The sequence below is a fragment of the Rhinoraja longicauda genome, chromosome 24, assembly GCF_053455715.1.
Source record: "Rhinoraja longicauda isolate Sanriku21f chromosome 24, sRhiLon1.1, whole genome shotgun sequence".
NCBI classification, from domain to species: Eukaryota; Metazoa; Chordata; class Chondrichthyes; order Rajiformes; family Arhynchobatidae; genus Rhinoraja; species Rhinoraja longicauda.
Window position 1 is genome coordinate 30,734,267 of NC_135976.1, and position 135,555 is coordinate 30,869,821.

The 135,555-nt window shown below is 45.0% G+C and overlaps 3 protein-coding genes across 4 annotated transcripts; 1 reads left to right on the top strand and 2 right to left on the bottom strand.

Annotated features, from left to right (window-relative positions):
- Positions 1 to 20,715: 20,715 nt before the first annotated feature.
- On the top strand, positions 20,716 to 48,874 carry LOC144605333 (nuclear transcription factor Y subunit alpha-like). Of its 2 annotated transcripts, none has more exons than XM_078420464.1 (10): positions 20,716 to 20,833; positions 28,251 to 28,369; positions 30,125 to 30,265; positions 31,081 to 31,212; positions 34,241 to 34,343; positions 35,668 to 35,834; positions 36,761 to 36,934; positions 38,367 to 38,459; positions 46,838 to 46,879; positions 48,512 to 48,874. In XM_078420464.1, the coding sequence occupies exons 2-9, from the start codon at positions 28,298 to 28,300 to the stop codon at positions 46,844 to 46,846; spliced, it is 891 nt and encodes a 296-aa protein (XP_078276590.1). In that variant the 5' UTR covers positions 20,716 to 20,833; positions 28,251 to 28,297; the 3' UTR covers positions 46,847 to 46,879; positions 48,512 to 48,874. The 2 variants fall into 2 exon arrangements, with proteins under 2 accessions (XP_078276590.1, XP_078276591.1); XM_078420465.1 differs by having other exon boundaries at positions 35,686 to 35,834.
- A 1,435-nt stretch (positions 48,875 to 50,309) lies between these two features.
- Positions 50,310 to 75,123, bottom strand: LOC144605567 (ras-related protein Rab-21-like). Its single transcript, XM_078420982.1, has 7 exons — positions 74,531 to 75,123; positions 71,526 to 71,585; positions 67,317 to 67,424; positions 63,195 to 63,258; positions 60,363 to 60,417; positions 56,788 to 56,876; positions 50,310 to 55,587 (listed from the first exon to the last, which is right to left on the bottom strand). The coding sequence occupies exons 1-7, from the start codon at positions 74,696 to 74,698 to the stop codon at positions 55,454 to 55,456; spliced, it is 678 nt and encodes a 225-aa protein (XP_078277108.1). The 5' UTR covers positions 74,699 to 75,123; the 3' UTR covers positions 50,310 to 55,453.
- Positions 75,124 to 79,142: 4,019 nt separating this feature from the next.
- Positions 79,143 to 120,325, bottom strand: eps8l3b (EPS8 signaling adaptor L3b). Its single transcript, XM_078420981.1, has 19 exons — positions 120,261 to 120,325; positions 113,884 to 113,960; positions 112,417 to 112,481; positions 110,064 to 110,222; positions 107,747 to 107,896; positions 106,692 to 106,765; positions 103,151 to 103,326; positions 103,005 to 103,054; positions 100,576 to 100,684; positions 96,490 to 96,557; positions 94,428 to 94,502; positions 93,016 to 93,164; positions 91,921 to 92,073; positions 88,946 to 88,981; positions 87,403 to 87,487; positions 84,251 to 84,361; positions 83,423 to 83,541; positions 81,578 to 81,694; positions 79,143 to 79,303 (listed from the first exon to the last, which is right to left on the bottom strand). Exons 1-19 carry the CDS (start codon positions 120,323 to 120,325, stop codon positions 79,252 to 79,254), a joined length of 1,890 nt encoding a protein of 629 aa, XP_078277107.1. The 3' UTR covers positions 79,143 to 79,251.
- Between the last annotated feature and the right edge of the window lie 15,230 nt (positions 120,326 to 135,555).

Genomic DNA, 135,555 nt, shown 5'->3' on the forward strand with positions numbered 1-135,555 from the left:
TCGATTTCATTAGGAAATGTATAGAAGAGTATATTCTTACTATGACCATCCAAGAGTTCCCAATCAAAAGACTTTCATGAACTAGGCGGTCGGTCCACTATCAGCTGAGGATCAGATCTGCAACGTTGAAGTCCGGAGATCTAGGGTCATACAAGAAGTTCAGTTGCGACCTCCAGAGTTCAATTGAGAACGTGAAGGGACATTTCCAGTCTAAATCAGAGGCTCAAACTGTGACATGGCCTGAACACCATCGCTTCCTACAGAGTGAAATGGACTGACTGAAGAAGGGTTTCGACCCGAAGCGTCACCCATTCCTTCTCTCCCGAGATGCTGAATGACCCGCTGAGTTACCCCAGCATTGTGTGTCTGCCTGACTCCAGTGATTCTTGAAAGATCACTACTACTGCCTCCACCATCTCCAAAGCCACCTCTTTCAGACCCTTGGGGTGCAGTCCATCCGGTCAGCACCTGGACAGGGACGTGGATAGGAAACGTTTAGAGGGATATGGGGCCCAACACGGACAAGCGGCATTAGCTTATATGGACATTTTGGTCAACATGGTGAGTTGGGCCTGTTTCAGCGCTATATTCATAATAGGTGACCATAGTCCCAGAAGGACTCCAGCCATACTTTGAGACCTGGTCACCACACCCTCCAGGCAACAACCTCCGCAGGAAGGCCTGGGTTCAACTGAACAGGCTACGAACTGGTGCTGGTTGCTTCACAGCCAACATGAAAAGATGGGGCATTGCAGACACCGACCTCTGTCCTTGTGGTCAAGTACAGACCAACAAACATGTCCCAAGGGAATGTGCTGTGACAGGACCTCCCTGCCCACTATCCCAACTTGATAACCCCCAATTAGAGACTTACCTCGCCAATTGCCACTTCTGATTGTTGTAGCTGACATACGAAAGAAAAAAAAGCACTATATTACTCTATGACTATTCTGCTATTGTGCTGCTTCAGTTTCTTAGCAACTGTCGCCAGTATGTTCTGCCAAGTGTTTCCAGCACATTCTGCTTTTGTTTGTAAGATTCTCAGTGTATTCAAAGTCTAATGCAACCTGTGTATAATAATGAAGGGAGATCCTGTGAGGTTGCATTCCGGCTGCAGAGGACTGCGAGACACAAGTGTGGATTTGAGGCTGATTCTGCCGCCCACACCTCTACCTAATGAGCTTCCATTCTGGAACCTAGGTCTGGCAAAGAACTGCTGTCCTCTTTGTTCAAGCTGAAGATTACTTCATTTAATTGATTCAATGCATTATTCAGTATTGAATGCATATAGATTAAAATCTTAAATATAATCTGCAAAACTTGTCAAACTGAGGTATTCTTTGCGTGACGCACACATCCACTTCCACCAAATCTTTCAATATTTTCTTTTTGCAACGGATGCTCAATAAAATACCTTATTTTCGAGCAAGTTTTGACTTTTCATGTAAGATTAATAAAGAGAATAATTTGAAGAAGGCATATGTAAAACAAGCCGTATGCCCTCCTTTAAAACTTAAAAGATTCTGTATTTTCACAAGGTAGACACAATATGCTGGACTAACTCAGCGGGTCAGGCAGCATCTCGGGAGAGAAGGAATGGGTGACGTTTCGGGTCGAAACTCTTCTACATCCCCCCGTTAACAGACCAATGCAATGGGTTCTCACCTGCTATTTCACTAAATGGATTTTAACCATCAGCTAAAGGGCCTGACTTCTGCATTTGTCATCACATACAATTTGATCCCTTTCAGCGCATGACAATAGCTAGTAAATTAGACGGAACAATTGCTCTTTCATTCTATGTTGTGCTCCTTGGCTGTATTTTAATGAAGTGATTCTTAAAAATAATAGTTAAAAGAATGTGAAGAATATCAGTCAAGGCAAAGAGCAATGTAGTTGAAGCACCTTTTGTTGAAAGCCGTTATTCAGTCAAAGCTAAGGAACACAAGAGGTTTAATTCAGAGCAGTTCAGGATATAATGGTGACAGAGAGATGGAGAGAGTGGGTGGTTACGAGGATGAAATGCAGAGGCAGAGAGATTTGATTTCGATTCGCACAGCTATGTGTTGGCAAACTGCTTGCGGAAATTAATTCCTGAAAAAAATTACCCAAAATTGAATTAAATAAAGTAATCCATTAGGTTGCTTCCTGTAGTTGGAGTGCATGCTTATATTTTTTTTAAAAGGTCAGTGTTTTGCCTGTGGTTGTAGCTCGTTGAGTGAAACTGCACATTTCTAAATGTTTCCTTTGGTGTCTCACAGTGACAGATTAATGCCATCTCGTGAGTAAATTAGGAAGTGCCACACAGATCTCTCCACAAGGAGAAACAATGAAGTCACATCTTAGTGCACTATCACACTGTTACTGCTCAACATCACAGATTGCCTTTTTTTGTTTTGCATGCGCTGGCTAATCGATAGAGTTGGCAAATTAGTCCCACTTGCATGCCTTTCCCCAAATGTATCTTGGTCAGAATATTTACTGTAGAATCTGTATCCACCACTCTTTCAAACTGGACATTTTAGATAATAATCATGTCCTGCAGCCACTTGTGTTGATCAATGCTGGCTTCATAATGTTCTATTGCTGCCTTGTTTAAAACTGAACATTAAAGACTGCCAAATGCAAATAACCAGTACAAATTTTCTTACACAGTGAGACAGAAAATAAGAAGAAAAATACTGTATGTGATGTTAAGACAAACAAAAACATTTATAATCCTTTCGGAACACTGACATTAATGTTTAATGCGTTACTTGAATATAATAATGCAATAAATTAGTGTTATCCACATTTATGAGGGATTATAAATTATGTGCAAATTTGCACATAAATGATATAATGGTTTCATACCATTATATCAAACAGGCAGCAGAGAACAACTATGAACCTATTCCACAAGGGGGCATTTTCATCTCGTATTCTCCATCCTAATACATCAGATGGTGCAGAATTAAGGTCCAAATAGTGAAAGGTCTGGATAGAGTGGATGTGGAGATGATGTTTCCACTAGTGGGAGACTCTATGACCAGAGGGCACAGCCTCAGAATAAAGGGACGTACCTCTAGAAAGGAGATGAGGAGGAATTTCTTTAGTCAGAGGGTGGTGAATCCGTGGAATTCATTGCCACCGACGGCTGTGGAGGCCAAGTCATTGGGTATTTTTAAAACGGAGATTGACAGGTTCTTGATTAGTAAGGGTGTCAAAAGGTTATTGGGGAAAAGCAGGCGAATGGGGTTGAAAGGGAAAAATAGATCATACTGCCTTCAACCACTGAAGGTCACCTCACCTTCTGTCTCCTTTCTCTGTTCATTTATTTATTTACTTATTTATCTATCTATTTATTAATTTCCCTATGTTCTCAAAATCTCTGTAAAGCGTCTTTGAGTATATGAAAAGCGCTATATAAATAAAATGTATTATTATTATTATTATTATCCATGATTGAATGGTGGAGTAGACTCGATGGGCCGAATGGCCTAATTCTGCTCCTATGACTAATGAATTTATGGACCTACAAAACTGCACTTTTTGGGGATGTGAGAGGAAACTGAAGCACCTGGAGGAATCCCATTCGGCCAACGTGCAAACTCCACACAGACAGCACCCGAGGTGAGGATCGATCCAGCTGCCAGTTCTACCAGCTGCGTCATTGCACTAATTAAACAATGGCTTTTTAAATTATTTTTTTCTTTTCTGACAGGTTTTCAATAATTTCCTTACATACATCTTATTTCTTATGTTCCAAGAACTACCATTTCATCTGCAGAAAAACAAACTGAGTTGTTTTACCCTGCGTATAAGATCATCTCTTTACTTCCGTCTCCACTTAACTCTGCAGCTGAATATCATGTTTTTAAGCAAACTTTCAAAGGCAAAAGTAACTTGGATTTTGTTTTGAATTTATAGAGCATTCAGAAACACTGGAAATATATTATGATTTTGTATGTTCCTGCAATCAATCATTAACATCCACAGCGCAATCTGCAAGGGTTAATTAACCTCCTCAATCATCTGGAAAAAAAATATGAACACGAACAGATCGTTCTGCAACCCCAAACCTATTACAACCAAAGTCTCCATTTTCTATAATCCCTCTTGTACCATGTTTTGTTAATTGTCAGGATATGCAGAGATTAACCGTCCTCATTAATGCAAGCATCAGCTTTTAAAGTTGTACTTTGATGTTTCAGTTCTGCATTGACATTATGAACATTTTCATTCAATGTTCAGGGGGACTCAACAACTGAGCATCCAACTTCCAAAATTAAAATCAACGCATCAGTAATCTCACTGGCCAAGATCCCAGGGGATTTGTCAGCCCACAGCTCCAACAATTTGTTCAGTACCTCCCTGGTAATTGTAATTTTCCCAATTTCCTCCAAATTGCTGATTTATAACCATATTGAAATTCTTCTCATTTCCTCATCTTTCATTTCCTTATTTTTAATTTCTTAGCCTCTCTTTCTGTGATTAATGTTCACTTTGTTAATGATTTACTTTGTTAAATGTTCTGCAGAAATTCATGCTGTTTTTATATATATTTTTAGCTAGCATTGGCTTGTACTTTAATTATTACTTCCTTATCAATCTTTTACTCATTATTGCTGTATTTTATATTCTGCCCAACCTACCGTTCTTTGTGCAATTATGCACAAAGTTTCTATTTCTCAATCTTTTAATTAACCACTGATGGTTTATCTGCACTTTGCATTTTTTTGGGTTTCTATTGGAATACATTTATGCAGTGTTTACTGAAAGATCCCTTTTAAATATCTGCCCCAATGTCTAAAATGACTGATCCCTCGACCTCCTCTGCTGGTTCATTTTAGTTCGACCTGTCCGCCTTGCCTTTATAATTGCCCTTATTTAGTTTATTTTAATTATATTGGTCCCATACTTCTCTCCCTTAAACTTAAAAAAATATTATGACTATTGACACCTTGGCCACTTTCACTATGAGGTTATTAATCCTATCCCCTTGCACCCAGAGTTGTGAATTTGTGGAATTCTCTGCCTCAGAAGGCAGTGGATGGAGGCTGATTCACTGGATGTGCGCAAAAGTGAGTTAGATAGAGCTCTTAGGGCTAGCGGAATCAAGGAATATGGGGAGAAGGCAGGAACGGGGTACTAATTGTGGATGATCAGCCATGATCACATTGAATGGCGGTGCTGGCTCGAATGGCCTACTCCTTGATTAATAATTAATGTACCTATTGTCTATGTATCTGTGTTTCTATGTACCGGATGAGAATGCCTTTTATGCACGTTTTCTCTACCGAATGTATAATGCCTTTTGCAGCCATTTTGAACAGATAAGTGATGTTCCACCAAGGCATGACCCCCATCCCCCCTCCAGCACTGCCCAAACCGCAAGAGATTGCAGAGTTCTGGGTGTAGTCCAGTCCATCACACAGAGCAGCCTCCCCACCAACAACTCCATCTGCACTTTGAGCTGCCTCGTGAAAGCTGCCAACACGCTCAAGGCCATTTTTCACCTCGATCATTCCCTCTTCTCCTATCGGGCAAAAAATACAAAAGCTTGAAAGCATATCCCACTAGATTCAGAAACAGATTCTTCCCCACTGTTGTCAGACTACTGAACAGTTCTTCCATCAATTAGGGTGTCATCTCGATCTTCCAACCTACCTCGTTGCGAACATTGGACTTTTTCTCTGTAACTGTAATGTTATAAATTTGCAATACCTGATGGTTAGAATTGGTCATAACATTTCCTCCACCCTGACCCTCATTACTGGTGCTCCGTAGTTATTTCCTTTGTCCCTTGCTCTATTTCTTGTACAGCCATAACTGTGTGGCCAAAATTCTCCACTGTCAGAGTTCTCTGTGCAATACAAAGCTGAAACTGTCATCATTGCTTTCAGCATAGCATCCCTTGATGATGTGGGCAGGTTTCTGTCGTTGTCAATAAGCATGCGGAAGATACAATCTTTGCAGTGATACTCCAGGAATGCTGACAGGTAAGCCTAGAATGCAGAAAAATGCCTCTTTGGTCTGCCTCTCCTTTGGGCTAATGGAGAAGCAGATGAAGGCTGAAAACAATTAGTAGAAAATATCATTGACATAAAGTAGCAGTGATCAGCTAATTTTGAGCATGGCTAACATCAGCAGACTTGGACTGGAATGATGTGTGGGAATAAAAAACTGCAAATGCTGGTTTAAATCGAAGATAGACACAAAATGCTGGAGTAACTCAGCGGGTCAGGCAGCAACTCGGGAGAGAAGGAATAGGTGACATTTCGAGTCGAGACCCTTCTTCAGAATGATCGCTGGGAAGGGTCTCGACCCGAAACATCACTCATTCCTTCTGTCCTGAGATGCTGCCTGACCCGCTGAGTTACTCCAGCATTTTGTGTCTACCTTGGACTGGAATGATATTGAGGCCAAGTCATTGAAACGAGTGTGACCTTGTCTTTCTATCTACTCTGGCAACCAGTGAGACATCTTCCGCATGCCCATATTATTCATGAAGAGGGGATTAATGTCTGGGCAATGAACATTTTAAGTCAGTTTTGGTTGCAGTAAAATGGTTGATGAAGTAAGGAAAGGCCAGTCTTCATTGCGAGCAGTCTACATGATGATAAGCAGCATGAGGGATATGCAGCAGTTTCATAATTCCTTGTGACACAGGAGACCATTCAACCCATCGAGTCCCTGCCAACTTTTAGAGCAATTCCATGCTCCAATATGTAAATATGCCCAAGGCAACTGAACCATCCTACCGCAACCAGAGAGCAGTGCTGAACTACTATCTACCGCATTGCTGACCCTCGGACTATCCTTGATCGGACTTTCCCTTGCACTAAACGTTATTCCCTTATCATATATCTGTACACTGCAAATGGCTCGATTGTAATCATGTATTGCCTTTCTGCTGACTGGCTAGCACGCAACAAAAGCTTTTCACTGTACCTCGGTACACGTGACAATAAACTAAGCTAAACTAGACAACATTGGAGGACAAGATCAAACTGGAGATGTGAGGAAACGGCACTATCTGCTGCACCAGTATGTCGCCCAGTCTGTTATGAATGTCAGCTTCATGGTGGACCCTTTAAGTAAGGTAAGACCTTACAGGTCTTCAGCATCAGTTGAAGCTGGATATTCTGTGAGGAATCAATACGTGTCATCATCCATCCTGTATGGTTGAATTTTTTTTACTGGAAATGAATTTTGGGCTTTGTACTACTGCTGACATGATTAAGAAGAGCTGAATGGCTGGAAAAATTAAAGAATATTGAGAAAAATCTAACACCAAAATGAGTTTACGATATTAATGGCCGGCATTAAGGCACCCGAGAACTTCATTAACATGATTTTCAAATTTGCAACATCTGTTTCCCAGCACTGCACAAAGAGAGTTCTTGACCCTCCTATCTCATCTTCTCATGGCACTCTTTAAGCAAAATTTCTTCAGACAATATGTTTTGGATCCTTCATAAGAATTTTATGCTCTGCAAGCAGGTTATATTTCACTCAGGATAAAATGATTCAATTACAGCTGTTGGCCCACACTAGTGTCTGCAGCGTTTGCTGCTTCTTAGCTGAACAAAAATCATCCTGGAATTACCTGCTGCATGTCTGAAATGATTGCAAAATCCATGGGAGGTGGTGGCCAATGCAGTTCATCTTTCTTTCTCCATTTTATACTCATATAGTTTGAGGCCGTGCCATTTTTCAACGTGCTTCCCGAAGAAATGGGGGCTGGAAATTCCTCTGCACGTTGTTTCCATGTGATAACAGTGCTGTGGGTCACCCTCCTAGTACAGCTTGTGGTAGTCAGATAAGGAGTGTGGTTGCAAGCTTCACAGTGTTGCATTGGCAGAGTTCTGTGTGTGATTCCAATGCTGAGACGGACATCGCTGGTTTCAGCATAGTGCCCCCTGCTGATGCATTGCAAGCTTTTTTTGTAGTTGTCAATAAGCATGCAGAAGAGACAACCTTTGCAGCACGTTTTTAAAGAGACACTATCTTCCCCGGCTGTAGATACTCTTGCTGCTGAATAAAGGAATGCTGTCACAAGAGGGGGGGGGGGTGGAGAGAGCTCCAAAGGTCAGAGCAACCTGGACAAAATGGTGAAGAAAAGTGCTCGCATGAACAGCTGCAAGAACCCAGCAGGTCAGAAACATATGTGGAGGTGAAATGGAGACCTTGCATTAGGCCCAAGAGAGAAGAGTGAAGATATACGTGAGAGGGAGTGGTGAGATAAGGCCTTGTAGATATGTAGAAACTGATAAGGCTGGGAGGGAAAGATTGGGCAGATGGAGTCAGGTAAGGGAAGGAGGGGGAGAGTAGATAAACACCATCATCCCTTCCAAACTTACCATCAAACTCAGAGCTGGGTCTTACTCATCCCTCTGTAATTGGCTTCTCGACTTCTCGCCAGCAGATCACAATCAGTACAAATTGACAACAACACTTCCTCCTCAATAACCATCAACACCAGAGCATCTTGAGACTCTGCGCTCAGTCCTCTGCTCTATCCTCAATATGCCCACGACTGTGTAGCCAAACACATCTCCAACATCATCATTAAAATCACTGACAATACCACATTGTTGGACAAATAATGGGTAATGATGAGTCAACATACTGGAGGGAGATTGAAAATCTGATTGAATGGTGTCAAAACAACAACCTTGATGTCAACATTAGCAAGACCAAGTTGTTGACTGTTGACTTCAGAAGGGGAAACCCATGGACCTGTCTTCAACGACTGGACGGTGGTGAGCAGAGTCAATAGCTTCAAGTGGTTGGCCATGCATATCTCTGAACCTATCATGGGCCCAGCAGATTACAATGCCATCACAAAGAAAGCTCATAAATGCCTTTACTTGCTTGAAAGAGCGAGTGGATTCGGTATGTCAACAAATACTCTATGGAACCTTTACAGGAATAAAGTAGAGAGCATATCGACTGATTGCATCACGGCCTGGTCCGGCATCACGAGCGCCCTGGAATGAAGGAGACTGCAGAGAATGGTAAACACTGCCCGATGCTTCACGGGCACTGACCTCCCCATCATCGAAGGGATTTATAGGAGGCATCGGGAAGAAGGTATAGGAGCCTGAAAACCATGACCACCAGGTTCAAGAACAGCTTTTTCCGAGCAACCATCTGGGTCCTGAACTCTACACAATATTAACCTCAGCAACTATGATCTTCAGTGGATCTCACTCTTTGGTTGCACTATTATGGTGAGCATAATATATTGCTATTATGCATAATATTACGGTATCCCTGCTCTTTGCACATATATATATATATATATATAAATAACTCATCTGTTCATGCGCTGTGCTGTTCTTTGTTTTACGTTCCAATTTGTTGTATTCTTTATTTTTATATATTGTCTGTGTGCGTTTTACATTTGCAAGCCTGTAAAAGCTGCAACTTGTAGGAATTTCATTGTTCTGTTGTCACTACATATGAAATTAAACATTCTTGACTCTTAACTCACAGATAACCTACAGCCTGGCAGGAGGTTCCCCGGGAGGTCTGAAAAGCTATGCCATCAGGAACAGGCTGCAATGCAAGCAAATGTCTCTGACAACTCTGCTGAGGAAAGGTAGGCAAAGGCTCTTCTGCTTGGGTTAATTTTCGACTGCAGCTATGAGCAGCAAACCGCGAGATGTGGCATAAATAAGCAGCATCTGGTTGGAATTGTCCTGAGGCAAGGAATCTCAGAATAACCATAACCCTGAACTCCACAATCCAAGCACTTAAGGCACACACACAAGGTTGTAGTTAAAATTGTATTAGGTTGGATGTCGCCACGAGGATATAGAATGCTATTCAAATGTTAGCCCTCCAGAACCACAGCTTCAGAGGAAACATGGTTAATAATACCTAGCTGTTCTGTGATAAATAAGAACTGTCATTACATTGATTTTATCACTATTACAGTTGAGATTAACTGATTCAGTATAGACAAGAATCATTTATTGGAACATCCTTATCTATTTATCCATGCATTTATTGCTTTATTCAGAGCTCTTGAGACATTTCAATTTTAACAGATTATCCCAGTTTTACGCGGAGTGCAATGAAAATCATTTCACAATTTTGATCTGATTCAAGTATCGGACTAATTGTAACTAGACAGATTTGTATATAGCATCACACTCTACAGGACAAAGATTGCAATGGCACACTACTAGTGATGGTGAAGATATACTCAAGATACCAAACACATGTCTCCTGCCCCACGCGGGTTGCTAACACTACAGTGTTACACCAGTATCAAGTATGCCAATTTGACCATTCCTCACCCTCATTTTGGCCAGTCTGATCCTTTTCACATACTGTATACTTTCCAGAGATGCTACAAAGATTTTTTACTCTTAAATCTACCTCATTCAGTTATTTTGCTATTGTATTTTTTTGTAGAGAAAGAACTGCAGATGCTGGTTAATACACAAAAGGACACAAAGTGGACACAAAGTGCTGGAGTATCTCAGCGGGTCAGGCAGCATCTCTGGAGAACATGGATAGATGATGTTTCGGGTTGAGACCCTTCTTCAGAAGGGTCATGTGGACTGTATACTCTATGAGCTTCACGTGAACTAGGAATTTCATTGGACCCAGGTGTATATGACAATAATCTGAATTTGAAACCATTACAATTTTTGGCATATGCAATGCAAGACAAAAAAAAGGTCAGCATTTAAACCATAATGAGGAAAAAGTCTGAAAAAGAAAGGAAGTAAAAGCCTTTGGATTTGTGAGCCTGGTGTCACATATAGACCACACTGGGTTAGGATGACATATTTCCTTCTTGGAATAGCATCAGTGAACCTGACTCTACTTATAAAACAATCCAGTTGTTTCACAGTTGCTATGACTAATTTATTCCAGAACAATTTAATGGTGAATGTAAATTCCCCAGAGACTGCAGTGGGATTCGAGTGCAAGTCTACAGGTCAATAGTACAGATCTCTGGACAATAGTACAGCAAAGTAACCATTAATACTGCACCTTCCATTAAAAACTTTGCAAACCCACACTGGTGATAAAATGAAAGTAATTAAAAGGAAATGCCAACACTTACTGACCATCTGAAATTTCCCTTGAAATGATGAGCTGCCTTCTAAAAAGCCACAACTTTCTGGTTAAGATGATCCAACAGCATAGTTTGAGGGAAGAAGCTTAGACTTTATTGCCTTCCATCACAGTGAGGAATGTAGACTCCACTGTGGTGGATGTTTATGTTAACTTTTATGTAGTTGTATGTCTTGTTTATTTTAGTTAGGCTGTAGGGTAATATGAATATCACTGTACCTTAATTGGTACATGTGATAATAAAAGACCTTTGAAACCTTTGACCTGCGTGGGTTCTCTCCGGGATCTCTGGTTTCCTCCCATACTCTAAAGACATACAGGTTTGTAGGTTCATTGGCTTGGTATATTCGTAAATTGTCCATAGTGTATGGGGATCACTGGTCAGCGTGGACTCGGTGGGCCGAAGGGCCGTTTTCTACGCAGTATCTCTAAACTAAACACTTTTGCCAGAACTCCTTAATGTCCCAATCAGCCATATGTTGCCAAAAGCAATCATTTCCACCTCACCTCTCACTCCAACCTCCCAACGTGAATTCATGCATTGCATACAATATTTGCTACCATTATACGTACTGATTAAGTATTAATATACAATGTAAGATAATATAAGAAAATAACTGCAGATGCTGGTACAAATCAAAGGTATTTATTCACAAAATGCTGGAGTAACTCAGCAGGTCAGGCAGCATCTCAGGAGGGAAGGAATGGGTGATGTTTCGGGTCGAGACCCTACTTCAGACCGATGTCAGAGGGGCGGGACAAAGGAAGGATATAGGTGGAGACAGGAAGATAGAGGGAGATCTGGGAAGGGGAAGGGGGAGGGGAAGAGAGGGACAGAGGAACTATCTAAAGTTGGAGAAGTCGATGTTCATACCACTGGGCTGTAAGCTGCCCAGGCGAAATATGAGGTGCTGTTCCTCCAATTTCCGGTGGGCCTCACTATGGCACTGGAGGAGGCCCATGACAGAAAGGTCAGACTGGGAATGGGAGGGGGAGTTGAAGTGCTCGGCCACCGGGAGATCAGTTTGGCCAATGCGGAACGAGCGCAGGTGTTGAGCGAAACGATCGCCGAGCCTGCGTTTGGTTTCGCCGATGTAAATAAGTTGACATCTAGAGCAGTGGATGCAACAGATGAGGTTGGAGGAGGTGCAGGTGAACCTCTGTCTCACCTGGAAAGACTGTTTGGGTCCTTGGATGCTTGGATACTAGGCAGCTTACAGCCCAGTGGTATGAACATCGACCTCCAACTTTAGATAGTTCCTCTGCCTCTCTTCCCCTCCCCTTCCCAGATCTCCCTCTATCTTCCTGTCTCCACCTATATCCTTCCTTTATCCCGCCCCCCTGACATCAGTCTGAAGAAGGGTCTCGACCCGAAACGTCACCCATTCCTTCTCTCCTGAGATGCTGCCTGACCTGCTGAGTTACTCCAACATTTTGTGAATATACAATGTAATATGCTGACACCAATGTTAGTTCTGTTCCACTAAAGATCTTTATTAAATACAGCACTGCACATTTTTTTATCATTCTTCCAGATAAATATATTTATAATTTTACAGCATTGGGAAATAAACAATAATTAGGGACTTGTTCAAATATGGTGAGATTGGCTTGTACAACTTGGACTTCAAATAATTAACTTTCTACCTGCTTGTTTAGTGTATTAAGTTAGTAACATATCGCAATATGGTTACAGACATATGCTTGAATGGTATCTGAGGCAATTCTATTTCTTGATGGTTATTTGCAAAATTAGTTTCATTGGTTTTAATGAACTGTTGTACTTCAGAATATTGATCCATGTGGTTTGAATGATGTAGAACTAGATTTAAATTGTCACTGTGCCATAAAAGATAAAGGAGGAACTTCTGATAATTATTTTATTTCTACTTCTAAATCCTATTATAAGTATGAAAACAAATGTAAAATAGACATTGTCAGCAAATTAAGGATTTCATTCAAGCTCCTGCTTGCATGGTGTGGTTGCATTGAAATGTATTACCTTCTCCTGATGAAGAGCAGTGTATTAACTTTATTTCATTAACCATCTGTTTCCTATTATTTTTAAAGATAAATATCTAAAAATGTAATCAATGATACCGATTTCTTCAGCCTGAAATAATTGAAAATTGATTTACTGCCCCCCACTACCCTCTCCCAGAGTGAAACACAGTAATGACCATTTCATTGATTCTCAGCAGTCTTATGAATCTTTTCTGCACCCTCTCCTAGAGTATGACGATCAGAATTGCACACAATACACTTGCAGTATCATCAATGCCTTGTTCAGCTATACGACGTCGTCCAAACTCTAGTACTCATTGCCCCATCTAATACAGGAAAGCATGCCACAGATCTTCTTCACCACCTTGTCTACCAGTGTCATCACTTTTAGGTGCCTATGTACTCGAGTCTAAAGAAAGGTCCTGAACCTAAACATCACCTCGCCATTCCCTCCACAGATGCTGCCCGACTCACTGAATTACTCCAGCACTTTGTGTTTTGCTATGTACTTGTGCCATTGGGTTGCTCTGTTCTAAAACACTCAAGGTGTTCATTGTGTATGTCCTGCTGTGTTTAACCTCCTAAAACGTATCACTTTGCACTTATCCAAGTTAAATTCCATCTGTCATTCCTAGACCCATTTTCCCAGTTTAACTAGATCCTGTTGCAGCCTTCCTCGCCGTCCACCACACCAAAGACTTTGGTGTCATTTGCAAACTTACTTATTCAGGAAAGTAGGCAAGACAAAAAGTTGGCAACTACGGACCATTTAGACCGAGATCTGTTATTAGAAAAATGATGGAATCCATTACAGTAGCAGCGGAACATGATACTGTTACGGTGTCTTAAAATATTTTAAAGAAAGGCAAATGTTTGACAAAATTATTGGAGTTATTTGTGGATGTAATCAGCAGATTGGATAAATGGGAACCAGTAGATGAGGTATATTTGTATTTATGATAGACATTCAGTAAGGTACCACATAAAAGGTTGCTGCACATATTAAAAACGTCTGGCACTGGGGATAATATACTATCACGGATAGAGCATTGACTCATTCACAAAGAACAGATGAGTCATTTTTATATTGGCAAGCTGTTACTGGTGGGATGCCTCAGGGATTAGTGCTCAGGCCTCAACTATTTTAATCAATACGAATGACTTCGGTGAAGGGACAAAGAGACGTGGATAAGCATGTTGTGAAAAAAAACTAAAATTCTGCAGAGAGAGAAAAATACAGACAAAACAAATTATCAAAAATTTGGCAGATAGAACATAAAAAAAAGTAGGACTAGATTATCTGTACACAGTATTCCGGGTGTGGCCTCACCAGTAAGGAAATATTCTTCTCTCAGAGAGTTATGATTTACTTTGTTCTTCTTTACCTCAGGGAGTTATGGAGGCTGAGTCATTATCGTTCTTAGCTTTCAATGAAACTTCAAGCAATATATGTCAAGTTAAAATATAGACCAAAAATTTTACTTCTCAATATATTTATTCTAGGGTTTAAAGATGGGAATTATGGTTTATAATGGAATTAAGTGCTGTGGCAACAGGCAGGAAATTATGCAAGACAAAGATTAGATCAGCTGAGACACTATTAATCAAATGAGGCAAGAGTCAAGAATGTTTTATTGTCATATGTACTGAAATGGAACAACAAGTTGTGTAGGGAAATAACTGCAGATGCTGGTACAAATCGAAGGTATCACAAAATGCTGGAGTAACTCAGCGGGTCAGGCAGCATCTCTGGAGAGAAGGAATGGGTGACGTTTCAGGTCGAGACCCTTCTTCAGACGAGTCAACAAAATTGAAACGGAACAACAAAATTGTTACTTTCCGCAGCACAACAGGTTTGTCTAGTCTCCACCGGAAACGTCACTCATTCCTTCTCTCCAGAGATGCTGCCTGAGTTACTCCAGCATTTTGTGTCCATCTTGGGGTTTATAAATACAGTACTTATAAGATAATAGAATAAGCAAACATTAAAAAGTTCAATAAATAAACAATAAAGTGCAAAAAACAAAGCAAAGCCCGGAGTCATTAGTGCAACCAAGGCAGTTTTATCTCTGAGTTTAGTTAGAGTTCATAGTGTTCAATAGCCTGATGGACATAGATAAGAAGTTGTTCCTGAACTTGGACATTACAGTTTTCCTATACCTTCTTCCCAGTGGCAGGAGTGAAATGGGAGCATGACCAGGGAGGTGTGGTCCTTGATGATGCCGACTGCCTTTGAGCCAGCACTCTTCTCTGGTGGGAAGGTCTGTACCCATTATAGACCAGGTGGTATTCACCATTTTTTGTAATCTCCTTCGCTCCTGGGCATTTGAGTTGCCGAACCAGGCCGTGATGCATCCAGTCAATGTGCTCTATACCGTACACCTGTAGAAGTTCAAGAGGATATTCGTCGACATACCAAACCTCCTTGCTCTTTGAGGGAAATAGAGGCATTGATGGGCTTTCTGTCTGATTTTTTCAATGTGCCGAGTCCAGGACAGACCTCAGGAACTTGAAGTTGTTGGCACTGTCCATCACCGATCCATTGATGAAGACAGTTTGTGGATCCTTGGCCTTCCTCTTCGAAAGTCAACAATCAGTTCTTTAAGCTCACACCATCCTGGTTCTTTTCTCACTGCTACCATTGAGAAGCACATACAAGAGCCCGAGAACCATTATCTCTAGGATCAAGAACAGCTTCTTCCCATCAACCAGCAGGTTCTAGAACTACCCCATACACCTTAACCACAACATTGCATCACTACGGACTATGAACTTATTGGTGCTCTATGTACTTTGGCTTTTGCACCATTATGGTCTAGTTTACTTAGAATAACACTTTTTTTGTATCTTTTGTTGCTGTTGCATCTAATGCGCATAAAGCTGCAGAAAGTAAGAATTTCATTATTTCAGTCCATATCCAGTTCAAATGACAAACACTTGAAACTTGAATCTCATGACTGATGGAGCCTGCTCCAGAGGCTACATCACCAAAAGCTGCTTAAATTTCTTACAAACATATGATCCATTTTAACTTTGGATGTTAGAATTGTCACACCCCAGGAAGAGATTTGGGCGAAAACCAATTGTTTTACTTGACCCAATTCCTATTGACTTGGCAATCCTCCTCATCTCTAATCACAACTTTTTTAACTGTTAAATCAATTAAAGCCCAAAGTTGTTTATCACTTCTACAATCAATTCCAGCATTTTCACTGAGAGGTTGCTCATCAAATCTTGGAATGGAGATTTTGGAAGTTACAAACTAAATTAAAACCTAGAGTAATAATTTAAAATATGATATATTGAGTGTATTCCCTTACTTTAATTCAAACACTATAATGGTTGTAATTACCAACAGTTTTAATTAGAATGCTTTTAATTGGCAATTTGAGAAATAATTGACAATTAAAAGTAATCCATTTTACTCTTAACTTTAAAACTCCAATATCTTTCAGATAGAAGTGAAAGATTCACACCATAGAATTATAACATGTATAGGCTGTAGCCAAAATTAGTGGGAACCCAGAAGTTTTGAAGTCTTGCAAACTTCATTTATTCTTTGATTAAAAGATAAAACAACAACACAGGAATACAGTATTTGGATTCAAGATATTTTTTTCAAAATAACATAATTACCTTTGAATTTCTGGTGGTGAACAACCAGCTTCCACTTTGGTAGCATTCCCATTCTTCAGGCAAAAGCTAATAAATTTGCCTTGCATCCAATATGAGTAAATCCTAATCTTTGTTGTAGATTTGAGGTAATTTGATGTAATTGGAAATTATACCTTCATGATTAGATATTAATGGAAGCATAAAATTGACCCATTGCATAAAGGAGAGCCAGTAGCCCTCTGTTTCTGGCTTTTTGTTGGATTCCCTTGCACTTCAACTGGCTATGTTTTCTTATTTTACAAATAGGAAGGAAAGATTAGGGCATTCCATAAATGTACGTCCTTCATTAGTAGTTCAAACATTTCAATTATTGAGATATCAACACAGAAAATTCTCGGCAAATCTGATAGCACCTGTGAGGTGAGAAAAAAGTAGAGAAAATGTCTTAGATTTATATATTTTTTCCATTATTGAACATAAAACAGTTCAGCACAAGAACAGGCCTTTCGGCCCACAATGTCTGTGCCAAGCATGATGAAAAAAATCATTTGGAAAAGTTAGAAATTAACATAGAAACATAGACATAGAAAATAGGTGCAGGAGTAGGCCATTCGGCCCTTCGAGCCTGCACCGCCATTCAATATGATCATGGCTGATCATCCAGCTCAGTAGCCTGTACCTGCCTTCTCTCCATACCCCCTGATCCCTTTAGCAAAAAGGGCCACATCTAACTCCCTCTTAAATATAGCCAATGAACTGGCATCAACAACCTTCTGTGGCAGAGAATTCCACAGACTCACCACTCTCTGTGTGAAGAAATGTTTTCTCATCTCGGTCCTAAAAGACTTCCCCCTTATCCTTAAGCTGTGACCCCTGGTTCTGGACTCCCCCAACATCGGGAACAATCTTCCCGCATCTAGCCTCTCCAACCCCTTAAGAATTTTATATGTTTCTATAAGATCCCCCCTCAGTCTTCTAAATTCCAGCGAGTACAAGCCCAGTCTATCCAGTCTTTTCTCCAAAGACGTACAGGTATGTAGGTTAATTGGCTAGGTAAATGTAAAAATTGTCCCTAGTGGGTGTGGGATAGTGTTAATGTGCGGGGATCGCTGGGCGGCACGGACTTGGTGGGCCGAAAAGGCCTGTTTCCGGCTGTATATATATGATAGGATAGACAATAGACAATAGGTGCAGGAGTAGGCCATTCAGCCCTTCGAGCCAGCACCGCCATTCAATGCGATCATGGCTGATCACTCTCAATCAGTACCCCGTTCCTGCCTTCTCCCCATACCCCCTCACTCCGCTATCCTTAAGAGCTCTATCCAGCTCTCTCTTGAAAGCATCCAACGAACTGGCCTCCACTGCCTTCTGAGGCAGAGAATTCCACACCTTCACCACTCTCTGACTGAAAAAGTTCTTCCTCATCTCCGTTCTAAATGGCCTACCCCTTATTCTTAAACTGTGGTCCCTTGTTCTGGACTCCCCCAACATTGGGAACATGTTTCCTGCCTCTAATGTGTCCAATCCCCTAATTATCTTATATGTTTCAATGATATGAAAGTCCCGCCATCCCAGGGATCAATCTGGTGAACCTTCTCTGTACTCCCTCTAAGGCTAGAACGTGTTTCCTCAGGTTAGGAGACCAAAACTGCACACAATACTCCAGGTGCGGTCTCACCAAGGCCCTGTACAACTGCAGCAGAACCTCCATGCTCCTAAACTCAAATCCTCTTGCTATGAATGCCAACATACCATTCGCTTTCTTCACTGCCTGCTGCACCTGCACGCTTGCTTTCAATGACTGGTGCACCATTACACCCAGGTCACGTTGCATCTCCCCTTCTCCCAATCGGTCACCATTCAGGTAATACTCTGCTTTCCTGTTCTTGCCGCCAAAGTGGATAACCTCACATTTATCCACATTATATTGCATCTGCCATGCATTTGCCAACTGGCCTAATCTATCCAAGTCACTCTGCAGCCTCCTAGCATCCTCCTCGCAGCTAACATTGCCACCCAGCTTCGTGTCATCCGCAAACTTAGAGATGTTGCATTCAATTCCCTCGTCCAAATCATTAATATACACTGTAAATAACTGGGGTCCCAGCACTGAGCCTTGCGGTACCCCACTAGTCACTGCCTGCCATTCCGAAAAGGACCCGTTTATTCCTACTCTTTGCTTCCTGTCCGCCAACCAATTTTCTATCCACCTCAACACTGAACCCTCAATACCGTGTGCTTTAAGTTTGTACACCAATCTCCTATGTGGGACCTTGTCGAAGGCCTTCTGAAAGTCCAGATATAACACATCGACTGGTTCTCCCTTATCCACTCTACTAGTTACATCCTTGAAAAGCTCTACTAGTTACATCCTCGAACAGAGAAAATGCTGGGGGGGGGGGGGGGGAGGGGGGAGCATTGGAAGAATAAAAAGATAGGTCCACAATATGTTATGGAAAGAAGAGGGTATTCACATGACAAATGCAATGAAATAGATCAGTTGGAGGATTCACAAATGGAGGGAGAAGGGAAAAGAATGACATAATTATCAAAATCAGCGGTAGAGTTGCTGTCTTACTGCGCTTGCAGTGCTGGAGACCCAGGTTAGATCCCAACAATGGGTGCTGTCTGTATGGAGTTTGTATGTTCACCTGTGGTCGCTTGGGTTTTCTCCGAGATCTTCGGTTTCCTCCCACACTCCAAAGATGTACAGGTATGTAGGTTAATTGGCTTGGTGTATGTGTAAATTGTCCCTAGTGTGTGTAGGATAGTGTTAATGTACGGGGATCGCTGGTCGGCGCGGACACGGTGGGCCGAAGGGCCTGTTTCCCGCTGTATCTCTAACTAAAAAACTGGAATCAAAATGCTACTCAACTTCCCCTCCCCCTCCAGATTGAGTCTAGAAGGCTAATATACCCAAATGAAAGATGAAACACCATGACCAAAGTTTAAGTCAAACTTCATTTGACATAAGAACTTAGTTTGCAGCACAGTGATTCAGCTGGTAAAACTGCAGCTTCATGGCGTTAGAGATCCAGGTTTGATCCCTACCGCAGGTACTGTCTGTTTGGAGTTTGCATATTCTCCCTGTGACCGTGTTGGTATCCTCTGGGTGCTTGCTTCCTCCCACATGCCAAAGATGTGCGGGTTTGTAGGTTAATGGGCCTCTATCAAATAATTACCCTTGGTGTGTAGGGAGTGCATGAGAAAGTGGGATATCGTAGAACTATGGTGCGAGTATGTGATCTGGTCGGCGTGGGCTGAAGGGCCTATTTCCATGCTGAATCTATAAACTAGTGTGCAGGGAATGGTTGCAAAAATGGCAGCATCTCTGGAGAGAAGGAATGGGTGATGTTTCTGGTCGAGACCCTTCTTCAGACCTGAAATGTGTCACCCATTCCTGCTTCTCTCCAGAGATGCTGCCTGTCCTGCTGAGTCACTCCACCTTTTTGTGTCTGTGTTTGGTTTGAACCAGCATCTGCAATTCCTTCCTACACAAACTTAACCTTGGGCGACAACTTGGGCGACAAAACTTGGACGACAAAACTTGGGCGACAAAACTTGGGCGACAACTTGGGCGACAACTTGGACGACAACTTGAACTAAACAAGAAGGCCAACTCCAAATTGGGAGTGGAAAAAGTGACATTTCTGATGTAAAAATATTGGTAACTTTTCATCGGAAGGTCCACGTTTTCATTTTAATTTTCCATTAATTCACTTCAAGTATACTTTTGCTTTCTCTCCTCATAATTTCGTTTTTACTGCACAATATTCAATTTTCTGGGGATAAAGAGAGAGAAACAAGGTTTTACCTTCCATTACCAAGATGGCAGCAGGGCGCGGCTTCATGGGGAGGGATCACGTGACGGCCCCGGTGACCGTGTGGTGCGATCCGCGCCTGCGCACAACTGCTGCTCCTTGGGCCCCGCCTCCGAAGGGCCGAGCCGCGGGCGCAGGCGCAGTGCGGCCCTCCCGCCCGGCGGGAGCTGGGCATGCGCAGCGGGCGGGAAGGTTGTTCGCGAAGGAGAAGGTTGTTCGCAGTTGGTCGCCATTTTGTGCTGCTGCGTTCCTATTCGCCGCCGGGGCATTGTGTTTAATACCGGAGCCAATCAGAGGGGCAAAAGCGCGGGGTAAGTCCGGCAAATTGCTGCCAACAGGCTGAGAGCTCGATTTGGTCAGGGAATGGGAATGAGCGTGAGGTGTTTGTGGGGGGGGAAAGGGGGAAAGGAGCCAGTGATGTGGCTGGGCAGACCCCCTATCAGGTTCGGATCGTGAGGGGGGGGGAAGAAGCGCGTTATATCTGTTCGGATTTAGGAGCAAGCGACGAGAGAAAGGGTTGTTTTTTCTTGGCGCCAATTTGCAGCCTTCCCCCTCTCCGTCCGTTCGCGGCGGTCAGCTTCTCTGTCTCCGGCCGCCTTTTACCTCACGGAATCCCGCCTCGTCGCCCGCCCGCCCCGTCGCCGTCCCCCCGAAAAGTGCCGGGAGTTGGGGAGGGGGGCGGTAAAATGGCGGCCGCCCGGGGTCGGGGAGCAAGGAGGGGAGGGGGATGTGTCGACCAAGCAAAACCAGAAAAGCCTTAAACCCATGACTGTTGCTTGTATTTATTTATTCTGGCAGGAGGTGAGACGTGTAAAGGTGTTGCTCGAGTTAATTTTCGGTTTGAGGATACTGTGTGTTTGAGTGTTGTTGTGTGTATGTGACAGTTGTGGCGGGCGGGCTCTGCCTCTCAAATCAACTGTGTGTGTGTCTGTGTTCCACTCTCACACTCGGTGCAGCTTGCATTTGAGGAGGAAGGAATTGCAATTGTTAGTTCAAACCAAAGACAGACACACACACACACACGTACACACAAAAAGCTGGAGCAACTCAGCAGGGTCTGGCAGCATCCCTGGAGAAAAGGAATGGGTGACGTTTGGGGTCGAGACCCTTCGGACTGAGAATCAGGGGAGAGGGAAACCGATCCCTTTTTGGTCTTTGTGCGAGTTTTCAAATAACACCCTGGTCTGACTACCCACCACCTCCACAGTGTCTTAGTTCCCTTGCCTGAGACTTCTTGGGCAAACGTTGTGACCACAATTATGTCAGCATTTTTGGAAGTCTGACCAACTCAATTCTTCCACTCTCGGTACATATGGCAATGAAAATGTGTAGAAAGGAACTGCAGATGCTGGTTTTCACCAACATTTTGATGGACGTTTGAAGGCACTGAGCCATTAGTCCCTGGAGTTTAGAAGGATGAGGGGGGAATCTCGCAAACTTACCGAATAGTGAAAGGCCTGAATCGAGTGGATGTGGAGAGGATGTTTCTACTAGTGGGAGAGTCTAGGAACAGAGGCCGTAGCCTCAGAATAAAAGGACGTACCTTTAGAAAGATGAAATGGCATTTATTGGCAGAGGGTGGTGAATTTGGAACTAATTGCCACAGCCGGCTGTGGAGGCCAAGGCAATGGATATTTTTAAGGCAGAGATTGACATACTCTTGATTAGTGTGAGTGTCGGGATATAGCGAGAAGGCAGGAGAATAGGGTTGAGAGCAAAAGATAGATCTGCCGTGATTGAATGGTGGAGTAGACCAGATGCTCCAAGTACTTTTTAAGAAAGGAGGGAGAGAGAAAACGGGAAATTATAGACCAGTTAGTCTGACATCAGTGGTGGGGAAGATGCTGGAGTCAATTATAAAAGACGAAATTGCAGAGCATTTGGATAGTAGTAACAGGATTGTTCCGAGTCAGCATGGATTTACGAAGGAGAAATCATGCTTGACTAATCTTCTGGAATTCTTTGAGGATGTAACCAGGAAAATTGACAGGGGAGAGCCGGTGGATGTAGTGTACCTTGACTTTCAGAAAGCCTTTGACAAGGTTCCACATAGGAGATTAGTCGGCAAAATTAGAGCACATGGTATTGGAGGTAGGGTACTGACATAGATAGAAAATTGGTTGACAGACAGAAAGCAAAGAGTGGGGATAAATGGGTCCCTTTCAGAATGGCAGGCAGTAACTAGTGGGGTACCGCAAGGCTCGGTGCTGGGACCGCAGCTATTTACAATATACATTAATGACTTGGATGATGGGATTAAAAGTACCATTAGCAAATTTGCAGATGATACAAAGCTGGGTGGTAGTGTGAACTGTGAGGAAGATGCTATGAGGTTGCAGGGTGACTTGGACAGGTTGTGTGAGTGGGCGGATGCATGGCAGATGCAGTTTAATGTGGATAAGTGTGATGTTATCCACTTTGGTGGTAAGAATAGGAAGGCAGAGTATTATCTGAATGGTGTCAAGTTAGGAACAGGGAATGTACAACGAGATCTGGGTGTCCTAGTGCATCAGTCACTGAAAGGAAGCATGCAGGTACAGCAGGCAGTGAAGAAAGCCAATGGAATGTTGGCCTTCATAACAAGAGGAGTTGAGTATAGGAGCAAAGACGTCCTGCAGTTGTACAGGGCCCTAGTGAGACCGCACCTGGAGTACTGTACAGTTTTGGTCTCCAAATTTGAGGAAGGATATTCTTGTATTGAGGGCGTGCAGCGTAGGTTTACTAGGTTAATTCCCGGAATGGCGGGACTATCATATGTTGAAAGACTGGAGCGACTAGGCTTGTATACACTGGAATTTAGAAGGATGAGAGGAGATCTTATCGAAACGTATAAGATTATTAATTTTAAGGGGTTGGACACGTTAGAGGCAGGAAACATGTTCCCAATGTTGGGGGAGTCCAGAACAAGGGGCCACAGTTTAAGAATAAGGGGTAGGCCATTTAGAACTGAGATGAGGAAAAACTTTGTCAGTCGGAGAGTTGTGAATCTGTGGAATTCTCTGCCTCAGAAGGCAGTGGAGGCCAATTCTCTGAATGCTTTCAAGAGAGAGCTGGATAGAGTTCTTAAGGATAGCGGAGTCGGGGGGTATGGGGAGAAGGCAGGAACGGGGTACTGATTGAGAATGATCAGCCATGATCACATTGATTGGCGGTGCTGGCTCGAAGTGCCGAATGGCCTCCTCCTGCACCTATTGTCTACTTTTATAAATGACTGAATTAGAAATTGTGTCTGATGCACCTTATGGTGTTTTCTCACTGTCACTGATATACCTTAATAAACGTTTTTAGCACAATACTTTTTTTCCCGTGTTTTTAATTTGCCAAATAGAATTTTGATTATATGTTCCAAAATTCTAGGTTCTTATTTTTGGGTGAAAATCTCACTTATAGGGCCAGTATTAATTCCTTATTGCCAGTACAATGCTGCATGATCAGTACTTGTAAGGGCCTGATCCAGACTGTAACGATTAAATGACCATAGTGTGATTGACTTGGCATATCTTGGAATTATTGCAACAATTGCCTAAGCCATCTTGCATTTCATCTGGAAGTTCAAAATGAATTGTGTTTACAGGGGCATAATGTATATATCTTAAAATAGGTGCACTCGACATAGCTCTGGCCCATAATAGCCATCTTTATATTTGTGTCAATCTGTGCATAGATTCTAGGTGTGCAAAAACCAAATGTCACTGCTGAGTTCTTTCTACCTGCCCCTATTGTGAAGAAAGAATGAGGCATTTTGTTACAGAACATTCAATTCTGTTTATGTGTAGGAAAGAACTGCAGATGTTGGTTTAAATCGAAGGTAGACAAATCTGTTTAATCCCTATCCCTCATTGAAAATTCCTGTAGAAATCTACTTTGACTACTGGGTAGTGGTCTGCATGAAGTGTACTTGAGGCCCTACAGGAGAAGGAGACTGAATTTTGTTGAAACCCTAACAAACTGATAAAGTGGAACGTCTTGTCATCGGAACTATAAAACAAGAGTTAAGGCCTTGGCTGATGATAAGAGTTCTACCCATGATCTTCATGCACAGCTAGAGTCTCAATACCACTATCAATTCAAGTTTATTGTCATACACACGAGGATTGTGGATCAAATAAATTGAGATAATGAAAACGACTGAGAAACAAACTGATGCAAAACTCAATTGGAAAATAAGTCCATGGATGGTGCTGCAGTGGTATCGCTGCCTTACTGTGCCAGAGACCCGAGTTCAATCCTGACTATAGATGCTGTCTTTGTGCAGTTTGTATATTCTCCCTGTGACTGCGTGGGTATCTACAGGTGCTCCGGTTTCCTCCATGTAGACGTATAGGTTTGTAGGTTAAATGGTTTCTCTCCCCCCTCCTCTCTCTCTCTCTCCACCCCTCCACTCTCTCCACCCCTCCACTCTCTCCACCCCTCCACTCTCTCCACCCCTCCACTCTCTCCACCCCTCCTCTCTCTCCACCCCTCCTCTCTCTCCACCCCTCCTCTCTCTCCACCCCTCCTCTCTCTCCACCCCTCCTCTCTCTCCACCCCTCCTCTATCTCCACCCCTCCTCTCTCTCCACCCCTCCTCTCTCTCCACCCCTCCTCTCTCTCCACCCCTCCTCTCTCTCCACCCCTCCTTTCTCTCCACCCCTCCCCCTCCCCTCCCTCCCCTCTCTCCCCCCCTCTCTCTCTCCCCCCCCCTCTCTCTCTCTCCCCCCCCCCTCTCATCCTCGTGATGGATCTTCTGAAATCGTCCTGTAATCCAATGGTGGGGCACCAACTTTCTGCTATTTCAGCTGCAGAGGTTTACTGCTTTGGGACTAAATATCTCTACCTGGCAATAGGTTGGGCAATGCTTCAATTCAATTGAAGAAAATGGATCTAAGGGAGATTGCTAATTGCATTTTAATTAAATAAGAACCTAAATACTATTTATTTGTCTTTGCGTGTTCTATTGTTTTTAATATTTTAATTGAGAAAATATAAATTATTTTATACAATTAAGATTTACATTCAATAATAACATTGAATTTCTAGTTATTTTTAAATAGTGATATTCATAAACATGGTCTTTGATATTTTTATCAGCTACTAAGTCTGGAGGTATGGATTTGCTGGCTCTCAGCATTTTTGGGCACAAGACCTGGTTTTTATTAGCAGGCAAGCATGTGCTAAGCAGAGTTTTTTCAGTCCAAAGCAGCTATTGGTTAGTGTCATTTGTGGACTTTGAGTGGCTCCACTCACTAAGTCAGGTCAAAGGGAACAGTTCTGTGGGCTGTACATTGTGCACAATGCCTGTAGGACATTGGAAAAACAGTAATGAAAACTGACATTATGGATCTTTCCAATCTTCATTGTTTAGTGTAATCATTATCAAACCACTGTTATATCAGTGTCATTTAACTACTGCATCATTTGTAACCTTTTACGTGCAGTACAAATGCAGAAAGGTTATAGGCATCTGAATATTTTGATTTGTGACAAACAACTTTGCAAATCAGTGTTGTATTTTTCTTTCATAATGATTCTTGTCTTCTTACTCGATGGTGAGAATTGGTTCCACAAACAAAAGACCTTAGTCTAGTTATACATTTTTCAGGGGAACATTACAAACAATACCCATCCTGTCATTACTAAGCACATACAACTTTGAATAATGAATAAAACATTTAATGAAGCAGATATACCCAAGCAATGTTTTTTGAGGCTTTTGGGCTTCAGGTTTTGGGCTCCAGTTTAAATTCCATTTGGAATATTTTGGAGGACCAAGAACCAAGACTGTGTTGCATCCTTGATACAGTCAGTCAAAAGGACTACATTTCAGAGTGATGAGTAATTCCTCTTAATCAATTCAGCATTTCACCAAAAGTGGTATTGGGAACCCAGGTTAAACGAAAATTAGTGCGAATCAAAAGGAATGTGCTATAATGGTTGGAGTCTTACTTTGCACAATGGAAAATGGTGGTGGTTGTTAGAGGTCAGTCATTTTATTCAAGGAGATTGGTGTATGAGTTCCTGAGAACATTTCTATTAATTGTCACCTATAATTTTTCTATAATAAAGGTAGAAGTGCAGATGTTAGCTTATGTAAAATTCAATTCTATTTGCAATTTCTCAAAGTCATGCAGAAGGACATTCAAGCATAGGTGGATAAATATCATTTATGATTAACATTACACACATACTTGTATCAACTTTGATGACCACTGCATTACGGCTGTGTGGGTTACAGATCTTTACCATTTAAAAGAAAACATAGTTTGCTACATCAAAAAAAGAGCTGCGGAATGACATTTGCTCTTGTGAAATTTATATGACGTAGAAAAGTAAATAAATAAACAAGAATTTTATTTTATATATTTCTACTTGTGATTCTCGACAATCTTAGAAAATTGTAATACGGATCAATATATAATATAGATAAATTAAGTTTAATTTAGAGATACAGCAAGGAAACAGGCCCTTTGGCCCACCGAGTCTGCGAAGACCAGCGATCACACCATACACTAGCACTATTTTACACACGCTAGGGACAATTTACAATGATACCAAGCCAATTAACTTACAAACGTGTACGTCTTTGGGATACGGGAGGAAACCCGGTGAAATCCCATGCAGGTCACAGGGAGAACATACAAACGCTGTACAGACACCACCTGTAGTCAAGATCGAACCCGGGTCTCTGGTGCCGTAGGGCAACAACTACCACCGCGCCAGCGTGCCATGCTATAATATATAATAAATATATAATAATACTAAGTAATCAATAATACAAGGTAACCAGACCATAATACTGCAATACCCAGGTCAGAGTGCAACCAAAACAAAGACCGTAGTACATGAAGATAGACACAAAATGCTGGAGTAACTCAGCGGGCCAAGCAGCATCTCTGGAGAAGGATGGGTGATATTTCAGGTGGAGACCCTTCAGAATAGTATCTGCAGTTCCTTCCTACACCAGAGCATATAGTTGTTAGGGTTGTAATTGGAGTCATGCAGATTTCTTGTCTAATGAATAATGGAAATTGGGAAGAAGCTGCTATTGAACATGCAAGTCACGATTTTCTAGCTCCTGCACTTTCTCACCGATGATACTAGTGAGATGAGTCCAGGGTGGTAAGGGTCATTGATAATATTAATGCCTCCTGTAGATCCCTTCGATGGTGGGGACGTCAGTACCCCTAGGAAATGTCTACCAATTTCTGCAGCCTCCTTTGTTCCTCGCCTTTTTAGTTACTGAACAGCCCCATGATTCAACTAGTCAGTATGCTCTGTAGCATATACCTGTAGAATCTTGTTTTCAGCATTGGACATTTTGCTTCATTTAAATGAGTTATATAAACATTGTCATGGAGAAGGCTTGCTTTAAACATAAACTTGGGAATAAGCCAAGTGTAAGAAACAGCCTGGCTCTGCTTTAAATTAATTATAAAGGACCCAATTCAAGCTGTAATTTAGTTTGACAACCATTCAAAATGTTAAGGAAGAAGGAGTTAAAGGAATTTTTCATAGTTTCATCTTATGATGCTCTAACCAACAATGGATGCAATCTTGTCAATTTGTAGCTTGCATTTGTGAATATTTTACCTCATCTGATCTGATAATGTCTTTATTTGCCATTTTTGTATTTGTAGTTTGTAGTGTTTAAAAAAATAAAAATAGAATATTTGAGTATCTTTTGGAATCATAATTGATGCTGAAAATTTACAAAATTAATTAGCATTTCACTTTTGCTATACCTTTTTAGGTTTTGCTACATTCTCCAGAAATACTGATTACTTATTCAAGTTCGCAATGGAACAGTACACAACAAATAACAGCAATTCCACTGAACAGATTGTGGTTCAGGGACAAATTCAGCAACAGGTAGGAATCATATGAGCCAAAAGCTTACATTTATTATTGCTTCCAATGTATATCATTTCAAATTTTACTCAATGAAAAGTGGTTAAAGGGTGGCCAGTGGGTGATCGGTTTGTTACTCTTCATCAGTCAGTGTTCTGGAATGATCTTTTCTATATGTTTAACATAACAACATCATAACCATTAGAATACTGTATGTATGTATAGAACATTTCAATCTATAGCATAATTTGCTGCTCCTATAGGTTAGTTTCAATGGTTCTTTATTGTCACGTGTACCGGGGTGCAGTGAAATTTGATCTACCATCTAGTGATACCAAAACAGCAACAAGATACAAAATTACATAAAGATTAAACATAAACAACTACCACAGTGGTGTGTGAGAATCCCTTGGCCACGTGGCATAAGCGGAGACCCACAGCCATCAGTTCAATGTCCGGGCCACACACACGCCCCTTCACCGTGATGTGACCAGAGTTGTGCCGACCGTTGTCACTCTCTCTGCAGCCCCTGTCCACCTGAACAATCAGAAAGCCGTCCACACTGGCACCAGACTCCAGGATGTTCTCATGGCGCGATGAGAAAATCCCCGCAAACACCAAGATCACTGCACTCACGGCAATACCTCCGAGTCCTCGCCAGTGCAGGCAGCACGTCCATCTTGTTTTTCGGCGACCTCATATTCCCCACTGTGATGGAAGACAAATAACTTTTACCTTCTTCCTCCTTTATGGTGGTGTTCCCAATTTATGCTGAAATCAGACATGCTGGCAACTGCAACTACCCATCTGGTTCTTGTTTGTGGCTCCATTTTAGCAATACTTGCTGGAAATCATCAGGTTATTCATTGAATCAGTCGTACATCTCAACATTGGGTAGTTTGGGCCCACCTCATCCCATGTTGACTCCCTGATGCCATTTTACATTAATCTTGGTTGCATGCATTGGACCTTTATCCATGTACGTTTCTACCTAAGTACGTGCCAAATGCTTTTGACATTGTTATGCATCTGCCTCTACCAACTCCTGTAGCAGTTCATTCCAGTTAGCCACCACCCTGTGTGTGAAAACCTTATTCTTCAGATCTCCCTCTCCCACATTAAACCTGTGCATTCTAGTTTTAGACTTCCTTGCCTTGGGGAAAAAGATGCCGACTATCTAGTTTTCACATAATCTGTAAACTTATTAGTCAAACCTCTGACATTCTCATCCAAGTCCTTAATACCATTCATAAACAGCAACGGTTTCAGCATCTATCCTGTTACAGACTTGTTGCAGACTTTTGGTTAGAAAAACACCCATTTATCTACCAGTCCCTCAGCCTCCCAAGCCAATATTTCTTGCCAACACGCATCCGATCCTTCGAGTTTTAACCTCTTGACCAGCCTACCATGTAGGACCTTGTCAAAAGCCTTACTAAAGTCCATATATTCTATGTCTATTGTGCTGCCTTCATCAATTTTTAAACAAGAGCAGATTGAACTTGGTTCTTGCCAAGGATTCTGCCAACACTTTAATGACTTATGTTTGTGCTTGAATAAAGAATGATTTTAAAGGACAGCTATTTCCTGTTATCCATCTGGAATCCAAACCGTTAGGAGAAAATTGCAAAAGAGAATATCTGAACAGTTTTTATTGGCTTAATCACTATGTTGAAAATGATTTGTACATTGCATGAATACAACTTTTTTGTGTCTCATATGTTAACAATCTACCACTTTTTTCATTTTTTCTCCCTGCAATTCTTATTGGTCTAGGGTCAGCCATTAATGGTCCAAGTCAGTGGTGGTCAACTAATTACATCCACTGGTCAGCCTATCATGGTTCAAGCTGTGCCTACAGGTCAAGGGCAAACAATTATGCAAGTTCCTGTCTCCGGAGGACAGGGTATACAACAGGTCAGCACCTATTTCTGACTCATAAATAATGTATTTTTCTCTTGAATATTTCCTTTTAACAGTAACATTTCTGTTGACCTATGAATATTGCAAATAAATAGCCTGTTGTCTATACTGAATTAGTTCTCAGCTTGAGGCACTTGGGTTCATAAAATGACCCTCAGCTTGAAATGCCCAATGCCCCCCTCCCCACCCGCCCCACCACCCACCAATGAAGTCCCACCAAAAATGTGAAGCTTAGGCCTGGTGTGTCGGCCGGTCTCAACCTCATGGGGACTTTTGTCTCTGATCGGCGGGTCGCATTTGTCCCCTGCAGCAACAGCTCAGGAACTCCAGCCCGGCTGGAACAGGCAGATTTGTTCCCATATCCCACTTCAAATGGTGACATTGCAGGCCTGTGTCTTGTTCCACGCCACCCACCGTAACCTAGGCGGACTGTTCTGGTACCATTTGACTTTTTAAATTTCTGGCAGTGCGTAAGATACATAGGAGGGGTATAATCAGTGGGTCAGAGGTGTATTGTTGTATCATTATTATGTGACCACTGTTAGGTCCAGCAAAACGGATGAACTAGCCAGGCCCTTTGGAACCAAGGGTACCAGAAAATTGATGGTGGACCTGTAACTGAGTTAGGTGTTCAATGTCAGATATTTGATAAAAAGTCACATTTTCAGGACATCCTTAAGCATCATCCTGGTTGTAAAAATAGTAACTAGGTAGATTTGAGGAGAATCTTCTCAAAATACAACATGTTCTAACCCACAATCTATTGCTGCTTCATTTTATCAGGTTACAAATATTTCTGTTATTTTTAGATTCAGCTTGTTCAACCAAGTCAACTCCAGCTTCAAAGTGGGCAGGCTGTTCAAGTCCAAAATCAACAAGGTCAGGCACAGCAAATTATTATTCAACAGCCTCAGGCAGCTGTTACAGCAGGACAAACACAGGTATGTCATCTCAATGCTTTCAGAAAGGAATTGGATGTATTGAAAAAGGGAAAATTGTGGAACTAATGGGAAAGATCAGGAGAGCAAGACCAATTTGATGAGATAGCTATGGAAAAATTGGAAGAAATACATTCAATGAATCAAATTACTTTTTCTAATTCCTAGCAATTTTATGTCCAATCTAGAAATGTGTAAAGGATTTCCAACTATTGCCCAGAGTAGAACTTGACAATGACAGCTCTTTAAAGGCTGTATGCATTGATAAATCTGGTCCATTCATGAGGAAAGAATGGTTGCTTATCAAGTTTGAAAAGAGAGCGATATATATGTTTTATTCACAAAATGCTGGAGTAACTCAGCAGGTCAGGCAGCATCTCGGGAGAGAAGGAATGGGTGACGTTTCGGGTCGAGACCCTTCTTCAGACTGATGTCGGGGGTGGGACAAAGGAAGGATATAGGTGGAGACAGGAAGATAGAGGGAGATCTGGGAAGGAGGAGGGGAAGGGAGGGACAGAGGAGCTATCTGAAGTTGGAGAAGTCGACGTTTATACCACCGGGCCGCAAACTGCCCAGGCGAAATATGAGGTGCTGCTCCTCCAATTTCCGGCGGGCCTCATTATGGCACTGGAGGAGGCCCATGACAGAGAGGTCAGACTGGGAATGGGAGGGGGAGTTGAAGTGCTGGGCCACCGGGAGATCAGTGGCGTTAATGCGGACCGAGCGCAGGTGTTCAGCGAAGCGATCGCCGAGCCTGCGCTTGGTTTCGCCGATATAGATGAGTTGACATCTAGAGCAGCGGATGCAATAGATGAGGTTGGAGGAGGTGCAGGTGAACCTTTGTCTCACCTGGAAAGAATGTTTGGGTCCTTTGATGGAGTTGAGGGGGGAGGTAAAGGGACAGGTGTTGCATCTCGTGCGGTTGCAAGGGAAAGTGCCCGGGGTTAGGGTGGTTTGGGTAGGAAGGGACGAGTGGACCAGGGAGTTGCGGAGGGAACGGTCTCTGCGGAATGCAGAGAGGGGAGGGGATGGGAAGATATGGCCAGTGGTGGGGTCCTGTTGTAGGTGACGGAAATGTTGGTGGATGATATGTTGGATCCGCTGGCTGGTGGGGTGGAAGGTGAGAACGAGGGGGATCCTGTCCTTGTTGCGAGTGGGGGGATGGGGAGCAAGAGCGGAGCTGCGGGATGTAGAAGAGACCCTAGTGAGAGCCTCATCTATAATGGAGGAGGGGAAGCCCCGTTTTCTGAAAAACGAGGACATCTCGGAAGCCCTAGTCTGAAACACCTCATCCCGGGCACAGATGCGGCGTAGACGGAGGAATTGGGAGTAGGGGATAGACTTTTTGCAGGGGACCGGGTGGGAAGAAGTGTAGTCCAGATAGCTGTGCGAGTCGGTGGGCTTGTAATAAATGTCCGTCACTAATTTTTCTCCTGTGATGGAGATGGTGAGGTCCAGAAACGGGAGGGAGATGTCAGAGATAGTCCAGGTATATTTAAGGGATAGTCCAGGTATATGTGCTGTCCTTCACAAATTCAGGATGCCCCAAGGATTGCTACTTAAATGATTTCTGAAGTACAATTATCAATACAGTGCGGGAATTGTGACTAGCAATTTTATCCACTGCGGCATTCAATAAATTGTAATAATTACCACAAAATCTGTTTTAATTATGCTGTATGGGGGATAGATATTAATCCAGATAAAAAGATGCATGTGAGTGTAAAACAGTGGCACTGCAAATAGTGCAACTGTTTTACAACTCCAAACCGGGTTCGATTTTGACCTCTGCTTCGGTCTCTGGAGCTTGCATATTTTCCCAGTGACCATGTGGATGTCTCCTTAGTATTCCTGCTTCCTCTGGTGCCCTAAAGATGTGTCAATTGTCAGGTGAAATAGCTATTGTAAATTGCCCCATGTAGATGTGTGATAGGAGAGTTGGGCAGTGGGATGGGTTATAGGGTTGTAATGGATATGTGTCAGAAAATACGTCACAGGGAAAACTAGTAGGAGAATGGGGTTCCCTAGCTCAGCTCAAGCCTAATGAGCCTAATGGCCTATCTTGTAAGGGACTTTTTTAATGGGAAATTCCCTTAATAGCACCATTTTTTTGTCACTGGGGTGGAATTTGAACTTGCAGCCTTCTGATTTATGGGCGATTGTGTTACCACTGAAGCACAATTGAACATGGATGCGGGACCTAAAAAAAAACCATTTAAAATATTTATTTGTATATTTCTAAAATGACCACGTTTCCATGAAAATAGTAATTGCACTTCAAGCTCTGTTACTTGTATGTGAAATAGTTTGTGTTTATATGAGAAATATATTAGGTACTAATTGAGGTAGTCAGTGCTTTGATTTCAACATAGATAAAGCTAATGCATTCTTTGCAACTTTCAAACATCCAAATATTTCAGACTTGTCCTGTTACCAAGTCCTGATGGGAGAGGAGTTGCTGCCAGGACAAGGTGCTTGCCAGAACCTTGTATGCATTCTCAATCCATTTATCTCAATGAACAAATGTTATAATTTTGTAGTCAAGATCAATGAATTGCACAGCTAAAATACGTGATCTAACAACTTCTCGGATTTTTAATGTTTATTATGAGTCATTTTAACCCGGAGAAGACCATGTTAAAACCTTTATTTCATATTTAGCTAGGGAGAGAAATTATTTATGGTTAGTGGCAAAGAATAGCTTAAAAATCATTAATTCATAAACATCCTCGGAGGCTGCATCAGGAGAAATTCTCTTAACTTAGTTTCCGGCTTTGCAATGATTCAGTAGCTGTCCACAACAATTGTCTACAGCGTGTATCTTTTTAAACAGATCCAACTCATCATTACTGTAACAGGTAGTGATAAAGCTATAAAATATAAAAAACTGAATATCAAAACCTTGCACGATAGAAAAGATCCTCTTGAGCTATCTGAAATATTTTCTTATTGTATATATGAACTCCTATGCTGCTAACTGTGAATACATGTCTATGTTTTACTCAGATTTTTTTTTTCTGTAACTAAATAGGGTCAACAGCAAATAGTCCAAGGACAACAAGTGGCTCAGACTGCAGAAGGACAGACAATTGTCTATCAACCGGTTAATGCAGATGGCACCATACTCCAACAAGGTAAACAATGTTTTTTTGCAATTTATTTTGGATAATGACTAGAATGATACCAGGCCTAGTAACTTAAGACACAGATCTCCTTTGACATCTACAACAAATCCGTGCTTCAATAAAATCATAATGATAAAAAATGAATTGATGTTCAATTGTCTGCCATTCAGCAGAGTGTAGTGCAATATTGTGTTAAATGCTTTATCGTGCCAATCTTCAGTTAGGATGAAACCCGAGGAGAGTGCTGGAAAAGATGAATTTGTGGCCGAGGTCTATTTTGTTTGTTGATGCTGTGAATTATTTCATTGTCATAATAAAGGTAAAGAATCTCTAAGCAAAATAGAGAAAAAAAAGGTTTTTAAAGAAATAGACTGTGAATGTTTATTGAAAGAAAGCATCTAAACCTTGCATTAGAGTCATGGTTCACAGGATAACCTAAAGAGGGGTTAAATAAAACAAAAGTTAAATAAAAAACGAAAAACTCGGCAAGTGAGGCAACAATTGGAAACTTGGGGTCACTCTTGCCATATATAAATCATATTTACATTATTTCTTTAAATAGTAAAACAACCTCAGATTTGGTAAATTAGATGACTAAAGAGAATCTTAGAGGAAAAATGAAATAGGCTGATAATTTTGGAGTTTTGAGATCTCACAGTAAGTGGAGCTTGACTGCCAATGATAAATTAATTAAACTGAGATAAGCAGATCGGCATTGGAGGAAGATAGGTAAGCATTAACATTCACTGCAGAATATTTAAGTATTTGAATCTTGCTTTAAATTTCAGCAAAAATCTATTTGTTTTCCGTCTCAATCCCCCCCCCCCCTTTAATGGACCACAGTACAGCACTATTCTCCAGCCAATTTGGCAAGCAACCTTTTATTTGTGAGTGCTCTGCTATTTTGATCCCACAGATCCTAAACGTGGTAAGGTCCCACCTTGTTATTATTGTGTCCAAACGCTGCACCAGCACAAATAGACATACAATCATGGAACGCAGACTGAAGCAGTACACAGTTCACAGCAAGGTTAAAGTACCTGTATGTAAACTAAATATTTCAAAGTGTGGCCATTTTACTTTGCAAAGATCTGTATTTTGCATTACTTTTAAAAATAGTGTTTCTAAATTATGTTAATTAGAGTGAGATTATTTTAATTCACAGGCTTTTAAAGATGTGTGTTATTTTCTTAAAGTGAAGGGATTAACCTTATTCCTTTCATTTATCTCTTCTGTCTTTGTTCTGTCATGTCACTCTTGATCCTCTGTTTTCACTTTGCCCTCTTTCTCTTGTTTCCTTTTTTGTCTTGTCTCTCTGTGTCATGTGCTAAAGTTGCAGTCCCTGTTACAGGCATGATCACCATTCCTGCTGTCAGTCTAGCTGGGGCCCAAATTGTGCAGACTGGAGCCAGCACAAGCACCACAAATAGCAACCAGGGCACTGTAACGGTAACACTACCAGTCACTGGAAGTATGGTCAATGCAGGCGGTATGGTAATGGTAAGTTTAATTTGAAGAAACATTTTGAATAAATCATAGCTGAAGTCCTTACCGAATTTTTGTTATACGAATTATAACCAGGACTGCATAAGATGAAGCAAAAACAAACTTGAAGGAACTCGTCGAGTCAGGCACTAACTCTGGAAGCAGAAGAATAGTCGACATTCCGGGTCAGCACCCTGTATCAGGACTGTCCTGACCCACTGAGTTGCTCCTGCAGCTTTGTTTATTGCTCCAGATTCCAGCATTTACAGTGCCTAGTATCTCCATTTAAGATTAGATGAATGACAGCTCTCTACTCTTAAGGCAGATTTATTTTGAATCAATAAATCAGTCACATTTCTATATTGAGATAAAGATAATGATGTGATAATGTTATTAAACATATTTGAACATGGATTCCTTTAGTTGGTTCTCTAGTTTGATCCAGTTGCTAGGCAATGAATTTTATTATTTTACCCATTCTGGTTTTCCTGTGCAGTAATATAATATTTTTAAATTAATATTTTTGTTACATAAACATATGCTATTTTTAAACGAACAAATTTTAGATGAACACAAAGTTAACAATAGATTCTTATTTCATAAAGACAAGAAAATATTTTGAATGAGGCTTTTTAACAATCATTTGGTTTAAGATATACATGTTTTTAATTACATAGCACAAATTCAGAATTGGTGAGCGATACAAGACCATTGATCTAGTTGGAACTCAACAGCAATAATTTGTTTCTGATTCCCATCTTCACCTGATACTGTCTTTGTTAAATGAGGTGAAAATCAAAACTATGATAAAATACATTTAAGTTTGTTATTAAGCTGTGCAACAAAAAAATATACATGAAGCAAAATTAACATCTGTACAGGAGTGCAAGCTACCTGAATCAATCTTTCCACTGGCTGATTTTTAATAATAATTCATGCAGATGGTACCAGGGGCGAGCACAGTTCCAGCTATGCAGAGAATTCCCTTGCCAGGTGCAGAATTACTGGAAGAAGAACCGCTATATGTAAATGCTAAACAGTATCATCGAATCTTGAAAAGAAGACAGGCAAGAGCCAAGCTAGAAGCAGAAGGCAGAATTCCAAAAGAAAGGAGGGTAAGCTATAAAGGATAATGTAATTTGCATTCCGAAGATGAATATTTCACCTGAAACTAAATTTCCTTTGAGGTGTATAAATTATATCGCAAATATTCTGAAGCTCTCACTAACACTGTTACGGTTGTAACAGTATGTCCTAACTCTTGTAGTCATTGCCCAGACCAATGAAGGCAAACGTATCAAACACTTTCTTCACCGTCCTGTCTACCTGTGTCACCACTTTCAGCAAAATATGTTCTCATACCCAGTTCTTTCTCTTCTACAATGCTCTGCAGGTCCTGCTATTTGTTGTGTATGTCCTGACCTGTTTTAAATGACTAAAATGCAAGTTAGATTCTAATTCCTAAACATTTCTCCACTTTTCCAGTTGATCTAGATCCTGTAGTAATCTTGAATAACTTTCTTCATTGCCACCTGGACTTATCAAAAAATTGTCTTGGATATGTATTTGACACATTTGCTTTACCCATCCTGGGTAATTTCTCTCTTCCCCATTGCAATACTAGTTCAGCCACCTTGACATATGAACTGATCACGTGGCGGCGCCTAACGGCAGCGGCTGACTAGCAGTCTGTCCGTCTTTTTTTTGTTGAGTGTCGGTGTTGGGATGATTTTTATATATATTTTTTTGGTTGTGTATGTGTGGGAGGGGGTGGTGGTGTGTGGGGGGTGGGTGTGGGGAACTTTTCTCTTCCTCACGGCGCGGGGTGCGGCTCGGCTGCGGGGCCTAACATCCCCCGGTGCGGCTCGGCCGCTGGACTTTACATCCCGGTGCGGCTTGGCCGCTGGACTTACATCGCCCGGTGCAGCTCGGCTGCGGGGCTTAACACCGCCCGGTGCAGCTCGGCTGCGGGGCTTAACACCGCCCGGTGCAACTCGGCTGCGGGGCTTAACACCGCCCGGTGCAGCTCGGCTGCGGGGCTTAACACCGCCCGGTGCGGCTCGGCTGCGGGACTTTTCACCGCTGGTGCGGCTCGGCTGCGGGACTTAACATCGCCCGGTGCGGCTCGGCTGCGGGACTTTTCACCGCTGGTGCGGCTCGGCTGCGGGACTTAGCTGCGCAAGGCTTGGTCACGGGCCTTTCATCGCCCGGTTCGGCCGCGAGACGTTTCAGCGCCCGGTGCGGGGACTGTGCGGGTCGGTTGGGGACGAGCTGTCTGTCCGTGGGCGTGGGGAAGAGAGGGGAAGTTTTGTTGCCTCCATCACAGTGAGGGGGTGTTTGGAGTCACTGTGACGGACGTTTGTGTTGGGGTTATGTGTCTTGTGTTCTTTTTTTTTCTATGACTGCTATGTAGTTTCGTTCGGTACTTCGGTACCGAACGACAAATAAAGCTCTGTTATACCTGTTATACCTGTTATGAAGAAATGTAGGTTGCTTCTTTTTTGAAGGCTCTCATCAACTTGGAAATGTCGTTCATTAATTTTACAGAAGTACCTCCATGAGTCTCGTCATCGCCATGCAATGCAGCGAAAGCGTGGAGAAGGTGGCCGTTTTTTCTCTCCCAAGGAGGGTGATGAGATAGTACGTTATGTTTTTCCATTTATTACTGTTCTAAAACAAAGATTTTTACTCTTCAGCAATGGTTCTCAAACCTTTCCTGGTTCGCCAAATCAAAGAATGCATAAAAGTTATGATGCCTTGCTTGTTATAATTATTTGTGAGATAACAATGCTGTGTTTATTATTTAAATATCTTAAGACCATTTTGGCTGTGCAAGCTGTGTCTAATTTAGAGGTATTTCCACAGTTCCTAAATTATACATTCAATTCAAGATCCCTGGTACTTTTTAGACATCTCTTTTATTTTTGCAAGAAATAATCCTATACCAACCAGCAGAGTAAACCTTTCCAGTTGGCATGTTTCAGTTATATTCATTCAGAATGGACCAGTTTTAATTCTAATGTTTTGAATATAATGGATGGAAAGCTAGATTTAAGAATTACATTCAGATTTCATGAGTTGGGTGTGGAAGTTTAATGTTGCCCATTTATAGTTATTGCTATCTATCACTGGTGCAGCATTTCTACAAAGTGTGTCATCCACATGTACCTTTTCGGGTTTTTGAGAGTATTATATCAAACTGAAACAGTATATTAACAATTCATGCTCTCTTTATTTGGCAAAAAAATCTCCGGTATTCTCCCGGACTTCGAACTACACGTAAAAGGAAAATAAATTGCATGTTCTATCAAAAAAATAATAACTGACGATAACAGAAGTATACAGCAGCTCCGTCAACATCTGAAGAATAGATGGGTAACATTTCTGATAAAGTCCCCGCATCAGAATTGGGTTTTTTAAGCAATTAAACATTTTGATACTTTTTTCTTTTTATGAAGGTCATCTCAGTCAGGCTGTGAAAAGGGCGTAAGACAGAAAGGTGAGTAAAACAGCTTGTAAATAGTAGGGAGTGTAGTGATATAAATAGAGAAAATGGTTGGAAAATAATGAAGACAACCTTTCTGAAATAAGACTTTTAATTGGAAGGCTAAGCTTGATTGGAGTACTGTTGCAGCCATTATTGGATCAGTGAGGTACAGAAACTTCACCGGCTGAGATTGTGGTGACAATGGCACAACAAAATCAGATATACAAACCATTAGGAGAATTAGATCAAGGAGTTGGCCAATCTGCTTTTGGCATTGCCAGTACCAAGTAAGTTGTAAATGTTGTGCCGGATTTGAGAAAGTTTAGAACTGGTAGGTAATGTAGGACAAAAGGATTGGAAAGGTAGCCTCAGATATTGACTTGTAATGTGTAGCTAGAACTGGGTAATGGAAAAGTAAATTGAGGTTAATATGCCTCTGGAAAAGTGAGTAGTCAGATTGCGTGCTTTGATGGTAGAATATTATTGTATTTGGTGGGAGCCAAACAAATAAGTAAAGCTGCAAATTGAGCCAGATGGGGTATTATAGTTGCCATTGTGCTTGTAGGTATTAGTATCAGGAGATGGGATTGATATGGTCAAGCAGCCTGTTGCCACAATAAGCGGAAACCCTTGGTAGAGGGCAGAAGTTTTGTCCGCTTAAGAAATGAGATAGAAAGTAGTCACAGAGAAATGCCAGAAGATGAAAAAACAAACTAATTTAAATTGATAGATGAATATAGCTCAGGAACAAGGCAGTTGATCCATTGAGGCTGCTTGATGAATCCCTATTGTGTGATGTACATAAATCAAAATTCCATCAGGAGCAGGACAGATAATTCTAAGTTGGATGTTACAGAGGCGAATGATCGATGGAAATGAGACTGCTTTTCATGATTTTCTGCAGAGGAAATGAGAGTAGAAGATAGAAATAACTCAATTTTCACCATCATGGAAAACAAAAATCATTGAAAAGGAATGGAATAACCAGTTTTCACACAACTGCAGAAAAGGAAATCCATAACTAGGATCATTGTGGGGTTTGATAATTAATGCTTTGACATTGGGAAGATTGGATGCCTCGACATTAGGCCACTTAAGTTGTGTGAGATCTCGCTTTCATTCTGGGTCCTGCTTTGTTTGATCCATAACCTTTGGAACACCCTTGACATGCTCACTGGCTTTCAACGAGCTGAAAATCTGAATGCTGTTGTCAGGGTTTTTATTAGTGTTTGAGTGACAGTGTATGCTACTATTGTATTTAATATAAAGCTTACATAGCATCTGCAAAGTTTGTTTATACATAACATTCTGAGTCAGATCCTGAACATCACCACTCCATTTTCACATTACACAATAACCTGACAGCCGGACAATCTGATATTCTATGTCCCATCAGCCAAGCCGCTGATGTACAGTAGCTAACTCTTCACCCCCTTTTTCAATTTACTGATCTGATTGCCAGGCGATTGTCCTTTGTGACATTTCTCCCCTCCCAGTCCTGACCCCAGATTTAACCTGATTTATTTTGCACATTTCATGCTCGTGGAACAAAGGATATACTTATAGAACCAATTGAAATTCCTAGTGGCACCCATCCCCACAACATGTATTTTTTGGCCACTCTGCTTCAACCTTGGAGAGTTAATGAAATTCTAGGCATCATTTAAGGCAGTAAATGAGGAACTAGGCAATAGAAGGTAGAAAGTTGATGTAAGATGTTGGTGACTAGATGATCAATTTGTATAGAATGGTCACTTAATGAAAAATAAAAAATATTCAACGTGATCATATTGATGATGAGAACATTAGACGAATATGTGGGTAGAGCCTGAGCAAACAAAGCAACATTTACTGGAATGGTTTTGGGCCATGAATGACTTACATTGTATAGATAAACCAGGAAAGTTGGGATTTTCTTTTGTCTGAGGAAGTTAATGGGATTTTAATAGTTTTGCTCAAAGTTATGAAGACTTTGACCATCCTAAATTACTATTCTCTTCTAAATGCCAGTAAATCCTTTTCTAATCTTCTCCAGTAGCTTTCCTACCACTGATGTGAAACTCACTGGCCTATAATTTCTTGGATTATCTCTGCTTCCCTTCTTAAACAAATGAAAGACATTGGCTACTCTCCGGTCCTCCAAGACTTTTACCTATAGTTAGATGAGATCTTCGTCAAAGCCCTTGCAATCTCCTCCCTTACCTTTCAAAAACTCAATAGATCTCATCAGGCCATGTGGATTTATTCACCTTGATGCTTTTTCAAGAGAAACAATGCTACCTGCTTCTTGATCTCAAACTGTCCTGGCATATTAGTATGCCCCACACTGATCTCACTATCTTCCATGTCCTTCTCCTTAGTGAATACAGATGCAAAGTACTCATTTAGTTTGTCGCCTACATCCTTTGACTCCAAGCATAAATTCCCCCCTTTATCCTTGAGTGATCCTGCCCGCCCTCGTATTTCGCCTGTAGAGGTTGTAGCTGCAATGAGAATGATGTTAACATGAAATTGGTTAAAATACATGAAGTTAAAAGTTTGGTGTTTAGTAATAAAGTTAGATTTCAGGCAGAGATGAGAAGAGTGGAGAGATAATTGATATTAAATCTCAAGTTCTTGCATCTCTTTGCAAATTCTTATATTCGAGCTTTTATTATAATTTGGACTTTAAATTATTTTTCCCTAAGAGTTAATACTGTTTTTATAAATATTTTGTCTTGTTTCTCTTGTTAAATTAGATCGGATAGCTAAATTAGATTGGATCACTAAATTTAATGCACTAAATGCCCTTTCATGGAGCTTGTGATTTAACTCTTGTGTGGTAGCAATAGTTTCTGTGAAGTTGGAATGCATAACCTTCAGCCACTAAATTTGTTTATACAGGAATTTTTTTCTTAATCTAGTTTGTTTTGGTATTATGTCAGTTGAGAATGTGACTTCTGATTGTTATCACGTTGGAATAGCTGCTGTATATGAAAACGACATGTGATGGGTTCTGGTTACATATTGAATGGATTCCCTGTTGTCCCAAGTGATTCCTAGTTTATTAGAGAATGCCTCGTTTTTCAATCTGTAAAACTCCTTTGTTCTGCAAAGGACTCGGCACAGCTCCTAATTCATTTTACTTGCACAGGCAGAATAAATTCTGAACATTAGTAATTTTAAGATATCCAAAGTGAAGGACTTGCTAACTTGCATACTACAGTCATACATTTGAGACTTCATTTGTTCTGGGCCACATTATCTTTGTTATAACGTTAACCTTTTTTGTTGATTAGTCTAGTCCTCCTGTCAGAAACTGGATTTGTTTTAATGAAAAGAATTTATTTGAAAATCCAAGCTGAATTGATCATGAGGGTGAAGCCAAAGCTATTAAGAAGATCACATGCATGATTAAAGATATTAGCTTTGTAAGTTTTGGGTCAAGGGCTGGAAACAATGTCTCATAACTTGTTGAGCGCAGTTCTGTAGCTTCATAAGGCAAACTATGTGAGCAGGTTGTAAAGAAAAGTTTGGATCCTGAATAGCCAAAGCGAGTCCCACCCATGTGGTAGCTAACAAAAAACATTGGCATCTTACACAGCTGGCACTGCAGCGTTGTTATCTGTCAAATCTTTTAAGGGTGCTGAATATCACTTAAACTGTTAAAGTATATTTATTTTATTTGATTAATAAGTAAAACTTACAAAAATTTAAAACAATACCTTATAGTTATTGCATTCATTGAAGCAGACACAAGAGTCCACCGAGGATTTGCCATCAGAGCTCAACTAGCAAGTCTGGGATTTTCTTTTCAAGTCAAGTCGTATTTGTTGTCATATGCACAAGTGGGGTGAGTTATAGGTACAATGAAAATCTTGGAGGAACTCAGCGGGTCAGATAGCATCTTGGAGATGACATTTTTGGGATGAGATTCCTTGTTCCGACTTTGGAATCTGAAGAAGGATCCATAAGCAAAAAGTCGTCCATTCCCTCTACAGATGCTGCCTGACTCGCTGAGTTCCTCTAGCATTTTATCATTGTTCAAGATTGTAGCATCTGCAGTTTCTTGTGTCTACAATGAAAATCTTGCTTGCAGCAGCATGATTTCTCCTAGACTCAAACAAGCAAGAACATAAATCATACATAAATTCTGCAGTGAAAAGAAAAACATGGCAAAAAGCAAGACATTATTGCAAAACACAATTATAAAACAAGTTTATGGTAGCAGAAAAGGTGGTCAGTATTCCTTTATTACTGAGGTAGGATTGGGGTGTGCAGGTCTGTTCAAGAATGTCATGGTTATAGGAATGTAGCTGCCATTAACCTAGCGGCCTGCATTTCCCAGCAAGTTTTGGTTCAATATCAAAAGGTAGAGGCTCCTTCAAGGGAGAGGGCATAGCTTGAGCTACTCTTCGGGAATTGGGCAGGGCAAGAGATTCAAGTAACAATGGCCAACACTTTGGAACCAGCACCAGTTTTATTAACTTTATAATAGTTATGGATAAGTTCAGGGCTTGTCCACAAATTAATGTTCTAAAATAGGGCACAGTCAACTTTGATTATATTAGACAGAAACATGCAAAAGTTGCACTTTATATAAAGTTATTTTGGGAAACTTAAATTATTAGTGAATTAGAATAAGTGGTATAAATAAATAAGTGTAGAGCTGCTGCCATCAAATCTTAAAAGTACTTCATATTTAAATCATATAGCCAGTGTTTGTGTAGGAAAATAACTGCAGATGCTGGTACAAATTGAAGGTATCACAAAATGCTGGAGTAACTCAGCAGGTCAGGCAGCATCTCAGGAGAGAAGGAATGGGTGATGTTTCGGGTCGAGACCCTTCTTCAGACTGATGTCAGGGGAGGAGGCGGGACAAAGAAAGGATGTAGTTGGAGACAGGAAGACAGTGGGAGAACTGGGAAGGGGGAGGGGAAAGAGGGACAGAGGAGCTAGCTGAAGTTAGAGAAATCAATGTTCATACCGCTGGGATGTAAGCTGCCCAAGCGAAATATGAGATGCTGTTCCTCCAATTTGCGGTGGGCCTCACTATGACAATGGAGGAGGCCCATGACAGAAAGTTCAGAGTGGGAGGGGGAGTTGAAGTGCTGAGCCACCAGGAGATCAGGTTGGTTAAGGAGGACTGAGCGAAGGTGTTGAGCGAAACAATCGCCGAGCCTGCGTTTGGTCTCGCCGATGTAGAGAAGTTGACATCTGGAACGGCGGATACAATAGATGAGGTTGGAGGAGGTGTAGGTGAACCTCTGCCTCACCTGGAAAGACTGGGTCCTTGGATGGAGTCGAGGGGGGAGGTAAAGGGACAGATGTTGCATCTCCTGCGTTTGCAGGGGAAAGTACCTGGGGAGGGTGTGGTTTGGGTGAGAAGGGACGAGTGGACCAGGGAGTTACGGAAGGAATGGTCACAGCGGAAAGCAGAAAGGGGAGGAGATGGGAAGATGTGGCCAGTAGTGGGATCCCGTTGGAGGTGACGGAAATGTTGGAGGATAATTTGTTGTACACGCTGCCTGATGGGGTGGAAGGTGAGAAGGCCAGTGTTTGTGTGGTATCCTTATTGTATTTATTTGGATTGGAGCATAAGATGAATCCAAAGCATTAAACTCAATATGTTCTGTACATGTCCATTAATATATAGTTCTAGGTAAAAAATAGAAACTGATGAAAATTAGATAATCAACTATATTTGATGAATAAGTTAATGCTAGAAAATGAAAAGACAAGATCAGAGAGTTAAACAAACTAAGCATTATACTCTCATCGCTACTGTGAAACACATGACTGGCACAAGCTACTTTATCCACTCTGCTTCGCCGGCAAGCATTATACCAAACCAAATGAATGGGTGACTTCCACAAACCGATTACACATGACGGCTCTGACCATCAAACGTTTTTCTGTATTGCTATTGTGGAGAACAGTATGAGTGTGGCATCAATTTGAATCTGAAGATACAACAGTCTGTATTGTTTCTCCAGAATTACATCTTAAAGGATAGAGGAATTTGCAGTTGCATCATAAAATATATAAGGACTAGAAATTGATTTTAGCCGGTGGTGCCAAATTCTGAAGACTCCATCACTTATTCACTTTTTGAGGGCCACTTACTTGCTCTCCTGAATTAATTGTGGCTGTTGCTGTTCACTTTCAGAAACATAATCAGGAAACTTGTGTAGGAAAGAACTGCAAATGCAGAAGGTAGACACAAAATGCTGGAGTAACTCAGCAGGATAGGCAGCATTTCGGGAGAGAAGGAATGGATGATATTTAAGGTCGAGACCCTTCTTCAGACTTATAATCAGGAAACTCCCAGCCTCTTCAGTTCCACGGTGATTCCTGCTGCCTCTCAGATTGAGAAAAAACTCAGAGCTGTACTTGGTAATGAGGGTGGATCACAATGAATGTCATTTACAGTCAGGTATTGTGTTCTCTCAAAGGAGGAGCTGAATTGGAAACCCCCTGATGAAGGAATTGCCTCTATCCATTAATTGCAATGAAAGCAGTATGTCAATCATGATGACAGCTAACTTGAAGAACCACTGCAGTTAGTCAGTACCTTTGCACTATTCATTTTGTGGATGCATCACCAGTGGGGTAATGGGATGAGTGGCCAGCTGCATCTGTGCTTCCTGAATGATGTGACTAATGCATTTTTCTACGGGGTTTATTTCATCACTGTCCTTTTTCAACACGTCTTGCTCTGAATACATTCTGCTCATACGCCCATGCATGTTGTATTCCGAGAATGCCAATTAAAGCAGCCACGTTTGGCATCAACTGGTCAAAGTAAAAGCTTGAAATTAGTAACCTTTGAAGTCTCACAACTCCATCGACGTGAAAAAAACAGAAAGTAATAGTTGTAGAATTGTAACAATAACAGCCAAATCAACAAGAAGCTAAATAATGGATAAATCATTCAAATCATAAATAAAACTATTGCGAGTCCTATCTGTTGCTGAATTTTCATGATCTGTATACTGCCAGTGGATGCTGTGTGTGTGCAATAATAACCTCACCAATATGTATGATGACATTTGGTGCACAATACTGGTCTGCAGACATTGTTTGAGATTCAAAGGGCGTTTGCAATGATGCCAATTTTTTTTTAACAGGAAACCTGTCCACAACATTAAGTTAGTTTCAGTAGTGACGGATCTGCTGTATGTTTCTAACGTTATATGATTTCGATCAAATTTTATTGGCTGGAGCCTGATCTCCTGTATCAAATGGATGTTGCAAACTGGCAGGTGCTGATACTCATTTTTGAGCATAAATGCTATTTCGGTAAGGGCTATCCTGTCATTTGTTTCTTGTGAGAATGCAATTTTAACTTGCCATTCTTTCCAATCTTGAATATGTACAGTTCAAAATGCTAAGTTTTTTGCAAAGTAATTTCTTTACCAATGGATTTTTATCCTTATTAAAAAATGGAAAGCCACTGGCAGTTGCCTTTATGCATATTGAAAATCAACCCATAAGGTTGTCATCTGTGATTTGTGTGACATTTATTTGTATATTTATATTTATTCAACAGCCTGAATGATTTCTTGGTAGGCTAGAGAAAAATCATAAAAAGGTACGGTATTATTTTGTTACATTTTAAGAGTGGGGAACCTACTTCACACTCCACTCTGACCTTCTCTTCAGCAAACATCCTCCTAAGGTGCATTTTCAGTCAATTTACAATTGATGGTAACGCATGATGGACAAATCAGTGTTTCTGCACATTAAAACCATTAAAGCATTCTCACTATCAAAAAAATCATTGAATTAGCAATCTTGCAGAGCAATTACGATGTATCTAGTTTTCTTTTATATAGATTTGGCAACAATGCAACTAATCATTGACTTGTGGTTTTTGAGAGTTGTTTGTAGCAGGCTCCAGTACTCTGATTTGCAAATATCTCTTTTGTAAAAATTGCTTATCTTTATTCGATGACTCTTGTGTCATATTGTTTGATAGATTTGTCAAGTAAGTTTGAGGTCTCATTGTTCCCTTAACTCCTTCAGTCAATAACTTTGTTTCTATTTTTGTGTCAAATTCGTTGTATATAAGCTTGATGACAAGTCTTGTATCCACTTAAACTAATAATAACTGACCAAAGAAGCTCCTTGATTTTTGTATCTATTGTGGAAGTTGTTTGCTCTGTTGCTATAAGCAATGGTTTTGTGCTGTATTGATCAGCATACTGAATCATGTGGTTCTGATGTTAGCAATTCAATAGCTTTTGTAACGATGAATTGATCTTGATTGGTAATCATGAAATATGAAGGAGAGCTTTCATTGCAATATTGCTGAACATTCAGAGTTAAAACTGTCAGAGCTTTCCTTTCCAAGCAAAAGCCAGGACTGAGTCATAGCCATTGTCAGAATGTTTAAAAGAAGCAGATGAATCACTAATGTTGGGTTTTGCTTCAAAAGCCTAGTTGTTTTAAATGAATTCCAGCATGGGGTACTTGAATGTTGGGTTTTGATTGTAACAATTAATGGAGATGGAGCAGAAAATGACAAGTGTACGATGAAGAATAACAAGGATCACTTAAGAGGTATTGGAACTTTCCTGTGTATAGACATGTTCAGATCTTGGACCAGTCTATGTTTTTATAGGGTTCAGTTTGTGTTGAAAAGGCAAAGGTCTTCACGTGGATTGCGACAATAGAGATTGTTGATTCTATCAAGAGTAAAAGATTATATCAAATGGGATTTTTTGCTGATGTGTTAGGACCCATAGAGTAGACTCCCTTGCACTGTAGCATCAGCAATGCTTGCAAGAAACTGCCATCAAGAAACTTAAAAAATATAGATTTGGCATAGTTTGAAGTTTTTGTACAACATGTAAAGTCAAGTCAAGTCAATTTTATTTGTATAGCACATTTAAAAACAACCCACGTTGACCAAAGTGCTGTACATCTGATTAGGTACTAAGGAAAAAAAATGAAACAAAGGATTTTATAAAGGATGGTAAGAGTTCAGTTTCCTGTAAACCTTGTCAATAGAGTTTGCCAGAATATCCTCTGCAAATTGGCATTCCCATTCCGATTGATTATGTCTACCATTTTCCACATTGAACAATTTAGACCATTCAAATCAGCTCCGATGTTATGAATTGTGTTGGAGACTTTCTGAAAATGTATAAACACTGTTGGTGGAATTTTTACAAAGACTTGTTAATCTTTTCAATCTTTCATTTTCCTCCCATTTGTACAGAAACATCAGCAGAGTGAAGAAATAATTGGTCAGGTGATCAGGGTGGCCTAAATCTCTGCTTTATGCATCTGTTTTGAAACGAGAACCAGTTAAAATTGACAGTCTCTCCTCACTCCACGATTCCTGCATTCCTCAAACAGAAATGGAGGTTGAAAACGAAAAAGTCTTCTCCGCAAAAAAAAGTGTATTTTGTTGCAGAACTTTTAAAAATGTAAACTTAAAACTTACTGGAGTATAACAGGGACAAAAAACATCAATAGAAAAAAAAATCTTGAATAACTTTGTTTAGACCAAATGGAAGAAACTAATTTGAAGACAATTTTCAGTTGTGATGGTATGTAGTCTGTATTAGTTTGAGACAGAGGGAGAGGGGGGGGCACTTGAAGGAGGTTGGGGGAGTAGTGTCCTGTAAATTGATTAAGTTAATGATGAACTTTGTTGGGGGGGATTGGATTATTATGGAATATCTGTGGATTTAAAGTATCCTCCTGTAGATGTGGAGAGGTGGAATGAGTTGCTGATGCATATGGTATGTTATGAAAATCACATGAATTTGTATTTTTTCCCCAGTGTTAATTAAGAGATAATGTATAAGTGCTTTTTTTATGAAAATTTGGTGTACATGATGCAAATATTTTGTAAAATGTAGCAAAAACTGCTCTGAGACAGTAGACCATTTTGAAAGATGATCAATTTATTTTACAGAAAAGGTGAGTTTGGTGCAATTCATTGCTTTATATATGGTTGTAATGCACTAAAGAGGTTTGTTCTTAAAACATGTGATGTTGTGTTTATAGACTAGTAAATAAGTGTAACATGAGCTAACAGTGCAGGGCAGATTTTCCAGTATTAAAATAGGCAAATTCAACCTGGACATAAATAAACATTCAGCAGAGGGAAGCTAGAGCACACATCTATGGTTCTGATTGCTGCTCGATGTCCTATCTTGAACGAGGATAGCTGTGGTGCACTTCAGTTACATTGCATGCCAGCTTCCATTGTCTTGCAACACTGCAAGAGTGAAACTAGCATGTTTATTAAAATGTAGGCTGTTGCCAATGAGCTTGCATTCTTCTAGGTAGTCTCTTGAGAGGAAGGAAAACAGGTTCATTCCTAATAAAGTTCCACTGTGGCCATGGTGTACCAGTTACTGTTGCTGAAATGGTTCTGTTAAACTATTTTTGACATGCAAGTTACATCCCATTATTTAAATACAAACAAAATGGTGTACTGTCTCTTCAGAAAGCAGTATTTGGCTTCGACGTATGTAATTCCTTTTTCAAGAATTGCATAATTTTACCATCTCAGAACTATATGCAAGTTCAAAAGAGAAGTCATTTAATTCTGAGGCTTTTATGCCATGTTAAAATATGCAACTTTTGCTTCTAAGATTTGGATCCAAGTAACACTCAAGCTGCATCATTTTACTGACTATAATCATATTTGGTTGCTATCGTCTTAGCATGGATCAAAATACAGCTCATAGGGAATCAAGGATGGCTGTGAAATTTCAAAAACACTCAATGATATTGATGCAGCACTTGATCCTGACCCTTTATTACATAAATTGGACTTGGATTGGTTTCTTGGTAGAGAGGAAGGATATGGTGTTAAGATAGGACTTAAAATCTAACCTGGGAAGGATTTGTTCTATTTGTTCAGAATAGAAGATATCACCTCTGAGGCAGATAAATCTTTTAGGCATGGATCAGATTTCATATCTAGTTCAGGGCAAGTCTCAGTGAAATGGATACTTAACTTCGGGTAATTGATTCAGTTTATTGTAAACATTTCCCCACAAAACTAAAGTGGTGAGAAACAACTACCAAATACAACTATCACACCACTCAACCAAGAGCAGAATGGCAAGGGAAATAGTATTTACAATTTCACATTGGATTCTAACGGTCTTGCAAATCTCCACTTTTAAATTCTAAGTGCATGCAGGCGTAAAGTACATTAGAGGACAAATTTGAGTTTCCGATCCTTAAAGCAATACTTTCCACACATACGTAGGAAAATAAAATCTATCCAGCCAGCTATTGCCATTTTATCCTTGCATCCATCAACTTTACAGTGACTGGGTAATACTGAAACTCAGTCTTAAGGGCTTGTATATCAGGTAGAACATTTTAATTGTTGAAGATACTATAAATGTCATGCAGGTTATAAATATTTCAACCAGTGCATTAAAATGAGTGCAACTTGTTTTTGTATATAGGTTACAGATTTATAATTTTTTATATACGGCATTTGGTTTGTTAGCATGAATCTCAATTTAGCTGTAGAGTAAAAGTACTGTGTACATGGTTCAGCTAATAAAACCATATCATTTTAGTAATTGAAGACTCATTTATGTTAATAATTGCTGGACTGCGAGTTGGTCTAATATGAAAAGAGATACTATTTTCTGCTGCAAGAGTTAAGGAAATGGCATTTTAATCACCTAACCAAAGTTTATTATTTACCATTGGAACGTTTAAAAGACACTTGGACAGGTACATGGATAGGATTAGAAGGATATGAGACAAACAGAGGCAGGTGCAGCTTGTGTTGGGGGGCATGAGCAAGTTGGGCCAAAGGGCCTGTTTCCACACTGTCTGACTGACTGAAGCATGTGGTGTTACAATAGGCCATGATCACCTAGACAAGAGTAATCACCATGGCATTACTCTTGTTTGCTCTAATATTGATGACATACCCAGCTGTTTGGTGTGGTTTTAGTAAGATGGAAAAAAATGTCAAAACATTCTCCACAGTATAATGCTTTTGTTAGTGAAGAATAGTTGAAAGTTGGGGTAAATGGATGCTGGCACGAGCCACGCGGCTCAATATTGAAAGCTTTCCTCCTTAACATTCCTTGCATGATTAATCAACCCATTAAGGTCACATTTGATTCACTCCCTTAGTGCAAACTAAATGATTAACCCACATTGTACAATCTTCAAAGTGGTAGGAATTGACCACATTGCCAACTACTGCTCTCACAAGTTAAAGCACAGTTGCAAAGAAAAAAAAATCCACTTTGTGGCCTACCTCATGCTTCCAGAACAATAACCATCACATCAATGGCACAAAACCTCAACATTTAATGGTCTTCACTGCCATGCAGTCAACGTGACTACAAGGTTAAATGCCTCCTGCATTCCAAAGTTGTTGTGATGGGTGGACCATTATAAACTACTGTGTACGAGGGTGGTGGGACCCTCTGACCATGGGAGAGTGGAGGGAAAAGTTGAGCCAATTAAACTGGGGAAGTGGCATTGACTAAGGGACAAAATGGCCATCCATGTAACAAGGGAGCTGCCAGTTTGGTGTGCTCAAATAGCTGTTCTGCTCCATCTTTATCCTGAACAGTAACATGACCCACAAATTCCTCCTCGCTTTCCTTAAATTTCATGGACATTTGAATATTGAAAATAGCTCATTGTAACAGAGAGAGGATTGGCAGAAAGTCCAATCCAGATATTCACTACATCTTTGCACAAACTAATATTGCTCGAGGAAAAATGTACTCAAAGCATTCAATATTAAACATTTTAAATTCAAAATACAGGTGCTATTTACTCAATCAACCTTGAACAGTTCACTTATTCATTTCAAAAAGCTTGCAAGATTGGAGTCATATTTTGAATAATCCATACGAGTAGTATAGTTCTTTCCTCAAAAGATAGACACGTTTGACATCATTCCACCATTTTGTAAAATCTCATCTATTTAATTATACTTAACTGCACCACCGGGTGATGTGGATTGATTTGCCTCCCCACCTTGTTGCTTAGCAATGCCAAATTTGAAAGTAATTTGAGATATACATTGTAGAAAAATGAACTGCAGATACTGGTTTACAAAAGAAGGACACAAAGTGCTGGAGTAACTTAATGGGTCAGACAGACTCTGCTATCCCTGGTTCTCTGGGGATGCAGCCCGATCTGCTGAGTTACTGTGTCCTTTTCCCCCTCCCACCTCTCTTCATTGTTGCACATTAGAAGATTGATAGGTGGGATCTATAAAGAGCAAATTAGGTTCAATGAATTGTCATAGAATGGTTGAGGCAAGTGATCACAGAACCTGTTATGCATGCTCTTCATTAACTCTTACACTCAAATGCGCTAGTATTTTCTCTTCAATACTGGTTCAGATTTTAGACTACATTGTGTGTGAAATATAGGGCGTGGTTACAACAACTTGCATCAAATATTACCATTGGGTTATGGGAGCTCTTGGTGAAGGATAGCCATTTACAACTGGAGCCTATTTCAGGCAATCGATCTCTGTGCATTGCAGTAAGACAAATTACACTAAAAATATTATAGAAAATTAGTTTCCTGAAGAATTTAATTACAATTTAACATACCCAGGAGCACTTCTCCCTGAATTTACAGAGCATCCATTTTAAAATGTAGTTGTCGAGGTAGTTTAGAGATTTACTCTTTTCTCCTTCCAGATTGAGAGTGTTAGTCCCAACAGGGGTCAGACTACATGCCAGTGAAAATGAGTATCATACCAAGATTGTATATTATATTTTAAAGCCAAAGTTTTGAGTATTCTACTTGAGTAAAAAATGGGTATTCTGACACTGGATGGGGGGAGGAGGGAGGATAAGGGGGTTGAGAGGGATGGGGTAAGGGGGTTGGGGGGGGGGGGGGGAGAGGGTGCTGCACCAATGCAGGAGGGGTTTGGGTCCACTTGGATCTAGTCTGTTTATAAAATGTTCAAGTAGAAGGATTATTTTTTTTTTTTTAAACACATTACTCAAAGTTAAGAGGGTTGATGGTCCTTTGATCTTGTGCAATAAGCTCTAGCTTGCTCCATTATCAAAGACAAAGCAGCCATGTTATCCTTTGTTGATAACTCAAGTTGCTCAGCACTAATGTTGGCCATGAATTTTCAGAGCAAGTCTAAATCATCAAGTGCTGTTGCCTGCACCACTTTAATTACAAATTAATCACAAGTGCCTTAACCATTTTTGGTGCAAACCTTTGTAAAAAAAAAAAGCAATAGAAATGCTATTCAAAGCAATTAATATTTTTAACTGGTACTTACACTAGATTAATTAATCTATTTAGTATCTTCCCAAGGCCAAGCCATTCTGCCATTTGCAATTACACATGACTAAGATACTTTTAGCTGCTCTTTGCACTTAAAGGTCTGGAATAGACTGCAATTCATCCCAAGCTGTTACAGTCATCTCTCATTAAATGTAGTGCAAAGTTTGAAATACTGCAAGCGTTTCAGTGAATTAACCAAAAGTAGTTCATACCAATGCCCAGCAATGAAGCACAGGTGTACCACCTGCTTAGCAAAATCTGCAGAGATAAAAAGTCTGATAAGAAACCAATTATGGATTTGAGAAGCTGCATCAATTTAGTTAATTTTCCCTGGTGCACTCTCTCAAAAAGGAGTTAACTGCTCTTTAATCTACCATTGCCATAAAAGTTGTAAAGTCAGATTAAACTTGGACAATTGGACAAGCTGTTCAAGTCCAAGACTGTTTTATCTGCCAAGCTGCACATGGAGGATATTCTCCCCTTAACCCCTGACACTCGTACTAATCAAGAATCTTATCTACCTCTGCCTTAAACAAGCTTTGCATTCCACCAGGTTTATGGCAAAGAGACATTAACACAAGTGAGCGCCAGAGTGGAATTTAAAAGCTAATCATTTTATTTTAATGTGACAGGAGAAATTTAGACAAAGAATTAGCCCAATAACAATAAAAAAAATGCCTGAGGTTTCAAGTGAGATTTCCATTTTGAATAAACATGGCCAAAATTATAGTTCAAGATACACAGCAAAGAACTTGTCATTTTATCACTGCACATAATGGGCCAATAAATACATTAAACAAATATAGAAAATATCAGTACAACTTTGGTTACATTGTCCAAATTTTTTTTTTTGTTGATCCTGTATGCCCTAACATGGCCTTTAAGTTACAAGAATCACTGTAGTGTCCAATGTATTTTTGCAGTAATGTGTTTAATAATTGGAATGGAGATTTTTTTGCTAACTTAAAATAATATAGGGTATTCTGAACATATCTAGAGACTAGGCCTGCTATTTGGAATTCTACTTTATGAAAGATGGGGAAATCTAAACAGAACTTTTACAACACTTGTTAAATTAAGTCAATGCTATATATTGTGGTTAATGGTGCATGTACCTCTTATAAAACAGTGCAAGATATTTTAACACCAAAGAAACAGTCAAACTTAATGGCACTGACTCAAGAAGCAACCCTGTCCAAAGGGCTACACATATAGAAGTGCAATAAATTAAAGTGCAATTGAAAAAACAAGCTCTCAAGTGTGCAGGCGAGTTGCCGTTCAAGTGCAGCAACCACCATGTCGACAAAGCATCCATTGAGCTAGCCAACTTGTCTCACCAGCTTCTGTTTGGGTGGATCATATAAAAGCTGGCTCAGCATAATTAGTTGAGAAGCACCACAAATCATCAAGAACACCCAGCATGTGTTGCCTGCAATCCTTGTCAAGGATAATCAGTTGAAGGATTATATATTGAATTAAAGCCCCATCCATCTCTGTTGGAATATCACACCACACACAGACAAGATGTAATCTTCTGACCTGCTGTCTAGGTAGGCTATCATACCGTTCATACATCCTCAACATGCACTGGCTACACATCTTGTTTCTTCCATCATTTGACCCCATTCCTAAAACAGCCACTGTTTTTTTTTCCTTTGAAGTCCTGCAGAAGTAATCTTTCGACCAGAACTTCTTGTATAAATAATTGTAGCCACGTAAAGCAATAGATATTCTTTCATCATCAACAGCCCAGCATGGACACACCTGTAGCATCTTAACTGCCATCTCCCATCAGTTGGTTAATTCTGTCACTATTGTTAAATGAGAGTCTCATGTCCAGTGCTCCACAATTCACTGCAGTCTCATTCTCTACCCTCTGGCCAGATTTGGTTTAAGAGCAGCAGCTTCCACTGCTTAATGGCTCTGGCTCGTCATCAATAATTTGTATTCCTCGCCTTGCACTGCTCGTTCGAGTGGAATCACTACCTCTTGCTGCTTCTTCTGCCTCGGCAACTTCAAGCATGTCTGGAGAAAGAAAAGCATTTTAGAAATTCAGAAGTTACAATCATCTCACTTAAGAGGGGGCTGGGGGAGCAATCAGGGCAAGGAACTTAAAAAAAAAAAAATTGCACTTTCCATAATCTCGGGATGTTCCAAAACACTACATCCAATTATCTTTGCATCTCCTTCACAGGAGAAAATGAGAGATCAATATTTGCACAGTTCAACAGACAGCAACAAGTCAATTTGTTTTTGATGTTGTTAGAAGTTAGAGATACAACGCGGAAATAGGTCCTTCGGCCCACTGAGTCCGCGCCGACCAGCGATCACCCCGCACACTAGTACTATCCTACACACTAGGGACAATTTGCAAATTTTACCGAACCCAAATTAACCTACAAATAGTCACGGACCAGCAACGGTAATTCTGTTTATACAAGGACTGTTCATTTTCCTGCCATTCCTCTCTTCCTTATACTTTCATCGATATATTCTCACCTGTTGGGCATGTCCCTGTAAGTCAGACCATACAACATTAAAGACATCAGCAACACACACACACACACAATGAATCTATCCTCTGCTCAGTAGCCACACAGAATTTCATCCCATCAGAAACTTTGTTCCACCCATTTCCCTCCCCACCTTCACCGCTACCTACATGAACCAGTCTCCTACTTTCTCGGTCTTGAAAGGTTTCAGAGCAGCATGGTGGCACAGCGGTAGAGTTGCTGCCTTACAGCGCTTGCAGCGTCAAAGAGACCCGGGTTCGATCCCGACCGCTGTCTGTACGGAGTTTGCACGTTCTCCCCGTGACTGCGTGGGTTTTCTCCGAGATCTTCGGTTTCCTCCCACACTCCAAAAACGTGCGGGTTTGTAGGTTAAATGGCTTAGTTTAAGTGTAAATTATCCCTAGTGTGTGTGTAGGGTAGTGTTAATGTGTTAATGTGCGGACAGCGCTGGTCGGTGCAGACTCGGTGGGCCGAAGGGCCTGCTTCCGCGTTGTATCTCTGAACTAAACCTCAAATGTTATGTATGGATAGGCAGGGAGTGGAGGGATATGGATTACGTGCAGTGAGACATAATTAGTTTAACTTGTTTAGCCCATCACACTGTGGGCCGATGGGCCTGTTGCTGTCCTTTAATGTTCCATGTTGTGTGTTAACCATTCCTCTTTCAACAGATGTTGTCCCTGAAAAGACACAGGGTTTGGAGAAGACTCACTTTTGCAGATATCAAGAAAGAGTTCCTCAATCCCTTTGTTGATTTTGGCTGAGGTGTGGAAGTGTTTTGCTCCTACTGATGCTGCATACCTGTGGGGAGAGAAAGAAAATGATGACAACAGTCAGAAGACCCAAGGTAATAGCTACAAGAAACTACAGGCGCTGGTTTACAAAATAAGACAGAGTGCTGGAGTAACTCTTCAGATCAGGCAGTGCCTCCAACTAGAAGTGGATCCCCCAAATGCGTGCAACATAAAGATTGTGAAACGTATAAGATTATTATGGGGTTGGACACGTTAGAGGCAGGAAACATGTTCCCAATGTTGGGGGAGTCCAGAACAAGGGGCCACAGTTTAAGAATAAGGGGTAGGCCATTTAGAACTGAGATGAGGAAAAACTTTTTCAGTCAGAGTTGTGAATCTGTGGAATTCTCTGCCTCAGAAGGCAGTGGAGGCCAATTCTCTGGATGCATTCAAGAGAGAGCCAGATAGAGCTCTTAAGGATAGCGGAGTCAGGGGGTGTGGGGAGAGGGCTGGAACGGGGTACTGATTGAGAATGATCAGCCATGATCACATTGAATGGCGGTGCTGGCTCGAAGGGCCGAATGGCCTCCTCCTGCACCTATTGTCTATTGTGAAGCACTGGGAATAACTTGCACGTACCACTTCAAAGCAATTCACAATGTTTAGTTTAAAGATACAGCATGGAAACAGGACCTTCAACCCAGAGTCCACACTGACCATTCACACTAGTTCCATGTTATCCCACTTTCTCATCCACTGCCTTCACACTAGGGGACAAGTTTGCAGAGGCCAATCGACTTACAAATTCACTCGTCTTTTGGGGTGTGGGAGGAGACCAGAGCACCTGGAGGAAACCCGCATGGTCGCAGGGAGAACACGCAAACTCCATGCAAACAGCACCGGAGGTCGGGATCGAACCCAGGTGTCTGGCTCTACGCGGCAGCAGCTCCATCAGCTGTGCCACCCAATATGTTCTACAGAAACATTGTTTTTGGCTTAACAGCTGATGCATAATATCAAACGCCTTGCACGTGTTATTTAGTAACTCAGCCCTGAGTGAATCCTACATCTGAAATAGGGGTAACAATAGACAATAGGTGCAGGAGGAGGCCATTCGGCCCTTCGAGCCAGCACCGCCATTCAATGTGATCATGGCTGATCATTCTCAATCAGTACCCCGTTCCTGCCTTCTCCCTGTACCCCCTGACTCCGCTATCCTTAAGAGCTCTATCTAGCTCTCTCTTGAATGCATTCAGAGAATGTATATATATGATATGATATGATGATAATTGGCCTCCACTGCCTTCTGAGGCAGAGAATTCCACAGATTCACAACTCTCTGACTGAAAAAGTTTTTCCTCATCTCCGTTCTAAATGGCCTACCCCTTATTGTTAAACCGGCCCAGTCCGCCACACAAACCAGACCCTCTACACCTCCCTGTGGGTGGTGAATCCATGACACTGAAGACAGTGTGTATAAAGGTTAGCTTTATGGTTCTAGAAACATAGAAACATAGAAAATAGGTGCAGGAGTAGGCCATTCGGCCCTTCGAGCCTGTACCGCCATTCAATATGATCATGGCTGATCATCCAGCTCAGTAGCCTGTACCTGCCTTCTCTCCATACCCCCTGATCCCTTTAGCGAAAAGGGCCACATCTAACTCCCTCTTAAATATAGCCAATGAACTGGCCTCAACTACCTTCTGTGGCAGAGAATTCCACAGACTCGCCACTCTCTGTGTGAAGAAATGTTTTCTCATCTCGGTCCTAAAAGACTTCCCCCTTATCCTTAAGCTGTGACCCCTGGTTCTGGCCTCCCCCAACATCGGGAACAATCTTCCCGCATCTAGCCTCTCCAATCCCTTAAGAATTTTATATGTTTCTATAAGATCCCCCCTCAGTCTTCTAAATTCCAGCGAGTACAAGCCCAGTCTATCCAGTCTTTCCTCATATGAAAGTCCCGCCATCCCAGGGATCAATCTGGTGAATCTTCTCTGTACTCCCTCTAAGGCAAGAACGTCTTTCCTCAGGTTAGGAGACCAAAACTGCACACAATACTCCAGGTGCGGTCTCACCAAGGCCCTGTACAACTGCAGCAGAACCTCCCTGCTCCTAAATTCAAATCCTCTTGCTATGAATGCCAACATACCATTCGCTTTCTTCACTGCCTGCTGCACCTGCATGCTTGCTTTCAATGACTGGTGTACCATGACACCCAGGTCACGTTGCATCTCCCCTTCTCCCAATCGGTCACCGATGCCATCTCACCCATGCAGGCAAATTTTTGTTTTTTTAAAGCTACATTGAACATCATTTGATTTCCAGCTTTTATTCATTCATTTAACAAATATATTTAATGAATGAATGAATAAGTTTATTGGCCAAGTATGTGCATATACAAGGAATGTGCCTTGGTGCTCTGCTCACAATTGACAACACAAACATACAGTTAACAATTAAGAATTAAGCATAAACACATCAAAACAATAAGGATACAACATTACGGTCTAAACATGTGGGTGAAAATAAACCAGAGCAAAAACGAGACTACAGACTTTGGTTATTGAGTGGAGCTATCACTCGTGGGAAAAAAGCTGTTTTTATGTCTGGCTGTGGCTGCTTTGACAGTCCGGAGTCGTTTTCCAGAGGTTCTAGAGATATTAATTAAATATCTCTACACTCCCTCGGGAAATCAGCCAAATACAAGGACAGACTGTGGCGCGGGGGTAGAGTTACTGCCTCGCGGCGCCAGAGACCCAGGTTCGATCCCGACTACGGGTGCTGTCTGTGCAGAGTTTGTACGTTCTCCCCGTGACCCAGCGGGTTTTCTCCAAGATTTTCGGTTTCCTCCCACGCTCCAAAGACGTACAGGTTTGTATGTCAGTTGGCTGCGGTGAAATTTGTAAATTGTCCCTGGTGTGTTAGTTGGCCACTAAAGAGAATAATTTGTTAGATTACCGTGAAATAAAGGAATGGGTATGAGATTCCTCTGCTAGGGGACAGCATTAACCTAATGGGACAAATGGCCTCTACCTATATCTGTATCTGTATAGGCATCCATTGAGAATTTGCCCCTCCTACAATCAATTGTCAAGTTGTGTTTATTGTCATAGGAGTAGATATGGTGAGGTAGAGGTACAGAGTGGCGCAGCAGGTAGAACCGCTGCCTCACAGTGCCAGAGACCCGGGTTCGATCCCGATCTCGGGTGCTGTCTGTGTGGAGTCTGCACGTTCCTCCTGTGACCTGTTTGAGTTTCCTCCCACATCCCAAAGACGTGCAGGTCTGTAGGTTAATTGGCCTTGCAACTTGCGTGTGTAGGGGGTGGATGGAAAAAGTGGGATAACATAGAACTAGTCTGAACGGGTGATGGATGGTCGGCGTGGGTGGGCTTGGTGGCCTGAAGGGCCCGTTTCCATGCTGGATCTCCAAACCACGCCAAAGCAATTAGTTCCAGGTTCCGTGCAAGAGCAAATCACTGCCCTCTTCCTCCCCACACACCATTCACTAATTTACTAACGCCACCAGAAGGTTCTGTTCTGTGCCAATACATACATCTCTGCTTCTTCAAGTAACACATGACGATCCTTCTCCAGGTCAGTTTTATTTCCTGCAAGTGCAACAAAGCAAAACCGTTACAAATTCGTAAGCTATTGGAGGGGTCGAATTAGGCCATTCGGCCCATCAAGCCCACTCCGCCCCATTCAACCATGGCTGATCTCTGCCTCCTAATCCCATGTTCCTGCCTTCTCCCCATAACCTTATAGAGGTATACAAAATCATGAGAGGAATAGATCGGGTAGGTGCACAGAGTCTTTTACCCAGAGTAGGGGACTCGAGGACCAGAGGACATAGGTTCATGGTGAAGGGGAATCTGAGGGGTAAATTTATTTACACAGAGGGTGGTGAGTGTATGGAACAAGCAGCCAGAGGAGGTGCTTGAGGCTGGGACTATCCCACCGTTTAACAGTTAGACAGGTACATGGACAGGACAGGTTTGGAGGGATATGGACCAAGCGCAGGCAAGTAGGACTAGGGTAACTGGGACATTGTTGGCCGGTATGGGCGAGTCGGGCCGAATGGCCTGTTTCCGCACTGTATTAAACTATGACTCTAACCCTTGACACCCGTTCTAATCAAGACTTTGTCTATCTCTGCCGTAAAAAATATCCACGGACTTGGACTGACTTTACAATGTTAGATCTGTGGTCTCCACGACCACTGACAGCTGCACCAAAAACTCGATGGATGGAGGGCAATGCCAGCTCTTTATTATTTGAAAATGTGATTGTAAAGAGGTGTTAACGGCCAAAGTCATAACTCTTGGGGTGCAGTGGCATTAAAAGCCAACCTTGCTGCACCACTGTGCCATTAAGGTTATTTACGAGTAAATTGCGTGTGACCTTGTCGACAGAAGTATTAGCTGTCGCTGGGAAGGACTCTCTCTCCACGAGCCAAGTGTTGTCATATGTCCCAGGTATATGAAATTCTTACATGCAGCAGCACAACAGAAGATGTAAACATAGTACTCTGTAAGCAGTATAATAAACAAAAAAAGTTTTATATATATTTTATTTATTCGATATATACACACACACACACACACACACACACACACATCGATCAGCCAAAACATTATGACCTGATGAGCCAAAACATTATGACCTGATGAGCCAAAACATTATGACCACCTGCCTAACATGCTGTTGGTCCTCCGTGTGCAGCCCCATACGCAGCAGGGTGCGATACACTGTGTATTGTGACACATTCCTCCCTTGACCACCATTAACATTTTCTGTGTCTCGGGACTCTTCTGTCCGTTCGGACCAGACGGGATAGCCTTCGTTGCCCTCGCTCATCGATGAGCCTTGGGCGCCCAACACCCTGTCTGTCGCCAGTTTGTGGTTTGTCCCTCCTCGGACCACTGTCGGTCGGTACTCACCACTGCTGACCGGGAGCACCCCACAAGCCTTGCCGTTTCAGAGATGCTCTGACCCAGTCGTCTGGCCATAACAATTTGGCCCTTGTCAAAGTCGCTCAGGTCTTTACTCCTTCCCATTTCGCCTGCATCCAACAAGTCAACTTCAAGAACTGACAGTTCACTTGCTGCCTAGTAAATCCCACCCTTTGACAGGTGCCATTGTAACAAGATAATCAATGGTACAAACTTCGCCTGTCAGTGGTCATAATGTTTTGGCTGATCAGAATATATATATATATATATATCACGGCTATCCCGTCTGCAATTGCTGTCATTGTTATAATCAGAATCAGAAGAATCAGAAAGTGGTGGTTTATCTGTGGGGTTTGATAAACAATTTGATATATGTATATATATATATGTGTGTGTGTGTATATATATATGTATATATGTGTGTGTGTGTGTGTGTGTGTGTGTGTGTGTGTGTGTATGTGTGTGTATCTGTGTCTGTGTGTGTATGTGTGTGTATATGTGTGTATATGTGTGTATGCGTATATATATATATATATATATATATATATATATTTCAATCAAATTGTTTATCAAACCCCACAGATAAACCACCACTCTCTGATTCTGATTATAATAATGACAGCAATTGCAGGGCACCAGGACAGGTCAGGGGGTATGGGGAGAAGGCAGGAGAATGGGGATAGGAGGGAGTGGTAGATCAGCCGTGACTGAATGGCAGACTAGACTTGATGGGCCGAATGGCCTAATTCTACTCCTATTCCTTATGGCCGGTTCGTCCCACCTGTTGTCAAGCAACTGAACCACCCTATCAACCAGAGAGCGGTCCTGAGCTACCATCTACCCCACTGGAGACCCATGGACTATCTTTAATTGGGCTTTACTGGACTTTATCTTGCACTCTATGTCGCTCCATTTATCCTGTATCTGTACACTGGATGGCTTGATTGTAATCGTGTACAGTGTTTGCACTGTCTGGTTAGCACGCAAACTGTACCTCGGTATTCTCTGAATGCATTCACGAGAGAGCTAGATAGAGCTCTTAACATAGCGGAGTCAGGGGGTATGGGGAGAAGGCAGGAACGGGGTACTGATTGAGAATGATCAGCCATGATCACATTGAATGGCGGTGCTGGCTCGAAGGGCCGAATGGCCTACTCCTGCACCTATTGTCCAATAAACTAAACTTACTAACTTTAGATCGAGCACCATGTAAACTCTGGCAATTTAACAAAGGCTGTTACCTCTTGAATGAAGGCAGCTTGCCAGGAAATGCCCATGTGCCCAAGAATGGTGTCTATTTTTTGCTAGAAAAGCATCTTTCACAATGATTCTAAATGGATGGGAAATGGAGAACTCTGTAGATGAGAGTCCAGGAATAATGATATAGACACCTCTTTAATGGAAGGAGGACAAGTGAAATAAAAGTCACGTACCCACAATGCACAGACATATTTCACTGCCAAGCATCTTCCGTAGCTCTTTCACCCAGTTCTTTACCTGAAGGGGTTAAAAAATAAATAAATAAAATTCACCTGTGAATTTTCACAGCAAACAGCTACGGTCCAGACAAACTGGACAAGAGAAGGAAAGGATTAAAGTCGACCAAAGAATTCACGACCGAAACAGATTATCTTTTCACTGTACCGTAAGAAAATAGCTGCAGATGCTGGTACAAATCGAAGGTATTTATTTCACAAAATGCTGGAGTAACTCAGCAGGTCAGGCAGCATCTCAGGAATGAAGGAATAGGTGATGTTTCGGGTCGAGACCCTTTCTTCAGACTGATGTCAGGGGGGCGGGACAAAGGAAGGATATTGGTGGAGACAGGAAGATAGAGGGAGAACTGGGAAGGGGGAGGGGAAGAGAGGGACAGAGGAACTATCTAAAGTTGGAGAGGTCAATGTTCATACCACTGGGCTGCAAGCTGCCCAGGCGAAATATCAGGTGCTGTTCCTCCAATTTCCGGTCGGCCTCACTATGGCACTGGAGGAGGCCCATGACAGAAAGGTCAAACTGGGAATGGGAGGGGGAGTTGAAGTGCTCAGCCACCGGGAGATCAGGTTGGTTAAGGCGGACTTAGCGAAGGTGTTGAGCGGAACGATCGCCGAGCCTGCGTTTGGTTTCGTCGATGTAAAGATCTTTTCACTGTACCTCGGTACACCTGACGATAAACTAAATAAACCTAAATAGTCTCTGCTAGCATGTGTGCTCCTCACAATCTACCTCCCACCAGAACCACCTCTTATGGGGCGGCACGGTGGCGCAGCAGTAGAGTCGCTGCCTCACAGCGCCAGAGACCCGGGTTCGATCCCAACTGCGGGTGCTGTCTGTACGGAGTTTGTACGTTCTCCCTGCGACTGCGCGGGTTTTCTCTGGGTGCTCTGGTTTCCTCCCACACTCCAATGACGTACAAGTTTACAGGCTTCGATAAAACTGTCCCTAGTGTGTAGAGTAGTGCCAGTGTGGTCAGGTAACGCTTGTTTTCTATCTGTATATTTAGATAATTTGTGGTTGGCGTGAAATTTAAAATAAAAAAAATTTGGTATTAGGAGAAGAACCAGTTGCAATGGTTACTGATTGAGCAAACACACAAACATTATCTCAGGTATTTATTCACAAAATGCTGGAGTAACTCAGCAGGTCAGGCAGCATCTCAGGAGAGAAGGAATGGGTGACATTTCGGGTCGAGACCCTTCTTCAGACCATTATCTCAACGTTTTTGCTTTTAGACTTTGAGATACAGCATGAAAACAGACCCAAAGTGCCTGCTTCCATGCTGTATCTCAAAAGTCTAAAAGCCAGGCTCATTTTTCTTTGTCCTGTGTATTTTAATTTAACTACTTCTTAGATGCACCCATGTTATTCCTGTGAACTACATGTAGTTGCTGTGCCGTGAGAGGCAGCCTCGCCAACAGCCTGTATAGTCCCTCTCTTTGTTGTTGTTAGTCTGTTTTATTTGTATGTTTTAGTTGATTTTCAGTTTTTCTATTATGTGGGAGGGTGGGGGAACTTAAAAAAAAAAAATCTCTTCCCCCGAAGGAGATGCGACTTTTTCCCGATCATATCTCCGTCCGCACTGCGGCCTAACATTGTGGAGCTGACGGTCCCTTTGTTAGGGACCGGCTTCGGGAGCTCCAGCCGCGGGAGCTTCGATCGCCCTGATGGCGGATGTTTCGATCGCCCCGACCGTGGATGTTTCAATTGCCCCGACCGCGGGAGAAAAGGAGGAAAGGGGGTAAAGGTCACAGTGAGAAGTGCGAGGTCACCGAAAGCAAGATGGACGTGCTGCCTGCGCTAGTGGGGACGCGGAGGGATTGCCGTGCGTGCGGTGGTCTCGGTGTTTGCGGGACCATCGCGCCGTGGCAGCGCCCTGGAGCCTGGTGCGAGTGCGGACGGCGGTCGTGCAACTCTGGTCACATCATGGTGAAGGAGCGTGTGTGTGGCCCGGACACTGAACTGATGGCAGTGGGTCTCCGCTAATGCCGTGTGCCCTGGGGGTTCTCACACGCCGCTGCGGCAGCTGGCGAAGTTTAATCTTCATGTAGTATTGTGTCTTGCTGCTCTTTTTGGTGTGACTGTGTGGTAAATCAAATTTCATTGTATCTTTTAGATTTAGAGATACAGCGCGGAAACAGGCCCTTCGGCCCACCGGGTCCGCGCCGCCCAGCGATCTCCGCACATTAACACTATCCTACACACACTAGGGACAATTTTTACATTTACCCAGTCAATTAACCTACAAACCTGTGGAGTGTGGGAGGTAACCGAAGATCTCGGAGAAAACCCACGCAGGTCACGGGGAGAACGTACAAACTCCGTACAGACGGCGCTCGTAGTCAGGATCGAACCTGAGTCTCCGGCGCTGCATTCGCTGTAAGGCAGCAACTCTACCGGGTACACATGACAATAAAGGACTATTGAGCTAGATAGTTCTACATTCCAAAGATCTTCTCGTTAATGAAGCATTCCCTCAGAAGCAGGAACAGCCTCTGGTCATTTACAAATTTAAAAATCCTGTGGTTCCCGATAACAATTGTCAATCTGGTGGATTAGCAAACTCATTCAACTGCTGGCTGCAAGACTGCGATATCATGAATTCCATTTGTAATTGTCAAAAAAGCTAAGCTGCAAAGAAAAACACATTTTAAAAGATCAAGTGATTAATCCAAGTGACTTTAAAAATCAAGTCACGCTGCCTCGGCAAGACCACCAGTATAATCAAGGACGGACAAGTCTCATCCTAGTCACTCCCTCTTCTCCTCTCTCCCACCAGGCAAGAGGTACAGAAGTGTGAAAACGCACACCTCTAGATTCAGGGACTGTTCATACCCAGGTTGGGCAGGCTGGAACTCTATTCCTTGGAGCGCAGAAGGATGAGGGGTGACCTGACGGAGGTGTGTAACAATCACGGAAGGAATACATTGGATAGACGCACAGAGTCTCTTGCCCAGAGTAGGGGAAATCGCAAACCAGAGGATATAGGTTTATGGTGAAGGGGAAAATATTTGACAGGAATCTGAGGGGTAACTTTTTCACACAAAGGGTGGTGGGTGTACGGAATGAACTGCCAGAGCAGGTAGTTGAGGCAGTGGTTATCGCAACATTTAAGAAACAGTCAGACAGGTACATGGATAGGACAGGTTTGGAGGGATATGGGCCGAACGCAGACAAGTGGAACCAGTTAGATGGGACATGATGGTTGGTGTGGGCAGGTTGGCCCACAGGGCCTGTTTCCAAGCTGTAACACTCTATATAATCAGACATAGATAGTATAGATATCAGACATCGAACCCTCCAAAGACGTACAGGTCTGTAGGTTAATTGGCTTGGTATAAATGTAAAATTTGTTCCAAGCGTGTGGAGGATAGTGTTAGTGTGCGGGGATCGCTGGCCGTTAACGTGCGGGGATGGCTGGTCGTTAACGTGCGGGGATCGCTGATCGTTAATGTGCGGGGATCGCTGGTCGTTAACGTGCAGGGATGGCTGGTTGTTAACGTGCGGGGATCGCTGGTCGATAACGTGCGGGGATGGCTGGTCGTTAACGTGCGGGGATGGCTGGTCGTTAACGTGCGGGGATGGCTGGTCGTTAACGTGCGGGGATCGCTGGTCGTTAACGTGCGGGGATCGTTGGTCGTTAAATCGCTGGCCGTTAATGTGCGGGGATCGCTGGTCGTTAACGTGCGGGGATGGCTGGTCGTTAACGTGCGGGGACGGCTGGTTGTTAACGTGCGGGGATCGCTGGTCGTTAACGTGCCGGGATGGCTGGTCGTTAACGTGCGGGGATCGCTGGTCGTTAACGTGCGGGGATCGTTGGTCGTTAAATCGCTGGTCGTTAATGTGCGGGGATCGCTGGTCGTTAACGTGCGGACTCGGTGGGCCGAAGGGCCTGTTTCCGTGCTGTGTCTCCAAACTAAACACCAACCCAAACTGAACTAGAGGAAGTATTCGCAAGTTTAAAGATCTCCCCGTGAGAGAGTGCACGCCCAACCAGGGTTGATTCTTAAGTCACCACATGTTGGTACAACTAGTTAAAATGAATAATCATAGGAACTTGCCTTCAGAAATGAGTCTTCATCGGTGATGTCATACACCAAGATGGCACCGTTAGAGTCTCGGTAGTAGATGGGACCCAAAGCATGGAAGCGTTCTTGTCCAGCCGTGTCCTGAGAGGGAGGAAGAGGTGTCACGTACAAATACCGCTGTGGGGAACTCCAACAAACCAGCGAGAAGATATGGATCAGGGGACAAATCGTCCCCTTAGATAACCCTCCCCTGGCGCTCCGCAAGGATGCGTTCTCAGCCCCATGAGGTCACAAGGGATAGGAGAAGAATTAGGCCATTCAGCCCATCAAGTCTGCCATTCAATCATGGCTGATTTACCTCTCTCTTCTAACCCCATTCTCCTGCTTTCCCCATAACCTCTGGCTCCTTTTACACGCACGACTGTGCAGCCATGTACAAATCGAAGGGCCGAATGGCCTCCTCCTGCACCTATTTACAAATTCGCAGACGACACCCCACCATTGTGGGCTGGATTTCAAATAATGATGAGACAAAGAGTACAGGGAAGGAGATCGAGAAACTGGTGACCTGGTGTCGAGGCAACAACCTTTCTCTCCGTGTCAGCAAGACAAAGGAGATGGTGGCTGACTTCAGGAAGCAAGGTGGTCCACACATGCCAGTTGGCATTGATGGTGTCGAAGTAGAGACGGTTGAAAACCTCAACTTCCTAGGAGTAAATTTCACCAATGACTTCTCCTGGACCGCCCATATTGATGTAACGAACAAGAAAGGACACTAAATCCACCCAAAACTTCATCCTCAACATTGATGGTCTCCCAGTATCCACCTCCCCTCACATCCGGAATCTTGGAATCATCCTTGATCAAACCCTCTCCTTCGACAAACACATCAAACACATCACAAAGACAGCCTTCTTCCACCTCAAAAACATTGCCCGTCTCCGTCCATCCCTCTCCTCCACAGCTGCAGAAACCCTCATCCACGCCTTCATCACCTCCCGTCTGGACTACTGCAACAGCCTCCTCTATGGCGCACCCTCAAAAATCATCAGTAAACTTCAATACATTCAAAACTCCGCTGCCCGTCTACTCACCCACACCCCGATCCGTGACCATATCACCCCCGTCCTTTATAAACTCCACTGGCTCCCCATCCCCCAGAGAATCCAGTACAAAATCCTCCTCATAACCTACAAAGCCCTCCATAACCTGGCCCCATCCTACCTGACCGACCTCCTCCACAGGCACACTCCCACCTGCACCCTCCGCTCTGCTGCTGCCAATCTCCTATCCCCCCACATCCGGACCAAACTCAGATCCTGGGGGGACAGGGCTTTCTCCATCGCTGCTCCCACCCTATGGAACTCACTACCCCAAACCGTTAGAGACTCCTCCACACTCACCACATTCAAAACATCGCTGAAGTCTCACCTGTTCAGTACTGCCTTCAACCACTGAAGGTCACCTCACCTTCTGTCTCCTTTCTCTGTTCGTTTATTTATTTACTTATTTATCTATTTATTAATTTCCCTATGTTCTCTAAATCTCTGTAAAGCGTCTTTGAGTATATGAAAAGCGCTATATAAATAAAATACATTATTATTATTATTATTAACACCTCGACTTCCCAAGTAGACTTATGAAGTTCGGCACGTCCCTGACCAACATCCCTCACCAACTTCTACACACGCACCACAGCATGGTTTGGGAACACCTCCCCCCTCCCAAGTCCTCAAAAAATTCCAGATAACTGTGGACGCAGCCCAGACCATCACGCAAACCGACCTCCCTTCCATCGATTCCTTCTCCACTTCACGCTCCCTCGGCAAGGCCAGCAGCATAACCAAGAGCCAGTCTCACCCCGGCCACTCCCTCTTCTCCCCTCGCCCATCAGGGGAGAGGTACAGAAGCGTGAAAACGCACACCTCCAGATTCAGGGACAGTTTCTTCCCGGCTGTTATCAGGCAACTAAACCGTCCTATCACCAACTAGAGAGCGGTCCTGACCTACCATCTATGTCATTGGAGACCCTCTATCTTTAATCGGATTTTAGGCAATAGACAATAGGTGCAGGAGTAGGCCATTCGGCCCTTCGAGCCTGCACCGCCATTCAATGTGATCATGGCTGATCATTCTCAATCAGTACCCCGTTCCTGCCCTCTCCCCATACCCCCTGACTCCGCTATCCTTAAGAGCTCTATCTTGCTCTCTCTTGAATGCATTCAGAGAATTGGCCTCCACTGCCTTCTGAGGCAGAGGTTTCCACAGATTCACAACTCTCTGACTGAAAAGGTTTTTCCTCACCTCCGTTCTAAATGGCCTACCCCTTATTCTTAAACTGTGTCCCCTTGTTCTGGACTCCCCCAACATTGGGAACATGTTTCCTACCTCTAATGTGTCCAACCCCTTAATAATCTTATACATTTCGATAAGATCTCCTCTCATCCTTCTAAATTACAGTGTATACAAGCCTAGTCGCTCCAGTCTTTCAACATATGACAGTCCCGCCATTCCACTTCCCCAAGCAATTTTATTCCTTTTAATCATGTATCTCTGTACACTGTGGACAGCTTGATTCTAATCACGTATTGTCTTTCCACTGAATAGATAGCAAGGCACAAAAGCTTTTCACCGTTCTTCAGTACACATGACAATAAACTAAACCTCAGTTACCAAATCCTTAATCATTTGAACAAGGCCACCCAGAAATAAAAGTCTGACCACTCTTCCAGAATTTAGGAATTTCAGCTCCCAGCCGCTTAGATGACCTGCAAGACCCCACTCCAGAGTGGGGAAATCTGTGGAATCCATTGCCACAGACTGCCGTGAAGGCTAAGTCAATGAATTTTTTTTTTAAGGCAAAGATTCTTGATTAGTACGAGTGTCAGGGATTACGGGGCGAAGGCAGGAGAACGGGGTGAGGAGGGAGAGATAGATCAGCTGCGATTGAATGGCGGAGTAGACTTGATGGGCCGAATGGCCTAATTCCGCTCTTGGAACTTAGGAACATATGCAAGCAACGTTTATCTGGGCGAGATTGAAATGACACCAGCAGACTTCCTCCAGACGCTGTGTAAAAGGAGACACTCATTTGCTGCAGCACACACACACCAGCAGATCAAATCTACAAACCGGACTGCGCAAATACCACATGATCTCAAGCAAGCACTTACACGCTCCTTTATGTAAAGGATGCACATTATATCTGGGCTGGTCACAAGGAGGAAGCCAGTTATTCTGCCCCAGAGAATTATGATCTTCCATTGGGAAGATGCATTTCAGTTCAGGCAGCAGATGGAGATGTTACCAGAGATGGTCAGAGTTTAGTTTAGTGGCGGCGCCTAACGGCAGCGGCTCGCTAGCAGTCTGTTCGTCTTTTTTCCTTTTTTTTTTTTGTTGTGTGTCGGTGTTGGGATGGTTTTTGTATTTTTTTTTGGTTGTGTATGTGTGGGGGGTGGTGGTGTGGGTGGGGGGTGGCGGGGGGGGGGGGGTGGGGGAAACTTTTCTCTTCCTCACGGCGCGGGGTGAGGCTTGGCTGCGGGGCCTAACATCGCCCGGTGCGGCTCGGCCGCTGGACTTAACAGTGCCCGGTGCGGCTCGGCTGCGGGACTTTACATCGCCCGGTGCGGCTCGGCCACGGGACTTAGCTGCGCAAGGCTTGGTCGCGGGGCCTTTCATCGCCCGGCTCGGCCGCGAGACATTTCAGCGCCCGGTGCGATTCGGCCGGGGGGACTTCCAACCCCTTGCGGGGACTGTGCGGGTCGGTCGGGGACGAGCTGTCTGTCCGTGGGCGTGGGGAAGAGAGTGGAAGTTTTGTTGCCTCCATCACAGTGAGGGGGTGTTTGGAGTCACTGTGAAGGACGTTTGTGTTGGGGTCATGTGTCTTGTGGGTTTTTTTTCTATGACTGCTATGTAGTTTCGTTCGGTATTTCGGTACCGAACGACAAATAAAGCTCTGTTATACTGTTATACTGTTATAGTTTAGAGATACAGCGTGGAAAGAGCCCTTCGGCCCACCGAGTCCACGTCCACCCTAATGCAATCCTATACACACCAGGGACAATTTACATTACACCTTGTGGAAAGTATGATTTTACTGGATCGCGTGCAAAGCAAAGAATTTTACGGCAACTAGCAACATAGGTACACATAGAAAATAGGTGCAGGAGGAGGCCATTTGGCCCTTCGAGCAGTGCTGGCCAATAAAGTCTCATCATTATCACGTGGTAGTAACATACTCACCCATATGGCAAGATTCACTCTCTTCCCACAGATATTCAACTTCTTTGTCAAAAAAGACGCCTAAAATAAGAAAGCAGCATTATTTTGACTATTTACAAAACCACTTCAAAGGATCACAATTCAGTCAAGGGAGATTTATTTGAAGCCTGCTTTCCAGGAACAGGGTGTTTTAAACAAAACATCAATTCGAAACTCTGCTTCCTTCCTCACTGATCCAGCCTGATCGGCATTTTCTGTAAAAACCCTAAATAATGCAGGACTTAACTAAAAACTGATTTAGAAAAAAATAAATTCTGCATAATACGGGAATTGAATGAAGATCTTTGGACTGGATGATTTACTGCTGACTAAAAGTGCTACCACAACATTGTGTAAGAAAATAACTGCAGATGCTGGTACAAATCGAAGGTATTTATTTCACAAAATGCTGGAGTAACTCAGCAGGTCAGGCAGCATCTCGGGAGAGAAGGAATGGGTGACGTTCTGAAGAAGGGTCTCGACCCGAAACGTCACCCATTCCTTCTCTCCTGAGATGCTGCCTGCCACAACATTGCTCACTTAGAACTTTAAATGCCACAGTGCAAAGACTTGGCATTTGCAGGTTACAAAGCAAATTATAGAGATTAGACATAAAATGTTGGAGTAACTCAACGGGACAGGCAACATCTCTGGAGAGAAGGAATGGGTGATGTCTTGGGTCGAGACCCTTCTTCAGAGCGGTCTGAAGAAGGGTCTCGACCCGAAACAACACCCATTCCTTCCCTCCAGAGAGGCTGCCTGTCCCGCTGAGTTACTCCAGCATTTTGTGTCTATCTTCGATGTAAACCAGCATCTGCAGTTCCTGCCTACACAAATTAAAGAGATTACTACCTAGAGTCCTGAATGTAGACAAAACAAGTCAAAAATATAGTGTCTAAAACAATCGCTTAGACTGATTAACAATGACCTAAAAAACTTTACTCGTGGAGCGATCTGAAGGAGACTTAGAAACATAGAAAGTAGGTGCGGGAGTAGGCCATTCGGCCCCTCGAGCCAGCACCGTCATTCACAATGATCATGGCTGATCATCTGGAATCAGTATCCCGTTCCTGCTTTATCCAATGAATTGGCCTCCACTGCCTTCTGTGGCAGAGAATTCCACAGAAGTTTTTCCTCATGAAAAACTTTTCCTAAGGAAAACATTTTTCACCCAGAATCTGTGGAATTCCCCGTCACAGAAGGCAGTGGGAGGCCAGGGGGACACTTGTTGCAGATGAAAATGAGTTGGAATTAATGAACGGGACAAATGTGAAAATAGCTTTAAACACTTTGGGAAAGATAGTAGGGAAAGTGAAATCTGAACCTGCACTAAATTAAGGAGCTGTGTTGGGCCAATGCCATCCATTATTCTCGAAACTATGCCAGCAATTTGCGTTATTTAAGTGTCATGCCAATCACTACAAACAGAGCGAAAATCAGATATGGATTTCCATCTAGACCTGAACCACAGGCGATGGTGAATCTACAACCCTGGGTGAAATCAGTAATTGCTAACTAGACAATTGAACAAGAGGAACAAAAATGCACAAAATTGTGTGTCTATCTTCGGTGTAGACCAGCATCTGCCACTAGTACAACAGTGGTGTGTTAGTTACAAATCAGTTTGTTACTCGTAATAGGAAGGAACTACAGATGCTGGTTTACACCAAAGACAGACACATAATACTGGAGCAAATCAACAGGACAGGCAGCATCTCTGGAGAAAAGGAATGAATCACAATGAATGGGGGTGCTGGCTCGAAGGGCCGAATGGCCTCCTCCTGCACCTATTTTCCATGTATGGGTGACATTTCGGGTCGAGACCCTCCTTCAGGATGAGAGTCAGGGGAGAAGGGAAACGAGAGAGATAGAAGGAACACATAAACAAATTGTAAAGACAAGCAAAAAGTAACGATTATTGGGGAAATGCGGAGCCCACAATGGTCCGTTGTTGGCTGTGGGGTAGAGGATAAAGAGTGATGCAGACAGTGAAACTAGTGTAAGAGCGGCGCGTTAGTTACGAGTCAGTTAGTTACCAGGCAGTTAGTTACCAGGCAGTTAGTTACCAGGCAGTTAGTTACCAGGCAGTTAGTTACCAGGCAGTTAGTCGGCAGTCTGTTAGTCGCCAGGCAGTTAGGTAAAAGTCAGTTAGTTAGTTACCAGTCTGTTAGTCGCCAGTCTGTTAGTCACCAGTCAGTTAGTCACCAGTCAGTTAGTCACCAGTCAGTTAGTCACCAGTCAGTTAGTCACCAGTCAGTTAGTCACCAGTCTGTTAGGTACCAGTCAGTCAGTTAGGTACCAGTCAGTTAGTTGCCACTCAGTTAGTTGCCACTCAGTTAGTTGCCACTCAGTTAGTTGCCAGTCTGTTAGTTGCCAGTCTGTTAGTTGCCAGTCTGTTAGTTGCCAGTCTGTTAGTTGCCAGTCAGTTAGTTGCCAGTCAGTTAGGTAAAAGTCAGTTAGTTAGTTACCGGTCTGTTAGTTGCCAGTCAGTTAGTTGCCACTCAGTTAGTTGCCAGTCTGTTAGTTGCCAGTCTGTTAGTTGCCAGTCTGTTAGTTGCCAGTCTGTTAGTTGCCAGTCTGTTAGTTGCCAGTCAGTTAGTTGCCACTCAGTTAGTTGCCACTCAGTTAGTTGCCAGTCTGTTAGTTGCCAGTCAGTTATTTACCCGAAGGCATCACAAAATGCTGGAGTATCTCAGCGGGTCAGGCAGCATCTCAGGAGAGAAGGAATGGGTGAGGTTTCTGGTCGAGACCCTTCTCCAGACGCGTGTTGCCAGTCAGTCAGTTAGTTACATGTGTGTCTGTGGCGCGACACTGTATCCATTTGGCCGGTGTATCGAGCCGGACAGGGAGCCGGAGCCGGACAGGGAGCCGGAGCCGGACAGGGAGCCGGAGCCGGACAGGGAGCCGGAGCCGGACAGGGAGCCGGAGCCGGACAGGGAGCCGGAGCCGGACAGGGAGCCGGAGCCGGACAGGGAGCCCGCACTCACCTGCAAGGTGGTGATGTGCCGGTCGCTGAACCTGTTCTCACAATATCTCAGCGCCAGCGAGGTCTTGCCCACACAGCCTTCCCCCAGCAACACCACCTTGAAACAGCAGCTCTTGCTAGCGGCTGCAGACATGACCACAGACAGTCTGGCAGCGAGGAGCAATCTCATCAGAGCCTCAACGCCCAGCACAGCCCAGCCCAGCCCTGCCCAGTCCAGCACAGCCCAGCCCAGCCCTGCCCAGTCCAGCCCAGCACAGCCCAGCACAGCCCGCCACAGCACAGCACTGCCCAGCCCAGCCCAGTCCAGCCCTGCCCAGCACAGCACAGTCCAGCCCTGCCCAGTCCAGCCCAGTCCAGCACAGCACAGCCCTGCCCAGCCCAGCACAGCACAGTCCAGCCCTGCCCAGCCCAGCCCAGCACAGCACAGCACAGCCCTGCCCTGCCCTGCCCAGCCCTGCACAGCACAGTCCCTGGTCCCTGCTTTACTGGGGCAGATCACCAGCTAGTTTCAGTTTAAGATGGCGCTCTCCTTCCCAAATGCAGGTAGAAATCAGCTGATGTGCACCAGAGTGGATGATAAATACGCTGGCACCACCCACTCTCCTCCCCTCTCCCCCCTCCCCTCTCTCTCTCCTCCCCTCCCTCCTCCCCTCTCTCCCCCCTCCCCTCTCTCTCTCCTCCCCTCCCTCCTCCCCTCTCTCCCCTCTCTCTCTCTCTCCTCCCCCCTCTCCCCCCCTCCCCTCTCCCCCCCTCCCCTCTCTCCCCCCCTCCCCCCTCCCCTCTCTCTCCCCCCCTCCCCTCTCTCTCCCCTCTCTCCCCTCTCTCTCCCCCCTCCCCTCTCCCTCTCCCCCCACCGCTCTGACAACTAGCATCACGTGCAACCTCTGGAGTTGAGTTGCTGCTTGGTCTCTCCCTCTTCTCAATCCCTGTTCCACGTGGACCACAATTAATATAAATAACTGGATTATTAATGACCCATTAAATATCACATCTGCACTGAGAATATGCAGCCCACCTCTTCTGTCGATCACGATAGAATGTGAAGTATTGTGAATGAATGCAAAGTTATTGCACATTTCCTGTTTTGTATATATTATTTTTTTATTCTGAAGAAAGTTTATTTTTTCATTTTAAGAAGTAATAGGGGTTTTTTTTAACCCTGGCTACAAGGAGGTAATACAAGCACACCTGAAGTTGTAAATAGATGAAAATTGTCATGAACAAAATAATTACACATAATTAAAATATATAAAAGACCAATTAATCCCACTCTCTTGCTCTTAACTCCATCTTTTTGTGTCTATTCCCAGTTTTATTCCTGTTTATATTGAATATGCTGCCCCAGTTCTTGCCAGCAACATAATCCAGATCAAAACCAGCAGTGTTTCGTTTCGTTTAGAGATACAGGCCCTTCGGCCCACCTAGTCCTTGCCGACCAGCGACACATAGAAACATACTCCTGCACCTGTTTTCTGTGTTTAACACCACCACCCCTGCCAGTACATTCCAGGCACCCACCACTCTGTGTAAAAAAACTCGCCCCGCGCATCGTCATTAAACTTTCCCCCTCTCCCCTTATAGCTACGCCCTCTAGTGTTGGACATCTCCACCCTGGCGAAAAGGTTCTGACTGTCTCCCCTATTTATGCCTCTCATAAATGTATATACTTCTGACAAGATAGAGTGGCACAGCGCAGAGACCCGGTTCGATCCTGACTACAGGTGCTGCCGGCACAGAGTTTGTATAATGCTCCCTGTCTTCTCCTGGGTTTTCCCAGGTTGCATCCCACACTCCAAAGACGTACGGGGTTTGTAGGTTAATTGGCTTCGATTAAATTGTAAATTGTCCCTGGTGTGTGTGGGATAGTCCTCGTGTACGGGGTGATCGCTGGTCGGCGCGGACCCGGTGGGCTGAAGGGCCTGTTTCCGCGCTGTATCTCCAAAGTCTAAACTAGCGAAGATTGCTGGAGAATCAAGAGACTGCAGACAGTAGAAGCTCGAGCAGAAACTAAAGTGCCGGGTGTACTAATTTGACGCTGGAAAAAATGAAATGAAGATGAACAGGAGGCGGGATGGGGAGGTAGTATTGTCCTGATAGTTGTGGGGATTTGTGGGGTTTTAATGGATGTTTATTACTCGATCCCCTGAGATGGATCCAAAGTGATCCAGTAATAGAGGAGACGAGTCTCCAATGGGCAAAGTGCAGGTGACAAGAGGATGGAAATTGGTAGCAAAAGTCACCATTATTTTTGTTAGTTCTGCATGAAGAAGCAGTACTGATACAATCATTGATTCATTATGCAGTTATCAATACATAATTATAATTTCCTTTTTTAAATTGTGGGTGACTTAGGAAGTGAAAACTGGAAGATATTGCAATTAACCATGTGCATTGGAATGAATAATTTTAAATTAGGTGAAGATAAATCCACGGACTTCATCTCTTGAATTCTGTAAACCCTGATATCTTTAATTGGACTTTAAAGGATCTTTAATCGGACTTTACTGGACTCTCTCTCACTAAACGTCACACCCTTTATGTGGACAGCATGACTGTAATCATGTATAGTTTTTCCACTGACTGGTTAGCACGCAACAAAAAGTTTTTCACTGTACCTAGGTACACGTGACAATAAACTAAACTGTAAACTTCCCTGGAATCAGATTTGTGTGAGAGAGGGAAGAAAAGGGTGCCTCAGTTTAGTTTAGGAAAAAAACCCTGCAGATGCTGGTTTTAATCGAAGGTAGACACAAAATGCTGGAGTAACTCAGCGGGTCAGGCAGCATCCCAGGAGAGAAGGAATGGGTGACGTTTCGGGTCGAGACCCAAAACGTCACCCATTCCTTCTCTCCAGAGATGCTGCCTGACCCGCTGAGTTACTCCAGCATTTTGTGTCTACCTCAGTTTAGTTTAGTTTAGTTTAGAGATACAGTGATGAAACAGGCCCTTCGGCCCATCGAGACCGCACTGACCGGCGATCCCCATTTTATACAAAGCCAATTAACCCACAAACCTGTACGTCTTTGGAATGTGGGAGGAAACCGAAGATCTTAGAGCAAACCCGCGTGGGTCAGGGGGAGAACGTACAAACTCCGTACAGACAGCACCCGTAGTCGGGATCGAACCCGAGTCTATTGTGCCGTAAGTGCTGTAAAGCAGCAACTCTACCGATGTGCAGTCCATAGAAACACACATCCACTCACATAAAATCAAATTAGTTTTATTTTGAAAGTAAAGGAATACAATACATCTCCAAAATTAATAAAAACCGAAAATGAGAGATTAAAATGAAGCAAATTTAGAAACAAAATCACAACAAGGAAAAGATGCTAAATAACTTGGAAAAGTCAGATTTAAAAAAAAGACAAAATGGTTAATTCTTTGAAAGGGTCACAAGACTGGAATAATTGAAAGTAAATAGAAATAAATTAGGCGTAATTGTGCAAGACATTTAGTTTTATAAATCGCAGCCTGACCCGCTGAGTTACTCTAGCATTTTGAGTCTATCTTCGGTGAAAACCTGCATCTGCAGTTCCTTCCTAAGCTTTATTTCCATCCCTGTTCACCTCATTTTCACACCTTAAAGACATTTTTGCCATAGAGGGAGTACAGAGAAGGTTCACCAGATTGATTCATATGAAGAAAGACTGGATAGACTCGGCTTGTACTCGCTGGAATTTAGAAGATTGAGGGGGGATCTTATAGAAACTTACAAAATTCTTAAGGGGTTGGGCAGGCTAGATGCAGGAAGATTGTTCCCGATGTTGGGAAAGTCCAGAACAAGGGGGTCACAGTTTAAGGATAAGGAGGAAGTCTTTTAGGACTGAGATGAGAACGTTTTTTTTCACACAGAGAGTGGTGAATCTGTGGAATTCTCTGCCACAGAAGGTAGTTGAGGCCAGTTCATTGGCTATATTTAAGAGGGAGTTAGATGTGGCCCTTGTGGCTAAAGGGATCAGGGGGTATGGAGAGAAGGCAGGTACGGGATACTGAGTTGGATGATCAGCCATGATCATATTGAATGGCGGTGCAGGCTCGAAGGGCCGAATGGCCTACTCCTGCACCTATTTTCTATGTCTATGTTATTCTTACTCATTGGTTTGCTGTCATTTTAATAGAAGATTCCCGGTCAATGGTCAGCTTTTGATTTAAATGCATTTAGATTTTGTTTAGAACATAAAAGAGAAAATTAAATGCTTTAAACTTCAAACGCGTTTCTTTGGCTTGAAACATGCAGTAACTTCAAACATAAACTCCGTCGCAGGTACACAGCCCCCTGCTTGCATCTATCGGTTTGTAAGAAGATGTTCAACATATTAATCTTATCATAGGTAAGACACAAAAAGCTGGAGTAACTCAGCGGGTCAGGCAGCATCTCACGAGAAAAATGGATGGGTGATGTTTCGGGTCGAGACTCTTCTTCAAACCTGAAGGTCTGACAGGTCCGAAGAAGGGTCTCGACCCAAAACGTCACCTATTCTTTCTCTCCAGAGATGTTGCCTGAACCTCTGAGTTACTCCAGCTTTTTTTTGTCTCTTTATCTGGCTTAAACCAGCATCTGCAGTTCCTTCTGACACATAATAATCCTATCCACCTCTTCACAAATGGTTTTGTAGATGAATACTGAAGTAGAAATCTAAACAGGGCAGTCCAAATCACAAGACACACAGCGTTTGCCTTTAAATTGGATCATTTAATATTCTTTCGCAGTCTGTAATTCTTCTAATAATCTCTCTGAGTTATTTTCCGTGGTCTTTGATGGTCGATTGGATCACTAATAGGTTCAAAAGAAAAACAGAAATATTATTAACATCAAATATTTTAGTGTTATTTTTAACTCTGGGCTGAACTAACAACAAAATGCAACCCCTGTCTTGTAATAAATACTAATCATTTCTGTCAGATATTTTTCTGAAACCATTTTGCACTTTGATTGCAAGGAATATTAGTTAATTGATTGAAATATACAAAAGTTGTTCTTAACCCAGCATTGGCTGGGATGAAAGACGAAAGGAAAAGTAATAATGAATCAATAAAAGGTACAGCAGGAAAACAGGCCGTCTGAGACAAAACTGACCGCCGATCACCCGTTCACACTAGTTATGGGTGATAGGAGCAGAATTAGGCCATTCAGCCCATCAAGTCTACTCCATCATTCAATCATAGAAACATAGAAACATAGAAAATAGGTGCAGGAGTAGGCCATTCGGCCCTTCGAGCCTGCACTGCCATTCAATATGATCATGGCTGATCATCCAACTCAGTATCCCGTACCTGCCTTCTCTCCATACCCCCTGATCCCTTTAGCCACAAGGGCCACATCTAACTCCCTCTTAAATATAGCCAATGAACTGGCCTCAACTACCTTCTGTGGCAGAGAATTCCACAGATTCACCACTCTGAGTGAAAAAAAAGTTCTCATCTCGGTCCTAAAAGACTTCCCCCTTATCCTTAAACTGTGACCCCTTGTTCTGGACTTTCCCAACATCGGGAACAATCTTCCTGCATCAAGCCTGTCCAACCCCTTAAGAATTTTGTAAGTTTCTATAAGATCCCCCCTCAATCTTCTAAATTCCAGTGAGTACAAGCCGAGTCTATCCAGTCTTTCTTCATATGAAAGTCCTGCCATCCCAGGAATCAATCTGGTGAACCTTCTCTGTACTCCCTCTATGGCAAGAATGTCTTTCCTCAGATTAGGAGACCAAAACTGTACGCAATACTCCAGGTGTGGTCTCACCAATGCCCTGTACAACTGCAGCAGAACCTCCCTGCTCGTATACTCAAATCCCCTCGCTATTAATGCCAACATACCATTCGCTTTCTTCACTGCCTGCTGCACCTGCATGCCTACTTTCAATGACCAGTGTACCACGACACCCAAGTCTCGTTGCATCTCCCCTTCTCCTAATCGGCCACCATTCAGATAATCATGGCTGATCTATCTCTCCCTCCTAACCCCATTCTCCTGCCTTCTCCCCATAACCCCATGACACCTGTACCAATCAAGAATCTATCTGTCTCTACCTTAAAAAGTTCTATGCTAAGCCACTTTCACATCCACTCCTTACACACTAGGGAAAACTTTACAGAGGGCCAATTAACATGCAAACCCGCACATCGTTGGGATGTAGGAGGAAACCTGAGCACCCGGGGCAAACCCACGAGGTCCCAGGGGGAGGGGGAAACGTGCAAACTCCACACAGATAGCACCAGAGGTCAGGATCGAACCTGGGTCTCTGGCGCTGTGAGGCAGCGGCTCTACTAGATGCCCCATTATGCAGCCTTGAATTCCAATATCATCATTACTCATCCTCCGGACCCAGGGACCCTCCAAATCACTTCAGAGTCAACAGATTTGCTTTAGGAGACTGTTCATTATCATGCTGCTGATAATTCTCCACACAATAAGAACCCGGGATAAGGCGGGTTGAGGGGGATGGAGTGGGGGGGAGGGGAAGAGGCGGTGGAGGGGGGGGGTGGGGGAGGGGAGGAGGGAGGGGAGGAGGGAGGGAGGAGGTGGGGAGGGGGAATGGGGAGGGGATGGGGTGGGGAGATGGGGTGGGGAGGGGGTGGGAGGAGGGAGGGGGAGGGAAGGAGGGGAGGGGCGGATGGGAATGTGGATGGGGAGGGAGGGAGGGGGAGGGGGGTATAGGGATGGGGATGTGGAGGGGGAGGGGGGAATAGGGATGGGGAGGGGGAATAGGGGAGGGGAGGGGAGGGGAGGGGGGATAGGGATGGGGAGGGGGGAATAGGGGAGGGGAGGGGAGGGGAGGGGAGGGGAGGGGGGAATAGGGATGGGGAGGGGGGAATAGGGGAGGGGAGGGGAGGGGAGGGGAGGGGAGGGGGGAATAGGGATGGGGAGGGGGGAATAGGGGAGGGGAGGGGAGGGGAGAGGGGAGGGGAGGGGGGAGGGGAGGGGGGAGGGGAGGGGGGAGGGGAGGGGGGAGGGGAGGGGTGCAGCACCAATACAGGAGAGGTTTGTGCCCAACAGTTCCACCTGCTCCAGTAATACATAACACAGTGGGGAGAGTGCCTTGCGTTCCCTTACCTCCCATGAATCTCATTGTAGACGATGTGGCCCTCGCTGGCATTGACCATCCTTAACTCTTGCTCAGATAGACTCAGTAACTGTGAACCAGAGTGAACCCCCAAGGATTTCACGGTCCTGTGGGAAGAGAATGAGAAACCTGTAAGGCCACAGAGAGCCGGAGTAACTCAACGGGCCAGGCAGCAACTGCGGAGAGCTTGGATAGGTGACGTTTCCCGTCGAGACCCTCCCCTAGATGGGCTCAATTCATAGGGAGAGAGGAGTGGAGCTAAGTGGGGCCACCTTCAGGCAGAGGGTGAAAATTATCGATCCTGACCTCGGGTGCTGCCTGTGTGGAGTTTGCATGTTCTCCGTGTGTCTGTGTCGGTTTCCTCTGGATGCTCCGGTCTGCTCCCACATTCCAAAGACAGGTTTGTAGGCTAATTGGCCTCTTGTAAAATAGTCTCTGGCCTGTCGGGAGTGGATGAGAAAGTGGGAATAACGTAGAACCAGCGTGAACGGGTGATCGATGGCGGGACGAAGGGCCTGTTTCCATGCTGTATCTCTAAACTAAACATTCTTATTACTTGCTCTGATTACTTCTTGTCAGAACAGCAAGTGCAGGTGTAAATGTGATAAAAAGGAAGTGGTTTATACCCACGATAGATACAAATTGCTGAAGTAACTCAGCAGGGCAGTCAGCATCTCGGGAGAAAATGGATGGGTGACGTTTTGTGTTGGAACCATTCTTTAGACTCCAATCCCAGACTGAAGAAGAGTCCCGACCCGAAACGTCACCCATCCTTTTTTCAAAATGTTTAGAATAGACAGGGAGTGATTGGGGCTTTGTCCAAACTCAGTAATATTTTGGATCTAACTGTTCCTAAACTAATTAAAGTGTCCAGTCCCAGTCTGAAGAAGGGTCTCGACCCGAAACGTCACCCATTCCTTCTCTCCCGAGATGCTGCCTGACCTGCTGAGTTACTCCAGCATTTTGTGAATAAATTAATTAAAGTGTCCGTTTGGGAAATGATTGAGTTCAGAGCGTTGTACAGGTCCACCACCGATTTTCCAGCAACTGGTGTTCCTCCCCCAAACCCGCTTTAATCCGGACAAAATCCACTCCCCCCCCCCAACCCCCCCCCCCACCCCCCCCCCCCCCCTGGAAGTCCCCCTGAAACATATAAGATTATTAAGGGGTTGGACACATTAGAGGCAGGAAACATGTTCCCAATGTTGGGGGAGTCCAGAACAAGGGGCCACAGTTTAAGAATAAGGGGTAGGCCATTTAGAACTGCGATGAGAAAAAACTTTTTCAGTCAGACAGTTGTGAATCTGTGGAATTCTCTGCCTCAGAGGGCAGTGGAGGCCAATTCTCTGAATACATTCAAGAGAGAGCTAGATAGAGCTCTTAAGGATAGCGGAGTCAGGGGGTATGGGGAGAAGGCAGGAACGGGGTACTGATTGAGAATGATCAGCCATGATCACATTGAATGGCGGTGCTGGCTCGAAGGGCCGAATGGCCTCCTCCTGCACCTATTGTCTATTGTCTATTGTCTATTGAAAATGTGGCGCTTAAGCTGGGGGAGGCAGCCGATCTCGACCTCATCGGGACTTCCGCGCCCGATCGGCGGGTCGAATTTGCCGGGGCTCTGGAACTCACAGCCGACTTCCCCTACGGCCGACCAGACAGGCCGGTATCTTGGCCCCATGGCGGACTAGGCGGAACGTTCCGGTTCCGTTGGACTCTCCTCTCGGAGGCCGCGGCCTCTGTTGCTCCGGAAAAACGGGGAGAACCCAGAAAGCCTCTGGAACCAAGGGTGCCGGGGAAAATCGCCGGTGGACCTGTATCGTCTCTTTCCTTACATGTTGGAAAAGCCTTTGCCTTGGAGCCACGCTGACACCTCGCTAGGAGTGCAGTGGTTCGTCAGCCGAGCGGGTGGAGCCTTGGGGAGGTGCTGGAATCCACGGGTGTAATCCGGGTGCTGCAAGAAATTAGAAGCCTCGTTAAAGATCACAGCCAAAGATACTAGAGGAGCAAGATAGACCACTCGACCCTAAAAACCGTAGTGCGTCACGGCGCCATTTTAGTAGGCAGAAACTTGCAGAAACATTTTAAAAGAAAAATAACAAAAATCTGTGAATTGATAGATGAGATATATTCTGCATTTTAAATTATTTTTTTTAGATTTAGAGATACAGCGCAGAAACAGGCCCTTCGGCCCACCGGGTCCGCGCCGCCCAGCGATCCCCGCACACTAACACTATCCTACACCCACTAGGGACAATTTAAAAAAAAAACATTTGCCCAGCCAATTAACCTACATACCTGCACGTCTTCGGAATGTGGGAGGAAACCGAAGATCTCGAGGAAAACCCATGGAGGTCACGGGGAGAACGTACAAACTCCGTACAGACGGCGCCCCTAGTCAGGATCGAACCCGAGTCTCCGGCGCTGCATTCGCTGTAAGGCAGCAACTCTACCGCTGCGCCACCGTGCCGCCCATTTTAATGGTATCATCACACATACTGTTCCTCCTAAACACTGATTACACTGCGAGAGGCAGAGCGAACGGCGGGATTTGCCTACTAAAATGGCGGACGACACGCTCCTTTGCGCACTACACTTCAGTTCCTCTAGTATCTTTGATCACAGCAGCCAGGCAACAGGGCAAATCTGCACAGGTGCCCTACCGAAGAAGCTGGCTCATCCTGGTCCATAAACTGTAGGATGTTTTGGGGAACGTGGCCAACATCGCCGTTCCTGTCCCTTACTTTCCACCACTGCTTTGATGACTCCATCACCTGCAAAGACACGAGCACTCGGCATGAGGGAGGCAGACAGTACACAATTGGGGAAACCACCTCGAGCAGATCCAGGCACCTTAACCAGTTACAGTGGCGTCACGCCAGTCCAAACACCAAAGACGTACAGCCAGGTATGTAGGTTGTGTGTTAATTGTCCCCAGTGTATGTACGGGGCTCACGTTGTCGACCTCCTTGTGGTGACCCCTGTCAACTGACCTCACTCAGTCAGACGGACGACAACAAACAGAGACAGCAGAAGCAGAAGCAGCTTCATAACTTCTGTCGCCTCAAACGCAAGAAGAAGAAGTGTGTGTGAGATAGCGTCAATGTGCGGCGATCGCTGGGCGTTGCGGACTCGGTGGGCCGAATTGGAGGAACAGCACCTCATATTTCGTGTGGGTAGTTTACACCCCAGCGGTATGAACATTGACGTCTCTAACTTCAGATAGTCCCTGCTTTCCCTCTCTATCCCCTCCCCCCTTCCCAGTTCTCCCACCAGTCTTCCTGTCTCCGACTACATTCTATCTTTGTCCCGCCCCCTCCCCTGACATCAGTCTGAGGAAGGGTCTCGACCCGAAACGTCACCCGTTCCTTCTCTCCAGAGATGCTGCCTGACCCGCTGAGTTACTCCAGCATTCTGTGTCAACGGTGGGCCGAAGGGCCTGTTTCCATGCTGCATCTCTAAGCTAAAGTAAATCTTGTGAATATGTTTTATGTAGGAAGGATAAGTGTGAGGTTATTCACTTTGGAAGTAAGAATAGAAAGGCAGATTATTATCTGAATGGTGTCAAGTTAGGAGGAGGGGGAGTTCAACGAGATCTGGGTGTCCTAGTGCATCAGTCAATGAAAGGAAGCATGCAGGTACAGGAGGCAGTGAAGAAAGCCAATGGAATGTTGGCCTTCATAACAAGAGGAGTTGAGTATAGGAGCAAAGAGGTCCTTCTACAGTTGTACCGGGCCCTGGTGAGACCGCACCTGGAGTACTGTGTGCAGTTTTGGTCTCCAAATTTGAGGAAGGATATTCTTGCTATGGAGGGCGTGCAGCGTAGGTTCACTAGGTTAATTCCCGGAATGGCGGGACTGTCGTATGTTGAAAGGCTGGAGCGATTGGGCTTGTATACACTGGAATTTAGAAGGATGAGGGGGGATCTTATTGAAACATATAAGATAATTAGGGGATTGGACACATTAGAGGCAGGAAACATGTTCCCAATGTTGGGGGAGTCCAGAACAAGGGGCCACAGTTTAAGAATAAGGGGTAGGCCATTTAGAACGGAGATGAGGAAGAACTTTTTCAGTCAGAGAGTGGTGAAGGTGTGGAATTCTCTGCCTCAGAAGGCAGTGGAGGCCAGTTCGTTGGATGCTTTCAAGAGAGAGCTGGATAGAGCTCTTAAGGATAGCGGAGTGAGGGGGTATGGGGAGAAGGCAGGAACAGGGTACTGATTGAGAGTGATCAGCCATGATCGCATTGAATGGCGGTGCTGGCTCGAAGGGCTGAATGGCCTACTCCTGCACCTATTGTCTATTGTCTATTGTCTATTGGAACTGCAGATGCTGGTTTAAGCCGAATAGAGACACTAAAAGCTGGAGTAACAGTGAGTCAGACAGCATCTCTGGTGAAAAGGAATAGGTGACGTTTTGGGTCGAGCCCCTTCTTCAGAGTTTTAGATTTTTTGTTTAAGAGACTTTTCGAGCCACAGCATTGGGACAGGACCTTCGGCCCACCGCGTCAGCTCTGACCAGTGATCGCTCGTTCACACCAGTTCTATCCAACACACGAGGGGCAATTTACAAAAGCCAAATAACCCACAAACCTGCACGTCTTTGGAATGTGGGAGGAAACCGGAGCACCCGGAGAAAACCCACGTGGTCACTGGGAGAACAAATAACACTAGACAATAGACAATAGGAGGAGGCCATTCGGCCCTTCGAGCCAGCACCGCCATTCAATGTGATCACGGCTGATCATTCTCAATCAGTACCCCGTTCCTGCCTTCTCCCCATATCAGTCTGAAGAAGGGTCTCGACCCGAAACGTCACCCATTCCTTCTCTCCCGAGATGCTGTCCGATCTGCTGAGTTACTCCAGCACTTTGTGAATAAATTCTCCCCATACTCCCTGACTCCGCTATCCTTAAGAGCTCTATCTAGCTCTCTCTTGAATGCATTCAGAGAATTGGCCTCCACTGCCTTCTGAGGCAGAGAATTCCACAGATTCACAACTCTCTGACTGAAAAAGGTTTTCCTCCATAAGAACTCCATTAAGACACCACCCGTAGTCAGGATCGAACCCGGGACTCTGGTGCTACGAGGCAGCAAACCTAACGCTGCACTATTTTGTCTCCCTAAATGTAGTCCATTAAATTTTAGGAAACTGGAGAGGAATGAGGGTGATGTTACATAGAAACATAGAAAATAGGTGCAGGAGTAGGCCATTCGGCCCTTCGAGCCTGCACCGCCATTCAATATGATCATGGCTGATCATCCAACTCAGTATCCCGTACCTGCCTTCTCTCCATACCCCCTGATCCCTTTAGCCACAAGGGCCACATCTAACTCCCTCTTAAATATAGCCAATGAACTGGCCTCAACTACCTTCTGTGGCAGAGAATTCCACAGATTCACCACTCTCTGAGTGAAAAAAAACTTTCTCATCTCGGTCCTAAAAGACTTCCCCCTTATCCTTAAACTGTGACCCTTTGTTCTGGACTTCCCCAACATCGGGAACAATCTTCCTGCATCTAGCCTGTCCAACCCCTTAAGAATTTTGTAAGTTTCTATAAGATCCCCCCTCAATCTTCTAAATTCCAACGAGTACAAGCCGAGTCTATCCAGTCTTTCTTCATATGAAAGTCCTGCCATCCCAGGAATCAATCTGGTGAACCTTCTCTGTACTCCCTCTCCGGCAAGAATGTCTTTCCTCGGATTAGGAGACCAAAACGGTTATGCGTGTATCTTTATAAATGTTGCCACCTTATCCAGTGACTCTACCTCTAAGTTATTTTACCATTAGAAGTGTGCAGAGTGGACTACACCTACCTCCAGAACATCTCCAGCAGTCACCGTGAGCTCATGGGTATTCCGTTTCTTGAAATCATAGATCACCTTGGCAAACCTCTGTGACCTGTTGGAACAAAACAGTGTGAAGAAGGCTCTCGACGTGAAAGGGCACCCATTCCTTCTTATCCACAGATGCTGCCCGTCCCGCTGAGTTACTCCAGCACTTTGTGTCCATCTTTGGAATCTAATGGGATCAGTTTCCATATCTCCTTTACAAAGGAGGTAAGAGGGCCAATCTACCTATTTAGCCTCTGCCAGCAGGTGAAGCACTCCCACTCACCCACTCATTCCCCTCGTACCCGATACTCCCATCAGTTCTACCATTAGCTCGAAGGAGCAGCAGTTTACAGTGGGCATGGTAAATTGTACCTGGTGTGCGTAGGATGGTGTCAGTGTATGGAGTGGATCGAAGGGCCTGTTTCTGCGCTGTATCTCGAAAACTAAGAAATGAAAACCTAAGTGGGAAGGGACCAGTGGATCTCTGGGGGAAACCCTTTGCAGTAACAGGCAGGAGCAGAGGTCAAGTGTTGAACGCTGATCACTGGAGCTGTGAGGAGTTGCCGAGTCGCCCTGTTAGTGACCTGGTCCTAGCATGTACTTGTCCTATTCCACACGGATCGGCAGCACGGCGGCACAGCGGTAGAGTTGCGGCCTTACCGTGCTTACAGCGCCGGAGACCCGGGTTCGATCCTGACCATGGGCGCTGTCCGTACGGAGTTTGTACTTTCTCCCCCAGGGTTTTTCTCCGAGATCTTCGGTTTCCTCCCACACTCCAAAGACGTACAGGCTTGTATGTGTAAATTGTATGTGGTAAATGTGTTTGTGTAAATGCGTAACAAAAGCTTTTCGCTGTGCCACCGTACCACCCCAGTAAATGAAAACATTCTCCCTGTATTTGCCCTGTCAAGCTCTGTAAGAATTTTGTGAGTTTCAGTGAGATTTCTTCTCGTTCTTTTAAACTCCAGAGAAGGTACGGTCAAATTGCCTTTGGCAAGACCACTGGCATAATCAAGGACCAGTCTCACCCCGGCCACTCCCTCTTCTCCCCTCTCCCATCGGGCAAAAGGTACAGAAGTGCGAAAACGCACACCTCCAGATTCAGGGACAGTTTCTTCCCGGCTGTTATCAGGCAACTGAACCATCCCACCACAACCAGAGAGCAGTCCTGAACTACTGTTTGCCTCATTGGAGACCCTCGGACTATCCTTGATCGGACTCTGCTGGCTTTACCTTGCGCTAAACGTTATTCCCGTATCATGTATCTGTACACTGTAACTGGCTCGATTGTAATCATTGACTCGATTGACTTTCTGCTGACTGGTTAGCACGCAACAACAACTTTTCACTGTACATATGACTACTAAACTAAACTAAACTAGTGGTGAGTGAGCGAGCAGGTCAGGCAGCATCTCTGGGGAACACGGATAGGTGACGTTTTTCGGGTCGGATCCGTCTGAGGAAGGGTCTCCAGCACTTTGTGTCCTTTTTGAGGTGTTGTCCTTGTTTGTAGTATCACACTCACCTCTCGGCTCGGTCTCTGTCTTGCCTAGTACCGTCTCTCTCCTGCCAAGGAAATGCACAGAAGAATTCCATGAAGTGTAAGCAAGGTGAAGTTAGAATGCAATTGTGATTTCATCTGTTTTATGTGCTTGGACACCTATGTACTAAAACTCTCGTCTGTTTGTTTGTTTGTTTGTTCCTGAACTACAGCCAAAATGGCACACGATCGCGCAACAATTCTAAGCCCACCTTACTCACCGTCGTCCCTTTGGTGCTAATGGAAGAGGTTTCATTGAAATCGGAGTTATATTTTTAAAGTTATTCACATTTTAAAGTTTAAATCTATCTCCTAGGGAGGGAGGGGGGAGGGAGGGAGGTGGAGCGAGGGGCGGGGAGGGGGGAAGGGGGAAGGGGGGAGGTGGAGGGGAGAGGGAGGGAGGGGGAGGAGGGAATGAGGGGATGGAGTGGGGGGAAGGGGAAGGGGGGAGGGGAAGGGGGAGGGGAAGGGAGGGCAGGGGGAGGAGGGAGGGAGGAGGAGAGGGTGCTGCACCAATGCAGGAGAGGTTTGGGCCCAACTTGGTCTAGTTTATAATAAAGTACTGAACAATAATGCATTCACCTTGAACTCCACTGCTGCCATTTGCTTCTGCTGAGTTGATTAGACTTACAATCTGGGACTGCAGCCCATATCCATCGCTCTCCCACACATCCAAGGAGAAACTCCAGCCAGATGTTAGGGACACTGATACAGCACGGAAACAGGCCCTTCGGCCCACCGAGTTGGGGCCGAGCAGCGATCCCCGCGCACTAACGCTATCCTGCACGCACTGGGAACGATTTACAATTTTACCAAAGCCAATTAAACTACAAGCCTGTACGTCTTTGGAGTGTGGGAGGAAACCGGAGTACCCGGAGAAAACCCACGTGGTCACATGGAGAATGTGCCAGCTACGTACAGGCAGCACCCGTAGGCAGGATCTAAACCAGGTCTCTGGCGCTGAGAGGCAGCAACTCTACCGCTGCGCCACCGCGCCGACCCATTATTTAAATATTCCTGCATTTGATTAACACCTCTGATATAGCTGAACTACATTATCGTCTAACTTACAAGGATATTCTTTTGTTTAAGCTCTTTGTTAAGCTCTTCCCTGCTTGCAGTGGTTCATCACACAGCACAGCTACTATCTTGCAGCGCCAGAGATCCCAGTTCGATCCAGAACTCGGGTGCTGTACGTGTGTCAAGTTTGCACATCCCTCCGTGTGATCGCGTGGGTCTTATCCGGGTGCTCCGGTTTCCCCCCACATTTCAAAAGACCTGCGGGTTTGTAGGTTAATTGGCCTCTGTCAAATTGCCCCACGTGTGTAGGGAGCGGACGAGAAGGTGGGAGAACATAGAACTATGGTGTCTGATATTCGGCATGGACTCGGTGGGCAAAAACGCCTGATTCCATGCTGTATCTAGAAACTAACCGAAGATAGACACAGAATGCTGGAGTAACTCAGCGGGACAGGCAGCATCTCTGGAGAGTAGGAACGGGTGACGAGAAGAAGGGTCTCGACCCGAAACGTCACCCGTTCCGTCTCTCCAGAGATGCTGCCTGTCCCGCTGAGTTACTCCAACATTCTGTGTCTACCTTCGCAAGAATTCAATTCAACACGTATTACAATTAAACAACACTCTTGACTCGACTCTTGCTGTGAATGGAAGTTGCTGCCCTGAACAACCCAACAAACTGCCACCAGAGGGCAGCTTGCCAATAAGGTTTGACAGTCGTTTTTACAATTGTTAAATATTAAATTTCATAAGTAATGCAAATAAAGAGGAATGTCAGCCAACAACATATTTCCCAAGCAAATGCTAAAGTGCTGGAGTAACTCAGTCGGTCAGGTGAGCTCAGAAGTGATGGGACCACGATTAGGCCATTCGGCCCATCGAGTCTACCCCACCATCCAATCATGGTCGATCTATCTTTCTCTCTCAACCCCATTCTCCTGCTTTCTCCCCATAACCTCTGGCGCCCGTACTAATCAAGAATCTATCAATCTTTGCCTTAAAAATATCCATTGACTTGGCCTTCTTCTAACTAAAGAAATTCCTCCTCATCTGTTTCACAAAGGTACGTCCTTTTATTCCGAGGCTGTGACCTCTGATCCTAGACTCTCCCACCAGACACATCCTCTCTCCACATCCACTCTATCCTGGCCTTTCATCTGTGAAGTTACATTTCGGGTTGGGACCCTTCGGTCATTCCACTCATCACTTTAATGTCATGTCTCGGGTGTCTTGTGGTGTTTTGTGACTGTTGGCGAACCAATTTCCCCCCTGGGATAAATAAATAGACAATAGACAATAGGTGCAGGAGTAGACCATTCGGAACTTTGAGCCAGCACCACCACTGCCTTCTGAGGCAGAGAATTCCACAGATTTACAACTCTGACTGAAAAAGTTTTTCCTCATCTCCGTTCTAAATGGCCTACCCCTTATTCTTAAACTGTGGCCCCTGGTTCTGGACTCCCCCAACATCGGGAACATGTTTCCTGCCTCTAACGTGTCCAACCCCTTAACAATCTTATATGTTTCGATAAGATCCCCTCTCATCCTTCTAAATTACAGTGTATACAAGCCTAGTCGCTCCAGTCTTTCAACATACGACAGTCCCGCCATTCCGGGAATCAACCTAGTAAACCCACGCTGCACGCCCTCAATAGCAAGAAAGTCCTATGGTATCGTATCGTATTTTACAGCAGCTAATTAACCGGCCACCCTGCATGTCTTTGGGATGGGGGAAGAAATCTGAGCGTCTCAGTTTGGCGCGGCGGTAGAGTTGCTGCCTCACAGCGCCAGAGACCCGGGTTCCACCCTGACCACGGGTTGCGGTCTGTACGGAGTTTTGTAGGTTCTCCCCCACGCTGACCTGCGTGGGTTTTCTCCGGGTGCTCTGGTTTCCTCCCACACTCCAAGCACCTGGATCAAGCACCTGGACACGTTGAACAAACGGTACCTGCTTCGCTGGATGGTCTCCTTCATTGCTCAGGAGTGGAGAAGGCCGCGGAGGTAGACGTTGTTGAGAAAGCAGTGGAGGGAGAACCCAGCCGTCCGAAAACGTAGGATTGTAGGCTTCCAAATCCTCACCATTTGGCCACCTCGATCTGCATTTAAAACACACAATAACGTCGTAGAAATGCACTGGAAATGCTCAGCACCTGCGAAATGCAGGGAGTGAAATAGACAACAGCGGAGTCAGGGGGTATGGGGAGAAGGCAGGAACGGGGTACTGATTGAGAATGATCAGCCATGATCACATTGAATGGTGGTGCTGGCTCAAAGGGCCGAATGGCCCACTCCTGCACCTATTGTCTATTTCTATTGTCTATTGTCTAAAAATAGGTGCAGGAGGAGGCCATTTAGTCCTTTGAGCCAGCACCGCCATTCAATGTGATCATGGCTGATCATCCACAATCAGTGCACTGATTGGCGCCGGAAGCATGCGCCCTTTTTCAAGGGCGGACGATGACAGTGATGTAACATTTCAACGATGGACACGAAAGAAGAAGAAGTACCCGGTTCCTGCCTTTTCCCCACGTCCCTTGATTCCGTTAGCCCTAAGAGCTGTATCTAGCTCTCTTGAAAACATCCAGTGAACTGGCCTCCACTGCCCTCTGTGGCAGAGATTTACACATTTCAATCAGGATTCCCCTCAACCTCCAGGGGTTTAAAATCCAAGCCTACCCAACCTCTCCTTACATGTAGTCAAGCCAATGTCCTGGTAAACCTCCTCTGCACCCTCTCCAAAACCTCCAAGTTCCTGCTGTAAAAGGGAGACCAGATGAAAAGAGGACATGCACAGGAAGGAACTGCAGATGCTGGTTTACACCGAAGATAGACGCAAAATGCTGGAGTAACTCAGCGGGACAGGCGGCTTCTCGGGAGAGAAGGAATGGGTGACGTTTCGGGTCGAGACCCTTCTTCAGAAGAAGAGTCTCGAGCTGAAAAGAGAATATGTTGGATTATTCAATTCTTCAGAAACCTGCCTTCTTTCGCGCTTGCAATGATATGTAGTTTTGGTGAATGATCGCAAGCCTTTCACCAACCTTTCGATGAGCCATGCGTTTCCCAGAGACTTCCAGGTCTTTCTCTCTTCCTTACTTGTGTTCGAAGTCAAGAATTCGATGGCATCCTGTGTGAGTAAAGGGACAACCACGTCCCTGGCTAGATGTTTATTCGGGGTGTGATCCAGCATCTGAGGAGAGAAAGATAAACAGGTGGGTCTTTGCCAGGCAAGGATCAACGTGAGGAGGGGCCACTGTCCCGGCTTACTGTACACATTGATGTACAGTAGGTTTCAGAAAATAGCTTGTCATTCATCTATGATCAATACCAGTGCTCATAGAGTATTACTATCTCACTGGGTAGGTGAGATAGTAACTGCAGATGCTGGTACAAATCAAAGGTATCACAAAAAGCTGGAGTAACTCAGCGGGTCAGGCAGCATCTCAGGAGAGAAGGAATGGGTGACGTTTCGGGTCGAGACCGCAATTTGGAGGAACAGCACCTCATATTTCGCTTGGGCAGTTTACACCCCAGCAGTATGAACATTGACTTTGCTAACTTTAGATAGCTCCCCTGTCCTTCTCTTTCCCCTCCCCCTTCCCAGTTCTCCCACTGCCTTCCTGTCTCCGACTACATCCTTTCTTTGTCCCGCCCCCTCCCCTGACACCAGTCTGAAGAATGGGTCTCGATCCGAAACGTCTCCCGTTCCTTCTCTCCTGAGATGCTGCCTGACCCACTGAGTTACTCCAGCACTTCGTGATACTATCTCACTGGGCGTGGTTAGGGTATTGAACCTTTAGGGAAATGGAAAGGGTGAATGTTCACTCACATACAACAATGGTGGCGCAGCAGTAGAGTTGCTGCCGTATGGTGATAAACACCCGGGTTCGATCCTGACTATGGGTGTTCTCTGTGCAGAGTTTGGACCGCGTGGGTTATCTCCGGGTTCTCTGGTTTCCTCCCACATTGCAAAGAGGCACAGGTTTGTAGGTTAATTGGCTTTGGTGAGAATTGTAAATTGTCCCTCGTGTGATTAGTAGGATACTGCTAGTGTGTGAGGATCGCTGGTCGGTGCGGACTCGGTGGGCCGAGAGGGCCTGTTTCAGCCCTGTATCTCCGAAGCCTCAAGTCTAAAGATCCCAGCGAAGTTGTGGTTTGGTCAAAGTGAGATAGCAAGCATCTGTGATGTTTGGTGGACCGTGTGGGGTGGGAGGACCCATGCGTGGCTCCTCCCGTGCAGCAGGTGGCGCTGCACAGGACAAAGGGAGGTGTTTTGTACGTAGTTGTCTTGGCTGCATACAGTGGGTGAGTGTGCAGTCAGATCGTGTGGTTGCAGCCATTTTAGTTGTCTTGCTGCCAGGATTGAGTTAATGTAATAAAGACCTCTGTGGTACCTTGAAGACTTTCAAGTTTCATACAGACGTAGAACAAGAACACAAAAGCATCGACTTACGAACTGAAGATTCAGGAATATGTTGTGTGTGATGTCAGCAGCACTTGGCTGGTCAAGCTGGGACTCCAACGTAGCCTGAAGAAGAAAGGGAATTCATCACCAGCGTTTGGAATATCAGTGATAAATAATATATATATATTTTTTAATTTGTCATATGTAGGTTGGCACTGGGTCAACGATACAATGAAATGTATTTGACGAGACAACGGGTCACCTCAGCAGTAATATTCCATGGATAAATAAGATTTTAAAATGACATTAGTATGGTAAAAAGACAATATTAAAAATAGTTAAAAAGACAATATTAAAAATAATCAACATATATGATGTGAAATGTGTTTATGAGTTCAGAAGCCTGATGGCCTGATGGTAGAAACTGTTCTTGTCTGGTGGTACGGGCAGCCATACTCCTGTATCGTCTGCCCGACGGTAACAAGGAGAACAGCCTGCGTGCTGGGTGGCTGTGGTCCTTGATGATGCTGCGTGCCTTCCGCAGGCACCGCCGGTAGACAATGTCCTGGATGGCCGGGAGACAGTTGCCAGTGATGTGCTGTGCCGTCTTCCCCACTCTCTGTAGTGATTTGTGGCCGTGAGCAGAACAGTTCCCGTACCAGACTGTAGTGCAGCCCGTCAGCAGCAGGCTCTCGATGGTGCATCTGTAGAAGTTTGTGAGGATGCTGGCGTTCATGCCAAACTTCCTCAGTCTTCTCAGGAAAGAGATCAACAGTACGTTGCAGTCACGGGTGCCACCAGCAGTGTCGCAGTGCTCATTTTTTAGCTGTTGCCGCTGTTAAATTCTCCGCTTGTTAAAATTGCCCGCTGTTTATTTTGGCTTTTTTGTTTTTACACAGAGGTGCCACCAGTAGATGAGCAAAATCAAATCCCAACAATCTGTCACCCACCACCAAGGCTGCCGGAGTTCACCGGAGCTCACCGGAGCTCACCGGAGCGCCGCTCCGACACCTCTGTAAACAACAACCCAAATAAACAGCGGGCAATTTAACAGCGGCACCTAAAGAATTAGCACTGTAACACACACGGCCTACCACACATACAATACAATGCAATATAACTTTATTGTCATTGTACAGGGGTACAACAAGATTGGGAATGCGCCTCCCATACGATGCAATAATTTAATTAGCTAGTCAGTATTAATGTAAACAACCCGATGAAACAAAACTAGAAACCGTTTTAAGACAGTATAAAGTGCAAGTAGGTCTGTGCCGGTTCGCTGTGCGATGTGACCATCCGGCTCAGCAGGACCGGTTCATAGCAGCTATGGCCCTGGGGATGGAGCTGTTCCTGAGTCTGGAGGTGCGGGCGTAGAAGGCCTTGTATCGTCTGCCCGATGGTAGAAGTTCGAACAACAGGGGTGTGAAGAGTCTTTGTGGATGCTGGTGGCTTTTCTGAGGCATTGTGTGTTGTAGATGCCCTCCAAGGCTGGTAGCTGTGTTCTGATGGTCCTCTGAGCTCTATGGACTACCCGCTGAAGAGCTTTCCTCTCTGCCTCCGTGCAGCTGAGGTACCACACAGGGATGCCATGTGTTAGGATGCTCTCTATGGTGCAGCGGTAGAAGGTCGTCAGCAGCTTTTGGGGCAGACCAGACTTTTTCACTGTTCTCAGGTAGAACAGTCGTTGCTGTGCCTTCTTGACCAGCGCAGCAGTGTTATTGGACCATGTTAGGTCCTCCGAAATGTGAGTGAAACACAGCTGATCCAATACATCGAAGCATTCTGTGGGAGCCTTGTGACTAATGTATTAGAGTCACAGAGTCATAGAGTGAAACACTGTGGAAACAGGCCCTTGATCTTCAGTATAAACCAGCATCTGCAGTTCCAGATAAATTATTAGCTTCACAGTCCACCAATCTGAGAATGCCCCAGTGTTTCCAACTCAATTCCTGTTTACTTTCACAGCTGTAACCTCTCCTTCTATAATCTGTAAACATCCCTCCAAAGCCACTTCACAATGTTTAAATGTGCATGGTTCAAAGATTGATTTTGCTGCCTTCATTCACAGTGACAGTAAGACCTGTTCCTCCTCCACCATTGCACTTACCAGCACATTAAAGGCATATTTTATCTTCTGCAGACATTCTGTGTACTCTGTCTCTGGAGGCAGTAAATCTGTGGAGAAATGCAAACGGAAAATCTGGTTGGAGAAGAATTGTCAGTTGGCAGTAGTTTAGAGACACATCGCGGAAACAGGCCCTTCGGCCCACCGGGTCCGCGCCGACCAGCGATCCCCGCACATTAACACTATCCTACACACACTAGGGACAATTAATCTACAAACCTGCGCATCTTTGGAGTGTGGGAGGAAACCGAAGATCTCGGAGAAAACCCACGCAGGTCAGGGGGAGAACGTGCAAACTCCGTACAGACGGCGCCCATAGTCGGGATCGAACCCGGGTCTCCGGCGCTGCATTCGCTGTAAGGCAGCGACTCTACCGCTGCTCCACCATGCTGGAGTAATCGAGGAGACAGCACAGAAAAAGGCCCTTCAGCCCGTCGAATCCATGCGGACAATCATCCGCCCGTTTATACTAATCCTACTTTAATCCATTGCTGTTTCATTCTCCCCACTTCCCCTTCACCTTGCCCTTCTTTCATGGCTCGATCAGCCATGATTGAATTGCGGAGTAGACTTGATGGGCCGAATGGTCTAATTCTGCTCCTGGAATTTGTGGACTGATGATTCGTCTGAAGAAAGGTTCCTGTCTGAAACATCGTCTGACCATTCCCTCCACAGATGGTCTTTCCAGGTGAGACAGAGGTTCACCTGCACCTCCTCCAACCTCATCAATTGCATCCGCTGCTCCAGGTGTCAACTTATTTGGCGAAACCAAGCGCAGGCTCGGCGATCGCTTCGCTCAACACCTGCGCTCGGTCCGCGTTAACCAATCTGATCTCCCGGTGGCTGAGCACTTCAACTCCCCCTCCCACTCCCAGTCTGAACTTTCTGTCATGGGCCTCCTCCAGTGCCATAGTGAGGCCCACCGGAAATTGGAGGAACAGCACCTCATATTTCGCCTGGGCAGCTTGCAGCCCAGTGGTATGAACATCGACTTCTCCAACTTTAGATAGTTCCTCTGTCCCTCTCTTCCCCTCCCCCTTCCCAGATCACCCTCTATCTTCTTGTCTCCACCTATATCCTTCCTTTGTCCCGCCCCCCCTGACATCAGTCTGAAGAAGGGTCTCGACCTGAAATGTCACCCATTCCTTCCGCAGATGCTGCCTGACCTGCTGAGCTTCTCCGGCGGTTTAATTTTAGTTTGCTCACAGATGAAAGATTTCTTTTTTTTATCAGAGAGAGATTAATGAACTGAGAGTACACGAACAGGAACTCTGCTTTGAAGATGCACTCGACCATTTCAATTGAAATTCCCCATTGCCGATAGCGGATTAGAATTAATTTACCTGGATCAATGGTTTAGGTCCCAGGTTAATTGCAGAACCACTTCCAAAAATTTAACTCTACCTTAAAATGGTATTTTTTACATTCGCTGGCAAACCTCAAGCTAATCTGCGGAGATGTGAGGACGGAAATTAGAATTACCGAGAAAGACAACTAAATGACTGGATTTACATTGGCAGGAGAGTGTGAACAATTTTATTTTTAATTGGTCTGCGGTCCTGAATGAATTGTAGATTGTTTACACACATCCCTGCTTTGAGTTGGTTGGGAGAGTAACTAAAACTTTATTATGCAAAGAAAAGAAGCAGAATGCGGCACGGTGGCGCAGCGGCAGAGTTGCTGCTTTACAGCGCTTGCAACGCCGGAGGCCCGGGTTCGATACCGACCGCGGGCGCTCGTCTGTACGGAGTTTGTACGTTCTCCCCGTGACCGCGTGGGTTTTCTCCGAGATCTTTGGTTTCCTCCCACACTCCAAAGACGTGCAGCTTTGTAGGTTAATCGGCTTGGTATATGTGTAAATTGTCCCTAGTGTGTGTGGGGGGTAGTGTTAGTGTGCGGGGATCGCTGGTCGGTGCGGGCTCGGTGGGCCGAAGGGCCTGTTTCCGTGCCGTATCTCTAAACTGCACTAAAACTGAAAGCTGCTGGAAGAACTCGGTGGGTCAGGCAGCATCTGTGGAGGCAAATGGAGGAGAGTGGCGCAGCGGTAGAGTTGCTGCCTTGCAGCGCCAGGTTCGATCCCGACTACGGGCGCCGTCTGTACGGGGTTTGTATGTTCTCCCCGTGGCCAGCGAGGGTTTTCTCTGGTTCACACTCCAAAGTGATGCAGGTTTGTAGGTTAATTGGCTTTTGTAAAATTGTAAATTGTCACTAGCATGTAGGATAGTGCTAGTGTACGGGGAGATCACCGGTCGGCGTGGACTCGGTGGGCCGAAGGACCTGCTTCCATGCTGTATTCTCTAAAGACTACAGTCCAAAGACAGTTGACATCTCAGGTTGTGACCCTTCATTTGGACTGAAAGAGTGGAGGGGAGATAACCACCAGAAAGAGAAGGGAGGGGAGGGGCAGGACCAAGCAAACGTTGGGTGGGAAGAATGGGGAAGATTTAGTTTAGTTTAGTTTAGAGATACAGCATAGACAATAGACAATAGGTGCAGGAGGAGGCCATTCGGCCCTTCGAGCCAGCACCACCATTCAATGTGATCATGGTTGATCATTCCCAATCAGTACCCCGTTCCTGCCTTCTCCCCATACCCCCTGATTCCGCTATACTTAAGAGCTCTATCTAGTTCTCTCTTGAATGCATTCAGAGAATTGGCCTCCACTGCCTTCTGAGCAGAGAAACAGTCCCTTTGGCCCACCGAGTCTGAGCCGACCAATGGTCACTTTAGATGAGAAAATACAGGGCAAGATTAGCAAGTTTGCCGATGATACAAAAATGAGTGGTTTTGCATTTAGTGAAGATGGTTGTGAACGATTGCAGCAGGATCTGGATCTGGATCGATTGGCCAGGTGGGCGGAGGAATGGTTGATGGAATTTAATACAGAGATGTGTGAGGTGTTGCATTTTGGGACGTCGAACAAGGGCAGGACCTAGACAGTAAATGGTCGGCCTCTGGGTAGCGTTGTGGAGCAGAGGGATCTAGGAGTACAGGTGCATTTTTCCTTGAAGGTCGAGTCGCAGGTAGATAAGGTGGTCAAAAAGGCTTTTGGCACTTTGGCCTTCATCAGTCAGAGTATTGAGTATTAGTATTTGGGAGGTCGTGTTGCAGTTGTATAAGACGTTGGTGAGACCGCGTTTAGAATGCTGTGTTCAATTCTGGGCTCCATGTTATAGGAAAGATATTGTCAAGCTTGAAAGGGTTCAGAAAAGATTTACGAGTATGTTGCCAGGTCTAGAGGGTGTGAGCTATAGGGAGAGGTTGAGCAGGCTGGGTCTCTATTCCCAGTGCAGGAGGATGAGGGAAGATCTTATGGAGGTGTACAAAATCATGAGAGGAATAGATCGTGTAGATGCACAGAGTCTTATGCCCAAAGTAGGGGAATCGAGGGCCAGAGGATATAGGTTCAAGGTGAAGGGGAAAAGATTTAAGAGGAATCCGAGGGGTAACTTTTTCACACAAAGGGTGGTGGGTGTATGGAACAAGCTGCCAGAGGAGGTAGTTGAGGCTGGGACTATCCCACCGTTTAACAGTTAGACAGGTACATGGATAGGACAGGTTTGGAGGGATATGGACCAAGCGCAGGCAGGTGGGACTAGTGTAGCTGGGACATTGTTGGTCGGTGTGGGCAGGTTGGGCCGAAGGGCCTGTTTCCACACTGTATCACTCTATGACTCTGTGACGAGTTCACTCCAACACACTGGGGACAATTTACAGAGGCCAATTAACCTATAAACCTGCACGTCTTTGAATTGTGGGAAGAAACCGAAAACACACGTGGTCACAGGCAGACGCCACACAGATAGCACCCGTAGTCAAGATCCAACCCGGGTTCAGGCCTGGTCTCAGTGGGCCGAAGGGCCTGTTTCCACACTGTATCTCTAAACTAATCCAAACTGAACTTATCTCAGACTTCAGCCAGACTGAAGAAGGGTCCCAAACTGAAAAGCTGCCTGTCAGTTTCCCCTCCGCAGATGCTGCCTAACCCGCTGAGTTCCTCCAGCACTTTGTGTTCACGACGCCAGCATCTGCAGTTCCTTGTGTCTCCAGTTTGTCGCGGGCTGTTACCTTTAATCTTTTTAGATTTACTTTTCTTCAGCTGAGAATTGGAGCGAATGGCTTCTTGTAACTTCTCCAGGAAGAATTCAAACTCATCTATGAGGTGGTTGAGGATTTCCTGTCAGAACAGAAAGAGAACACATCTGAGGTCACAACGTCATTCAGAGTTATTCAATTTGAACAATGGATGGGTTGACATTGTATAATATTTTGAAACCCCTGGAAACACTCTGCAAGTCAGGCAGCATATGGAGTCACTGAGTAATGCAGTGTGGAAACAGGCCATTCGGACCAACTTGCCCACACCGACCAACATGTCCCAGCTACACTAGTCCCACCTGCCTGCGCTTGGTCCATATCCCTCCAAACCTGTCCTATCCATGTACCTGTCTAACTGTTTCTTAAATGTTGGGATAGTCCCAGCCTCAACTACATCCTCTGGCAGCTCGTTCCATACACCCACCACCCTCTGTGTGAAAAAGTTATACCTCAGATTCCTATTAAATCTTTTCACCTTCACCTTCAGCCTATGTCTTCTGGTCCTCGTTTCACCCACTCTGGGCAAGAGACTCTGTGCGTCTGCCCGATCTATTCCTCTCATGATTTTATACACCTCAATAAGATCACCCCTCATCCTCCTGCGCTCCAAGGAATAGAGTCCCAGCCTGCTCAACCTCTCCCTGTAGCTCAGGCCCTCTAGCCCTGGCAACATCCTCGTAAATCTTCTCTGTACCCTTTCCAGCTTGACAACATCTTTCCTATAACATGGTGCCCAGAAATGAACGCAATGCTCTAAATGCGGCCTCACCAACGTATGTCAAAAGAGAAAAGGCGTTCGCGTTTTAAGTCAATGTGCATTCATCTGGACCTTTAGTTTCGTTTAGTTTAGAGATATAATGTGCAAACTTAACAATAGACAATAGACAATAGGTGCAGGAGGAGGCCATTCGGCCCTTCGAGCCAGCACCGCCATTCAATGTGATCATGGCTGATCATTCTCAATCAGTACCCCGTTCCTGCCTTCTCCCCATACCCCCTGACTCCGCTATCCTTAAGAGCTCTATCTAGCTCTCTCTTGAATGCATTCAGAGAATTGGCCTCCACTGCCTTCTGAGGCAGAGAATTCCACAGATTCACAACTCTCTGACTGAAAAAGTTTTTCCTCATCTCCGTTCTAAATGGCCTACCCCTTATTCTTAAACTGTGGCCCCTGGTTCTGGACTCCCCCAACATTGGGAACATGTTTCCTGCCTCTAACGTGTCCAACCCCTTAATAATCTTATACGTTTCGATAAGATCCCCTCTCATCCTTCTAAATTCCAGTGTATACAAGCCTAGTCGCTCCCGTCTTTCAACATATGACAGTCCCGCCATTCCGGGAATTAACCTAGTAAACCTACGCTGCACGCCCTCAATTAACCCTGTGTACTAACACTATCCTACACACACTGGGGACAATTTACAATTTTTACTGAGGCCAATTAACCTACAAACCTGTACATCTTTGGAGCGTGGGAGGAAACCGAAGATCTCGGAGAAAACCCACGCAGGTCACAGGTCAGGATGCAACACGGGTCTCTGGCGCTGTGAGGCCACAACTCTACCGCTGCGCCACTCCGCCCTAGCCTGATGGATGAGGTAAAGGAGTAGAGGGATTCTCAGAGAGAGGGAATGGGCAGGATCTCGTGCAGCTCAGGATGAACATTTTAGGATTGATTGAGACATTGGTGTATCAGAAGCCAACTTACATCAGAAAGAAAGAAGATGCACAGGCAAGAAGATTCAAGGTGTAGATCTCACCAACTTAGCATGCCATCTGTATGTCGAAAAAAAAATGTCCCCAGCAGAAATAAACCTTTGGATTAAAACTGCCGGAAGGCTGGTGGATCTGTGGAACTCATTGCCACAGAAGGCTCTGGAGGATAGGTCAATGGATATTTTTAAGGCGTAGATAGAAAGATTCTTGATTAGTACGGGTGTCAGGGGTTACAGGGAGAAGGCAGGAGAATGGGAGGGAGAGATAGATCAGCCGTGATTGAATCATATCATATCATATCATATATATACAGCCGGAAACAGGCCTTTTCAGCCCACCAAGTCCGTGCCGCCCAGCGATCCCCGTACATTAACACTATCCTACACCCACTAGGGACAATTTTTACATTTGCCCAGCCAATTAACCTACATACCTGTACGTCTTTGGAGTGTGGGAGGAAACCGAAGATCTCGGAGAAAACCTACGCAGGTCACGGGGAGAACGTACAAACTCCTTACAGTGCAGCACCCGTAGTCAGGATCGAACCTGAGTCTCCGGCGCTGCATTCGCTGTAAAGCAGCAACTCTACCGCTGCGCTACCGTGCCGGAATAGACTTGATGGGCGGAATGGCTTCATTCTGCTCTAATCACTGATGAACTTACGAACTTCAAAAATACTCACCTTATTTCTTAGTGTGTTCAAAGCTGTTAGATCATGGCTGTATATTGAATCTACAGAAAGAGTTCACAATGAAACAACGTACCAGTTAAAGACCTCACGAAGTAGCTGATAAACAGAGGTGCAATTGATTGCGTTGCTCCCTGTACCTGTGTCAGACGATGCCCTAGATGTTTGCTCTGTCCAGTTTTCAGGCTCTGATCTTGTGGTCTCCACATTGTAATCATAGTCTGGGAGAGGTGATCTCTTCGGAACGGGTGATGGGACCAGAGACCTCTCATAAAGTGCCTGAGGGAGCTTGGAGATTTGCTGTCCCGGCAAGCTTCTGAAACAATTACCAGAAAGAAAAACGTCAACTGTCAACTGCTGATTAGTACGGGTCTAGAGTTCAGAGATACAGCGTGGAAAAAGGCCCTTCGGGTCACCGGGTCCGCGCCGACCAGCGATCCCCGCACACTAACACTATCCTACACCCACTAGGGACAATTTTTTACATTTACCAAGCCAGTTAACCTACAAACCTGTACGTCTTTGGAGTGTGGGAGGAAACCGAAGATCTCGGGGGAAAAAAACCCTCGCAGGTCACGGGGAGAACGTACAAACTCCGTAAAGACGGCGCCCGTAGTTGGGATCGAACCCGGGTCTCCGGCGCTGCATTCGCCATAAGGCAGCAACTCTACCGCTGCGCCACCGTGACCGCCCACAACCGGGTTACGGGGAGAAGGCGGGAGAAAGGGGTTCGGAGGGAGAGATAGGTCAGCCATGATTGAATGTCGGAGTAGACTTGTAAACGTCACCCATTCCTTCTCTCCAGAGATGCTACCTGTCCCGCTGAGTTACCACCATTTTGTGTCCATCTTGGGTTCAATTGTAATTTTAATAACAGTGAATCGTAGACTTGTCGGAGTAGAATGGCCTAATTCTACTCCTATCACTTATGACCTTATGATTTGTTCTCGTTATCTATCATGAGGCCAGCTGATTTGCACAAAGTGCTAGAGTAACTCAACGGGTCAGGCAGCATCTCTGAAGAACAGGGGTGAGGTGAAGTTTCAAAACGTCACCTTTAGTTTAGTTTAGAGATACAGCGTGGAAACAGACCCTTCGGCCCACCGAGTCCGTGCTGACCAGCGATCCACGCACATTAACACTGTCCTACGCACGCTAGGGACAATTTACAGTCATAACAAGCCAATTAACGTACAAACATGTACTGTACGTCTTTGGAATGTGTGAGCAAACTGAAGCACCCGGGGAAAACTCACACGGTCATGGGTAGAACGGTCTCTGGCACTGCAAGGCAGCAACTCGACAGCTGCGCCACCGTGTCACCATTCTCAAAGATGCTGCCCGACTCAATAGACAATAGACAATAGGTGCAGGAGGAGGCCATTCGACCCTTCGAGCCAGCACCGCCATTCAATGTGATCATGGCTGATCATTGTCAATCAGTACCCCGTTCCTGCCTTCTCCCCACACCCCCTGACTCCGCTATCCTTAAGAGCTCTATCCAGCTCTCTCTTGAATGCATTCAGAGATTTGGCCTCCACTGCCCTCTGAGGCAGAGAATTCCACAGATTCACAACTCTCTGACTGAAAATGTTTTTCCTCATCTCAGTTCTAAATGGCCTACCCCTTATTCTTAAACTGTGGCCCTTTGTTCTGGACTCCCCCAACATTGGGAACATGTTTCCTGCCTCTAACGTGTCCAACCCCTTAATAATCTTATACGTTTCGATAAGATCTCCTCTCATCCTTCTAAATTCCAGTGTATACAAGCCTAGTCGTTGAGTTACTCCAGCATTTTATGTATATCAGCTTGAAGAAGGGTCCCAAACCGAAACATCACTTATCCATGTTCTCCAGAGATGCTGCCTGACCCAATGATTAGCTCCAGCATTTCGTGCCTATCTTTGGTAGAAACCAGCATTTGCCGTTTCTTTTTATTACCAGCTTATATACAGTCTGAGTATTACCAGATAATACGGTAATTTCCCCCAAACCTGCTCCTACCATAACTCAATTGTGGCTGGATTTTCAGATCGCATTGATTTGATAAGCACATTGCCTGATCATTATCACACTAGATAATTTGCACACTGTGCAATATATTTCTTTAATAATTGGATTTATGAATCATATATCATAACGTCAAACAAAGTTACAAAGCACAATTCAATAAGTTGTTCCGAAGATTTATCCAGTCAGTCCGTCCCGAGTTCAGTATATTTTCAACTTTGCAATAATTCATCCCATTCACTGTTATTAAAATTACAATTGAACCCAAGATGGGCACAAAATGGCGGAGTAACTCAGCGGGACAGGCAGCATCTCTGGAGAGAAGGAATGGGTGACGTTTACAACTTTACAATCGAACCAGCCTTCACGGAATGCGTTCCAGATTATCGTAGCCTGCCGTGTGTGCTGAAACGTATTATTATAAGGGAAAACTTTTTTCAGTCAGAGAGTTGTGAATCTGTGGAATTCTCTGCCTCAGAAGGCAGTGGAGGCCAGTTCTCTGAATGCATTCAAGAGAGAGCTAGATAGAGCTCTTAAGGATAGCGGAGTCAGGGGGTATGGGGAGAGGGCAGGAACGGGGTACTGATTGAGAATGATCAGCCATGATCACATTGAATGGCTGTGGTGGCTCAAAGGGCCGAATGGCCTCCTCCTGCACCTATTGTCTATTGTCTATTATTAGTATTATTTTAGTTTAGATTAGAGATACAACATGGAAACGGGCCGATCGGACCATCGAGTTCACACTGACCAGCGATCCCCGCACATTAACACAATCCTACACACACACACTAGGGACAATTTACAATTATACCGAGCCAATTAATCTACAAACCTGCACGTCTTTGGAGTGTGGGAGGAAACCGGAGCACGTGGAGAAAACCCACTTAGGTCATAGGGAGAACGTACAAACTCCGTACAGACAGCACCCGTAGTCAGGATTAACCCGTGTCTCTGGCGCTGTGAGGCACCAACTCTACCACTGCCGTTATTATTATTATTATTATTATTATTATTATTATTATTATTATTATTACTACTATTATTATTATTATTATTATTATTATTATTATTATTGTTATTATTATTATTATTATTATTATTATTATTATTATTATTATTATTATTATTATTATTATTATTATTATTATTATTATTGTTACTATTATTATTATTATTATTATTATTATTATTATTATTATTATTATTATTATTATTATTATTATTATTATTACTATTATTATTATTACTATTATTATTATTATTATTATTACTATTACTATTATTATTATTATTATTATTATTATTATTATTATTACTATTATTACTATTATTATTACTATTATTACTATTATTATTATTATTATTATTATTATTATTATTATTATTATTATTATTATTATTATTATTATTATTATTATTATTATTATTATTATTATTATTATTATTATTATTATTATTCTAATATTTTATAAAATCCTGATGTCTTTGGTGTACTTCCTGTGGAGAAGATTCACAAAGAGCCCGAATTTTGCATAAGTCCCAAATTGTGATTTTCCATAAAGGGACTGCCCCATTTGACGTTTTGGGTTTAATGCTACATCAGGGAACAAGATCCAGGATACAGTCAATAATAACCTTTCCCACAAGCAGTTGGTCCCAAATACATACCTAAAGATGTCCGGTATTCCACTTTCCTTCTTTTTTCTTATTATTTTCTCCATATCATGCTGTATGATATCAGCCTATTCATTGGAAGAAGATACGGCAATAAAGTTGTCCCACAAGTACATCCTAACATTTGGACTTGTTGCACACAGATTGGCTTTGATTTCCCTCCTCACAAGGGCTAAGTTCATGAGCTGATAAGTGGTAGGAGCAGAATTAGGCCATTCGGTCCATCAAGTCCACTCCACCATTCAATCATGGCTGATCCATCTCTCCCCCCCTAACCCCATTTTCCTGCCTTCTCCTCCTAACCCCTGACACTCGTACTAATCAAGAACGCCTCAAAGATATCCACCGACTTGGCCTCCACAGCCTTCAGTGGCAATGACATTCCACAGATTCACCACCCTCTGACCAAAGAATTTCCTCCTCATCTCCTTGACCTTTGTCGAAGGGTCTGAACCCGAAACGTCACCCATTCCTTCTATCCATGCGTACATGTGTTTGCGCATGTGTATGTGTGCGTGCGTGTGTGTGTGTGCACTTGCGTGCATACATGTGTGTGTGTGTGTGTGGGCGTGACCGTGCGTGTGTGCGTATGTGTGCGTGCATGTGTGTGCATTTGTGTGTGTGTGCATGTGTGCACTTGTATGTGCATGCGTGCGTGTGTGTGTGCATGTGTGTGTGTGTGTGTGTGCATGTGTGCACTTGTATGTGCATGCATGCGTGTGTGTGCATGTGTGTGTGTGTGCATGTGTGCACTTGTATGTGCATGCGTGCGTGTGTGTGTGCATGTGTGTGTGTGTGCATGTGTGCACTTGTATGTGCATGCGTGCGTGTGTGTGTGCATGTGTGTGTGTGTGCATGTGTGCACTTGTATGTGCATGCGTGCGTGTGTGCATGCGTGCACGTGTGTGTGCGTGCGTTGCTGCATGTGTGTGAGTGTGTGTGTGTGCACGCGTGTGTGCGTGCGTGTGTGTGGGACCGTTGCCTATTTGGCCTGCTACCTGTTGGAGCAGCTTTGTTGCTTCCCGGAACGTTCCCACTATGGTACTCACTGAGACTTCATCACACTGGAACAGGAAGATACTGGACTTCATCTCCTGCTTGCTGCTGATGGTGACCGCCAGGATGGAGTTGTACAGACAGCTGTCCAGTATTGCCTGACTGTCTTGGATCATATCAATGGGAAAGTTATCCAAGTTATCCTGAAGAAACAACCAGATGTTCAGTATTAATATCAGGCTGAAACAGTAGATAGACACAAAATGCTGGTGTAACTCAGCTGGTCTGGCATCATCTCTGGAGATAATGGGTACGTGGACATTTTGGGTCAGGACCTTTCTTCAGACTGCCGGAGAGAGGAGGAGAACTTCTTTGATGCTGGTTTATAATGCTGGGTAGGCTTTTCCCTTTGAGAGTGGGGAAGATTCCAACAAGGGGACATAACTTCAGAATTAAGGGACAAAAGTTTAGGGGTAACATGAGGGGTAACTTCTTTACTCAGAGGGTGGTGGCTGTGTGGAATGAGCTTCCGGTGGAAGTGGTGGAGGCAGGCTCGATTTTATTATTTAAGAGTAAATTGGATAGGTATATGGATGGGAGGGGATTGGAGGGTTATGGTCTGAGAGCAGGTAGATGAGACTAGGTCAGAGAAAGTGGTCGGCGTGGACTGGTAGGGCCGAACGGGCCTGTTTCCGTGCTGTAATTGTTATATGGTTATATAACAAAGATAGGCACAAAATGCTGGGGTAACTCAGCAGGTCAGGCAGTATCTCTGGAGAAAATTGATAGCGACGTTTTGGGTCCTGACCCTTCGGACTGAAACAATAAATCTGTTTCTCGCACTTCCTGACCTTCTGAGTATTTGTAGCATTTTCACTTGTCTACCTCTTGATCACCGATGAGTTTGATGACCAGTCCTTCAAGTCTGAAGAAGAGTCTCGACCCGAAACGTCACCTATACCATTTCTCCAGAAAATGCTGCCTGACCCGTTGAGTTACTCCAGCATTTTGTGTCCATCTATAGGCCCATTGTTAGCTGTGGAAGAGGTGAAAGTGGAAGAGTGAAAACGCACACCTCCAGATTCAGCGACAGTTTCTTCCCAGCTCTGTTTTCAGGCAACTGAACCATCCTACCAACAACCAGAGAGCAGTCCTGAACTACCATCTACCTCATTGGTGACCCTCGGACTATCCTAGATCAGACTTTGCTGGCTTTACCTTGCCACTAAATGTTATTCCCTTATCATGTATCTATACACTGTAAATGGCTCGATTGTAATCATGTATTGTCTTTCCGCTGACTGGTTAGCACACAGTTTAAGAATAAGGGGTAGGCCATTTAGAACGGAGATGAGGAAAAACGTTTGCACTCAGAGAGTTGTAAATCTGTGGAATTCTCTGCCTCAGAAGGCAGTGGAGGCCGATTCTCTGAATGCATTCAAGAGAGAGCTAGATAGAGCTCTTAAGGATAGCGGAGTCAGGGGGTATGGGGAGAGGGCAGGAACGGGGTACTGATTGTGGATGATCAGCCATGATCACAGTGAATGGCAGTGCTGGCTCGAAGGGCCGAATGGCCTCCTCCTGCACCTATTGTCTATTGTCTATTGTAACAAAGGCCTTCTACTGTATCTCGGTGCACGTGACAATAAACTAAACTGTAAATTAAAATGGCAGGGCGGCCTTGGATGGAGGAGGGGCTGAGAGAGAGGGAATGCAGGGGATGACTTGAAATAAGAGAAATCATCGATCATACGCTCACTGGCAAGTTGGTTTCTCAAAGGAGAAGTCTCCTCCAGATTCTTAGATAGACACAAAAAGCTGGAGTAACTCAACGGGTCAGACAGCATCTCTGGAGAGAAAGAATTGGTGACATAGAAACATAGAAACATAGAAAATAGGTGCAGGAGGAGGCCATTTGGCCCTTCGAGCCAGCACCGCCATTCATTGTGATCATGGCTGATCATCCACAATCAGTAACCCATGCCAGCCTTCTCCCCATATCCCTTGATTCCGCTAGCCCCTAGAGCTCTATCTAACTCTCTCTTAAATTCATCCAGTGAATCGGCCTCCACTGCCCTCTGTGGCAGAGAATTCCACAAATTCACAACTCTCTGGGTAAAAAAGTTTCCTCTCACCTCAGTTTTAAATGGCCTCCCCTTTATTCTTGGTCTGTGTCGCACCCGGTTCTGGACTCGCCCAACATTGGGAACATTTTTCCTGCATCTAGCTTGTCCGGTCCTTTTAATAATTTTATACGTCTCTGTAAGATCCCCTCTCATCCTTCCAAATTCCAGTGAACACAAGCCCAGTCTTCCCAATCTTTCCTCGTGACGTTTCGGGTCGAGACCCTTCTTCCCTCTGGGTTCTTACCTTGGTCTCGATGTCCACCATTTTGAAGGAAGTGTTGTCCACCTGAAGGAACATGCCCTGCCCCCAGACTCTGCCCACAGCGTCGAGCTTCTTCAGCTGTTGGATGCAATGCTCCACTGTCATCCGCTCATTCTGTTTATGGTCGCACGTGATCAGGTGCTGCACATCAAATTCAGAAAACAGTTGTTGTAAAGTTGAAGGGCAATTCTAACGTCAAAAGCCAGCGATCATGTTACTGCAGAGAGCAGCTCGTTATAGACAATAGACAATAGGTGCAGGAGGAGGCCATTCGGCCCTTCGAGCCAGCACCGCCATTCAATGTGATCATGGCTGATCATTCTCAATCAGTACCCCGTCCCTGCCTTCTCCCCATACCCCCTGACTCCGCTATCCTTAAGAGCTCTATCTAGCTCTCTAGCTCTCTGCAGTTTATGTTACTGCACCTTCAGTTCGATCCTTTTCTTCGTCTGGTTGGCTTGCAACTAAAGCTTTTCACTCTACCTTGGGAGACGTGACAATAAACTAAACTCGTAAACACGTTTCAGAGAGATATTCTCTCCAAAGATCCGTTGGTGATATCATAGGACATAGAATATTACACAGTAATATGTGACGCAGCGGTAGAGTTGCTGCCTTACAGCGCCAAAGACCCGGGTTCGATCCCGACTACGGGTGCCGTCTGTACGGAGTTTGCACGTTCTCCCCGTGACCTGTGTGTGTTTTGCTCCGAGATCGTCGGTCTCCTCCCACACTCCAAAGAAGTACAGGTTTATAGGTTAATTGGCTTGGTATCAAAAAATGTTAAATTGCCCTTAGTGTTAGTGTGCGGGGATCGCTGGTCGGCGCGGACTCGGTGGGCCGAAGGGCGTGTTTCTGCGCTGTATCTCTAAACTAAACTAAACTACAGCACAAATTATAACATAATAGTCAATTTAATAGTACAGCGCAGAAACAGGCCTTTCTGCCCATGATGTCCATGTCGAACATGATGCCTGCTTAAACTAATCCCTTCTGCCCGCACATGATCCCAATCCCTCCACTCCCTGCATAGTAATATTCCCATCTAAAAAGCCTCTTAAATGCCACAATCGTATGTGCTTCCACCACCACTCCTGGCAGTGCGTTCCAGCCCCCCACCACCCTGTAAAAAACCATGCCCTGTGCATCTCTTTACAACTCCCCCCCCCCTCTCACTTTAAAAGCACGCCCTCTGGTAGTTGCCATTTCCACCCGACGAAAGAATCTACTGTAAGTACAATAAGATGCCAAATGAGTCAGAGTTGACATGTAATAAGGTAAACCCTCGTTATAACGGAGCATGAGGGTGGGGGGGGGGGGGGGGGGGGGGGGGGGGGGGGGGGCGTGAATGGTGTCCATTATTGCCGATTGTCCGCTATAACAGAGTGAGGGATTATCATTGTGTAGGTGTTGCTGGTTAATGCACGAAAGGCCACAAAGTGCTGGAGTAACTCAGCAGGTCAGGCAGCGTCTCTGGAGGACATGGAGTTTTGGGGTTGGTAAGTCCGTCCGCCATAACCAAAATCCATTATAAAGAGGTTCGTTAAAACAAGGGTTTCCTGTACTGCATAATTCAGGTTCATGAGTTGTAGAAAGAGAATTAGGCCATTCGGCCCATCAAGTCTACTCCGCCATTCAATCATGGCTGATCTATCTCTCCCTCCTAACCCCGTTCTCCTGCCTTCTCCCCATAACCCCTGACACCCGCACTAATCAAGAATCAACTTGGCCTCCACAACATTCCGTGGCAATGAATTCCACAGATTCACCGCCCTCTAACGAAAGAACTTCCTCCTCATCTCCTTCATAAAGGAACATACTTTTATTCTGAGGCTGTCTTCCGGTCTGAGACTCTCCCACTAGTCTTCACATCCACTCTATCGGAGTGGCACGGTTGCGCAGCGGTAGAGTTGCTGTCTTACTGCGAATGCAGCGCCGGAGACTCAGGTTCGATCCTGACTATGGCGCCGTCTGTACGGAGTTTGTACGTTCTCCCAGTGACCTGCGTGGGTTTTCTCCGAGATCTTCGGTTTCCTCCCACACTCCAAAGACGTGCAGGTATGAAGGTTAATTGACTGGGTAAATGTAAAAATTGTCCCTAATGTGTGTAGGATAGTGTTAATGTGCGGGGATCACTGGGCGGCACGGACTCGGTGGGCCGAAGGGCCTGTTTCCACGCTGTATCTTAAATCTAAAAAAAAAATCTAAATCTTTCCAGGCCTTTCACTATTCGGTACGTTTCAAGTTTCAAAGTAATAAATATCCTGATCAACGTTGTAGTATTGAATCCTTTACGAAACAATATCAATCGGAAAAAAATGTTCACAGCACAAACCTCAACACGATGCTGGATGAGATTATCCTGGGAGTTAAGCTTCTGTGTGTAGGCTTTTCGTTGCTCTGTTAATAGTGAGAGAAAGAGAGAGAAATTAGAATGCATTAAAGAGTAAGGACAGTAAAAAAAAAAACTAGGATTGAGCTGTGGGGACACTTGGAAGTACTAGAAAGGTGCTGGAATCTTGTTTTATTGTCATATGTCCTGAAACGGAATCTGTCCATGTTCTCCAGAGATGCTGCCTGACCCGCTGAGTTACTCCAGCACTCTGTGAAACGTCACCTATCCATGATCTCCAGAGATGCTGCCTGACCCGCTGAGTTGCTCCAGCACAGAGTGGGCCACAAAAACACTCAGCGGGTCAGACGGCATCTCTGGAGAACATGGATAGGTGACGTTTTCTGGTCGGGACCCTTCTTCGGTCCATTTGTGTGAACCAGCATCTGCAGTTCCTTGTGTTTACAGAGTTTCTACATGGTCACTATCCAAGCCTCTACTGATATTCCGCACGTGTGATAATCACTAAACATGGATGAAGCTCTCGCAGTTGGCATCCAAATAGCATGATGACATGGCCTATCTCTGGGTTGTAGGGAGGGGCTGGCGACCGAGAACGGGCCACTCGAGTGCCGGAGGTCGGATGCGCCGCCAGGAACAAAGAAGGACCCGGCAAGGTGGGGAGGGGGGGGGGGGGGGGGGGCGCGGAGAACAAAGAGGGACCATTGGGGACCAAATGGAACACTCTGTAACTTTGCCTGTGCCCTTTATGTGGCAACTCTTTGCATACCTTGTGCATGCAAAACAAAGATAATAAAGTATCACTCATTCATTCATTCATTCATTCATTCATTCATTCATTCATTGGGTCACAGTCGTAGAGTGATACAGTGTGGAAACAGGCCATTTGGCCCAACTTGCCCACACCAGCCAACATGTCCCAGCTACACTAGTCCCACCTGCCAGCATTTGGTCCATATCCCTCCAAACCTGTCCTATCCATGTACCCGTCCAACTGTTTCTTAAACATTGGGATCATCCCTGCCTCAACTACCTCCTCTGGCAGCTCGTTCCATACACCCACCACCCTTTGTGTGAAAATCCATTCATTCATTCATTCAGTCAGAGGTGAGGGAGAGTAGGGGGGTGAGCTTAGGACGAACTAGGAATGAAATTGCACTTATGATTGGAATAGAACACCTCACAGTTGTGACAGGTGAATCACCGAAGGTTAGAGATATAGATGAATGAAAGATCCCTACAAACAAGCTACTCATTAATGTGTAGGGAAAAAAAACTGCAGATGCTGGTTTAGATCGAAGGTAGACACAGAATGCTGGAGTAACTCAGCGGGTCAGGCAGCATCTCAGGAGAGAAGGAATGGGTGACGTTTCGGGTCGAGACCCTTCTTCATTAACGTTACGATAAGGAGTGTAACCCTCAAGCAAGTCACTCCAATCCATCACTTACGGTAAATGGTCTTTGCTGATGGTCTGGTGGCAGTACTTTGGGTTCCAGTGAATAGAGGCTTTTCAGGTGCATTACCACTAGAAACGGAAAGATAAACCACTTAGAAACGTTTTACATTCACTTTATACTTTTTTTTTAGAGATACAGCGCGGAAACAGGCCCTTCGGCCCACCAGGTCCGCGCCGACCAGCGATCCCCGCACACTAACGCTCTCCTACACCCACTAGGGACAATTTTTACATTTGCTAAGCCAATCAACCTACAAACCTGCACGTCTTTGGAGTGTGGGGGGAAACCGAAGATCTCGGGGAAAACCCACGCAGGTCACGGGGAGAACGTACAGACTCCGTACAGACGGCGCCCGTAGTCAGGATCGAACCCGGGACTCTGGCGCTGCATTCGCTGTAAGGCAGCGACTCTACCGCTGCGCCACCGTGACCGCCCTCTGCGTTTGTCACGTGCAGCGAGGTACAGTGACATTCCTTGTCTTTGCAGACAAAGTACACAAAAGTACTCTGTACTGTGTCCCCTGTTCCAGATGTGGACACCTGGATATCGGCGAGACCAAGTGCAGGCTCGGCAATCATTTCGCTGAACACAACCTAGGCCGACACGATCACCTCTTGGACAAACTCCCCTCCCATTCCCCACCCTGACCTCCCAGTCCTGGGCCTCCACTGTCAGAATGAGGCCAAACCCAAATTGCAGGAACGGCACCTCATATTTCTCTTGGGCAGCTTACCCCCCAGTGGTATGAATATTGATCTCTCTAACTTCAAGTAACCCTTGCTTTCCCTCTCTCTCCGTCCCTCACCCTCATTCTCCGACTAGTTCTACTGGCCTCCTGGTTAATTTTACTGTTTGTGTATGCCTCGTTATCATCTTCCCCTTATCCAACGATCAGCCATCGCACATTTCCTTGATCATCGTCTGCTCTTAACTGTTCTTTTCACAACTTACATGTTCTTTGTCCCCTGTCCATAACCTGTTTCCCCCTCCCCTGACTCTCAGTCTGAAGAAGGGTCATTGATTGTGGACGATCAGCCATGATCACAATGAATGGCGGTGCTGGCTCGAAGGGCCAAATGGCCTCCTTCTGCACCTATTTTCTATGTTTCTATGACCCAAAACCTCACCCATTCCTTCTCTCCAGAGATGTTGCCTGTCCCACTGAGTTACTCTAGCATTTTGTGTCTATCCCCTTAGTTCTCGGCCCCTCCCCCCCCCCCCCCCCCCCCCACGCTGGGTCCTCTTTATAAATTGACTAGACCAAGTGGACCCGTTGGGCTCAAACCTCTCCTGCATTGGTGCAGCACCCTCTCCTCCCCCTCCCCTCTCCACCCCCCTCCCCTCTCCACCCCCCTCCCCCCCATCCCCTCTCCACCCCCTCCCCCCTTCCCCCTTCCCCCTTTCCCCTCCCACTCCATCCCCCCTTATGTCCCCCTCCCTCCCTAGGATATAGATTTAAACTTTAAAATGTGAATAACTTTAAAAATATAACACCGATTTCAATGAAACTTCATCCATTGGCACCAAAGGGACGACGGTGACTAAGGTGGGCCTAAAATTGTCGCGCTATCGTGTACCGATTTGGCTGTAGTTCAGGAACAACAAACAAACAAACGATAGTTTAGGTGTAAAGATTACATCGATATATTTTCTCCTGTCATTTTATAACATTTGTCATTTTAATTCGATTAATCCAGAATATTCACACAGGGGTTTCACGAAATGGATGGAAGAGCTGTCTCAGCGATTTGATGGACTGAACTTTTTGTGCCCTGCCTTTGATAAAGGACGCTTTGTTATCAGTGGATGTGGCTGAATTAGCTGCAGAGACCGATTGTGAATTGTTTGCTGAACAGTCAGTCTGTTCTCGATGATAGCCTAATCCAAGAATCTAAGTCGATTGAGCTCTGCGAATAGCATTAAACGCTGCTGGGCAATGTTATCAAACGGCATGTCCTTTATAAAAAGGCAGCATAAAATATCAACTAATTAAGGATGATGCGGTATACGTAAATGTTACAAACATTGAAAAAGGAAGCGTGGCAGAGGATGTATTTGGGCGTCACGGTGGCGCAGCGGTAGAGTTGCTGCCTCACAGCGCCAGAGACCCTGGTTCCATCCTGACCACGGGTGCCGTCTGTACGGAGTCTGTACGTTCTCCCCGTGACCTGCGTGGATTTTCTCCGGGTGCTCCAGGTTTCCTCGCACATTCCAAAGGTGTGCAGGTTTGTAGGTTAATTGGCTTCTGTAAATTGTCCCTGGTGTCTAGGATAGAACTGGTGTGGACTGGTCAGCGCGGACTTGGTGGGCCAAAGGGCCTCTTTCTACAAAGTATTTCTAAACTAACTAAAAACCTAACATAATCCTACAGCTACAAAGCGCAGATAAAAAAAAGTGCAAGAGGCAGATTGGAAGATCAGGACTATACTCTTAGCTTATGAAAGGTCCTTCTAAGTCTGATAGCGGTTTCTCATTGTCCCTCCTGATTAAATATTGCTGATTGTAGGCCTCGTTGACATCTTCCCCCCAGCACCACCTGCTTTGATCTGTCGTTTTCACATATTACCCATCCATATCTCCAGTCTCCCCCTCCCCCTGACTCTCAGTCAAAGAACAGTCTCCACCCGAAACATCACCCATTCCTTCTCCCCAGAGATGCTGCCTGTCCCGCTGAGTTACTCCGGGTCCATTTTGAGTCTATCTTCATTGTAAACCAGCGCCTGCAGTTCCTTCATACACATCTTAAAGAAACGTATAAAATGATAAAAAAGACCGGACGAGCTAGTAGCAGGAAAAATGTTCCCAATGTTGGGGCGAGTCCAGAACCAGGGGCCACACACACAGTCTGAGAATAAAGGGGAGGCCATTTAAAACTGAGATGAGAAAAATCTTTTTCACCCAGAGAGTTGTGAATTTGTGGAATTCTCTGCCACAGAGGGCAGTGGAGGCCAATTCACTGGATGAATTTAAAAGAGAGTTAGATAGAGCTCTAGGGGCTAGCGGAATCAAGGGATATGGGGAGAAGGCAGGCACGGGGTACTGATTGTGGATGATCAGACTTGATCACAGTGAATGGCGATGCTGGCTCGAAGGGCCGAATGACCTCCTCCTGCACCTATTATCTAAGTTCTTGATTAGAACAGGTGTTAAGGTTTATGGGGAGAAGGCAGGAAAATGGGATTAGATCAGGAGGCAGATATCAGCCATGATTGAATGGCGGAGTGGAATCGATGGGCCGAATGGCCTCATTCCACTCCTATAACCCATGATGTCAGCAGCGGGAACAAAGGTCCATCTGCTTAATGATGTTACCACCTATCCACCACTGCCCAATCAGCCATCCCACGCCCCGTCAGTGTAGCTCTAACATTGACGTCAATAGTCACTTCAGAAGTCACAAAACAAGAGTGAAGGTGAATCACCCTCAATTGCAAGACTCTGCTGAAGAGGGAAATATGGCAGTGAATTGGCACACAGTGAATTAGCACCCCATGTGCAATAAACCAATCCACTACTCCCTCAGTATCGAGCTTGGCAATGTCGGCAGAGGATTCACACTCATTTGGACTTGGGACATGAACAAGAATCAAGCCAATAAACTGTGCAACGAGGTAGCCTCCTATTTAATCTAGTATCTCCTTTAGATTAGAATGCTTGAACTTTATAGCACCTTTCACAGCCTTGACATTCACAAAATGTTTTACAACCATCGAGATAGTTTCGAGTTATCGTCACTGTTGGAAACGGCAATACAGCATGCAATAGTTTAATTCAGTTTGGCTTAGTTTAGTTTAGTTTAGTTTGGAGATACAGTGCGGAAACAGGCCCTTCAGCCCACCAGGTCCGCACCGACCAGCGATCCCCGCACACTTACCTTATCCTGCACACGGTAGGGACAATGTACAGTTATAACAAGCCAATTAACCTACAAACCTTTTGGTGTGTGGGAGGAAACCAGAGCCTCTGGAGAAAACCCACGCAGAATGTACAAACTCCGTACAGACAAACACCTGTAGTCAGGGTCTCTGGCGCTGTGAGGCAGCAACTTCTTAAGTTCAGAAATTCATAAGTGATAGGAGTAGAATTAGGCCATTCAGCCCATCAAGTCTACCCCGCCATCCAACCATGGCTGATCTATCTCTCCCTCCTAACCCCATTCTCCTGCCTTCTCCCCACAAACCTCTGACACCCGCACTAATCAAGAATCTATCCATCTCTGCCTTAAATATATCCACTGACGTGGCCTCCACAGCCTTCTGTGGGCAAAGAATCCCACAGATTCACCACCCTGTGCACCACACTTCAACAGCAACTCTACCGCTGCACCACCAGTCTCTTGCCAATAGTTATGGCTCCACAGAATTAACGAGGAAATGGTGCTTTTCCAGCAAATTAAATCGACTTCACTACGCTGGATATATTTAACTCAGCAGTGAACTTGTGAACACGTGAGATGTTGTTTGCAAAGCTTATGCTTGTTTAGCCATTAGCAGATAACAATTGGTAGCTCTATCAGCCTGAAGAAGGGTTTACAACACAAATTGTTAGGTATCCATATTCTCCAGAGATAGACGCAAAATGCTGGAGTAACTCAGCAGGTCGGGCACATTAACACTATCCTACACCCACCAGGGACAGTTTTTACATTTACCAAGCCAATTAACCTGCAAACATGGACGTCTTTGGAGTGTGGGAGGAAACTGAAGATCTCGGAGAAAACCCACGCAGGTCACGGGGAGAACGTACAAACTCCGTAAAGACGGCGCCCGTAATCGGGATCGAACCCAGGTCTCCGGCGCTGCATTCACTGCAAGGCAGCAACACTATCGCTGCGCCACCGTGACAGGCCCAGTTTTTTTGTTCTTTAGTTTAAAGATACAGCATGGAAACAGGCCCTTCGGCCCACCGAGTCCATGCCGACCATCAATCACCCGTCCACACTAGATCTTGGTTGTCCCACTCTCACATCCACCCCCTGCACACTGGGGGCAAGTTTACAGAGGGGCCAAGAAACCTACAAAGCTGCACATTTTCGAATGTGGGAGGAAACCGGAGCACCCGGAGGAAACCCAGGCGAAGAACGTGCAAACTCCACTCAGAGAGCACCCAAGGTCTGGAACGAACTTGGGTCTCTGTAGATGTCTAAGGAGGAACTGCAGATGCCGGTTTAAAGCGAAGATAGGCACAAAAAGCAGGAGTCGATCAGCGGGACAGGCAGTGTCTCTGGAGAGAAGGAATGGGTGACGTTTCAGGTCTGAAGAAGGGTCCCGACCCAAAACGTCACCCATTCCTTCTCTCCAGAGGTGATGCCTGACCCGTTGAGTTACTCCAGCTTTTTGTGTCTATCTCTGGAGATGTCTCAATCTTGAGAAAAACACAAAGCATTGGAGGAACTCAGTGAGTCAGGCCGCATCAGCGGAGGGGATGGACTGGTGAGGTTTTCCCTCTCTCTCTCCATCCTCCCCCAGCCTAGTCGTCCTCTAGTTTCACTGTTCGTATCCCTCTATTATCTCCTCCTCCGCAGCCAACAATGGACCGTTGTGGGCTCCACTTTTCCTTACCCATCAGTGCCGGCTGCGATTTGTTTTGAACCTTCCCATACCTCTAGATTCCCTTTCCCCGACTCTCAGTCTGAAGAAGGATCTCGACCCGAAACGTCACTTATTCCCTTTCTCCAGAAATGCTGCCTGACCCGTGGAGTTGCTCCAGCACTTTATCATCTATCTTCAGCGTTTTGGGTAGGGACCCCTCTTCAGACTGATGGTCCTCACTTCCACCAACCTCCGAGGCAGCATTTAGTCTCTCAGTCCTCATGCCCCTGTTCCTGCACACTCTTAAAACCAGTGACATTACATCCCCCTTGCCCCTACCCATCCCTTTTGCCATTGTATTATTAAGGGGTTGGACACGCTAGAGGCAGGAAACATGTTCCCAATGTTGGGGGAGTCCAGAACCAGGGGCCGCAGTTGAAGAATAGGGGGTAGGCCATTTAGAACGGAGATGAGGAAAAACTTTTTCACTCAGAGTTGTGAATCTGTGGAATTCTCTGCCTCAGAAGGCAGTGGAGGCCAATTCTCTAGATGCTTTCAAGAGAGAGTTAGACAGAGCTCTTAAAGATAGCGGAGTCAGGGGGTACGGGGAGAAGGCAAGAACGGGGTACTGATTGTCTATTGTCTATTGTCCATTGTCTATTGTCTATTGTATTTATAGTATTATAGGATACAAATAGACCCATTGGGCCCAAATCTCTCCTGCATTGGTGCAGCACCCTCTCCTCCCCCTTCCCCCTCCGCTCCCTCCCTCCTCCCCCTCTTCCCCCCTTTCCCCTCCCCCTCAACCCCCGTCCGTGAAATAATCCAGATACATACAGGGTGGCTCGGGAATGTATCTCATCATAAGCAGGAATGTGTTGCTGGCCAAAACCTCCATACATCGCTGCTGCCAGTCACGGTCCTGGAAGGCAAACAGAACACGTCCTCATATTATGAGCGGCACGGTGGCGCAGCGGTAGAGCGCCAGAGACCCGGCTTCCATCCTGACTGCGGGTGCTGCTGTTGCGGAGTTGGCACGCTCCCCCCGCGACCACGAGGGTTTTCTCCGAGTGCTCCGGTTTCCCCCCACGTTCCAAAGGCATACAGGTGTTTTAGTAGGTTAATTGGCTTCGGTTAAGATTGTAAATTGTCCCTAATGTGCTACTGTACGGGGACCGCCGGTCGGCATGGACTCGAAGGGGCCTGTTTCCACGCTGTATCTCAAAACTGAACTACACTGAACTCATTTGGTTGTGTGTGTCCTTCCATGGGGCAGCGGGGATCAATTGAAGTGCAAAAAGTGGATTCATCCTTTTCGAGCTCACAAACCGCAGGATTATCACAACATCTGACTTTTTATAACTCAATGTATGTCTCCAACGGGTGTTGGGCAGAAAGTTGGAGAGACGGTTCAGTTTGGGATTGGTGTATTTGGAAATGTTGGCAGGCAAAGGGTTAAGGGAATACTGAGAGACTATTCTCAGAATAGTGTGAAAGTCCAGGTGATTTCCACCTGGTTATTGCTGAGCTGACCTTTGTATCAATTGCGTTACCTGGACACAATCATTTGCTGACTCTAACAACAGCCGGAGGGAAGATATGCTCCCTTCATCCCCCGACAATGGAGACGTCCTCAACTACATCATGCCTTCACATGTCTTTTATGTTCCTTGAAGCTCCAGGGAACGTTTCTCTAACAGGTTCCTGTTACTTATATTCAATTAAAACAGAGCTAACATTTGCTGCATTGATGCAAGTGAGGGAGAAAGGGAGAGAGGGAGGGAGGGAGGGAGAGAGGGAGAGGGGGAGAGAGGGAGAGAGGGAGAGAGGGGGAGAGGGGGAGGGGGAGAGGGGGAGAGGGGGAGAGGGGGAGAGGGAGAGGGAGAGGGAGAGGGAGAGGGAGAGGGAGAGGGAGAGGGAGAGGGAGAGGGAGAGGGAGAGGGAGAGGGAGAGGGAGAGGGAGAGGGAGAGGGAGAGGGAGAGGGAGAGGGAGAGGGAGAGGGAGAGGGAGAGGGAGAGGGAGAGGGAGAGGGAGAGGGAGAGGGAGAGGGAGAGGGAGAGGGAGAGGGAGAGGGAGAGGGAGAGGGAGAGGGAGAGGGGAAGGGGGAGGGGGAGGGGGAGGGGGAGGGACGGGGAGAGGGCGAGTGTCGAGGTCAAATTGGGAATCGGAACTTCATTTGGAATGGCACGCAACCATTCAACATAAAGTGTGGACGATTCCTTTCCTCCCACGATTGCTGATCGACCCGCTGAGTTCCTTGGCAGATGTTTGGTTGCCCATTGGCAGAATGTTCTAGGACATCTATTTATATTGTTTGTCTAATCTTTAATGCAGATGTGGAATGCAGTCTGTAAAGATAGTGGGAGAAGGTGCACACCCGAAAAAGATAAAATAATATTGCTATGAGTAAAAAGCAGAGGAATAAAGCTTTGGATAGGTCAAAGATCAACATTGGTCATGCTTGAAATGAGGATAAAGGGTTGGCCATTTAGACAATAGACAATAGGTGCAGGAGTAGGCCATTCGGCCCTTCGAGCCAGCACCACCATTCAATGTGATCATGGCTGATCATTCTCAATCAGTACCCCGTTCCTGCCTTCTCCCCATACCCCCTGACTCCACTATCCTTAAGAGCTCTATCCAGCTCTCTCTTGAATGCATTCAGAGAATTGGCCTCCACTGCCTTCAGAGGCAGAGAATTCCACAGATTCACAACTCTCTGACTGAAAAGGTTTTTCCTCATCTCAGTTCTAAATGGCCTACCCCTTATTCTTAAACTGTGGCCCCCGGTTCTGGACTGAGATGAGAAAAAACATTTTCACCCAGAGAGCTGTGAACCTGTGGAATTCTCTGCCACAGAAGGCAGTGGAGGCCAATTCACTGGATGTACTTAAGAGAGGGTTAGATTTAGCTCTTAGGGCTGACGGAATCAAAGGATATGGGGAAAAAGCAGGAACGGGGCACTGATTTTGGATGATTAGCCGCGATCATATTGAATGGCGGTGCTGGCTCGAAGGGCCTACTCCTGCACCTATTTTCTATGTTTCTATGATGGATTAATTGGAGCATGGAAAACAGGCCCTTCTGCCCACTGAGTCCACGCCGACCATCGATCATCTGTTCACACTAGTTCTACATTATCCCACTTTCTCATCCAAAATTTGCTACTGAATGCTAAACCTGGGAGCGATGTAGATAGTGAGGTTGCCACCAACTGACTACAACAGGCCCAAAGATATGAGGCTGCTTTGGCAAGTAATGTAAAAGTAAACCCCAAGGGGTTCTACAGATATGTCAATAGCAAAAGGATAGCGAGGGATAAAATTGGTCCATTAGAGAGTCAGAGTGGACAGCTATGTGCTGAGCCGGAAGAAATGGGGGAGATATTAAACAATTTCTTTTCTTCGGTATTCACCGAGGAGAAGGATATTGAATTATGTGAGGGAAGCGAAACAAGTAGAGTAGTGATGGAAATTATGAGGATTAAAGAAGAGGAGGTACGGACACTTTTGAAAAATATAAAAGTGGATAAGTCTCCAGGTCCTGATAGGATATTCCCTTGGACATTGAGGGAAGTTAGTGCAGAAATAGCAGGGGCTATGAAGGAAATATTTCAAACGTCATTAGAAACGGGGATGGTGCCGGAAGATTGGCGCATTGCGCATGTTGTGCATTTGTTTAAAAAAGGTTCTAAAAGTAAACCTAGCAATTATAGACCTGTTAGTTTGACGTCTGTGGTGGGAAAATTAATGGAAAAGATACTTAGGGACAATATATATAATTATTTGGATAATCAAGGCCTGATTAGAAACAGTCAACATGGATTTGTGCCTGGAAGGTCATGTTTGACTAATCTTCTTGAATTTTTTGAAAAGGTTACCAGGGAAATTGATAAGGGCAAGGCTGTGGATGTTGTCTATATGGACTTCAGTAAGGCATTTGACAAGGTTCCACATGGAAGGTTGATTAAGAAGGTTAAATCGTTGGGTATTAATAGTGAGGTTGCAAGATGGATTCAACAATGGCTGAATGGGAGATACCAGAGGGTAATGGTTGACAATTGTATGTCAGGTTGGAGGCCAGTGTCTAGTGGAGTACCCCAAGGATCTGTGTTGGGTCCACTGTTGTTTGTCATTTACATTAATGATCTGGATGATGGTGTGGCAAATTGGATTAGTAAATATGCAGATGATACTAAGATAGGTGGAGTAGTTGATAGTGAGGTAGATTTTCAAAGTCTACAGAGAGACTTGGGCCTTTTGGAAGGGTGGGCTGAAAGATGGCAGATGGAGTTTAATGCTGATAAGTGTGAGGTGCTGCATTTTGGTAGGACAAATCAAAATAGGACGTACAGGGTAAATGGTAGGGAATTGAGGAATGCAGTGGAACAGAGGGATCTGGGAATAACTGTGCATTGTTCCCTGAAGGTGGAATCTCATGTGGATAGGGTGGTGAAGAAGGCGTTTGGTATGCTTGCCTTTATAAATCAGAGCATCGAATATAGAAGTTGGGATGTAATGTTAAAATTGTACAGGGCATTGGTGAGGCCGAATCTGGAGTATGGTGTGCAGTTCTGGTCGCCAAATTATAGGAAGGATGTCGACAAAATGGAGAGGGTACAGAGGAGATTTACTAGAATGTTGCCTGGGTTTCAGCACTTAGGCTACAGAGAGAGGTTGAACAGGTTGGGTCTTTATTCTTTGGAGCGTAGAAGGTTGAGGGGGGACTTGGTAGAGGTTTTTTTAATTTTAAGAGGGACGGACAGAGTTGACGTGGGTAGGCTTTTCCCTTTGAGAGTGGGGAAGATTCCAACAAGGGGACATAGCTTCAGAATTGAGGGACAAAAGTTTAGGGGTAACATGAGGGGTAACTTCTTTACTCAGAGGGTGGTGGCTGTATAGAATGGGCTTCCGGTGGAAGTGGTGGAGGCAGGCTCGATTTTATTATTTAAGAGTAAATTGGATAGGTATATGGATAAGAGGGGATTAGAGGGTTATGGTCTGAGAGCAGGTAGATGAGACTAGGTCAGAGAGAGTGGTCGGCGTGGACTGGTAGGGCCGAACGGGCCTGTTTCCGTGCTGTAGTTGTTATATGGTTATATGGTTATATAACAGAGCATTAGAGAGTAGGAATGCATTAGAGAGAGGAAGGAACTGCAGATGCTAGTTATCACCGAAGATAGACACAAAATGCTGGAGTAACTCAGCGGAACAGGAGGCATCTCTGGAGAGAAGGGGAGGGTGACGTTTCGGGTCAGGACCCTTCTTCAGACTGAGAGTCAGGGGAGAGGGAGACACAGGGACATGGGAGGGTGAGGCGTGAAAACGAGACATCAAAGGGGATGGAGGTTGACGGAAAATGCCAGCAGAATGGCGAGACAAGTTGTACGTAGATGAAGTTTTTTCTAAAGAATGCCCACAGTATACGCACTAATGTACTTATCCATGTGTGCAGGAAAGAACTGCAGATGCTGGCTTACACCGAAGATGGACACAAAATGCTGGAGTAACTCAGCGGGAACGGGAGGCATCTCTGGAGAGAAGGGGAGGGTGACGTTTCGGGTCGAGACGCTTCTCCAGACTGAAGAAGTTAGTCTTGAGCTATTCCGCTGAGTTACACCAGCATTTTGCGTCTACCTATCCATGTACTTCAGTAAGCGTTGTCAGAGTTGTATACACTGGGTGTGCGAGCAAATCTTACTGTGCCCAGTCACATGTGATAATAAAGCACACCTATCCCATAATAATTAGAATCATTTTGGTTCTGGTTGTGGTTGGAAACGTAGAAAATAGGTGCAGGAGGAGGCCATTCGGCCCTCCGAGCCTGTACGCACCGCCATTCATTGTGATCATGGCTGATCGTCCACAATCAGTAACCCGTGCCTGCCTTCTCCCCATATCCCTTGATTCCGCTAGCCCCTAGAGTTCTATCGAACTCTCCCTTAAATCCATCCAGTGATTTGGCCTCCACTGCCCTCTGTGGCAGAGAATTCCACAAATTCACATCTCTCTGGGTGAAAAAGTTTCCTCTCACCTCAGTTTTAAATGGCCTCCCCCTTTATTCTTAGACTGTGTGGCCCCTGGTTCTGGACTCGCCCAACATTGGGAACATTTTTTCCTGCATCTAGCTTGTCCAGTCCTTTTATAATTTTATATGTTTCTATAAGATCCCGTCTCATCCTTCTAAACTCCAGTGAATGGTTGATTACTGCACAAACACCTCATTCATTAGTGGTTATCTCGAGCAGTATCTTAGTCTGAAGAAGGGTCTCGACCCGAAACGTCACCCATTCCTTCTCTCCCGAGATGCTGCCTGACCTGCTGAGTTACTCCAGCATTTTGTGAATAAATCTTAGTTATCTTCACTGGTTAAGCCACAGTAATTCCAATTGTTGAATCCCAAATACATTCAAGTTTTTACCGGCGATCACACCTAAAGCCCATCCACACACCCGCCACACTGCACTTGTTAGCGATTTAGCAACAAGCATCCAGTACATCAATCAAACAAGAGGGGAAAACAACGTATAAAAACCTTGCGTACCTGATTGAGGCTGGTTTGTTTCGTCGAAGAGAATCAGAGGCTCGTCTGATCGCTGAGGCAAGCAGGAACCACAATTGTGTTATTAAAAACTGCGTCACAAAAGTCAGAGCGAAGTTCAGGGAGTCTAAGCCTCACCGCTGTGATTCAAGGAGGCTGCTTTAAGCTGTGAGTTAAACAGTAACACTGCTAAGCAGATCAACCAAGATCCACGTTGTGGTCACCACACCTACTTTCCTTTCTTACGTTCGCACTTTGATGGCCCTGCCTCTTTCCGACTGCCATCACCAGTCCCAAAGGCAGCAGATTATATCAAATAACATCCTTATTGCTGCTGGGACCAGCCACATACAATGGCCAATCTGCATTTGGATCTGCTGCCTCAGGGTGACAACGAACCAACGATGTGGAGTTTGCACGTTCTCCCCGTGACCGCGCGGGTTTCCTCCGGGTTGCGCCCACATCCCTCAGACGTGCGGTCTGCTGGTTCCTTGGCCTCTGCAAACTGTCACCTCGTGAGCGGGTAGTGGATGAGAGAGTGGGATGTCGTGGAACTTTTAGTTTGGAGATACGGTGTGGAAACAGGCTCTTTATCCCACCGAGTCCACTCCGACCAGCGACTCCGACTCTGACCAGCGACTCTGATCCGACCAGCGACTCCCACTCCGACCAGCGACTCTGACCAGCGACTGTGATCCAACCAGCAACTCCGACTCCAACCAGTGACTCTGACAGCAACATCGAGTCCACTCCGACCAGCGACTCCCACTCCGACGAGCAACTCCGACTCCGACCAGCGACTAGCGATACAGAGTCCACTCCGACCAGCGACTCCCACACCGACCAGTGACTCCAACTCCGACCAGCAACTCCGACAGCGAAACCGAGTCCACTCCGACCAGCGAGCCCCCGTGCCCTTCTATGTTGTTCCGCTTTTGCATTCCACACGCTGGGGACAATTTGCAGAAGCCGATCAATTAACTTACCAACCTGTACGTCCGTGGAATGTGAGGGGAAACCGGAGCACCCGGAGAGAAAACCTACTCGGTCACGGAGGAGAACGTACGAACGCCTTTCAGACAGCGCCCGTGGTCAGGATTGAACCGGGTTGGGAGCTGCTTTTCGTCCTCGTCGTCCACCCTGGGTAGCTCCACAGATCTGGCAAAACTTGCAGCAAAGCGTCAACTACGGCACTATAATAATAATAACAATAATTTTATTTGTCATATGTAGGTTGGCACAGGGTCATCGGTACATTGAAGTGCATTTGACAAGACAACGGGTCACCTCAGCAGTAATATTCCAAGGATAAATAAGATTTTAAAAATGACATTAGTAAGGTAAAAAGACAATATTAAAAATAGGTAAAAAGACAATATTAAAAATAGGTAAAAAGACAATATTAAAAATAATCAACATATATGATGTGAAATGTGTTTATGAGTTCAGAAGCCTGATGGCCTGATGGTAGAAACTGTTCTTAAGTCTGGCGGTACGGGCAGCCATACTCCTGTATCGTCTGCCTGACGGTAACAAGGAGAACAGCCTGCGTGCTGGGTGGCTGTGGTCCTTGATGATGCTGCGTGCCTTCCGCAGGCACCGCCGGTAGAACATGTCCTGAATGGCCGGGAGACAGTTGCCAGTGATGTGCTGTGCCGTCTTCCCCACTCTCTGCAGTGATTTGTGGCCGTGGGCAGAACAGTTCCCGTACCAGACTGCAGTGCAGCCCGTCAGCAGCAGGCTCTCGATGGGGCATCTGTAGAGGTTTGTGTACTCTGAAGCACCAATTGATTGTTGTAGTTAACGTACGAAAGAAAGAAAGGATTGAATTCGGGGTCTCTGGCGCTGCAAGGTGGCCACTCTACCGCTGCGCCAGCCCTTTTTATGGCTTCACTTGCTGCAGCCATCTCAGCTCTTGGACCAGGCTGTGGTGCAACCTGTCAGTGTGCTTCCTCATGCAAGCCTGCAGAGGTTTGATTGGATACTTGGCAACTGAAGGGCCTGAGCTATTGGGAGAGGTTGAGCAGGCTTAAGACTCGATCCATTGGAGTGCAGGAGAGTATGCCGTGATCTCATAGGGATGTACAAAATCGTGAGTGGAATAGATCGGGTAGATGCACAGAGTTTCTTGCCCAGAGTAGGGGAATCGAGAACCAGGCGACATGGGTTTAAAGTGAGGGGGGAAAGATTTAATAATGGGGTAACATTTTCACACAAAGGGTGGTGGGTGTATGGGACGAGCTGCTGGAGGGGGTAGATAAGACACGTTTAGAGGGATATGGGCCAAATGCACGCAGGTGGGACTAGTGTAGATGGGACATGTTGGTCGGTATGGGAGAGTTGGGCCGAAGGGCCTGTTTCCACGCTGTATGACTCTACGACTCTATGACATACCAAATCTGGATGGTTCCTTAACACTCCAGGGATACTGGCAGATCCGCTGAGTTACTCCAGCACTTTGTGTCTTTCCTCGGTAAACCAGCTTCTGCAGTTCCTTGTTTCTACCGAATCTCCTCGAGCTTCTGCAGAAGTGGAGATGACGATGAGCTTACATAGAAACATAGAAAATAGGTGCAGGAGTAGGCCATTCGGCCCTTCGAGCCTGCACCGCCATTCAATATGATCATGGCTGATCATCCAACTCAGTATCCCGTACCTGCCTTCTCTCCATACCCCCTGATCCCTTTAGCCACAAGGGCCACATCTAACTCCCTCTTAAATATAGCCAATGAACTGGCCTCAACTACCCTCTGCGGCAGAGAATTCCACAGATTCACCACTCTCTGTGTGAAAAAAACCTTTCTCATCTCGGTCCTAAAAGACTTCCCCCTTATCCTTAAACTGTGACCCCTTGTTCTGGACTTCCCCAACATCGGGAACAATCTTCCTGCATCTAGCCTGTCCAACCCCTTACGTTGTGATTGCATCAAGTTCTTCAGTGAAACCAGTTCACCAGAAGCTGCCCTCACTAGGGCGGCACGGTGGCACAGCGGTAAAGTTGCTGCCTCGCGGCGCCAGAGACCCGGTTGGATCCTGATCACGGGCGCTGTCCGTACAGAGTTTGTACGTTCTCCCCGTGACCTATGTGGATTTTCTCAAGAAGTTCCGGTTTCCTCCCACACTCCAAAGACGTACAGGCTTGTGGGTTAATTGGCGTGGTGTCACTGTAAATGTTCCCTCCTGTGTGTGGGACAGTGTTAGTGAGCGGGGATCGCTGGACTCGGTGGGCCAGAGGGTCTGTTTCTGCGCTGTATCTCTTAGCTAAACTAAACTAAACTGCCTTGTTTTGCAACTTAATTTAAAATGGAAAGGTCTTAAAGTTCCACTCACAAGATCTGCAACCTCGCAGATATGCTGCAGTATTTTTTTTTATTACGCCCCATATTTACGACAACATTTGTCATTCAGTGGTTAACTCACCTCTGACTCAGTTGTGGATTTGAGAAGATCACGAGATTCAGGTGGGTGACTCAGAGCAAAACTGATGAACTATTTTATTGACAGGAGTGCACTGGTGCAGAGAATACACCAGAAATGGATTCAGCCTTCTTCCCGGCTGTTATTGGGCAACTGAACCTTCCTCTCACCAACTCACCTCCCATTAACCTCATTTGAGACCTTCGAACGATCTTTAATCGGACTTTAGTGGACTTTATCTTGCAGTAAACGTTATTCCCTGTATCTGTACACCGTGGAGGCTAGGTTATTGGGTATCTTTAAAGCCGTGATTGATAGGTTCTTGATTAGTAAGGGGGCTTGGGGAGTTTGGGGAGAAGACATGAGAATGGGGGTGAGATTAGGGTTGCCAACTGTCCCGTATTGGCCGGGACATCCCGTATTTTGGACTGATATGGTTTGTCCCGTACGGGACCGCCCTTTTCCCAGGCTGGGGTGATACGTAGAGAAGGCAGTAAGTAATTAGGTCAACAGGCTGGGGTGATACGTAGAGAAGGCAGTAAGTAATATGTGGAGAAGGCACATGAAGGATGTCGTGAGTGTTTAGTTTAGTTTAGTGTAGTTTTGGAGACGGGCCCATCGTCCCACTGAGTCCGCCCTGACCAGCGATCCCCTGCACAGTAACACCACCCCACACACTGGGAACAATTTCACATTTATACATTTATACCAAGACAATCAACCTACAAACCTGTGCCTGTGGGAGGAAACCGATGATCTCGGAGAAAACCCAAGCAGGTCACGGGGAGAGAACGTACAAACTCCGTACGGGCACGCACCCGTAGTTGGGATCGAACCCGGGTCTCTGGTTTGGGAACAGCTCTGCCCAGGACAGGATGGCCCTGCAGAGAGTAGTGCGTTCGGCAGAACGCACCATGGGAACTACACTCGCCCTCCTGCAGGACCTCTACATCAGGAGGTGCAGATCCAGAGCCAGCAACATTATGGGGGACCCCTGCCACCCCAGCAACGGACTGTTCCAGCTGCTACGGTCAGGCAAACGCCTCCGCTGTCACGCTGTGAAAACGGAGAGGATGAGATGGAGTTTCTTCCCACAGGCCATCAGGACTGTTAACTATATATAATTCCAGGGACTACATTTTTTTTTCTGTATTAATTTTAATTTGTATGCTGTAATTGTAATTCTTTTTTTGCACAATCCGCAGGCGTTGCCACTTTCATTTCACTGCACATCGTGTATGTGTACGTGACAAATAAACTTGACTTGACAAGCGCTGTAAGGCAGCAACTCTACCGCTGCGCCACCGTGCCGCCTGAGTGGAATCTGACAAGGATGGAGAGGGGAGAGTGAGGTTTAGAATCAGAGGGAGGGATGGTTGGTAGAAGGTAGAAATATGGAGGAGGCAGAGTAGACAGGGTCTGGGTAGCCCATATTTCTTACGCCCCCCCCCCCCACCCACCCACCCACCTTCAAGTCTGGTATTCTCACTCGCCTTCTGCGTTGCAAGTTTTTGGTAAAACACACCCAGGATCCACACAATGTTCACTACCTACACCACATTATTCTCTCAAATCTTCAATTCTTCAATCCTGACTACGGGCGCTGTCTGCCCGTACGGAGTTTGTACCTTCTCCCCGTGACCTGCGTGGGTTTTCTCCGACATCCACACGGTTTCAGGGAGAAGGTGCAAACTCCGTACGGACAGCACCCGTAGTCAGGATCGAACCGGGGTCTCTGGCGCTGTGAGGCAGCGACTCTGCCACCACTGTGCCATCGTGCTGCACTCACACAGGTGAGGGGGGGAGGGTGGGTGTGGTTTGGTAGGCAGAAGGCGGACAAAGGCTAGAGGTAAAAAGACAGAAGGTGTGAGACAAAAAGGTTGAAGAGTTGCAAATTGTGAATCTAGAGGAAGGAATGTGGGTGGAGAGTGAGAGGTAGAGGGAGGGAAGAAATAGGTGCCAGTCTAGGTCTCAATAGACAATAGACAATAGGTGCAGGAGGAGGCCGTTCGGCCCGTCGTGCCAGCACCACCATTCAATGTGATCATGGCTGATCATTCTCAATCAGTACCCCGTTCCTGCCTTCTCCCCACACCCCCTGACTCCGCTATCCTTAAGAGCTCTATCCAGCTCTTTCTTGAATGCATTCAGAGAATTGGCCTCCACTGCCTTCTGAGGCAGAGAATTCCACAGATTTACAACTCTCTGACTGAAAAAGTTTTTCCTCATCTCCGTTCTAAATGGCCCTCCCCTTATTCTTAAACTGTGGCCCCTTGTTCTGGACTCCCCCCAACATTGGGAACATGTTTCCTGCCTCTAACGTGTCCAACCCCTTAATAATCTTATATGTCTCCTACTCCTCCTCTCTTCGATCTTTCTTAGCCTCTTCTTTCAGTCTAAAGGAGGGTCCTGACCCGAAATGTTACCTATCCATGTTCTTAAGAGATGTCATCTGACCCGCTGAGTTACTCCAGCACTTTGTGGTCTTCCAGCATCTGCAGTTCCTAGTATTCACAAGATTATACACCGATCAGCCAAAACATTATGACCACGGACACGTGAGGTGAATAACACTTTAGTTATCTTGTTACAATGGCACCTGTCAAGGGGTGGGATATATTAGGCAGCAAGTGAACAGTCAGTTCTTGACGTTGATGTGCTGGATGCAGGAGAAATGGGCAGGAGTAAAGACCCAAGCGACTTTGACAAGGGCCAAATTGTTATGGCCAGATGACTGGGTCAGAGCATCTCTGAAACGGCAAGGCTTGTGGGGTGCTCCCGGTCAGCAGTGGTGAGTACCTACCGACAGTGGTCCGAGGAGGGACAAACCACAAACCGGCGACAGACAGGGTGTTGGGCGCCCAAGGCTCATTGAGGGCAACGAAGACTATCCCGTCTGGTCCGAACCGACAGAAGGCCGACTGTGGCACAAGTCACAGAAAATTTTAATGGTGGTGACGGGAGGAATGTGTCACAATACACAGTGCATCGCACCCTGCTGCGTGTGGGGCTGCACACGGAGGACCAACAGCATATTAGGCAGGTGGTCACAATGTTTTGGCTGATCGGTGTACATGCTCCCCTGTATCAGCAGAGGGCAGCGGTGATTCACACGTGCCAACCAGCCCAGGGTTGGGCAGCTTGCAGCCCAGTGGTATGAACATTGACTTCTCCAACTTTAGATAGTTCCTCTGTCCCTTTCTTCCCCTCCCCCTTCCCAGATCTCCCTCTGTCTTCCTGCTTCCACCTATATCCTTCCTTTGTCCCGCCCCCCTGACATCAGTCTGAAGAAGGGTCTCGACCCGAAACGTCACCCATTCCTTCTCTCCCGAGATGCTGCCTGACCTGCTGAGTTACACCAGCATTTTGCGAATAAATACCTTCGATTTGTACCAGCATCTGCAGTTATTTTCTCACACCTCCATGCCCTGCATATCCATGAGCCTAAACGAAAGTCTCTAAAATGTCACTGTTGTTTCTGCCCCCACCACCAACCCCAAGGGCAGAACAGCAGGCAGCCAGATGATTGACTACAGGTGTATAACACGAGCAAGAGTCCCAACACCAGTCCTTGCAATGGCATTTGCAGGGAAATAGTTTGCCGGCACTTGGTGATAACAGGGACGATGGGAGTGATTGGGAAGCACTACAAAGGGACAGCAGGGCTTTAAGTGGGCTGATTGGCCTCCATACAAGCCCTAACGGTTCGATACCGACAGGCAGCCCTGCCAAAGCTCACCAAGGTCCCTTTGATGCAACATTCCTAAACCATCTAGCGGGCGCGAGACCTGACACCATCTCCAGGTTCTCTCTGCAGAACACTTTCATTTATTCTTCTGGTCGGATGCCAGCCGCCGATTTAGAAGCCAGAAACAGTGGAAGGGCTGGAGCAGAGAGAGGCTCCCAACGCCGGCCAAGCCCAACTTTTCCACAGACGCTGTTAATGGAAACACTGCAGATCGGAACACAGAGTCAAACAGGGTGATGGCAGAAAGCCACTGGCACCACCTCACACCAGAATGGAAGATAATATCCATCCCACAGTCCAACTACATAGCAACACACTGGCGTCCAGGGGTTATGGGGAGAAGGCAGGAGAATGGGGTTGGGAGGGAGGGGTAGATCAGCCACGATTGAATGGCGGAGTAGACTTGATGGGCCGAATGGCTTAATTCTGCTCCTATCACTTATGACCAAATGAGTCTCTTGTACAAAAGATATTTTAGAAGTTATTTCTGCTATATTTTGCATGCATAGAAATGATCGGTTTGCTCCAAAATAGTCCTTATCAAAAGCACTTCAAAACTTTGCTGGTCGGCGCGGACTCAGTGGGCCGAAGGGCCTGTATCTCGAAATTAAACAAACATTACAGCAGCACAGGTGGTAGCTCTGTGGCCTCATGGCCAGGGACCTGGGTTCGAGCCTGACCTCAGGAGGACCTGCGTGGAGTTTGCACGTTCTCCACGTGACTGTGTGGGTTTTCTCCAGGTGCTCTGGTTTCCCCCCACGTCCCAAAGATATGCGGGTTTTGGAGGTTAATTGGCTTCTGTAAATTCAGATTCCTATTAAATCTTTTCCACTTCACCTTAAACCTGTGTCCTCTGGTCCTCAATCCCCCTACTCTGGGCAAGAGACTCTGTGCGTCTACCCGATCAATTCCTCTCATGATTTTATACATCTCTCCAAGATCACACCTCATCCTCTTGCACTCCAAGGAATAGAGTCCCAGCCTGCTCAACCTTTCCCTGTAGCTCAGGCCCTCGAGTCCTGGCAACATCCTTGTAAACATTCTCTGTACCTTTTCCGAACTTCAGAACATCTTTCCTCTACCCTGGTGCCCAGGACTGAACGCAATACTCTAAAGAGTTCCATTGTGATCAAGAGATTGATGCACATCTAGTTTACTGGCTTTTCAATTTGGATAAATTAAAGACCCCAAAATGTTTTTCTCTGAATGCATTCAAGAGAGAATTAGATAGAGCTCTTAAGGATAGCGGAGTCAGGGGGTAAGGGGAGAAGGCAGGAACTGGGTACTGAATGAGAATGATCAGCCATGATCACGTTGAAGGGCCGAATGGCCTCCTCCTGCACCTATTGTCTATTGTCGACCCTCTATTGACTCCATTTACACCTCACGGTGCCTCGGCAAGGCCAGCAGCATAATCAAGGTCGAGTCGCACCCTGGACACTGGTCGGCACAGACTCGGTGGGTCGAAGGGCCTGTTGTGGTGCTGTATCTCTAAACTAAAACTAAACGATTCAGGAATTCAGGCAAGGCCAGTGATTATTTCCTAGCATAGACACAGAGTGTTGGAGTAACTCAGCGGGTCAGGCAGCATCTCTGGAGAAATAGGGTGGGTGACGTTTTGGGTCGAAACCCTTCTTCAGCCTTTATCTCCCAGCCCCCAACTCCCCATGAGAAGTTAGAGAAAGTATAAAACTGTGCATTCACCCTAACAAATCACCTCATGATTTGAGACACCTCTATAAGATCCCTCATCCCTTCATGATTTGAGACACCTCTATAAGATCCCTCATCCCCTCATGATTTGAGACACCTCTATAAGATCCCTCATCCCCTCATGATTTGAGACACCTCTATAAGATCCCTCATCCCCTCATGATTTGAGACACCTCTATAAGATCCCTCATCCTCCTGCGTTCCAAGGAATATAGTCATAAATTCACAAGTGATAGGAGCAGAATTAGGCCATTCGGCTTATCAAGTCTACTCCACCATTCAATCATAGCTGATCTATCTTTCCCTCTCAACCACATTCTCCTGCCTTCGCCCCATAACCCCTGCCTCCCATAATCAAGAATCTATCAATGTGTAGGAAGGAACTGCAGATGCTGGCATAAACCAAAGATAGACTCAAAAAGCTGGAGTAACTCAGCGGGACGAGCAGCATCTCTGGAGAGAAGGAATAGGTAACGTTTCGGGTCGGGACCCTTCTTCGCGTTTTGACCCGAAACGTCACCTACTCCTTTTTTCCAGAGATGCTGTCTGACCTGCCGAGTTACTCCAGCTTTTTTATGTCTCAGAATCTATCAATGTCTGCCTTAAAAACATCCATTAACTTGGCCTCCACAGCATTCTGTGGCAATGAATTCCATAGATTCGCCACCCTCTGACTAAAGACATTCCTCCTTTCTAATGTGCGGCACGGTGGC

Excerpts from the sequence above, each read along its gene's own strand:
- LOC144605567 (XM_078420982.1), bottom strand. The coding sequence starts at position 74,698 with ATGAGATTGCTCCTCGCTGCCAGACTGTCTGTGGTCATGTCTGCAGCC. Across the intron at positions 67,425-71,525 it reads GAGTGAATCTTGCCATATGG|GACACGGCTGGACAAGAACG; the intron begins GTGAGTATGTTA and ends CCTCCCTCTCAG. Across the intron at positions 56,877-60,362 it reads TTACTTGAAGAAGCAGAGAT|GTATGCAGCATCAGTAGGAG; the intron begins GTATGTATTGGC and ends CTCTCCCCACAG.
- LOC144605333 (XM_078420464.1), top strand. The coding sequence starts at position 28,298 with ATGGAACAGTACACAACAAATAACAGCAATTCCACTGAACAGATTGTG. Across the intron at positions 34,344-35,667 it reads TGGCACCATACTCCAACAAG|TTGCAGTCCCTGTTACAGGC; the intron begins GTAAACAATGTT and ends CATGTGCTAAAG. Across the intron at positions 35,835-36,760 it reads ATGCAGGCGGTATGGTAATG|ATGGTACCAGGGGCGAGCAC; the intron begins GTAAGTTTAATT and ends TAATTCATGCAG.
- eps8l3b (XM_078420981.1), bottom strand. The coding sequence starts at position 120,325 with ATGTATGGAGGTTTTGGCCAGCAACACATTCCTGCTTATGATGAGATA. Across the intron at positions 103,055-103,150 it reads TAGGGCATCGTCTGACACAG|ATTCAATATACAGCCATGAT; the intron begins GTACAGGGAGCA and ends CTCTTTCTGTAG. Across the intron at positions 81,695-83,422 it reads GGCAAAGGCTTTTCCAACAT|GACCGTGAAATCCTTGGGGG; the intron begins GTAAGGAAAGAG and ends CTCTTCCCACAG.